Genomic DNA, 114,965 nt, shown 5'->3' with positions numbered 1-114,965 from the left:
TCTCTCTCTCTCTCTCTCTCTCTCTCTCCAGAGAATCAAAAAGATAACTCTGAATTATCTGATCTTCTAACATTTTGTTTTCCTTTGAAACAAGATCTTACTACGTATCCCTGGTTGACCTGGAAGTCACTGTATAGACTAGTCTGGTCTTTAACTCCCAGAGATCCGCCTGCCTCTGCCTTCCGAGAGATGTGAGCAAAGACGGGTGTGTGCCCCCTGCCTGGTCTTAACTGAACATCTTTTGAAAAAAGGTTGAGATCTCCGAGTGGTGGTGGTGCACCACCACCTGGCTAGTAATTAGTAATCGATTTTTTTTAATAAAAGAAATAATAAAATGAAAAGAACCCCTCCAAAGGTGTCTTCTTGGTTGTTCCTGCCTTGTCTTCGCGTTCCAAGTTTTGCATTTATAGTCCGAGTACTCACATCAGCACCCATGCCATTTAAGAGTGTTTTCTCCCAGTCTAAGGATTTTATTTCATTTTTTAAGAAACAAAAGTAGTTCTGAAGCATGCCACTCTGTAGCTGGCTCGAGGCTGTATCTTCCTCTCCATCTTTTAGCACCCACCTTCTTCCTCTGTGGTTCAGCTGCATCCTTTTAGGGCTTTTTCCCTGAGCAACCCTCTAGAAGTTTTGTTTTCTGTTTTGTTTTGTTTTAGATTATAATATCATTACAACACTTCTCCCCTCCCTGACCCCTATCCAAGCCCTCTATATACCCTTCCCCCTCTATCTCACTTTGAAGAGTCTTCCGGGGTTGAGGCTGCTTAGCTGAAGCAGTATCATTTAACCGCCTCGCTGTCTGCTCTCGGATGATGAGAAAATGCAAGTAGGCACAGGAAGTGTATCTAACCTGCTTACACTTCCTCTCTGAACAGAGAGGTTTCACAACCCCGGCAGGAGCATACCCCTCCCTCCACCCCCACCCAGTGTCACCAGCCTGGTGGCCCTGAGAAAGTTCCACTGCAAGGGGCCCCATGCAAGAGGCATCACCATTTCCCTCTTCCACCCTGTCTAGGTTGCCAGAAAATATCAAGAGCTCTCAGGGACTGAGGCTGGACCCCAGGTCCCTTCTTGGCGCAGATGAGTTTCCGCACCACCGGCCCCAGACTGTTGCTGTTGGGACTCCAGCTGTTTGGTAGGAGATCCAGCAGGGAGGGGAAAAGGGACAGAGTCTGTGACAGGAGAAACCTGAAGGCTTCGTAGAACTGAAGCCAGTGAGGAGCCACGCTAAGGGGCGGGTGGCATAGGCGATGTGGGACGAGGAGCCTCAGAGAGATAAGTGGGAACCCACATGAAGTCAAAGTATGTTAACAAGGAGAGAAGAGGGTGAGGAAGGAATCAGGGTTGGGGGGAAGAGATGGTTGGTGGGACCAGGGTTGGGAGGAGAATTTGGGGTTGGATATTATCTCTCTGTGTAGTTTTAGGCAAGTCTTTCCCTTTCGGAGGCATCGCCTCCCTTCACCTGAATAAATAAGGGTGCCCTTATCTGTGACATCCCGGGACACAGGGTTCTAAGTCTGACTGGTTGGCAGTTTCCAGTCTGTGGATGACGTTGTCTGCCTGAGGATGTGTTGAATTCCAAAGGCTCAAGAGATACTTGTGTCTAGTGGGAAAGTTGGGGAGTCTGAGCACAGCTCCCTGCTGGGCGCAAGATATGGAGATTCAATGAGACTGATCATTGGGGTTCTCAGGTGCTGGGTTGCAAGACCACCCCCCCACCACAGAAGAAAAGAGCAGTGTTTGGAGCAGCCACGGGGCCTCAAGGAACCCTCTTTTGGTCCCTACATGGGAACTCAGTTATTCTCTGCCTGGGGACCCATTTCCCTGGCTTCTTTCTCATGAGCCTCCGCCTTCTGACCCTTCCTTCTTTGCCAATAGGTCCAAGGGGAAGTTGAGTTCTTGGGGTCTGGGGAGGAGTTGCCTATGCCGTGGGAGACAGACTATGTCATCTCCTATTCTCCAGTCCAGGCCCTGGAGGGAAATTCCTGGCACTGGTCCCTCTCTGCTTGGGTGTAGGCAGCCTCTGTGTTCAGAGGAAGAGGCCCTGGGGCAGCACGTGGGATGTGGGGTCCAGACAGGAAGCGCTGATTGAGTTTGCTTCCCTCAGCTGAGGCCTGGAGCTATAACCTGGACACGCGGCATGCGCAGAGCTTCTTGGCACACGCTGGAAGACACTTTGGGTACCGGGTGTTGCAGGTCGGAGATGGGTGAGTTGTTACCTTTTCAGCTCCTGCCCACCACCAGCCGAGTATGTAGGGCCACACATCTGCCCAGGCGCACAAAGCCAGGGTTGGGGTGGGGGGGCACGTATCAGGGGCAGGCCTCACTTCGGCAAGTGTCTGCTAGACAGACTCTTCAAAACGGGGGAGGGCTCTCGATGCCACAGAATGAGGGGGACAGGCAATATGCCACTTGAGTGTCTAGAACCCTCTCCCCTCCCCTTCCTAAGTCATAACCCAGTTGAGCACATAGCAGGCAAGCTTAGTCATTGATAACTTTGTTGTGGCTGGTGGTGGTGGTGCTGTTTGAACACTAGGTCTGGACTAGGCGAGCTCTCCATTGCCTCCTCAGGCTTCCTTCCCTTGTTTGCTTTGTTTGGAGACAGGGTTTGTGGATCAGGCTGCTTTTGCACTTGCACTTGCTGTAGCCGAGCGTGTTCTTGAACTCGTGATCCCCTGGCCTCTACCTCTGGGGTGCTGCGATCACAGGCAGGTGCCAGCAGACCTGGTTTCTTTTCAATTTTAGTTTGAGACAGGGTCTCATTAAATTCCCATGGCTAGCGTGGGACTCATCATCCTCCTGCCTCTGTCTCCTCTGCCTGAGTATCAGAGGCTTGTGTTATCTCTTGAGTGGATGGTGAAGTGAATGAAGTTCTAAGGTGTCCGTCCACCTGACAGACCACTCTTCGAGACTGCAAATGGAAAGAAGCCTTAATGTTCTAGAATGATGTTACTGGGCTATTGGGCGAGAGGGGGCATGGAGGAGCTCCCCTGAGAGTAAGAGCAGCATTGCCTTGGCAGCAAGATTTTCGCATCTGATCATTGTTGGTGTTGGTGTTGGTGTGTTGTACATGAATACTATAGTGCATGTGTGGAAGTCAGGGCAACCTGCCGAGCCAGTCTCTCCTTCTGCCATTTGGGTCCTGGGGATCAAGTCAAACTCAGGTTGTCAGGCTTGTCACAGAGCTCGTGACAGCCAGTTTTGTGTGAAGCACCTCTTTAAGATACAGAGCTGGGAGGAGGTGGCACACACCTTTAATCCTAATACTCAGGAGGCAGAGGCAGGCGGATTTTTGTGAGTCCAAGGCCAGCCTGGTCTACAGAGGTAGTTCAAGGACAGCCAAGGCTGCAAAAAGAAACCCTGTCCTGAACAAACAAACAACAAAACTAGAACCAAAACTAAAACAAAAAAGAGCCTGGAGTGATGGCACACAACTCTAATCTCAGCATTTGGAAGAGAGAGGAAAGTTGGACCTCTGTGAGTTCAAGACTAGCCTGGTCTATGTAGCAAGTTCTAGGCTAGCCAGGGTTACCTATATAGTGAAACTCTGTCTCAAAGAGAAAGGAAGGAAAGAAGGAAGGAGGGAAGGAAAGAAGGAATGGGTAGGAAATGAGAAAAGAGGGACTGGGTAGGCAAAGGGCCAGGCACCTTCATCTCACAAGTGAAATTTTCTGTCAGGGTTGTCGTGGGAGCCCCAGGTGAGGGGAACAACATGGGAAGCCTCTATGAGTGTCACCCAAGCACTCACTCCTGCCAGCCACTCAGCCTGCATGGTGAGTAAGGAAGGAAGGAAATGGGAAGTGTGACCCCAGGGAAACTGAGGCTGACCCCAACACGCCTGATGACCTGAGTTCCTCCGACTCCCTTTCTGGTGCGTACAGGTTCTAACTATACCTCCAAATACCTGGGAATGACCTTAGTGACAGACGCCGCCAACGGAAGCCTTTTGGTAAGAATTTTGCATGATTCCATCAAGGCCTGGGAAGCTAAGCACTAGGAAAGAGAAGCCAGGTACAGGGTATAGACCTGGAATCCCAGCCCAGACTGTTGTTGTAATTGATACAGGGTCTTGTTATATAGCCCAGGCTGGCCATCTCTTGCTTCAGCCTCCCGAGTGCTGGGATTACAGGCACGCGCCTCCAAGCCCCCATAGGCGGCAGTGTCTAACTGTAACTACTACAGGTGAGACACTGTGCTGGAGTCCATGGGGTAAGGCTGTAAGACACAGAGATGAACCAAAGGTCAAAGCCCCATCTATAAATTTCAGTCTGATGGAAGAGCCAGTGGTTGTAAATGCAGTACTACCCATTCTGGAAAAGCGAGGCTTTGATTTGGCGAATAAGGGTGTCTGGTTGAAAGGGGTGGTCCTGGGAATGTGGGGTAATGCCCAGGTGTGCACAGGACAGGGGATGAGCTAAGGGGTTTCGATGTCACTCCATAGGCGGTGAGTGAGTATCTATTGTCTGAGAATGCTGGCACTGGGGACGCGGAGACCCTTAGGGGCAGAAACGCTTTGCTTTGAAAACCATTTGTGCTGGGCATAGTGGTGCACACCTTTAATCCCAGCACCCCAGAGGCAGAATCAGGTGGATCTTTGTGAGTTTGAGGCTAGCCTGGTCTACAGAGTGAGTTCCAGAACAGCTAGGATGGCTACAGAGAAACCCTGTCTCGAAAAGAAAGAAAGAGAGAGAGAACCATTTGGAGGGAGGGAGTGTTCTCTGGTGATAATGCCAGAAAGACACAACACGAGGAAGCCCTAACTTTTTCCCTTTACTGCCTCAGGCCTGTGATCCTGGACTGTCTCGGACATGCGATCAGAACACCTACCTCAGTGGCCAGTGTTACCTCTTTCCCCAGAGTCTGAGGGGACCTATGTTACAAGGGCGTCCTGCTTATCAGGGTAAGAAATTGGAGACCCCGTGGGTGAATCCACAGGAACCGGCACAGCAGGCCAGGCCGTGTCAGCCAGGCCTGTTTGCATGTGGTCTCTGCAGAATGTATGAAGGGCAAGGTCGACCTAGTGTTTCTGTTCGACGGCTCCATGAGCTTGAGTCAAAATGAGTTTGAAAAAATCGTGGACTTCATGAAAGACGTGATGAGGAAACTCAGCAACACCTCCTATCAGGTACCTCCTCCACACATCGGGAGCCCTAGCTGCAGAGCCTAGATGCCCACCTGGACAGGCTGGAGGGAGGCCTGTTGTGCGTGTGCACGGTTGTACCTATTCCTCCGGCAGCAACAAGAGCCAGGAGTCCGAAGCGGCCCAGCTCTCTGTGGCAGGTTTTGTGCCTGTCTTCATCTTTCCTCTCCACTTTCTCTGTAGATGGCCTTCGCCTTCCGTTTCTCTTTAGATTTCCTGGTCTGTAGCAAACTGCTAAATTTGCATGATAAATTTCCAAAGGAGTGCTTTAACTTCCTCTCAACTGATTCCTCCTGCAAAGTCCCAGTTCTGAAGAGATTCTGACTGACCCAGCTGTCACTGGCACAGCTAACTCTGTCTAGTTTAGGGGCTTCACAGACATGGTTTCTGGGAGCCATCCAGAGACCAAGAGCCCAGCATGTACTTCTGGGTAAGAAAGCAGAGCCCGGCAGTGGTGGCGCGTGCCTTTAATCCCAGCACTCGGGAGGCAGAGGCAGGCGGATCTCTGTGAGTTTGAGGCTGTCCTTGTCTACAGAGTGAGTTCCAGGACAGCCAGGGCTGTTTCACAGAGAAACCTTGTCTTAAAAAACAAAGAAAGAAAGAGAGAGAGAGAGAGAGAGAGAGAGAGAGAGAGAAAACAGGCAGAGGCTTTAAAATTATGCTTCTACATCTGTTTGTCTAGAGCTGGGTTACTCAGGGTCTGCAGCAGAGGCAGAGACTAAGGCTGGGCATTTCGCTGAGTGGCAGTGTTTGCCTGGCAATCACAAGGCCCTGGTTTCCACAGCTGGGAGGGAAATGGAGCCTGAAGCAGACCAGTGAGGCGGGTCCAGTAACCCCATGCCCTTTCTTCCTTTCCTTCCTAGTTTGCTGCTGTTCAGTTTTCCACAAAGTACAGAACAGAATTTACTTTCTCAGATTATGCTACAGAGAAGGACCCCGACGTTCTGCTACGCAATGTTACACACATGCGCCTACTGACCAATACCTTTGGTGCCATCAACTATGTAGCGTAAGTTCCCTTTGGAGGAAAGACACGTCAGTGTTAATTCATCATGTCTCTGTGAGCCAGCTCTTCCCACAGTGTAATGCAGGAAGCCAATGGGCAGGTGCAGTGTGGCAGCTTATTGTATAAATTCAAACGGAAGGAAACGTGTGCCTAACCCATGCCTTAGCTGCAGCTTGGGGAGGCTTCTGCAGAAGGTCTTGAGGTGTTAGAGGTTAGAGGCCGGCCTAGGCTACATTGTAAGACCTTGCCCAAATAAACAAATAAACATTAAAAAAAGTTTTAAAAAATCGGGCAACTGGAAATACGGCCCAGCAGTTAAAAGATTTGTCTCGCAATAATAAGGAGCAAAGTTTGGATCCCGACATCCATGTAACAAGTCAAGTACCCAGTGCATGCCTGTGACCCCAGTTTTGAAGGAGACAGAGACAGGAGGCTCCGCGGGGGGCTTGCTAGTTTCCAGCCTAGCTAAGAACACATGAGCCCTGGTTCCAGAAGAGACCCTGCTGCAAAAGCCTGCAGAGAATGACAGAGGAAGAGACACTACGTCTTCTTATGGCCTTCATACAAGTGCGAGCATGTGCGCGCGCACACACACACATAAGCCTTTAGAACAATCCCCCCAGCCTGCCGAGAGCCAGCCGTAAGGGTTTATAATCCTAGACATGTGGAGATTGGAGCAGGAAGCTCACTGGAGCCCAGGAGTTCAGGGTGAGCTCGGACAATATAGTGAGACCCCCATCTCCAAACACTAAAACAGCAGCCGGGTGTGGTGTTGCTTGCCTTTAATCTCAGCACCCAGGAGGCAGAGGCAGGAGGATCTCTGAGTTTGAAATCAGCCTGGTCTACATAGGGAGTTCCAGGACAACCAGGGCTCTGTAGAGAGTCCCTGTCTCAAAAAACCAAACCAACCAGACAAACAAAAAGCAAAACAGGGGTCAGGGGCTGGAGAGATGGATGGCTCAGCAGGTAAAAGTGAAAGTGATGTGTGCGTGGTGTTCAGATGCCTAGACTCCATACGAAGGTCTGAAGTAGTGGCACTTGTCCATCATCCGGACACTGCAAAGACAAGATGGCAAGAGACAGAAGGACCCCTAGATGTTGTGGGGACAGCCAGCCTGATGACACAGGGCAGCAGCAAATAGGAAAGGCCTGCCTCGAACAAGATGGGAGCTGAGGACCCACACCGTGGTCGTCATCTGACCCCACATGTGTAGTGGCGTATCCTCACACATGAAGACGTCAGCACATCATATACACAGATGAACACATAAATGTTTTTTAAAACTAAAGCAAAAGCAAACCTTTCCCTTGAAACAGTAGACTGTGCCGGCAAGGGTGGGTGCTCAGACTGAGGACTAGAGAGTTCTATAGAGTTCATGTCCCCATTTCCTCCCATGATCCCCCTGGATGCACAAGCATCCAGTGGACAGTGAGAAAGGCTCCTACCATTTCATGTTTTTCCCTGTTTTCTCTTCTCTGCCACACGTGTGTAAGTTGAGTATAACGTACACAGCACGCACTGCGCCTTTGAAGACTCTCTGGGTGCTGCTCTGTCTCTGTCTTCTGGGGCTCATTTGATCTGTGGTGGCCATTTCACTGTCCCTGTAGAGGCTGCGGTGGGGACAAGGTTGAGTCACATTGGCTTGGAGGTTAGCAGTCTCCGTCCCTCAATCCAGACGTGCAAATCTCGATTCCAGTTTCCGGGAGAGAAAATGTAGTTAGTTGAGCCCGATTTGGGTGTTCAAGGCCCACTCAGCTGCGGCCTGGATCTACCTTACAGTGTGGTCAATGAAACAAACATGGACGTTGGAGTCTCCCCGCTGTTGTTTGCTTGTTTGAGACAGAGTCGTGCTGTGTAGTCTTGATTGGCTTGGTACTTACTCTGTAGCCAGGCTTGCCTCAAACTTATGGTAATCCTCCAGCCTCAGTGTGCTTCGTGCCGAGATGACAGGCATACCCACCTTGTCCCTCTTTGGAAGGGGTTTTCTTAGGGGAAGAGGTCCCTACGGGGTGACCAGATACTCTAAAAGGTGTCACTCATGAGAGATAAATGTGGTCATGAAAATGTGTGTCACAAACATCTTCTGACTGCCCGGGGTAGCGTCCTGTGCCTGAACCAGAACTTTGCCAACTTTTCGGCCCAAGACCTGAGAACAAATCTTGCAGCGTTCTGTCTGTAGGTGGCATCTGTTACATAGTCTTCATTGTTTGACTCTATGTCCTTTCAAGATTAAAAAAAAAAAGTTGTTCTTAGCTAGTAGACAAGGACAGGCCAGACATTGCCATCGGAGGACTCTTTGTCAAGTTCTAGATCTAAGCATTCATGCCCCTTGTGAACGAAGCTTCTGCCCTCTTGCAGCTTAAAATTTCAGTCGGAGTGAGAAACATAAAAACAGGATGAGTGAGTTATATAACACAGCAGATGTGTGTGCTATACAGAAAAGTAAGGCGACATTGTATATGAAGGTCAGAGCCAGGTCAGAGCCAGACCTTGGCAGGGAGCAGAGATTTGAGACAGGGAGACGGGCTTTCTTTCATATAGCCCCAGACTGGCCTCAAACACACTGTGCACACAAGGCTGACTTTGAACTCCTGATCTTCCTGCCTCACCCTCTCAATGCTAGGATTCAGGCATGTACCACTACCCCCAGCTAGAGAGGGGTCCTATAGATAAGACTTCCTGGATGTGCGGACATGAGCCGTACAGACCCAGAGGAAGCTCTCTGTCACTGTCACAAACAGGAGACCACGAACCTATAAAGGGAAAGGTTGTTTAGGTACACAGTTTTGGCATCTTACGTGTGTTGTGGGATTGGAACCCAGGGCCTCATCGAATAGAGCAGCATGCTACCGCTAAGTTCCCACCATTACCCAGTTTCGGGAGCTCCAGTCCGTGGTCATCCAGTCTCTCCTGCTTTGGGCCACAGCAGCACACCATGGTTGGAGAGCACGGTGGAAAAAAACCACTCACCTAATGTCTTGGATGTCAAGGAGGGATAGAGGAAGGAGTCAGGGTCCTGCTATTCCCTTCAGCGACTCCCGAGACCTCTCATTAAGTTCCACTTTCTAAGAGTTCCTTCAGCTGCCAATAGTGCCACACTCAGGAGACCAAGCCTTGGGGAGGACACTGAAGAGGCAACTAGCCAAATGTGGTGGGTGGCACAGGCCTCTAATGTCAGCACTCAGGAGGCAGAGGGATTGTCACAAGCTCTGAGACAGTCTGAACTGTGTAGTTCCCCGTTAGCCTGGGCTACGTAGGGAGTGTCAGGTCAGCCTGAACTGCATAGGGACTTTAGGCAGCTGGCCTTTACGTAGGGCAACCCTGTCTCAAAGAGTGTGGGAGTGACAGCTCAGTGGTTCAGGATGTGTGCTGCGTTTGGAGAGGACCCAAACTCAGTTCTCAGCACTCACACTGGGAAGCTTGTGACTTCAGCTCCAGGAGCTCTAAGGCCTCTTCTGGCCTCTGTAGGCGTCTGCTCTCGTGAGCACACGCCCCACACAGACACACGTGAATCACATAAGTAGACTCAGACTAAAGATCACGAAATAAAAAAAGGGAACCAGGCTGTCTATGTGGTTGGAGAAGAAGGAAGAGGGGACCCTGCAGAAGTGTACTCAGGCCTGGGGGCAGGAGTTCAGATCGGCGAGGCCGAGTCTGTAGTGAGGTCTCGGCTTCCCCAAACACAGGAGCAATGGTCTGATGTGTGTTCATTTGTGCTTACTTTGTTTTTGGAGATACAGTCTCCCTCTTGCAGCCCAGGCTGACTCCTAACTCACCATCCTCCTGCTTTGACCTCCCAAGTCCTGGGATCAAAGGCATCAGCCATGGCACCCAAATCTGATTTATATTTTTATTTATTTATTTATTTATTTATTTATTATGTATACAATATTCTGTCTGTGTGTGTCCGCAGGCCAGAAGAGGGCACCAAATCTCATTACAGATGGTTGTGAGCCACCATGTGGTTGCTGGGAATTGAACTCATGACCTTTGGAAGAGCAGGCAATGCTCTTAACCACTGAGCCATCTCTCCAGCCCCCTGATTTATATTCTTAAAAAGATTCTTTTTGGATTGAGTGTTGTGGCAGATGGCAGTACTCTAGAGGTGGATGCAGGTGGATTTCTGGGAGTTCGAGGCCAGTCTAGTCTACATAAGTTCCAGACCAGCCAGGAATACACAGTAGTGAGACCCTATCTCAAATATAGATAAATAAAAAAAGAAAGAAAACAGTTCTTCTGCTGTAGCAGAGCCGAAGGCAGCCGGGCATGGTATGGGAGGAGCAGCGACTGATAGATTGCTTACTTGGGAAAAGTGACTCCAAATCTCTCTGGCCACGAAGTCCTCTTCCCCACTGGAATTTCACAGAGACAAACACCTATAACTGTGGTTGTCATGTGATCAGAATGAAGGGTGGCCAAACCCAGAGTCACCCCTTCCTCAAACTTCCCCATAGCTACACGTGAACTCTGGGACAGACCTCTGGGCTACGCAGAACAGAGGGAGAGGGTGGCCAAAGGTTGGGGTAGGGGCTTAGGGGAACACTTGAAGGCTTAGAACACCTGCTTGGTAGATTGGAGAAAGGCTTTTGTTTGGTTGACTGGGCAATGATTTGGTGAGCAATGGGGGTGGGAAGCCTTGGGGTTTGCTTTGAGAGGAAGCTGACATGCCCCTTCCTTGGTACACAGGACAAACGTGTTCAAAGAAGAGTCTGGTGCCCGACCAGATGCTAGCAAGGTGCTTATTATCATCACAGATGGGGAAGCTACTGATAATGGGAACATCTCCGCCGCCCAAGACATCACCCGCTACATCATTGGGGTATGGTCCCCAGGCATGCTGTCTCCCCTCTTCTTCTAAGCCACAGGCTCCCTCCTCACTGTGCCAAGGTCTTCTGACTGGTAGAAAGCTGGTCAGAGATTTTGGGGGTGCTCCAGCTCTGCTTTGCCTCCCTTACAGGTTGGAAGGCATTTTAGGAACACAGAAAGTCAGCAGAGTCTTCATAAATTTGCCTCAGAACCCATAAGTGATTTTGTCAAGATTCTAGACACTTTTGAGAAACTCAAGGACCTGTTTGATGAACTTCAGAATAGGATCTACGCAATTGAGGGTGAGTCCCAGACCCTGGCAGCAGGTGGGGAGGAAGGCCTGGAAAGATGGCTCACCCCACTGTCACTGATTGTGGGCCCCACATGTCGTAGAATGGACCACCTGGCAGGAACCAGAGTGAGGAGCCCGCAGGCACTCTTTCCTGACCTAGAATAAGAGGAGGTTTGGGGTGATGTCAGCAGATGGAGGACTGAAAACAGGGACATTTCTCCAGGCAGCCAGGAGTGTTCTGTAGGAATCGGGATCCACAGGAAGTTCCCTGTGTGTGGATGTGGCCTCAGGGTCCACCTCAGAGGAAGACATATGGTTGTGCACAGGGCAGGACCAGGCAGACTTGGTCCAGGATCCTTGCTGCCTCTTACCTGCTGTGTGACCTCAGACAGGTCTCTTTCTTCTCTGTTCGCTTTGTTATTTCTGTGAAATGAGAACAATAAGGTCTGGTGGAGGTGGTGCATGTCTCTAGTTCTGGTGGAGTCCTGTCTCAGGAAGCAAAGACAGGAGGACCTCTGTGCGTTCAAGACCAGCTTGATCTATATAGTGAGTTCCAGGACAGACAGGACTACATAGAGAGACCCTGTCACAAAAAAATAAAATAAAAAAGAAGACAATACCAACTATTTATGGGTGTAAAACTCAGCTGCTGTGCTGGTCCTTCGTGGCAGCTGTAACAGCTGTAACCAACAACAACAAAGGTAGTTGGCTTAAAATAGTCCCATCTTGGTTACTTTTCTGTTGCTCTGGTACAATGGTGGCCAAGGCATCCCACAACTGGAAAACTCTTTTGAAAAATGTGTAGTATTTTATTTAATTGTTGAGAATTTCATACATATATGTATAATTTTATTTTAGCCCTGGCTGTTCTGGAACTTGCTGTGTAGACCAGTCTGGCTTCAAACAGAGATCTGCCTGCCTCTGCCTCCCGCGTAGCGGGACTAAAGGTGCCCACCACCACTCCTGACTTGATATACAGAACATGTCAGTCATCCCGTACCTCATCCTCTAATCCTTCCAGACCCACCTGTCACCAACCTCCTCTCAATTTCTAGTCCTTATTAGAAACAAAACAAAACAAAAACCCCGGAAAACTAATACACCGAGTCCAGTTAGTGCTGCCTGTATGCACGCAGGCGTGGGGCCATCCACTGTGCTGTGAGGCCCTTGAGAAACAATGATTCCTTGACACTTGAGTTAGTGCTTTCTGCCTTGTCCCGAGGTCCATGCTGTAGCTCGTGCTCGCTGTGCCCACAAATGCCTCTCTTCTCAGTGTTCCTTGGGTCTGCTTTGTCCCGCAGGCACGAACTTACAGGACAGGACTTCCTTTTCCATGGAACTCTCCTCCAGCGGGATCAGCGCAGACCTCAGCAAGGTGCCCAGCGACGATGAGGGGTTCTGTGGGGCTGACATGGGCTCGGCTGCCTCAGGGTGACACTCACCCTGTTCCTCTCCTTCCCCAAGCAGGGCCATGCAGTTGTGGGAGCAGTTGGAGCCAAGGACTGGGCTGGAGGCTTTCTGGACCTCAATGGAGACTTGCAGAATGCCACATTTGTTGGGAACGAACCACTGACCTCAGATATGAGAGACGGCTATCTGGGTGAGCGCCCTGCTCTGGAAAGTAGCTCAGACCAGCTTTCAAAATAACGGCAGAAACTAACTAACTAACTTACTTACTTTTTCTTTCTTTCCTTTTTGAGGGAGAGCAAGGTTTGAGGTGGAGTCTGACCTAGTCCGAGATAACCTGAAACTCACTGCAAGCCCGTTACTTTGGCTTCCCAAATGCTAGATTATAGGTGTGAACATTTGCTTTTGAGATAAACTGTTATGTACAGGATAGATTGCAACTACCATGGGGCGTGTGTGGAGGTCAGAGGACAACTTGCAAGAGTTGGTTCTTCTTTCTGCCATGTGTGTCCCAGAGGCGGAATTCAGCACCTCAGCTTTGGTGGCCACAGCCTTTTCATGCTGCAGCATCTCAGCAACCCAGTTATCTATTTATTTATTTGGTTTTTTTTCAAGACAGGATTCTTTGTAGCTTTGGTGTCTGTCCTGGAACTAGTTCTTGTAGACCAGGCTGGTCTCGAACTCACAGAGATCTGCCTGCCTCTGCCTTCCAGGTGTTGGGATTAAAGACGTGTGCCACCCTCGCCTAGCTAAATTTTATTTAATTTCAAGAGTTCTTCTCAGCTGGGCATGATGATGGCACAGGCCCATAATCTCAGCACTTTGGGAGACTGAGCCAAGAAGACTGGGTGTTCAGGGGCCATCATGACCTGAACAAAGAGATTCTGTTTCAGAACGAAGGTGGAAATTGGGGGGAACTGGGGAGAGAACTCAAAGATTAACAGTGTTTGTTGCTCGTGCTGAGGACAAGACCTGAGTTCCTAGCATCTACACTGGGCCACTCACGCCACCTGTAAGGCCACCTCCAGGGACTCTCTTACCCTTTTTTAGCCACCCAGGGTACACACGCACTCTCTCTCTCTTTCTCACAGACACATGCATGCACATAAAAACATTTAAAAAATTATGCTAAGCTACCAGGCAGTGATGGAACATATCTTTAATCCTAGCACTTATGAGGCAAAGGTAGGCAACCCTGAGGCCAGTCAGGTCTGCAGAGTGAGTTCCGGGACAGTCAGAGCTACACAGAGAACCCCCCAGCACCTGCAAAAAAAAAAGTCATGCTAAGCACATAGAAAAAAATGTGTTGCTGGGCAGTGGTGGCAGCGCACACCTTTAATCCTAGCACTTGGGAGGCAGAGGCAGGAGGATCTCTGTGAGTTCAAGGCCAGCCTGGTCTACAAGAACTAGTTCCTGGACAGGCACCAAAAGCTACAGCGAAACTCTGTCTCAAAAATTAAAAAAAAAAATGTGTCTGTCTGGTCACAGTTGCCAGGGGTCTAACCCTGCATAGCTCCAAGCTGCTGGTCCATCTGAGGAGTTTTCCCAGGCTGATGCTCTTCAGTTGACTCCGTCTGGTCGGCCTTTCTTCTCTCTAGCTGTCCTTGTGATGTTAGTTCTCACAAGCGGGTGCAAAAAGCTCTTACATCTCTGGTCTTATCTGTGGTCTTATCTGATTCTCAGAACCACTTCCATGCAGCTGGTGCTGTTCCCTTTTTTTTTTCTTTTTTTAAGATTATAAACAGACTGAGAAGAGTGGAGTGATTTTTCACTGGGTCACACAGCTAGGAAGTCATAGCCCTGGGATCCAAGCCACCTCACTGGCTCCCAAGGGCATCCTTCAGGCTTGCTTATGAATACTTTCCCTGGACAGGGATGAGGTTCAGTCTCTTTGCCCTCCTTTCCCGTGCTTTTGTTTTCAGTTGTTCTGCAAAAAGAATCGAATAGACTCTTGAATCATACTTACTTCTGGTTTTTTTTTTGGGGGGGGGCAAAGTTTCCCACCCGGAACTCACTATGTAGAACAGGCTGGCCTCAAATTCAAAGACACCCTTGCCTCTGCCTCCCGAGTGTCGGAGTTAAAGGGCCTCGCTCCGTATCTACTTTTATTTATTTATTGTGACAACACCCAGAGCAGCATCTGGGGATCACGTGCCTTCTTCCTGCCAAAACTTCTCAAGGTTTGATCTTGGCCCCAGCAGTGGCTCAGAGGTCTTCACGGCCTGTTTGATCCGGCCTTGCCACCCACAGTGCACAAGCGTTTTCGGTCTTCTTCACAGTGGTCAGGGGAGCTGGGTGACGGTGTTTCTCCTGTGGTGCTGTTCTGCCTCCAGAGCCGCCGCAGTTTGGGCCACCAGAAAGTGAGCGACATGTGGTCATCTTTGATTGGCTGTGGATGTCTTTCAGTGTTGCTTGTGGTTTCAGCTTGGAGGGATGGGGTTTCTTTTTTCATTTTTGGTGGTGTCTTGGTGAAAAGATTTTTGGTTTTGCTTTTGAGACATACATATTGTATTGTATGAGCATAGGTTTGTCTGAATGTATGTCTGTGTACTACTACGTGCATGCAGTGCCCTTGAAGGCCAGAAGAGGGAGTCTTATACCCTGGAACTGTGAGCCATGGCAGTCAAACCTGGGTCCTCTAAAAAAAACAAACAAAACAAAATAAAAATAAAAATAAAAAAAAGGCAGCTGGTGTTCAGCTGTCTGGCCCTAAAAAGGATTTTGAAGTAACATGTTTAAGAAAGGATGTTTCTCAAATGTCCTTCCCTTCCCTTCCTTTTGACGTGAGTAGCTGGGACGAAGAGGGAACCAGCAGATTCCCTGGATAGAATGTTGAGTACCTATGTCTGCCTGCACATCACCTCTTTATTTCCAGTATGCACATCAACTTCGCCAGGGTTTCTCCGTGTAGCCTTGGCTGTCTAGAACTCGCTCTGTAGACCAGGCTGGCCTCAAACTCAGAGATCTGCCTGCCTCTGCCTCCCAAGGGCTGGATCAAAGGTGTGCGCCACCACACGCGGCTCTTTGACTTCTCCTGAGGCTATTGTGTGGGTTACTTGTGGCCATGAATAGATCCCTGAGGAGACAACAGGGAAGGAAGGGATTGTTTTAGGCTCGCAATTTGGGAAGGCATGGTTGGAGGAGTTTGAGGTGGCTGGTCACAATTCATCTGTGAAGATTAGATTACTATTTTTCTTTTAGTCCTGGAACTCAGTGTGAAATGGTACTGGCCATAGCAGGGTGGGATTCCCCTCCTTCATTAGACCTTGTGGGAAGGGTGGGAGAAATAGCTCAGTGATTTAAAGCGCTGGCTGCTCTCGTAGAGGACTGGGGTTTGATTCCCAGCACCCACATGGTGGCCCATAACCATCTATAACACCAATTTCAAGGGATCTGACACTCTCTTCTTGTCTCCGTGGTTGTTAAGTACACACATGAGACACATATACATACGTACAGGTAAAGCACTCATATACAGGCAATAAAATAAGTTGTGCCTCAGCTGACATTCTGTGTCCATGGGCACATGACGGACTGTTTCCGGTTAGCAGGTTGTCCACAACTGAGAAGTTCTGGGGTGGTAAAGCTGTTCAGTGCATATGGCCGCCCCTCTCAGGCAAACGGTCTCCCGGCTCTTCCCACGTATCTCTGTTGTAAGCCCAGCATCGTGGGCTCTCCTTCCGCCAGCAGCCTTTGTGCTTCTAACTCTGATCCCCTCTCATTAGGGTACAGCGTGGCCTGGCTGCCCTCCCACAGCTCCGCGCCACTCCTAGCTGTGGGTGCCCCACGATACCAGCACGTGGGACAGGTGCTGCTCTTCCAAGCACCTCAAGCCGGAGGACACTGGAGTCAGACCCAGAAACTGGAAGGGACTCAGGTGAGAGTGACCGGAAGGGCATCTGCCAGGGCAGCGTGTCCTGCAAACACCGTGCAGTGTGGGGTGAATCATGCTTGCCGCTTAGAACAGCCTCTGAGGTAAATCGCCACTTCTCCGCCTTAAGACACTGACCCTCCAAGGGCCCAACTCGTCTTAGTTCACATTAGCTCAAGGGTGGAACCTAGAGCTGCTCCTGCTTTTGAGGCGACGGGGGGGGGGGGGGGTGGGGGGGGGGTGGTCTGGGCGGGGTCTGGGCGGGGTCGAGGTGGACATGGTGCAGCTGAGAGCTGGGAGGGGACCTGCACCTTCTGCTGGCCTTGCTGACTCTCCCTCGGATGCCTTCCTGTCCCCACAGATTGGATCTTATTTTGGTGGGGAACTATGTAGCATTGACTTGGACCAGGATGGTGAGACAGAGCTATTGCTGATTGGGGCGCCCCTGTTCTATGGGGAGCAGAGAGGAGGCCGAGTCTTCATTTACCAGGGAAGAAAGGTGAGAACCAGGGCTCCCTGTGAGGCAGGGAAGAGCAGGGCAGAGGGCGAGGTGGCAAGGAGGGAAGCTCTGCTCAGGTCTGGGTTATTCTGAAGGGCTTCTCCTTCGCTATGCCAATCAAACCCTTTAAACAGCAAAGGGCTGCTGACATTCCTTGTGGTATATTGTGCAAGGCCCGGTGCCGAGCGTCTTGAATACATGGCCTCATTTCATTGTGTGATCATCTCCTAAGCACCTATGAGCTTATGTTACAGATGTGTGCACAGAAACAAACTAGGCTATCAGCATGACGGTGGCATTGTGATGCTTTGAGGGACTTGGTCACACCTTTCTTATTTTGTGCTTGTCAATGTATTGATCGCAATGCCACATTCTGGAAGTTTGCTGAGGTTAAGGGGTTAAGATATGACCCATCTCCTTCCCCTGAAGGTGTTCAGCATAGTCTCAGAGCTGCAGGGTGACCCTGGCTACCCACTTGGGCGGTTTGGAGCTGCCATAGCTGCTCTGACAGACATCAATGGGGATAGGCTGACGGACGTGGCCGTGGGAGCCCCTCTGGAGGAGCAGGGAGCTGTGTATATCTTCAATGGGCAGCCCGGAGGGCTCAATCCCCAGCCAAGCCAGGTAAGGTACCCTGCCTGCCCATCAAATTGGGATCCCATGTGCCTTGAAGCCTCCAAGCTCATGGTCCAGTCTGAGCCTTGGCTTGGTTTCTTGCACCTAGCCTTTGCCAGCCTACCATCCATTTCTCTCTTGCTGTCTCCCAGAGAATACAAGGAACCCAGGTGTCCCCAGGAATCCGGTGGTTTGGACGCTCCATCCATGGGGTGAAGGACCTTGGAGGGGACAGGCTGGCAGACGTAGTTGTTGGAGCTGAGGGCCGGGTGATTGTGCTGAGGTAAGATGGGCTTCCTGAGTCACCCTGATCAGTGCAGCTTTCTTCCTCCCTGCAGCCTGGGGGCACTATACTCCAGCCCTCGGGGCCAGCCCTCCTTCATGGTTTCCTGCAGGTTCAGTAGCTGATACTCAGAGACAGAGAAGGGATTTGAACCCAAGTCTCTCTGGTCCTAAATTCGTTATATGATGTTAAAATCTGCTGACTTGGGTTCTTGGAACCCAAGTTTCTCCATTTTTGAAGCGGTGGTGACATTTCCTGCTCTGTTAGTACCGGGTACGAAGAATAGATATTATCACATGTTATGTCTTTGAAAATTATGCTCATGTGTGTGCATGTATGTGTGTGTGTGTGTGTTTACTCTCATGCACATCCCACACACATGTGGGGATCAGGGCACAACTCTTGGGAGTCAGTTCTCTCCTTCCACCTTGTGGGTCCCAGGGATTAAACTCAGGCTTCTTTACACTCTGACACTTTTTGCTGGCTTCCTTTTTGCTTTTGTGGCAGTGCTGGGGATGGAAACCAGGCCTGGGCAGACGAGGAAGTATTCCATCTGCACCACCTTAGCCTGGTTGCCAAACCTTTTGTTTTGTTTTTATATGTGGATTTTGTTCTGTCTTTTCCATAAAGAGTCACAACTGAGTATAGTCTGGCTTAGAGCTTAGTCTGGTGGCCCAGGCTGTCCTGAGGTCAAGGTCTTTGTGCCTCTACCTCCCTTTGCCAGGATTACAGGGCTGTACCACTGTGCTCAGCATCTGCTGTATTTTGAACATTGGATCAGACACTAGGCCCCTGTCGGGGTCTGATGTTAGCCCAGACTACAAATTATTTTTCTGGACCAGACCCCAACATGAACTATCTCTCTCTGGACTGGCATGGAGGTGCCACAACTCACATGGCTTTTTCGGGAGGGAGATTTCTCAGAGATCCCTCATGAAATCCTGAGTTCACATGCTGAAGAATTCCTCTCGTTTATTCTCTCAACAGCCTTATATATCAAAACATAAACTGAGGGGTAAAATCATTAGCATTCTGTTTCCTACGTAACCAGGTGAATGGCTTTTGGTCACATCCACATCTACCTGTGCTTGCTATCACATCTTCCTGATCTGTATGCTAGCTGTCACTGTCATGTAGCCTAAATTAGCACCTCTTTTTAGGCATCTTTCAAATTACAAAGAAAGAGCAGAACAATATCCTGACCTTTTGTTAGGTTAGCGACAGCCTGTCTGGAAGGGTATGTGACCACCTCAGGTGTGGCCTACAGCTTCAGAGCCTGGCTGCCATACCATATAGAAGTATGGCCCTACAGGCCCCAAGTGTCTGTGAGGATACATATAATGAAAACTTACAGTTGGACTGCTGAGGGCTACAAGGAGATGAGCGGGCTCCTATAAGGCAGTCAGTAGCAGGGGCAGCCAAGTACAGATCTCTGAGGGGCTGGTGTTGGAGCTGAGAACTAAAAGAAGGAACTGTGTAGGCCGGCAGAAGCCTAGGTTAAGAGCGCTATAGAAATCCCAGCAGGTGCCCAGTCATGAGGAAGGTAGGAGGCTGACAGGAAGGAGGGCAAGTGTGGCTGGAATGTGCTTGTCCCAGGGCACTGTGCTAGGAAATAAAACTGCTGAGACAGGTGATAAATACATCATGGGTAATAAAAAGCTTGAAATTTATTCTGAATATTATATGACATGACCATGTCTACATAGTGATTTCCAGGCCTACCAGGGCCTACATAGTAAGACCTGGTCTTAATCTACCCATCCATCCGTCTGTCCGTCCGTCAGTCCGTCCGTTGGTCTATCTGTCTATCTCTCATATGACAATGGGTACAGTCTTTAAGTCCATTTCCTAATACCACAAACCCCAGCATAGACCCCAACATTGTATCACGTGACATAAGTGGATATCTCTCTCTCTCTCCCTCTTAGGATCTCAATAGCCTAGGCTGTGGTCTTTCTGTCTCATGCTTACCGTACCAGGAATGTAGGCGTGTGCTACTGCACCCTCGGATTGCTCTTTCTCTCTTTTCAAAAGCCATATATGTATGTATGCATGTATGTATGTGTGTATGTGTGTGTGTATGTATGTGTGTGTATGTGTGTATGTGTGTATGTGTGTGTATGTGTGTATGTATGTGTGAATGTATGTGTGTGCATGTGTGTATGTATGTATGTATGTATGTATGTGTGTGTATGTGTGTATGTATGTACATATGTTTGTATGTATATATGTATGTGTGTATGCATGCATGTATGGTATGTATGTGTGTGTATATATATGTGTGTGTATGTATGTATGCATGGTATGTATATATGTATTGTGTGTATGTATGTGTGCATGTATGTGTGTGTATGTGTGTGTATGTGTGTATGTATGTGTGTATGTATGTATGTATGTGTGTGTATGTGTGTATGCATGTATGTGTGTATGTATGTATGTATGCGTGTATGTATGTGTATATGTGTATGTATGTGTAAATGTATGTATGTGTGTGTATGTGTGTGTGTGTATGTGTGTGTGTGTATGTATGTGTGCATGTGGGTGTGCACTTAGGGGGTGTCAGAGGACAACCGAAGGGAGTCGGCTTTCTCTTCCACTTGTAGGTTCTCGAGACTGAATCCAGGTGATCTGGCTTGGTAGCTAGTGCCTTTACCAGCTAAGCCACATTATTGGCACCATTTTTGAAAATTATGCTTATTTGACTGTTTGTGGTGACACACTCTTTTAATCCCAACATTTGGGAGGCAGAAGCAGGATCTTTCTGAGTTCAAATTCAGCCTGGTCTACAGAACAGTTTCCAGGGCAGCCAAGGACATATAATGAAACCTTGTCTCAAAAACAAGAAATGATGTTTATTTACTTATTTATGTGTTATATATGTGTGTGTGTTTGTGTGTGCACTCACATTCACACGTGTGTGCCACGGCACACATGTGGAGGTCAGAGGTCAGAGGTCAGAGGTCAGTTTGTAGGCCTCTGCTCTGTTTCTACCATGTGGGTCCTGGGGACCAAGTCTTGTCATTAGTCTTGATGCCTAGTGCCTTTGCCCTACTGAGCCATCAGCTCACTGGCCCTGGCTTCTCTTTTTGCAAAGATCATTTCTTTATGGAAGAGTGGGTCACGTGGCCAGTGAACTGGGGAGGCTGTAGCTGTCACTGCTGCTGTGACTGAGGGACTTCTGACAGTGACAGGGAAAGACAGCCCTCTGTCCTCTGCTAGACAGAGCCCCCAAATGTGTGTCACCAGTCCAGTGGAACGGTTTTCTGCTCTGCAGCTCGAGGCCAGTGGTGGACGTTGTCACTGAGATGTCCTTCTCCCCAAACGAAATCCCGGTGCATGAGGTGGAGTGCTCCTTCTCAGCCAGTGAGGAGCAGAAGAAAGGAGTCATCCTCAAGGTGTGCTTCCGGATCCAGGCCCTCACGCCTCAGTTTCAAGGTCAGCGCCATCCTCCTGCCCCCAGAAGAACTCCCAGTATTGGGAGGATGCTCCATCATTCCACTCTCATCTTCCTTGGTGTCCAGGTAGCCTGCAGGTCAACCTTAGCTACACCCTGCAGCTGGACGGCCACCGGACGAGGAGCCGAGGTCTGTTCTCGGGAGGGAGCCACAAACTCAGCGGGAACACACCTGTCACCCACATGAAAACTTGCAAGGACTTCCCGTTTCACTTCCCGGTAAGGGAGCTGTTGCTGGTGTTCTGGGAAGGAGTGACCACAGAGAGAAGCAATGAGCATACAGGCTTAGCTCTGCCGCATACATCTGTGACAGTGACATTGACATCTTTGCTTGTTTGTTTTGCTTTTGTTTTCTTGGAGACAGTGTTTCTCTGTGTAGTCCTGGCTGTCCTGGACTAGGCTGGCCACATTCACAAAGATTCACCAGCCTCTGCTGGGATTTTTGTTTTTTCAAAAGTTTATTTGTATATGTATTTTATGAGTGCTCTACCTGCACGCATGCCTGAACGTCAGAAGAGGCACCAAATCCTTCCCGGTGGTTGGGAGCCGCGATGTTGATGCTGGGAGCTGCGTCCAGGGTCTTTGGAAGAGTAGCCAGTGCTCTTAACCCTTGACCCATCTCACCAGCCATTGGACCAATTTTTTAAAAAAATATTATTTTGGACAGTTGCTGAAAGGTCCAGATGGAGTTGGCTTGTTGCTTGTGTTTCTTTTCTGGGGTGTCAAACACACAGAACCAGAAGTGTTACCCAGGTGGCTGGCACCCACCCTGAACAGTTCTCCACTCCCAGTATCGGCTTGTTTCTAACCAGTACTGTGTCCCTCTCTCCTCACACCCCACCCTTTTAACTCTGGAAACTTAAAACATAAATTTGCCAGAGAGGAGAGTAATATGGCGTGGGGGACCTTGAGCTTTGGGTCTGGGTCTGTGGGTTCCTGGCTCTATTGCTCTCAGTTCTAATCTGAAGACAATCATGGCAGTCTTTAGAGCTCTTCCCCTCATTCTGAATTGGGAATGATTGTGATCCACAGGCCCCCTTAGGCGTAGTTCAAACTGAGAGCCTACCTAGTGTTCCAGCCATAGTAATGACAAAAGGCTGATGTACCGACTCTGGAGTCAAAGAAGGAATAGCCTGATTGCTCTGGAATATTTTTGCATGAAATTTGATAATGACTGTCTAGAATACATAAATACATAATATATGTTATTAAATAAATGTATATATAACATGTGTATATTATATACACATATTATGTATATATATTATGTATATGGGTGTGTTGCCTGTATGTATGTCTCTGTACCTCTTACACGTGTGGTGCCCAAGCAAGACTGAAGGCATCGAATCTCCTAGGTTTGGAGTTACAGATAGCTGGGAGTCATCTGTGGGTGCTCGGAATCAAACCTGGGTCCCCTGGAAGAGCAGTCAGTACTCTTAACCACTGAGCTATCTTTCAGCTCCCTAAAGCAATCTTTAAGACATCATTTGAAAAAGGTCTCACTCTGTGGCCCAGGCTGGCCTGGAGCACTAGGTAATCCTCCTGCCTCAACCTCTTACGTCCTGGTATTACAAGCATGAACCACCACACCTGGATCAATTTAACAATGGTGTCTTAGTTACTTTTTTATTTCTATGAAGAGACACCATGGCCAAGACTATTTATAGAATAGAGTTTGCTGGAGACTGGCTTACAGTTTCAGAGGGTGAGTCCGTGATCATCATGGCAGGGAGCATGGCAGCAGGCAGGCAAAGAGCTGGAGTAGCTGCCAGTGTGCATCTGACCAACAAGCAAGAGGCAGAGATAGCTAAGTGGGAATTACATGGGCTTTTGAAACCTCAAAGCCCACCCTCACTGACACACCTCCTTCAACAAAGTCACACCTCTTAATCCTTCCCAAACAGCACCACCAACTAGAGACAAACTATCCAAACATATGGGCCTATGGGGACATTCTCATTCAAACCACCACAAATGGTTCAAGGGCTTCCATTACAATCCTGTGGGCCAGGGACTGATCAGTGATGTCTGGCACTGAGGAATGAAAACTTGTGCTGAGAAGCACATTATAAACGCCTGGTACTCAATAGCTGTGCTTCATGCATTTAAGTGTATGCAGTGGGGGAGGGATAAGTTCTTAACATGCGGAGGACAGATGCGGCACGCTCTCAGGCAGGCGAATGGCTCCCATTAGAGTCCTCATGACTCTGTGTTCTCACCCTCAGATCTGCATTCAAGACCTCATCTCCCCTATCAATGTCTCTCTGAATTTCTCCCTTTTGGAGGAAGAAGGAACACTGAGGGACCAAAAGATGGTAAGGTGAATGGAGGGAGGTTGTTAAAGGAAGGCTGGAAACTCTGTCTGGCAACAATAAAGCTAATATGTGTTACTTAAGCAAGAAAGGGTTCGTAGGAGTTTGTATTTAAAACTGCTTTGGGAAGAAGGTTTGGCAGGGTCTTCCTCAGGCTCTGAGGGCTCTGAGGAAGAAGAGATAATGGGTGGAGTCTGAAGGGTCTCTTCAGTGAAACTGTTCCAGGTCCTGCTGGGCATCAGCCATAACCACATTGCTTTTTAACTGTGTGGCATACACTTCAGGGAGTGTTGACTGAGGTTCTGTCCTGCCCAGGCCTGCAGCTATTTAGACCCAAAGAAACACACAGAGGCCTACATTAATTATAAACTGGTTGGCCTATTAGCTCAGGCTTCTTATTAATTCTTACATTAACTCATAATTCTTATCTGTGTTAGCCACGTGGCTTGGTACCTTTTATCAGTGAGGCATTCTCATCTTGCTTCCTCTGTGTCCGGGTGACGACTTTAGACTGAGCCTTTCCTCTTCCCAGGATTCTCCTGTTCTGATTGCCAAGCCTATATTTCTTGTCTGGCTACTGGCCAAGCAGCATTTTACTAAACCACAACAAGTGACAAACCTTTACAGGGTACGATGCCATTGTCCCAGAGCAAGGGAGAACTTCAGAAGGCCATGCTTTGGATCAGGCCTGTCCCTGATATTACAAAGACAGGGCACTTTAATGAGCCTTCTTTCCCTTCTGTATTCAATTCAATGTCCAGTTGAGGCACTACATAGTTAGCGGGGGAAGTATCTATTCGAATTTCCAAGATCAGATACTCCCTGTGCAGCATCAGAAGTATGACATCCTCCTTCAAAATGCTTGATGGTTGGTTGGGCTGTTGAGACGCAACAAAGTCTGGGGGAAAGAAGGTGACCTGGGAACCTGAGTGTGGATCTTTCGGGCAAAGCCTGAGTAGGCTCTGTCCCCACCCGTCTCTTGGGGCTGTGTTTGTAGAGTCTCTCTCTTGGTTTTGTTTTTTTTTTTTTTTGAGACAGGGTTTCTCTGTAGCTTTGGTGCCTGTCCTAGAACTAGCTCTTGTAGACCAGGTTGGCCTTGAACTCATAGAGATCTGTCTGCCTCTGCTTCCCAAGTTCTGGGATTAAAAGTGTGTACCACCAAAGCCCAGCGTAGAGTGTCTTCTTAGAGAGGCTCTTCCAAAGCTAGAGGAGGCGTGTGTGGTGACAGTTAAGCTCATTCGGTGCCTTTGGTGTCATATGATGAGTGTGCCCCTGCCTGCCACCCCAATCCTGGGAATTGGAGGTAAGGACAGGGCATTTACAAGAAACAAGCCCAGTATGCTGGCTGTTCCACATGCCCCTGAGGCCCCCTCTGTGCTATGCCCCCTCTGGGCACCTGTTCTGATGTGGTCCATAAGTGTGACCCTGCCCTGGAGGAGCTCACAGCCTGCTGTCATAGAAGCCATGATCACAACCCTCCTTAACGGTGCTGCTGTCAAATTATGGGCCAGGCTGCCATAATGCATGCTAGAGATCTGAGGGGTAAGGCGAGTCTCCCCATAGAGGTGACCCAGAGGTCCCCAAGGAAGGAGAGGTATATGTTCAGATAGACCATAATGTGGCAAAAGACACTGGAGACCGTGGGATGATGGGCGCAAAGGGGAAGATGAGGTCAGATGGACTTAGAATCTAGTTAAGGGCATTGTGGAAACATCAAAGAATTTTTATGTGGGGAAAGGAAATGTATATTCATGAGCTCACATTTTTTTCATATTTATTAATTTTATTTTATATATGTGAGTGTTTTGCTTGCATGTATGTATTTGCATTACACATGTGCCCATGAAAGTCAGAAGTGGGCATCGGATCTCCTGAAACTGGAGTTTGGAGCTACCATTTGCAAGGGTGCTGGGAATTGAACCCGGGTCCTCTGGAAGAGTGGTCAGTGCCAACTGCTGAGCCATCTCTCCAGCTCCTCATGGTGACTTTAGTGCCAGTGTCAGAAACCAACTGAAACTTTATGTGAGCAAGAAGAGGTGCTGGCCAAGCCAGATGGAGGCACAGGCCTAGCTTCGTGTCTATCTGTGTCCAGACATCTGGACAAAAGCATCAAGACTCTTTCTCCCTCTTTTTTCTTTTCCCTCCCCTCCTTTGTATAGCCCAGACTGACCTGGAGCTTGCTCTGAAGCCCAGGTTGTCTTTGAACTCCTGGTACCTGCCTCCATTCCCTAAATCCTGAGCTTTCTTTGTATTGTGTGTAGCTTACTGCCCTTGTATTGTTCCTTTGTCAGACTGCCAACCAAGCAAAATAGAGAGACCTCTCTGTTGTAGTGATCTCGTCTTATCCACACCCCTAACCCAATGCCGGGGACCAGGCCTAGACCAGATCCATACCCAATGTGTATGGAGGCAACCAAAGCCACGTAGGGCAGGACCAGATATGGGGAGAAGATTCACTGATGTGAGCTGCACTGCAGCAGTGTGGACCTGAAGGGCAATGGAGGAGCAGTGGGATCTGGGGGAGAGGGAAGGTGGAGGGGGCTGAGAGGAGTGGAGGGAGGGAGGCTGCAGTCAGGTTCATAGAAAGAAAGCAAAGGAAAGAAAAGACTGTTTGTTAGGCAAGGGGGTGGGGAAAGGACCCCCAGCAGCCCTAATGAAAACCCAGCCCATCAGAAGGGCACCTGAGGGCACAGTCAACGTCAGATGCCTTTCTTGGGAAATGTCATTAGTTCTGGGTTTTATAAAATGAGTAGATTAGGGAAAGGCAGCAGGGGCGGGATGGGATGTGGGGGTGATGTATGCTGATACGGTCAAGGGGGATGGGTCATGGACCTTGCTTCTTCCAGACAAACAGCTGAGGGGTTCAGGGCCCTGGACACCCATTTGGTTCATGGTTCCATGGGTAATGGGCACCTGTGTGAATGCTGAGGGGTGTGGGGATCAGTCAGCAGGGACCACTAGGCTTTTATCTACGTAAAGCCACGGTAACTGCTGAAGTTAGGAATGAAGGGTTGCATTACCTTTAGAATTTAATCCCAGTGCCCCAGCATCGCCCGCGTGGCGCGGTGGACCCCGGACTCTGCTCTGCTGCTCCTTCTGAAGTGCTGTGCTCTGGTTCCACCTGCTCCTGAGAGAGGCAGCTGCCTCTTGCCTCAGGGCTGTTATAACCTCTGACTCCCCTCCTCTCTCTTTCTTTTCTTTGTGATGCACTAGTCAGCGGTCTGTTTTGGTGATGAGAACTTGAGAGAATTTTTTAAGAAGAAATGTTCCTTTGGGCTCAGGACCTCAGAGGTTCCAGTCCATGATCATCAGTTGGCTCTGTTGTTTCGGGCTCATGATGAGCACACATGGGGGGTGCACAGTAAAGTCCCCTCCCCACGTCGTTGTGGCTGGGTCGTAAAGAGAGAGGAGGACAGACTTGGGGTGCCAGTGCCAACTTCTGCCTCCAATAACAACATTCTTCAACTAGCTGTTTGCTCTTAGAGATACTGCCACCTTCCACTGCAGCGTAGGCCGTGACCAAGCCCTCGACACACAGAGAGGTGGGCATTCTAGATCTAGATACAGCTGTTACTGGGACACCATTGCTTCAGGACACGTCTTGTCCTGGTTAAGAGTCCTTTCTCCATGCTCTGAAGCTTCCTATGTGTGTCTCATCCTAACTCCTCCCCGGCTGAGGACGTTGCCTTGTCATTTCTCCACCCTGTGTGTGTCTCATCCTAACTCCTCCCCGGCTGAGGACACTGCCTTGTCATTTCTCCACCCTGTGTGTGTCTCATCCTAACTCCTCCCCGGCTGAGGACACTGCCTTGTCATTTCTCCACGTGTTTTACAATCATTCACATTACCCAGTGTCCAGTAGGGCTGCAGGGCTGAACTAGAGGAGAAGCTCAGGAAATGCTGGGGGAAATGGAGTCTGAGAGCAGGCCTCAGAGGATAGGGTGTTGGCAGAGGCAAACCACAGAGAAAGGGGCATTGGCAGGCAGGTGAGGCCAGATGTTGGATGCCCAGGAGCTCCTGCCAAGAGTGGAACTGTACAGTCTGCCTTGTCAGAGCCCAGACAAAGGGAGGGAGAGGCACCCCAAGCCTCATCCTCCCATTGCAAAGCTGTTACCAGAGAAGGACCGTGTACCTGGCTGTGGGTGTGGGAAGACCACAGTCATTGCAGATGAACCTCTGTCATCCCCTCACCTGAGTACTGTCTTCACTCTTCCATGCTCAACAGGGCACAGACACGCAGCCCATCCTGAGACCTTCAGTACACGCAGTGACAACGGAGGTAAGAGGGAGGAGAGGCAGACCCGTGGGCCTGGGGTCCCTGTCCCGCCCTGCTGGGTCCAGGGCCTGAGCCTCCTTCTGGGTCCTGTCTCGCTCTGCTGGGTCTGGGGCCCGAGCCTCCTGGGCCTGCGGTCCCTGTCCTGCCCTGCTGGGTCGGGGCCTGAGCCTCCTTCCGGGTCCTGGCCTTTCAGATCCCTTTTGAGAAGAACTGTGGTGAGGACAAGAAGTGTGAGGCAAACCTGGCCCTGCTGTCCCCTCCCAGGTGTGTAAGCCCTTGTCCCTTGACCCCTTCTTTAGTTCAACTCTGTCTTCCTGAGGTAGCTGCAAAGAATACCGAGGCAGTGCCAAAAGACACTTCACTAATGGGCTGTGTCCATGAGGAAGAAGACATCCTCTCTGGTCTCACCTTGCTTCTCTGAGAAAGGCAGTCATTACACGGGGATTATATAGTGTCAGGGCCCCGGACCTGAGCATAGGATGGTGTCTATGGCCAGCCAGCTCCCTCAGTCTGAAGTCCTCGCCAATGCTGTCTCCTGCCATCTTGGCCCCCCTGACTTTTTTCTGGCCACCCTCCCCATCCCCCAGTTCCAGAGTCCTGCCGCTGACTTCCTCTGCCAGCCTTGCTGTGGAGTGGACACTGAGCAACTCGGGAGAAGATGCTTACTGGGTGCAGCTGAGCTTGGACTTCCCCCTGGGACTCTCCTTCCGTAAGGTGGAGATGCTTGAGGTAAGCTCAAGGGTACCACCTGCCTGAGTAGGTTCCTGGCTCCTGTTCCTGCAGTGAGCTTTGGGTAGCCCGCATGGGCCTGAGTAGGTGGGATGGCAGCTGATGTGGAGGGCCCTGACGGTCACGTCTGCATTCTCAGCCTGGTGATGTTCATTACACTCTGTTCTGAGGCATAAACTCCGTGGGTCCTGAATTCTCTTTTTGGAGCTCCCCGTCCCCGCAAATGAGGCTAGGAAATTGGAATAGGGCTGGGGATGGTTCAGTCAGTAGGTAAAGGATCTGTCGTGTGCATACATGAAGACCTGAGTCTGGTCCCCATGTAAAAAGCTCACACATGTGTGCATCCTCACACACACACACACACACACACACACACACTTAAAAAATAAAATTAAAAGGGACTACAGAGATGGTTTAGCACTTACGAGCACGGACTACTCTTCCAAATAACCCAGGTTCAGTTCCCAGCATCCATATCGGGGCTTCCAACCGCTGTATCTCCAATTCCAGGGTTCTGTTGCCTCTTCTCACTTTGGTGGGCTCCTTCATGAATGTGGTGCATGTGTGTGTGTGTGTGTGTGTGTGTGTGTGTGTGTGTGTGTATGCATATATGTTTATACACACAAATTCAACTACACACTCATGTACATAAAACAAGTAAGTATATATGTATTTTGTTTTGTTTTTTGAGACAGGTTCTCACGTGTAACTCTGACTGGCCTGGAACTCCTATGTAGACCAGGCTGGCCTTGAACTCACAGACAGCCACCTGCCTCTGCCTCCCAAGTGCTGAGATTAAAGGTGGAAGTCGACATGCTCAGCTAAAATAATGACTACTAAAAAAATAAAAACTAAATAAAAGGGAAAGAGAGAGAGAAAGCAGTGCATGAAGGAGGCTCTGGTGTCTTCGGTGCACCGGTGACGTGAAATGACATGCCCAGCAGAAGGCTGGCATCGTTTGCATGGTGCCCTGCGTTGTTTGGAATAGGACTTTCGGGATGCACCTTTCAGGATGTTCGCGCAGCAGGCACGAAGCCCTGCGTTTCTTCCAGCACTGAATACAGCTGGGAAGGGGGTGGTACCTGCCTGTGATTCCAGTGCTGAGGAGTGGAGACAGAGATGGGGGGTGGTACGTGAGAAGGGCAAGCCCTCCTTTGCTACGTGGTGAGTCAGAGACTAGTCTGCGATGCTGAGTCTGGGGTACAGTCGCTCCGAGCAGTTTCAAAAGTTTTGAACTTTTGTTTCAAATACTGTTTTAAAAGTCATAAGTGGTCACTATGGAAACTTGGAGATTACAGAGAAGTTCAAAGAGTTTATATGGACAGTTCATCAGCCACTGCATTTATGTCTGTCTGTCTGTCTGTCTGTCTGTATGCATGTATGCATTTGCAACACTGACAATTATATCCCTGAAGGGCCTTGAGCGTGTTAGACAAGTTCTCTGTTACTAAGCTAAATCCCTAGCCAAGCAATTCCTGTCCTTATCTTTTGTTATTATTCTTGTTTGTCCCTAAGTGTGTGGTTTTGTTTTTGTTTGTTTGTTTGTTTCATTTAATGTTCATGGGTGTTTTGTCTGTGTGTGTGTCTGTGTGAAGGTGTCAGAAGCCCTGGAACTGGAGTCACAGACAGGTGTGAGCTGCCATGTGGGTGCTGGGAATTGAACCTGGGTCGCTGGAAGAGCGGTCAGTGCTCGGAACTGCTGAGCTGTCTCTTCAGGGATTAAACAAATTGAGACTTTTACCTTTTCTTTTTTTTCTTTTTTTTTCTGAGACAGCATTTTTTTGAACCCTGCCTGTCCTGGAACTAGCTCTTATAGACCAGGCTGGCCTTGAACTCACAGATATCCACCGGCCTCTGCCTCCTGAGTGCTGGGATTAAAGGCATGTGCTACCACCACCTGGTTTAGCTTTTTTTAAAATTGTGAATGTATGTAAGTTTTAGCGTTCTAACCACTCCTAGGCATGCAGCTCCCTGACACTGGTCTAGCCACACTGTCACCCAACCATCTTTCCAGAACTCTTACATCATCTCAAGGCTGCTGAAGACTAGGCGCCATTCCCTGTCCTTGTCTCCTGCCAGTGTATTACATACTGTCCTGTGGATTTTCATAGTAGAGTGCACACAGCAATGGGCTCACGACATGAGTCCTGCTTGTCTGGCTTATTTCACACTACATGACTTGTTTTCTTTAACATTGTATCTCAGTGTTGCCCAGGTTGGACTCAGACTTTTGGGTTCACACAGTCCACCTGCCTCAGCCTCTTGAGTAACAGCAGCTAAAGTCACGCACTGTGGGGTTCAGCTATGCCTTCCTCTTTGCCTCCTCTGGATCTGCCTCTCTAAGCGTGTGTCATGGCAGAACACAGTCCTGAGAGCTACAAGCCCCGAGAGTTAGTGGCCCCTGGGGGACCCTGGACTTTGTTCACCAAAAATCTTCCTCATTCCCAGCCACACAGCCGAATACCTGTGAGCTGCCAGGAGCTGGCCGAGGAGTCGAGACTCCTGAGCAAGACACTGGCCTGCAATGTAAGCTCTCCTATCTTCAAAGCAGGCCGACAGGTGAGCGTTGGGCAGCCCTCCCACAAGGGCCTGAGCTGGCAAACAGGGAGGAGATCCTGGCTCTGGGGAAGGGAGCAGATAGTTGGCCAGGAAGGGTCTGTCCTGTCACGAGAGTATACAGAGCTGCTTTGCATCTCTGAGCCTGGATTTGGGATGAGACAAACCCGACTGGGTTAATTCATTTTGTGGCTTGCACACCTCACTCAGTCCCTTAGACCGATTTCCTTATCGGTCCAGCGAGGATGAGACATCTCCCCAGTGCCAGAGAGGCAGTAAGCACACACTCCATGGTCACCGTAGGGCTGGTAGTCCCCCTGAGACCGTGAGACACTCAGGTTACCCCTGAGAGTCCTCCATCTTCTCTCACCTTTGTCTCCCTGCCAGGTCAGCCTCCAGGTGATGTTCAACACACTGCTCAACAGCTCCTGGGGAGATTTTGTCGAGCTGAATGGCACTGCGCACTGGTGAGCAGGATCGGCTGCATGCGTGGGCTGGGGTTAGACAGCCAAGAAGCCCAGCAATGCTCTTCTAATGGCGACCCTCTTCCTTGACCTTGCAGTGAGAACGAGGACTCAAACCTCCTGCAGGACAACTCAGCCACCACCCACATCCCAGTCCTGTACCCTGTCAACATCCTTATTGAAGAGTGAGTGCAGCCAAGCACGGTCACCCCCTCCGTCTACCCCGGGCTTCCCACCCGGGTGTCCTTGTCACCCAGGGTCCCCCTGGTGACATACACTGTGAGGTTCATCGCCTGTCCCCGGCCCTCTTCCTTCTTGAATGTCTCAGGTTCAGTCAGAACTCATTCCCACCACAGCAGGCTTCGAGGTTCCAAAGTAGGAGACTTTTTCGGAGCTCTGTGTGACTCAGGTCAGCGTTCACCAGAGGAGTGAACTGGCTGGCAGCAGGCTCTCTCTCTCTCTCTCTGAGGTTTCCCTTACCCTGTGAGGAGCCTCGCTACTCTGCACCCTAGTACTGAACACGGATCCCGAGAAGGCCGGTGTTGCCCAGGGCCCTGCGGCTAGGCGGGACTAAGCTCCAGTTTGTTCCCAAAGCACTTGGCTGTGTCCAGTTGTGCTGGATTTCCTCCCTCCTGGGATTGTAGTGCTGGAAGAGATTGTAGGAGCAATTCCAGAGTGACCTTTGCCCTCCAGCCCTTTAGCATCTAGTGAGATGCAGACTCATAAGTGAGTAGCAGACTCAAGGCTCTCGTACAGTGGCTTTTGAAGTTGGCTCTATGTGATGAGGACAGAGTCTGTGTCTGAGCTCAAGTCTCCAATGCTTCTGTCAAGCATGGTGGTGTCAAGCAGGGTGGTGTTGATGTGAAAGATGGGGCAGGTGCTGGAGAGAGGGAAGGTTCTGGAGAAAGTTGGCCTTGCCTTCCATCTAGAGGCACCGGGATGAGGGCCAGGAAGGAGACAGAGAACAGAGCCTAGGCAAAGGCAGGAGGCAGGGCTCAGAGAGGGAAAGCAAGTGGTAGCCTCCACCACCAGCAGCGTGTGCGAGACAGCAGTGAGAAGGCTGTTGGTGTGAGCAGGTGAGCCGCAGGCGGGGTGAAATCGCGCGAGTCAGAGGGCTTGCACGTGCGGAGGATACATGGGAGAAATGGTTATCTAGACAAAGAGCTGAGCTGAGACCCTAATGAAGCTGGCATGTGGTAGTGAGGGCATGACTCTCGAGGAATGACCTTAATCCCAAAGCTTCAGTCCCGTCTCTCTGCTGGCCTTAGTAGGACCCCGTGACAAGGTGCCTGTGAAGTCCCCAGCATGGTGTGGGAGGCTCAGAGGCTTCTCGGGGTCTGGACTGCTTTCTTCCACTTCCCATCTCTGTGCACCTCTCCCACAGCCAGGAGAACTCCACACTGTACACCAGCTTCACCCCCAAAGGTCCTAAGACCCAACAAGTCCAGCACATCTACCAGGTACGAACTTCCACGGGAAGGTCCTTGAAGCCACAGTTTCTTTTAATATTTCTATGTTTTCATGTGTGGGGGTACTTTGCCTGCACGTATGTCTGCACACCGCTTGTGTGTCTGGTGCCTCCAGAGGCTGGAAGAAGGTGTTTGGTCCTCTGGAGCTAGGGGTATAGAGATGGATATAAACTGCCAATGTGGGTGCTTGGAACTGAACCTGGTTCCTTTGGAAGAGCAATCAGTGCTCTTAACCACGTCTGCACCAGGACAAGGCCGTGTGTGGTCCGTCTTTAGGTGTGTGTTATCACCTAGACGATAACAGGGCCTAGAGCTCACCCACGTAGTGCCTTGGATCACACAGGATGGGCGGTAGTCGGGGTAGCTGGTCGGGGTAGCTGCTATTCCAGCTTTTCAGTCTCTACTCTTTCCCAGGTGAGGATTCAGCCTTCGGCCTACGACCACAACATGCCCACCCTGGAGGCCTTGGTTGGGGTGCCGCAGCCTCACAGTGAGAGCCCCATCACACACACATGGACTGTACAAATGGTGAGTACCGCTCAGAAGAGGACAGAGTGAGCTGGTCCGTGGCGGGGAACAACTACACTGAACTGCTAGATGTGGGAAGGGAATGTGCACGGGTGGACCCAGTTCCACGGACTCAGTGGTGTCTGAACTAGACAGGGTTATCTGCCTGAGTTCTGTGGGGGAGGAAGAAGCCTCAGACCTACTGCAGACCCCATCTCCAATTCCTAGGAGCCTCCTGTCACTTGCCACCGTGAGGACCTGAAGAGGCCATCCGATGAAGCTGATGTATGTGTGTTGTGAGCTGAGGAACCAGGCTGGAGGTGGGCGGTAAGCTGGGGATGGTGGGCCTCTCTGACTGCTGTTCTTGACCGCAACAGTCTTGTCTGCCTGGAATTTTGTTCCGCTGCCCACTTGTCTTCAGGCGGGAGACCCTCATCCAAGTGATCGGGACAGTGGAACTCTCGGAGGAGATCAAGGTAGAGCCTGCTTGTTGTAGGCAGGGAGGAGTACTGAGGATTCATTTGCCCTAGGAGTGATAGGGATGGTCTTTCCGCATGGGCTCCCTCCTTTGGTCTCTTCTTAAATAACACCCGGGCTTGCACAGCTGCAAACGAACAACAAACCACCTGGATTTGTTTGACATTTATAGGGTTGTTTTTGTCGGGGAGGCCTGTTTATTTTTATTTTGGTTTTGGTTTTCTTTGGTTTTGGTGTTTTGAGACACGATTTCTATGTTACCCTGGAAGTCTCTCTGTAGATCAGGCTGGCCTTGAACTCACAGAGAGGGACCCCCTCTCTGCTTCTGAGTTCTGGGATTTAAGGGAAGTGCCAGCACCCCCAGCTTTGTTTGCCTTTGAGTTAGAGTCTCACAGTGCAGCCAGACTAGCCTAAAACTTATGATCTTCCAACGTTAGCCTCCCAAGTACTGGGATGAGGGCCATGTACCACAGTTGCCTAGGGTAGTTACATGTTCTTTCTAGGAGGCTCCCCTCTGATGCTAAGGAGTGAGTGACATGTTAGCCCATCACAGTAGAGAAATAAGATAAGGCAGGGAATTGGCTCCTCTCCTTCCCTGTGTAAGCGAGCACAGGTCTGGCATCTCGAGCCTGTCCTGACAGACACTTGTCCCGCTCCACAGGCCTCCTCCACACTCAACCTCTGCAGCTCGGTCTCCATCTCCTTCAACAGCAGCAAGCATTTCCATCTGTATGGCAACAAATCCTCCACGGCTCAGGTACAGACCTCAGAAGCCTGAGAGAACCCATGCAGAGCTCACAGGAGGGGGTCATCTGGGAGAAGGGAAGCTCTGACCCCAGTCAGAGGCTCCTCTAACCCAAATCCTTGTGAGGTGGGAGGAAGCAGACCAAACACAGGGTCACTTGTCTGAGATGTCATGGACATGGGCGTCTGCTAAAGGTCAATGCAATGGTGCCTTAGCAAGGGGGCCACCAGCTTAGCCGTGAGCACAGCAGCCCAGGGTTAGGGGATCAGGCGATTCAGTGTGGCCAGAAAGATGGATTTAAACCCAGAAAGCAGGTTCTTCTGGGCTCTGAGTGCCCAGCTGAGGTGCTTCCCCCTGGCAAACCATGGCAAACCATATAAGTCTCAGGGCAGCCAGCAGTACATGTGACCAAGTGACAGGCGAGGGCAATGGGTGACACATTTAGGGAAAAGGCTCTGTGGCCAGAGCCCAACGCTATGATGCAACCCACACATAAGAGATAAGACTGGGGGTGGACCAGGCACACAGGGGCGTTTGGGGGGGCTCTTCCCCCCATCTAGCTCTCGTCCCCAGGTCCTCATGAAGGTTGACGTGGTCTACGAGAAGGAGATGACGCACCTGTATGTGCTCAGCAGTATTGGGGGGCTGGTGCTACTCTCGCTGATTTTCCTAGCGCTCTACAAGGTAGGAACTTTTAATGGTTAAGCATTGCCAAGACAGCTAAGGCAATGGGGGGTGGGGGTGGGGAGGGTGCTGGCAGGTACCAGGGAGGAGCATACTGGACCAGGGAGTATAAGCCTCAGCTCACCCCATCCTTCTACAGATAGGCCTGTAAGACTCAAAGAACAAGTGAACTATCACTCAGTTCAATGCAGAGCCAGTCAGGACTAGGGTGAGGGGGGGAAGAGAAAGGAGGTACGCATATAATGAAGTCTATACCAGGGCCTGTGTATTCTGGAACATGTAATGGAGGTGCCTGACTCAGGCTGGAGGACCTGGAGTGGGAGGTCACCTAGAAGAGGCGGCATTTGAGCTGAAATCTGGACAAGAAGTAAAAGTTTAGAAGAGAGAGGGCCAGAGGACAGGTGTTCTCTTGGAAAGGCTCCAGAGTTCCAGAAAAGAAGCCTGCTGCAACGGCCACACTGCAGTCCGGCTCTTGGGGGTCAGAGGTAGACTCCGTAAGCTCAAGGTCAGCACAAGGCGCCTATGGAGACACCATCTCAAAAGTTAAGGGAGAGGGGCTGGAAAGATGGCTCAGAGGTTAAGAGTATGTGTCGCTCTTCCAAAGGACCTGGGTTCAATTCACAGCACCTACATGGCAGTTCACAACTGTCTGTAAGTTCCACGGAATCCAACATCCTCACACAGACATACGTGCAAGCAAAACACCAATGTACATACAATTTTTAAAAAAAGATAAGGGAGAGAGGCAAAAATGGGGTAGAGCCACACAGCCTGCTGGGCTTGCTTCCTAGCAAGTGCTCTGTCAATCAAGCTGCAGCTTAGCCCACAGGAAACTTTTTTGTTTGTTTGTTTTGTTTTGTTTTCCAAGATGAAGTTTCTCTGTGTAGCAGCTCTGGCTGTCCTGGAACTGGCTTTGTAGACCAGGCTGGCCTTGAACTCACTGAGATTCACCTGCATCTGCTTCCCAGGCACTGGGATTAAAGGCATGCACCACCATCTCTGGCCCCACAGAGAGCATCAGTATGTAGCCCACTATGGCTAAAACTCAAGATCCTCCTATCTTTCCTCCTGAATTTTGGGACTGTGATCTTGGGCCACCAAGCCTGGCTGATACATGGCATGGTGTATCTAATGAGTCTAAAGAATAAATTACCAAACTTAAAGCTTTTTAAAGTAGTTAGGAGATTTAAAAAATATCTATTTCTTTAATTTTATTATTTTCTGTGGGTGATGGAAGGAACAAGGTCTCACCATGTAGCTCTGACTGCCTAGAACTTCTGATGTATGACTCCAGAGTGCTAGCATGTACCACCATGCCTAACCAAAATGGCTTTTATTTGTGGGCTGGAGAATTGACTCAGTGATTAAGAGAACTTGTTGTTTTTGCAAAGGACCCAAATTCAATTCCCAGCACCCACATGGAGGCTCATTACCTCCTCACACACCATGCATACAAAACACTCATAAACACAAAATAATAATAAATAAAAAAGGATCTAAAATTTTTTAAAAATTTCCTACAATTGGTAGTATTGATGGAGGCCACTCATTCATTTCTTAGCTGCCCAGACCCGAAATAACCACACAGAAACTGTATTAATTGCCATACTGTTTAGCCAATATCTTAAGCATATTTCTGGCTAACTCTTATATCTTAAATTAACCCATTTCCATTATTTTATATTTTACCGCAAGGCTCATGGTTTACCAACAAGGTTCCAGGTGTCTGTCTCCTGCAGTGGCCTCATGGCTTCTCTTTGACTCTGCCTTCTTTCTCCCAGCATTCAGTTCAGTTTTTCCATCTAGTTTAATTCTGCTAAGCCACCCACTGAAACAGCTTTATTCACTAACCAATAAAAGCAACCCATATACAGAAGGACCTCCCACACCATGGTGGAAGTGGCAGGGGAAAGATGTCATAGTGCCCAGGTAGAGGTCAGCGGACAACTTTCAGGAGTGTGCTCTCTCCTTCCACTGCAGCTCTGGGGACCAGACTCAAGTCGCCGGGCTTGTGTGGCCGATTTCCGAGCAGCAAGCATGCAGATACCCCCGTCCTCAAAGCAGCCACCATGTGGCTGCAGTGTATCTTATTTGGTGGCATAGGGCGTCTTCACGTCTTGCAGGGGCTGCTGCTCTCTGGACATCGGCCCACTCTGTATGTTTCTGACAGGTTGGATTCTTCAAACGGAACCTCAAGGAGAAGATGGAGGCCGATGGAAGTGTCCCGAACGGAAGCCCTGGTGAAGACGCGGACCCTTTGGCAGCATCTGTAGAAGAGACCAAAGATCCGGGCTGCTTAGAGCCCCTCCATGAGGGGGACAAGGACACTGAGGCCTAGGTCCAATACTCCAACAGCCCAGGACTAGACTTGAGAGCACGGTCACTGATCAGCTTAAGCTACGTGACACTGTGTACGCTATCCTTGGCTAGTCATGGCTGTTCCTAGCCCTAAGTTTCTCTGTTGTGATAAGACTCTGCAGAGGGAGGCCGGGGAGTGTGGGGGGCGCAGAGGCGAAGCCCTGTCTTTGCTAGCCTGCCTTACTGGCCCCCAGAGAGAATCTTTGGTCTAAATTTGGAGACACTGTCTTCTCAGGATCCTGTTACACTCCAGCCCCCCCAACTGCCCTCGGATGTCCCAGCCTTCTGGATCTGCCGCACGCTCTCTCCTGCCTAGGGTCTAGCCTGGGCCCAGGTGACAGACTGCAAATCCCACCTGTGCCATTGCATTGCTACTGCAGGTGCCTTCTTCTTGAGTCAAAGACAAAATTCTTGATGAGCCTTAGAAGACATTGCAAAAGCAGGCCCAGTGGTCCTCCCAGCCTCTGCTGGAGATAAACCTGCCTGTTTCCCACTCTTTCCTGCTGCTCTCTCGCAGTCTGCAGTCACTGCAGCCTTTCCTGTGTCCTCTTCTGCCTGGCACATCCCTGCCTCCTCCTGTCCTGCAAGGGAGGTTCCACACTGTGAGCGAGCATTGCACCAGCCTGCACTTGTCTCTTGTCTCCCAGGCTGTGTTCGTCCTCTCTTTGATGAATTAATTCCTGCCTCCCAGTGAGCTCCTTGAAGTTAGTGCATCCATATCTATCCTTGTTCACCTTGGAGATCTTTGGTGACATCACAGGGTAGGGATGTAGGAGGTGCTTGATACAGTTTCATTAAATTGGTGATGAAGGCTGTGGTAAGAGAGAAATAGGATGAATGAGTCCCGGACATTGCATCCTTGAAGCCTCTGCTTCCCAGACTCCTCCACACCCTGCTCAGTCCCCAGCTCCCACACAGAAGGAGCTCAAGGAGCCCCCTGCACAAAGCACACGCACGGTGGTTTGAATGAAAGATGCCTCACAGAGCATCTGGACACTTGGTCCCCTGCTGGAGGGACTGTCTGGGAGGTTGTGGTGAGGCGCAGCCTTGCTTGAAGAAGAGCCTTACCCCGCCTGCAGTTCTCACTCTGCTTTGTGCTTACAGCTCATGTGCCCTCTTGTTTCCTTCTGTCTTGCCAGCCACTGGCTGCTGTGTCTTCCCGCTGTGATAGACTCTTACCCTCTGGAACCATGAGCCCAATAAACTTTCTTCTGTAAGTTTCCCTGAGTGTGATAGTCTTTCATGGCAACAGAAAAGGAAGGAACACAGCATGCCTGCATCATGTGTGAAATTACATACGTGTGGGATTACATCCAGTTCTGAAGGTCCCGTGCGGGGCCTGGCTCAGCATTCCAGCCTAGCTCATAGAAAGGAATATATTCCTCTACATTTTTACCAAGTAGAACCACAATCATCAGCCCTGACTCTTTTCTCCTGTATTAGGTTTTGCTTTCTCTGCTTGATTTTCTGCAGCAACTGCTGCAATAATGCACCCTAACAAAAGCAGCTTCCAGGAGAAAGGTTTATTTTGCCTTGCACTTCCAGAAGGGCTGTGAGCGACTGTGGCAGAGGAGCCAGGAGCCAGGAGCTTGAGTGTTGACCCACTGCCCGGGCAGTTTGGAATCAGAGAGCAAGCAGGATGTGAAGGAGGATATAAAAACTCAGAACCCACCCCTGACCCACTTCCCCCAATGAGGCTCCGCCTCCTGAAGGTCCCATATCCTTCCTAAACAACATCACCAACTGCAGACCAAGTCTTCAAATATACGAGCCTTCACGGAGGTCTTCTCCATTCAGGTCTCCACATCCCTCTCCGCCTTTGCCATCATGACCCTTAGGCGGCTAACCCTGACCTGCAGCTAACACTGTGGTTAATTCCAAAAGGAAGCAAAGGAAAGAGACTAAATGGAAGAAGAGGCTAAGCAATTGGCAGTTTTTTAGGAAGTGGGAGTAAAGAGGCTGGAGAGATGGCTCAGTTGTTAAGAACACATATGCTCAGGCACTGTTCCACAATGGTCACCCTAGGAGCCAATGAGTTTAGTGGCCTTCCTTCCAGAGCATAGCTGAGGGTTACCCACAGGAATGTGGGTGCTCCTTCCAAAAACAAGGCTGCAAGCAAAGGCTAGACCTAGCAGGGATGTTGACTTTCCCATGGCTACACACAGAGCATCACCTGTCTCAGACTGCCTCAGTCTATGTAGTCCAGCCTCTGAGGCCACGTGCAACTGTGGCACAGTCAAATGCAACAGGTGGTATGGCACAGCTGGGCACTCAGGTGAGGTCCCTGGCCCGCCCCGCCCCTCTGTGAGGGCGTGTCAACACTCAAGTTCAGCTGGAAAGCTTTTTCGAAAAGCTTTTTTTGGGCTCAGCTGGACTTCTGAAGATGGAGACTGGCTCAGGGTATAACCATGGTGAAAGCACCTGCTGCCAAGCCTAACAACCTGCCTTAACTCCTGGGACCACAGAGAGGAGGGAGAGAACAGACTCCTGCAAGCTGTCCTCTGACCTCCACAAGTGAGCCACACACAGCCATCTCATGTCCATGCCTACACATATACACACTCTCACATACAAACATACAAAATGAACAATGGATCTAAGAATAAAACTCCAGGTGCTGAAGAAGCGGCTCGGTGGTTAAGATCTAGCGGCTCGGTGGTTAAGATCTAGCGGTGTGGTGGTTAAGAACACTTGTTGCATTAACCATTAGGGAGAAACGTCGGGATGAGGAAAAAGCATTCCTTGCTTATGGGGGGCCCGGGTTCAGTTCTCGGCACTCACACGGTGGCTCACAGCCATCTGTAATTCCAGTTCTGGAGGAGCCCACACCTGCTTCTGGCATCAGCCACGTTCTTATTATTCAAACTCACATGTAGACAAACATGCTTGTTCACATAAAAAGTAAAATCTATCATCTATCTATCTATCTATCTATCTATCTATCTATCTATTCTGACTCCAAGCAAGGCAGAGAGCTCAGCTGTAACCCCAGAACTGGAAAGCAAAGGCAAGAGGACAGACATGAGTTCCCAGGGCTGCACGGTGAACCCAGGCTAGTCAGGGATACAGATTAAACCCTGTCTCTAAATAAATAAATAAACATTTTCATCAGGAAACAGAGGCTGGAAATTTGAGAGCTTGGGGCCTGCTTGGTCTACATTGGGAGTTCCAGGTTAAAGAGGACCACATAGTAAGACTGTCTCAAAAATATATAATTTAAAAGTACATATTTGAAACTAGCGATACAGCTCAATGTTGGAACACTTGCTTGACAAATGCAAGGCTCTGGACTCAAACGCCAGTCCTATAAAAAATAAATCCAAATATAAGATAAAACAATAGAATTGAATATTTAAAAGCCAGGCATGAAGTCTTTCATTTGGGAGGCAGAGGTAGGTGGATCTCTGTGCATTTGAGGCCAGCTTGAGCTACATAAAACATACCAGGGCATCCAGGGAGACACAGAAAGACCATGTCTCAAAAAATAAAATAAGAAGCCAGGTATGAAGTCTTTGGATACAGCTCCACTGAGTAGAGAGCTGAAGATGTCAGTGACTGGAAGGCATCTAAGCAGGGTGCTACTTTATTTTTTTTATTTTTTTATTTTTTATTTTGGTTTTTCGAGACAGGGTTTCTCTGTAGCTTTGGTGCCGGTCCCGGAACTAGCTCTTGTAGACCAGGCTGGCCTTGAACTCCCAGAGATCCGCCTGCCTCTGCCAGCCAAGTGCTGGGATTAAAGGCACCACCACCGCCCCGCAGCACTCCCTTGCCTTGGTTCAACCCCCAGCTTCTATAATCTGGGTGTGGTACTGCACATCTGTACTCCTAACACTCGGCATAACCCAACAGCCAGATCTTGAGTGTGAGGCTAGCGTGGGCTAGCTGGACATACCATTTCAGGAGAAAAAGGAGGTGTGAAAGGAGCAGGGAGGAAGAAAGGAAGGAGGCGGCTGCAGTGGCAGCTGGGCAGTGGCTGCTTGCATGAAGTTCATAAAAGTCTTTAAATTACTGTAAGATTTCACTTGAACAACAATGGTCTACTTCCAAAAGTACTTTCAACTTTGAAAACCAGGCTAACGGAACTGAGCCTGAATGTCCCTTCCAGAGTTGCAGATCATGACGTACTGAGTCGAAATGGCCTTCCAAGTTATCTGTTCTTTCTTAAGTTTGAAGGCCCTGAGGATGGGAATGACACCAGGACCCAAGGAGGAAAGACACTCAAATGTGCCCCTGTGGCCCAGCTCCAGGCAGAGGCGGAGCTAGGTAAATGTAGTATGAATGTCAAATCTGGTCTAGTCGCAAAGTAACTGAGCAACCTCTGACCTCTGTGACTTGTGTTCTCTTCTGTGAAGTGGCGCAAACCTTCAGGGGGCTCCATCAGACCCTTTCTGTAGGCACTCCCTCAAAATGTGCCCCCAACAGCAGCGTTCCCAAAGTGGGACCTGCCCTCCTCTGCTAAGGCCACAAAAGTTCATATCCCAGAATCCTCCGGTCTCACTGATCTTAGACCTGCCAGTCCGAGTCTGGAACTTGGATGGGAAAGCAGGTATGGCAAGGTGGTCCCTTCAGTTGATACAGGGGTTCAGAGAAAGCAGACCTGTGACCAACCGATCCCAGCTGGCCAGGCACCGAGAAGTGGTCAAGCAGGTACGCCCCCCCCTTTGGGTGGGGCTGAAGTGTGAAGCTGCCAGCTCCACTCTCAGGAGCCTAGGGAGATCTACTGAAGTGCTGACTGGGGATGCAGGGTGGGGTTAAGCCAGGTGTGACAGGAAACAGCTGTACCTAGGTATGAGCACCCTGGTGTTTTCTGGCCTAAGCACAGATCCGTTGTTTAGAAAGAGTTGAGGACTTCCTCCCCCCTCCCACAACCAGTCACTCTGAATGTATGCAGCATGCAAGAGCAGGACATGAACTTCAGTGTCCACAGGCAAATAAACCATGCCCTGAACTCTAGCTGCTAAGATCCCACAGAACCACTGAGCACAAAAGATTTCTGAGGCAAGACCCAGAGCTGCAGTTCTCACTGGCGTCTCCCACTGTTCAGGGAACTGTCCACAGACACATCTTAGGGACAAGTCTCTTACCACATGAAAGTTTTATTGAACTCAAAGGGCTCCAAAGCCTGAGGAAATCAAGGTAGACTGGGGTTTGCTCCGAGGCCCAGGCCCTACCCCTTGGGCCCCACCCCCCACCTGCCTACCCTTTGCCCTCTTCCTGGTTTCACAAGGGTCTCAGCAGCTACCAATCTACGCTACCCTACTCTAATTCAGTGACACTCCCTTGCCCTCCCCCCCCCCCCCATCAGTACTCTGCCAGGACAGGCCTCCAGCTAAGGAGACTGCTTGCATGGATCTCTCCTGGGGCTTCCTGTTGCCTGTCTGGCCTCCCTCCAACCCCTCTTCGCAGCCCACTTCTCATACTTCTAGAGGGCATATGACTTCCTGCACCCTGACCCGTCTTCTAGAATATTCCACCTTTCTATTCTCCAGCTTTTCCATTATCCTCTCAAGCGGTTTCTCTAGTTCCCTGACCCCTTCTCTTCTGCCCATCACCTCCCCACCCTTGACTGCTCAGCGCCGGCCGGCTGCGTGGGTCCGCTGGTGGCGGATGAGGTCGGAGCTCTGCGAGAAGGCCTTTCCACAGTCATCACACTTGTAGGGTCGCTCCCCACTGTGCACCCGATGGTGCTGCAGCAGCGTGGAGGAGCGGCAGAAGCCCTTGCCGCACACAGCACAGCGGTAGGGCCTCTCGCCTGTGTGGGAGCGCTGGTGCTGAATGAGGGTGGAGGAGCGGTTGAAGGTCTTGCCGCAGTCGGGGCAGCTGTACGTGCGACCTGGCAGATGGGTGCGGGCATGGATGGCCAGAACCGAGCTCTGGCCAAAGCGCTTGCCGCACTCCGGGCACTTGAAGGGCTTTTCCCGGGCGTGGCTGCGGGCATGCGGGATAAGTGCTGAGCGTTGGGAGAAGCTCTTGCCACAGATGCCGCAGCTGAAAGGCCGCTGCCCAGTGTGCACTCTCTGGTGGCTGCGCAGGGATGAGTTCTGGCTATAGCACTTGCCACACTCTGGGCAGCTGTAGGGCCGCTCGTGGCTGTGGGTGCGCTGGTGCCGCAGGAGGTAGGAGCTGTCGCCGAAGGCCTTGCCACAGTGTGGGCACTTGTAGGGCTTCTGGCCAGAGTGTGTGCGCTGGTGACGAAGAAGGTAAGAGCTATCGGCGAAGGCCTTGCCGCACCTGGGACACTTGTAGGGCCGCTCGCCGGTATGGGTACGCTGGTGTTTGATGAGGTCAGAGCTCTGGGAAAAGGCCTTGCTGCACACCTCACATTTGTAAGGCTTCTCGCCGGTATGGATGCGCTGGTGCTGGATCAGGGTGGAGCCTCGCCCAAAGCTCTTCCCACAGATGCCGCAGATGTTAGGTCGGGGGCCTTGCCCACCCCTGGCCCGGCCACCTCTACGGCCTGGACCACGAAGGGTCCCTGTCAGATTCAGGGGATTCTGGAGCATCTCAAACTGGGGTGTGGCCAGCAGGGCCCCTGCAGGCATATCAAATGGTGCTCCTAGAGGCAGTGCCCCTGCGGGTTGCTCCCCAAACCCCTGAGTAAAGGAGTCCAGGGGGTGCACTCCTAAGGAGATGCTCAATGGATTCTTTTCCTCGGGGTTCAGAAGCATGTCTGCACCTTCCTGGAATTTGGAACTTTGAGTTTCAAATTCAGGGCTATGGGTTTTGAACTCGGGGTTCCGAGCTTCATCTCCAGAGTTCTGCGGTGCATACCCGGGACTCTGGGATTCATACCCGGGGCTTTGAGATTCAAATTCGGGGCTCTTCGAACCATATCCAGGGCTTTTGGGTTCATACCTAGGGCTCCCGGGTACATAACCTGGACTCTTGGGATCATAGCCAGGGCTTTGCGGCTCATACCTAGGACTCTGGGATTCAAACTCGGGGCTCTGAGGATCTGACTCAGGACTTCTGGGTGCAAACTCAGGGCTTGGGGGCACAAACCCAGGGCTTCGGGATTCAAACCCTGGGCTTTCAGGCTCAAACCTAGGGCTCTGGGACTCAAACTCTGGGCTTTGGGGTTCAAACTCGGGGCTTTGGGGTTCGAGCCCAAAAGGTATTTCTTCAACTTCATAGTCCCCACGGTCTTCTTGCTGAGAAATTGCCCCTTCGTTTTCATTTGTGTTGCCTGTGGGATCAGAGAATTATAGAAAATAGATTGATTGGTGGGCTGGAAGGTCATTTGGTCCGTTACTGCCATACACTTCTCTTCCCCACTCCCCAAGCAGGGTCGCTGGCCCGAAATCAAGGTGCTGAAATTTACCACCTCCTCTCCAAAGACCCGGGACACCAAGTCTCCACCCCCAACCCCACTCCCAAGTGTCTGTGCTTCTGGCCTTATTTTCCTCCCACAGGCCACAGCCCTGTTTCCTGGTACACTCCGAAGAGGCGCGGTCCTTCCCTCACCTTTGAGAGACCCTTCGGGGCTGCCCGTTTCGTCAGGACTGTGCACATCCCCAGGCTCGAGGCCCCACGACGAGGCCTCCCGCTCCATCCCTGCCAGCTCCCAGGGCAGCGGCCGTGGCGATGGCGGACGATCCTGCAACCCAGTTCGAGTGTCCGGAGCCCCGAGCCCTCGCCACCCGCCGTTTCAGAGCCGCCCAGGAGACCGGGCGGCCTGGTTCGGGCCGCGAAGGCCGGACGTCTTGACCCTGGGCCTCTCCGGCCCCGCCCCTGCCCGCGGCCCCGCCCCCCTCCAAGGTCTCGGATTGTCCTGCGGCCCTCACCGGCCCTCGCGTCGTGGCCACGGAGGCGAAAAGGCTAGTCTACTCCTCCGGCCGTCCGCAGCCACTGCCCCCAGCTCGAGACCCCTCGTCTTGGCCCCCCGAGCCCCGGCTGGGCTACTGCTCTCCCGTCCCCTCCCCCCCCACAGGAAGTGTCCGTCCCTGGCCAGTTTCCCCCGCTGGCTTGCGCCGCGGCCTCTCTAGGAGCGGCTGGAGGTGGAAACTCGTTGGCATTAACCCTGGACTGGCTCGCCCGGGCGTTGGGGTGGGGGCGACCCGACGCCCCAGAGGCGGAGGGAAGGACGACAGCAGTTTGTGTGCCTACATCGCGAGTCTCGGCCTGGCCAGGGACCTATCTGCAAACCTCTCGGACCGTGTGCCCGGCCACTGAGTGTGGTCAAGGGCGAGGCGACAACGAGACCAAGGTCAGCGAGGAGGAGCCACGCTTCCTAGCGCCTGCGGGGGAGGCGGCTAGCTCCTTTCCTCAGCCTCGGGGTTCACTCGGACTGGCCCCGGGAACCTGGGCGACCGCTCGTTTGACCGCGTCTCTAGGTTCTGAAGCCCAGCACGCGCCAGCCAGCCCAATTACTGCGGTGGACACCAGCGCCCACTCCCCCGCCCACGTCCTCCACCCCCCGCGCCGCCGCTCGTTGCCAAAGAGACAGCCCCGCCTCCGCGCTGAGAGGCTCCGCCCACTCTGCCGACGATTGGCCGCTAGGGCTGGCATTCTGGCCGCCACTTCCCACCTCCTTAGATCGCCGGTCTCCCAGGCTCCTGGTCTCATTGAGCGGAGGGCGCTCAGGCCTTTCCAACTGCTGTCTGCCTGAAATGCCAGCAGGAATGAGAGTAGGAGGTGCCAGGCGTCTCCCCGCCAGCTCGGTCTGTGCTTTCAAAACTTTCCCCCGCGCCATTTGTCCTGTATTATGAAGAATGGAAGCCGAGGACTCTTAGGCTAGACACTCCTCCACGTTTCCTTGTTTCCTTCTGCCCTCAGGTTTTACAGGTGCTGAGGGGTCAGTCAGAGATGCTCACCTTCACAAATCCTGAGTTCTGTACCTGGTTCCCGGATTTCCCCGCACTGAAGCATGCAGGATAGTTCCGAGGTGAGGGTGACACTGAAGAGTTCCAGAAGGGAATCCGACAGAAGGGAGTCAATCTTTAAGGCTTGCATGGAGACTTGGAAGGAAGCTATCAAATTCAAAGGAAACTCCAATACCCCAAACCACAAAAGGCGTCCAAAAACCCAGAAATGAGCTCAACATGGTCTATAGGAGGTTCTCTGGCAGCTAGATAAAAGCCAACAGTCCTCAGGGACTTTCTGAAGCTGGTTCCCCTCTACCAAAAGGAGTCATTTCCCTTTCCTCTGGCAGAGGGGACAAGTGGCTACCTGTGGCGATGTCACATTTCAGAGTCTGTGTTAGTGTCCTAGCCCTTCTCATCTCCCCTGCCCTAAACTCCCTTCTGCTCACAGGCCTCTCTCCCCCAGCTGCTCATTCTCCTTATAGCCCTGTTACTCTAGACGATTGTCCTCTCTCCCCCTCTCCATTTCCCCCTTCCACCTCTCTCTGTGTTCCTGCTTCTCTCACTGTGTTTTCTCTATTCTCTACCCCCCACACCTCTGCTATTGTTCCCTCTCTTGCAGATAGCCCCTGTCCAGTCTGCTGGCCATGTTCAGTCTTCCTCTCTCTGCTCTGGACTCTTCCAGATGTCTCCATCTGTTCTCCCTTATCTACAATAAAAAGCTTTCCCCTTAAGGTAGCACGGAGCAGTTGCACCATCAGTTGACACAGAAGGGAACCAGAAAACACCGGCTAGGTGTGGCTTTGAAAACTGGAGAATGTGAGCCTGGGGAGATGATAATGTCCAACCTAGTCACTTTCTACTCTTCTGCCGAAACAAGTTTGGTAGCATTCTTGACAGCTAATGAGTCAAACTCTCCCATTTGCATGGTGCAGCAGCTGTGGTTTCTTGTTTCATAACTAAACAAACCAGGGGAAGAAACTGGTTGAAAGGAGAGACGGCATTTTTCTTTCTCTTGAGAAAAGATGGAAGCAGACATTTGGCATATGTCAAGTAGAGAGATCCCAGGGAGGGGGACGTGGTGGGGAAGGACTAAAATTCCAGCGATCAGCAGGCTGAGACAGAAGGAGCCTAAGTTCCATGCCAACCTTGGGGGGGGGGCACTGTCAAAAAAACATGCTAACAGAATCTTGTGGCCATAACCACAAAGATCTTTATGCTCCACCCTGCTTCTCTCCTATAGAAGCATTCTGCCCCCAAACCTTAGCTCTGTGAATCACTAGGGAGCACCCACACAGAACATACTAGAAAGTGCCCTGAAAATAGGTAGAGTTGGGCCTGGGACACCTACATAACAGTTATTCCCAGAGCACCCACAGGTAAGAAACACACCTGTACAGTGTGACCTCCAACTTACTTAACTATCAAAAGATTCACTCAGACAAGCAAGGGTGTCCTGCAAAGCACAGCACAGCAGAGTCCTCAGGCCGATGTTCTGATACAGTCTACTGTTTGCACTCAGCTATCTAGCAACGTTTCTGCCTCCTGGTACCTAGAGAGGCCAGTCTGCCCCTGGCTTAGAATCTGTCTGTACAAAGGGCACTCAACAAGGAGCCAACTTCCACTCACCATATACGCACAGCAGTGAATCTACTCAGACAGTAAAGACTTCTCTAATGAGAGTCACAACTCAGCAGCAGCTAATCTAAGGGGGAAAAAAAGGCCTGGGATGGCGAAGATCTACTGGACTTCTTTAACCACTATGTGGCAAAGAAGGGTCCCGTGCATATTCTGTGTCTAGCAAGCCCAAGGTAGCATCTCCTCTGCAGCCAACACCAGCTTTCGGTCCACCCAACTTGGGTAGCACTGCGAGGCCCTTGCTGGAAAGAGGCGCTCTGTGTCCGAGACTTCTGCAAGAAACCACTTTCTGCACTCAAAGGAGACTCCTCTAAAGGCAGGTGTCAGGTGCTGCAGGCCTATATACACCAGCACGACTTCGGGGTCTCAGGAAAAGACCACGGCACAGGGAAAGCCCTTTGAGGAGAACGAAGGAAATGAGGAGTCTGTGTGAATTATCCCCTCATCTGGGACTCACCTTGGAATCATTACCCTTGACAAAACTAAAGGAAGTGACATTTTAAAAAATGATGTCATGTGTATGGACCTTTTGTCCGCATGTATGTCTGTGTACCGTGTGTATGCCTAGTGTCCGTGGAGGCCCTGGGACTGTAGTAACAGACAGTTGTGAGCTGCCACGTGGGTGCCGGGAATAGAACCTAGGTCCCCTGTAAGAGCAGTTCTCACCGATGAGCCACTTCTCCAGCTTTGAAAATGACAGTTTTGACATTACATGTTTTGCTGGTTTATTTATACACTCATTCGTGGTACTAGGGATTGGACCCAGGTCCTGCCACCTGTAACACCCGATTTGGTGTTACACCCTCGGTACAGTTCGCGTGCCACTGCACCGTAAGCGAGTCGGGCAAGGGCCTGGAGATAGAAAGAACACACAAAGAGACCAGGGTCACTCGAAAGGAGATCAGTCGAATGCCGTTTATTCAAACTTGGGGAAATCCTTATATACCTAGCTGCTGCACAAGGATTTCCGCCCAGGCAGGTGGGAAATTACCACACCAACAATGGAGTCAATGCCCTACAGCTAATCACCAGGCGGGGCAGGGGGAGCACAGGAACAAACAGAATGCTTTAGTTAGCTGACCAGAAACTGTCCTCAAGATGAACCCCAGGAACAAGGGTAGACCCGGACACTACAGCCACCTTTGACATTCGTGTATGTCCTTAGACTGAAAGTGGAATTCCTCCCGATGTTGGGATGTAATCTAGAACTCTGTACAGGCTAGGCAGGTGTTCTACCACTAGGCTATATCTCATCTACCACTAGGCTATATCTCATCTACCATTAGGCGATATTCTCATCTACCATTAGGCGATATTCTCATCTACCACTAGGCGATATTCTCATCTACCACTAGGCTATAATATCTACTACTCGGTGATAGTCTCATGTACCATTTTTTATATTCTCAGCAGAACTGATATTTTATTGACAGAAGTTGAGCTCTCAAACTTTAACAGGGATAAACTTCTATGCCTAGAGACTGATTTAAAGACTAAAGGCAAGTCAGGAGTGTAGTTCAGTGGTAGATGCTTCCTTAGCATGACCAAGGCCCTGGGTTTAATCCCAGCATTGGACTAAGAGCCAGGCAGTGGTGGCGCACGCCTTTAATCCCAGCACTCGGGAGGCAGAGGCAGGCGGATCTCTGAGTTTGAAGTCACCCCGGTCTACAGAGAGAGTTCCAGGACAGCCAAGGTTACATAGGGAAACCAAAAGAAGAAGGGAGAGAGGGGGGGGAGAGGGGGAGGGAGGGAAGGAGGGAAGAATTGTTTTTAAGGTCTGATCTTTGGCAGACATCCTCTAGAGAAAATTGAAGTGCACAAACTTTTTTATTTTTATTTTTAGATAGAGTCTCCCTAGGTAGCCCTGCTGGCCAGGAACTCACTATATTGATCAGACTGACTTTCAGCTTCTCTTCCTGCATGTTGGAATTAAAGGTTTTGTACACTCAACAAATCTGAAGATTCTGCTAAGTCTTTTGATTCTCAGATGTTCAGCTATATTAGTGATCTGTTTGTCGAGGATCGGGCTCTTTTATTTGTTTTTTGTTATTTCTTATGGCCTCTTACCCAGACAGGCCTTGAATTCTCTATGAACTACTGATCCTCTTGCCCCAACTCCAGGGTACTGGGATTAATGTATGTGACATCATGCCAAAATTTTACCATGGGCTTTATGAGTACTAGACAAACACTCTACCAACTGGATTAGATACCTAGTCACTGCCTTCTCTTCTTCCTCCTCCCTTTCCTTCTCCTCCTCTTCTTCATAACCAAGTAGAAAACACTCCAGTTGGCATCCACAGTGCATCTCCCTAGCAGATTTGCATTTTCTCTCTCCAGTTCTTGATCTAGAAAGAAATGTCCTTCAACAGCAGACACACTCAGTCAAGAACCCTGCTACATGGGGAATTTTCGCTATTATGCCACTGGTTCAGACTGCATTGGCCTTCTGGTCTTTGTCTGGAGCACCAGCAGCAGCTTCTGCTCACTGTCCAGTTCAATGAGTTTCTCACATCCAGTGGTTGGAAAAGGAATGGTGATGTCATCTTGATATGGCTGATGGCCTGGGAGTCTCCGCTGCAAAGAGGGCAAGCGACATTAAAAAAAAAAAAAAAAAAAAAAAAACCACAACACTATAGCAAGGAGGCCTTACTTTGAAAATACCACTGTTCCTTATCTGTAGGTTCTGCACTAACTGATTCAACCGAACAGACCAAAAATATTTGAAGGGTTGAGAATGTAACTCAGAAATAAAGAATGATTGTTTAGCATTCCCAGGGCACTGGGGGTAGTGGTGGTGGCTTCTGTCTGTGCTAAACACGCCATGCCAGAACTCCCCGGACAGTATAGTGTCATAACTATTTCCATAGGGTTGGGAAGTCCGCTCTGGTTTTATTCCTCCAATAACCAGGGATCCGATACTTATCACTTAGAGCTACGCTGTTGTGGATATTGTTAGTAATCTAGGGAGACTGTGAGCAAACCCAGTAGTAGAATGCTTGCTAAATGTGTGTGTGGTCCAAAATTCAGTTGCCAACCAAGAAAATAAAATAAACAATCCTGTCTTGAACCCCCACCCAAATGTAAGTGATTTACAAACAATTGATTATTTTCTGTACAGCACTGATGAGTCTGAGATCTTTGGGTTTCTCCCACTGACTCCAAGGGATAGCCTACAGGAGGGTTCAGCTTCTTTGGACCATAAACATCTTCGTAAGCCCTTTTTCTAGAAAGACATGCAAATCTTACGGGAGATTTGGCTGGGATCTGTTGGAACACCGCATCTGCTGCTCTCCAGGCCAGGGAAGCTGTGAGGAGCGCCTCCTCCTGGCGTAAGATCCCGCTGTAGCAGAACCTCCACACGTTATAACAGACAGCGAGAGCCCGCCTCTGGAGAGGGCAAACACCAAGATTAATGAACTGAGAATGAGTGTGGCTGGACCTAAGGGGTCTCATGACCCAAGGAAGGATCGATTAAATAATGGGAGGTTAGGTAACAGCAGAAAGTAGAGGATTTGGGTCACATTTCTGGGCCCTGGGCAAGCCTGGCAAACTTGAAAGTGCTTGGACCTCAAAATAGTAAGTGTGGCACCTTGTAATTGACAGGCTGAAGATAGCGGCACTTTTGGCTTGAGTCTGAACAGGGAACTGGTTCAGCAAGCTGGACTTCCATGTCCCGTGACAAGGTGGCATGTGAGCTAATCACCCAGAAAAAAGCTTGGAGTTTAGGGTGACCTGGCGGGAGGGAGGGGGGCGTCAGATTTGAAGGCTAGTGGGATGGCCTCTCCATTGTTCTACCCGAGCAGGGCATTTTCTCCAAATTTCCTGTGACTTTCTGAGGTTCCAACAGGGAATGGAGCTGGGAGAACACTTGCCCAGTGTGTGTGAGGGCCTGAACCCTGGCACCACAAACAAACAAACAACCCTGTGTTTTGGAAGATCTTGGTTTTATTCTCCCAAGGAAGTTGGAAACAGGAATGGATGAATTAAAAAAAAAAATACGGAGGAGCTGCAGAAGTTTAAAGTACTGGCTGCTCTTCCAGAGGGCCCGTGTGTGTGTGTGTGTCTATCACTGGAGTGTCTACCACCATCTGTGACACCAGTTCCAGGGGACCTGATGCCCTCTTCTGGCCTGCAATGACTAGGCACTCACATAGAGAGAGCACAGATGCACATATAAATACACCCATACACACAAAATAACAATTAAAGTGCTGAACACAGATGTTTCCCTGGGAAGGCATTCACAATGAGGCGGGAGTGCTCCACCAAGGCAGGAGTGCTCCATTACCTGTGCTACACTGAACTCCAATCACAAAGAAACAGACAACAGACTCACAAGGCCCTGAAAGCTTCAGAAAACAAAAGGTTCCCTTTAGCTTCAATATTAGTCCCTTAACCTTAAGTCCAGTGCCCATTTGTTGATGACGGCATGGTGGACTTGAGCCTCTCATCTCAAGCTGGCCTTTCCTTTGTCTGGTTCTCTCGTGTGCTGCTCCAGCAGATTCACTCCAGTGCTCTTAAAGGGCACCAAGGGCTGTTTGGAGCTCACAGGTGGTTTGTTGTTCTGTTTTTATTGTCTTGAGACAGAGTCTCCTGTATCCCACACTGATCTCCAACTCATGTAGCTGATGACGATCTTGACCTTTCGATCCTCCTGCGTCTCCCTCCCCAGCGAGCAGATTACAGTCACTCAGTGCCGGGTCCACCTGCCTCTACCTCCCCAGCGAGCAGATTACAGGCAGGCAGCCGGGGTCCAGTGCAGGACTCTGTGAATGCAAGGCACGCACTGTATCAAATGAGCTACATCCTTGGATTTGATTGTCTTTTTTTAAAACAATCTCAGGGGGTACATGGATATCATGGCACATATGTGAAGTCAGAGAACAGCTTTCAAGAGTCAGTGCTCTCCCTGAGTGTCTGGGCAAAGAATCTAAGTCACTAGGCAACAAGCACCTTTTGCCTACTGAGCTATCTCGCCAGTCTGTCTTGACTTTTTTGAGACACATTCTTGCCTTGTAGCTTTCTACACTGGCCTCCAACTGACAAGCCTCCAGGTTCAGCCTCCCAAGTATTGCGATTCCAAGTATGCAGGGGAAATATATAATTTTTTCAATGAAAAGCCAGAAACCTAAATTGGTGTGTTTGAAGTACTATGATTCTTTTTGTTTTTATTTTGTTTTGTTCTCAAGACAAGGATATTGTAGAATATTATTTTAAGGTGTATTACTTTTGTTTATGTTGTATTTGTTTAACTCTGTGAAGCTGTGTTACTGTGCCTAAGACAGCTGAAGGTCTAATAAAGCGCTGAATGGCCAATAGTGAGGCAGGAGAGGATAGGTGGGGCTGCCAGACAGGGAAACTAAATAGGAGAAATCTGGGAAGAAAGAAGGAGGAGCAAGAGAACAAGGAGAGGAGGTTGCTAGGGGCCAGCCACTCAGCCAGCCAGCCACAGAGTAAGAGTAAAGATATACAACAGGAAGAAAAGGAAAAGGCCAAGAGGCAAAAGGTAGTTGGGATAATTTAAGAAAAGCTGGCAAGAAACAAGACAAGCTAAGGCCAGGCATCCATAAGTAACAATAAGACTGTGTGTGATTTATTTGGGCGCTGGGTAGCAGGCTCCCAAAACACCAAAAAAGGCCAAAAGAGTAAAACAAGCAACAACACAGGGACTCACTATTTACCTTTGGCTGTCCTAGAACTCACTATGTAGACCAGGCTGATCTCGAACTCATGGAGTTGTCTACTAGTGCTGGGATTAAAGGCGTGCACCACCACCATCTCGGATGCTTTGTCATTTTTAAGGCCGTACCCCACACTGCTGAAGCAGCTGGATAATGTCTGAAGCCCACCAGTAGGTCTGCATCCCCTTGGTCAGTAGGTATAGCTGAAAGTAGCCCATTATCTCCCTAGCACCTCTGGCCTCTGGCTCCTAGCAGTGAGCCCACCGGTGCCTTCTCACAGCTAACTTCTGACTGAAGTTCCTGCCACACTGAGGGACGGGGCAGAAGACCCGACACTGTGGATCCGATTGTGGGCTGTCAGCTCTGAGTTCTGGTGGAGGCAGTGGCCGCAGCAAGCAGAGCAGCAGGGCTTCTCCCTGGTATGGACACACAGTTGAGTGACCAGGGCAGAGTTTAATTAGAGTTTAAAAACAGCAGTTTCAGAGGTGTAGTCCCTTGTCAGCATGGCAGGAAGCTTGGCGGCACACAGGCAGACACGGGCTGCTGAAGGAACTGAAAGAGCTTCATCCCAGTCTGTAGGCAACACTCAGAGAGAATGAGCCAGTGGGCCAGGATTGAGCATCTCAAACCACAAAGCCCGCCCTGAGTGATGCTCTTCCTCCAACAAGGCCACATCTCCTCATAGTGTCACTTTTTATGAGCCTGGGGCGAGGGCATTTTCCCACCACAGTAATGATCCCCAGCAGCCAGTGTTGGTCCAAACTTGAATAGTCTGACCCAGAGTAGTTTATTTTAGGCATAGTTAAGCACAGCACAACTCCGTGAAAACTTTCCTGGTGATAAATAACTCAATCCCACGTGCACGATAAAGCTTAAGAGATGACCACATCAAGCCGGGCGGTGGTGGCGCACGCCTTTAATCCCAGCACTCGGGAGGCAGAGGCAGGCGGATCTCTGTGAGTTCGAGACCAGCCTGGTCTACAAGAGCTAGTTCCAGGACAGGCTCCAAAACCACAGAGAAACCCTGTCTCGAAAAACCAAAAAAAAAAAAAAAAAAAAAAAAAAAAAAAGAGATGACCACATCCAAACTTTGTAAAGAACGTGTGACATCTTCCATAAAGATGGCTTCTATTGATTGACAAGCTCACAATAAGGTCCTGGGGAGGATCGGGTGTGGTCTCAGTCACACAGACAGCTCAGCTCACCAGGCTACAAACCACATCCGCTACAGTATCTGGAAAGAGGGGACCCCGGCTGAGGAAATGACTCCTCAGATTGGCCTGTGGGTGACACTTTGGGGGCATTTCGTTGGATAATGACTGGTGTGGGAGGGCTCAGTTCTAACCTTAACCTGCAGGTCACAAACAGCGCTCAAGGGGAAGACCGGGGATAAGAAGTAAGTAAGATGAGAAATAAAGAAGATAAAAGCAAAAGCTGGGACAGGAGGTCTTATGTAGGCTGATGACTTATGCCAAGCAAGTTTATTAAGAAGTATAACATTGTCAGATGTGGTGGTGCACACCTTTAATCTCAACACTCAGGAGGCAGAGGCAGGCGGATCTCTGTGAGTTTGAGGCCAGCCTGGTCTACAGAGTGAGTTCCTGGACAGCAGAGCTGTTACACAGAGAAACCCTATCTTGAAGAAAAACATATAGCATCATATATACTATTTGTGCAGGGATGGGGGTAGGGAGACAGCCAAGGTCAGCAGAGAGCTAAGTCAGACAGTATTGGCAAAGAGAACATAGGATATACCTCAGACACAGCTGCCTAGGGACTGATAACCACAGCCTAGGGGGAAAATTCAGGCTCCCAGAAGCTGCTACTTTGACACCTTCCAATCACAGTCTCCAGCCTCAGACTGGCCTTGCCAAGTCTGTTCCTGGACAAGGGCACAGAGCTAACGTCCCCTTTGATCTTTCATCAGGGCCTCTGAGAAAGTCCTGGGTCGGTCCAGTTCTCCACACGGTTCACTGTGAGTGGTGCAAACCTGGAGCAGGTGGCCTTGGTGGAATAGGAAAGCAGGCTGAACAAGACACGGAGAACAAGGCTGTAAACCGGCTTTCTCTGGGGCCTCTGCTTCAGTTCCTGCCTCCAGGTCTCTGCCTTGAGTTCCTGCCCTGGGTTCCCTACATGATGAACCATGATGAATTTAGGTAAGCTGTAAGGGGCTCAAGCTGCCTTTGGTCACATTGTTTATCACAGCAAGGGAAATAGAGCAGACTATTGGCCATCATTCTCCCCGAGCAGCCTGGATGGCACCTCTCAGCACCACGGGAGCTAGCCAGCAAGAAGATCTGTCCCAGCCTCAGTCTCTCCCTCCCACTCAACCCCATCTTTATCAGGTCCTAAAAATGAGGTTGCTGGACACTCTGGGACCTTAAACATTTGGCATCCATGTGCACAAAATGTAATTCCTGGACTGCGAGTAGACTAAGGTCTCTAAGGTATGAAAAACCACACCGCTGGTAAGGATCTTAAAGGCTGAAACATTGATCAGAACTTAGCTTCTGCTGTCAGGCACGGGGGCTGAATTACCCTATGCTATTTCTAGTTCCTTAAGTAGCTGTTCATTGATCATGCCTGTGCCGGACCTAACATCTGTTTCACTACCAAAACCTTTAAAAGAGGGACTGGAGAGATAGCCTTGTGGTTAAGAGCACTGACTGCTCTTCCAGATGGACCCATGCCCAATTCCCAACACCCACAAGGCAGTCCACAACTGTAATTCCAGTTTCAGGGGCTCTGACACCTTCACACAGACACACATACAGGCAAAACACAAATGCACATAACATAAAAATAACTAAGTCATCAAAAAGCTTAAGAAGTTTCCAACCTCAGTTAAGATGAGGTTTTTCCTCTTTCTTCTGTCCAGGCGGTGTTGTGTTACACTCATTGTTTTTGTGCCCAGCATTGGCAGCATCCCAGAGGCTGGGCTGCTGTGGTTGTGAGTTTTATTTATTTCCTTTCTTAGATCTCTTCCCCTTCCTTTCCTTATTTGAGACAGGTCCCAGCACTCAGGTGACAGAGGCAGGAGGATCTCCGTGAATTTGAGGCCAGCCTGGTCTACAAAGTGAGTTCCAGTACAGCCATGGCAGTTACACAGAACAGCCCTGTTTTAAGAAACTGAAAAAAAAAAAGATTGTTAGCCACATGCTGTGTAGAAGTTTCCCCCAGTATTGAGACATTCCATCCTGCAGGAAAGATCGTAAGTAGGAAGGTCTAGGATTCGAACTCAGATCCTCATGCTTATTCGAGAAGCAGTCTTACCACTAAACTATCTTCCTGGTCCCTGCCCCCTTTTTTAGATAAAGTCTTATTTAGCCCAAGCCTCTAACTCTCTCTGTAACTGAAGCTAGCTGTATTTTTATTTTGCTTTGAATTAGATTTAGTCATTTATTTTATGTGTAAGTGGTTTTGTTTGCATGTATTGTACCAAGTGCATGTGTGGTGCCCAAGGAGGTCAAAAGAAGGCATTAGATCCCCTGGAACAAGAGTTGCAGATGGTTATGAACCATATTATGGGTGATGGGAATTGAGTCTGGGTCTTGTGCAAGAACAGGTGTTCTTGACTTCTGAGCCATCTCTCTAGCCCCTGACCTCAAATTCTTGACCCTCCTGCCTGGGACCTCCTAAGTGCTGAGCTGAGAGGTGTGTGTTGCCATAGCGACATAGAGGGTGGTTGTCATTGACCTTAATCTTACATGTTTTCTTTCTATGTTAAGTCAACAGCTTCATCTCCTTGTTTAAAGCAAGCACTCTACGGCTTCTGTCTGGCATATGAGTTGCCAACATCGTTACCCTGGGCTTTAGGGTCATTAATCAGTAAGATGAAAATTAGTTGCAATCCCATGGAGGTTGATCCGATAGCATAACTGAGCTCATGGCTAAGTGAGTAACGAGCAGATAGAATACGCTCTGGGAACTCACGGCAGAGCGTTGGCTCAGATCTTGACGCAATAGCGTTTGCCGTGGGGACTCCGCAGGAGCCCTACAAGCATCCTCATAATATCCATTATCATTCCTTCATCTCTCCATTATGCAATATGGAATGGGCAAGAATGCGGGCAAACAAGATAATAAAATCAAGAAGAGAATCCAGTACTGGCTAGAGAAAGATAATACAGCCTTTGGCCTCTAACTCACAGATATCCGCCTGCCTTTGCCTCTGGGTGCTGGGACTAAAGGCGGGTGCCACCACACCCAGCAGATTTTTCCTTTTTGTTATGCCAGGGCCACCCACACGCTGAGAAGGGTTTAACACAGAGCCACAACTCTGGCTCCAAATGACTGACTTCCTTGCGACAGGTCTCATTCTGTAGTGCAGATTGGCCTTGAATTCAAATCCTCCTGCCTCAGCCTTCCCAGTGCTGAAGCCAGACTCCATCACATCCTGATTAAATGAACAATTTATTTTTATATATTTATTATTTTGCTTGTAGGTCAGTCTGTGTACCAGGAGTGTGCCTTGTGCTCTCAGAGGTCAGATGCGAGCACTGAAACTGGAGTTGTGGATGGTAGTGAGCCACCATGTGGGTGCTGGGAATCGAACCCAGGTCCTCTGCAAGGAACTCATCTCGCCAGCCCTTGAAGTGAGTGGCTTCACATTAAAGAGCTACAAATCCAGGCTGAGGACACTCGGTCATACAATGCAGAGTCCATAGGGCCCTGGGTACAATCCTCAACACATGCACACAAAATAACCAATAGGACTTGCATCATAACTCCAGGCTTCAATCTTGGAAAGTGTATAATACAAATGATAGTGACTATGTGTGGTTTGCAATGATTAAAAAATGTTTTATAAAATAACATTCTCAGGTGCCAAAATATAAGTTTTTTAAATTGTAAGTTTAGGTTGTCTAGATGACTCTGCCGGTAAATATGAGCTCGCTCTGCACCCCTGATGGCATGAACTTGATACAGCATCTACAACTCTCCAAAACTGTCTGATGTGGGAAGTCCTTCTGTATAACTGTTGCTCTTATTAATTAATGAATAAAGCTGTTTTGACCAATCGTGAGCAGAGTAAAGCCAGGCAGGAAATAGCGAGAGAGTAGATGGAGTCAGGGAGACGCCACATAGCTGCCGAAGGAGAAGGACATGTGGGAACCTTAGGAACCTCACCGGTAGACCACAGCCTCGTGGCGATACACAAATTGATAGAAATGGGTTAATTTAAGATGTAAGAGCTAGCTAGGAATACGCATGAACTATTGGCCAAACAGTGTTGTAATCAACATAGTATCTGTGTGATTATTCGGGTCTGGGCAGCCGGGAAACTGTCCTGACATCCACATGTATGAATATACAATAGTAATGATAGAGTGTGAAGGCATATCTGAGGGTATGTGAGTGCCCCGTGTGTGGGTGTGTGCACGTATGTGACCTCAGGCACCATGCTCAGGAAATGCCTTCTCTGAGACAGTGTCTCCCGTTGTTCTGGAGCTCACCAGTTAGGCTGGCCGGGCTTGGTGCTGAGCTCCAGGGACACTCCATCTGCTGCCCAGCTTTGATATATAGGGCTGCTGGGGGTGAATTTGATTTCTCCAGATCTAGAAAGTACTTTACCGGCAACTATCTTCCCAAGCCCTCCCCTTTTTCTGTTGTTTTAGCTATTATTATTTTTAATTACATGTAAGTATGTGCACGTGAGTACAAGTACCTGCAGAGGCTCTGGCCCAGAGCGAGGGTTACAGGCAAATATGAGCCACCAGGAATGTTGCTGGAATTGAACTCAGTTCCTCTGGATGAGTAGTATGTACAGACATGTTTTGGGACCGAAGCCCAGATAGTGTTGAATTTGTGACCCTCTGGCCACAGACCCCCAGGACTTGGCTCACAGGTCCTCCTGGCAGGAACTCATCATTGCTAAGATGAGACTGCAGGGGTGAAGCTAACATTCCACTTAGTCTCAGCTGCCAGGAAGCTAGGAGAGAAGAATCTTTTGAGCTTGGGTTTTCAGGGCAACAGATACCGAGATGTCTCTTAAAAGGTGTACTGAGGAGGCCACTCACAGGATAACACCGCTTGCTGCTCTTCCAGAGAACCAGAGTTCAGTTCCCAGCACCCATATCAGGCAGCTCACAGTTGCCTGTAGCTCCAGTTGCATGGGACTCAATGCCCTCTTCTGGCCTCTACAGGTATCTGCACACACATGTGCATACGTGCACGGACATACACATTTTAAAAAGACATCAGTAGACTGTAAACCCTACGCATGTTGCTCTGCCTGCTGTAATCTGTCTTTGACCTAAAGGGGCAGAAGAGCTAAAACCTCCTCCAGCTCAAACAGGTGAGGAGACCCCTACCTGTGTCTAAGAGTGGCTACAAAGGCCTAGCCCAGGGTGTTCCCAGACTGGACAAAGCTTTCAGGTCCTTTCTCTCCAGATTCAGAAGCTGCTGGCCTCTCCTGGGTGGGCATCAGATTGGTGGTGAGGGCAGCGTGAACACGGCAAAGTGCCCAGTTGGTGTAGGGTCAGATAACTGGCCCCTAGCGCCTCTTCCTGAGGAGGTTTCCTCTTCCAACTGCTTCCTTCCCCAGGCAGTTAGGGGAGGTAAACAAGACAACAGGCAAGAAAGTACTTTGAGAGCCACAGGAGAGAATCCAAGGGAAGAACTGAAATAAAGCTTGCAAGCTTTGTGTCTATTTCCCTTCTGCCATCCATTTATACACAAACTCTTTGGTTCAGAAAAAGCTAAATACCACCACCTTTCAAGAACTGTCTCTCTCCCTCCACCACTGAAATCTAGTCATGGGAGTTGCAACCCTTACCTGCTGGGCCTCCCCTCACACGTGTGTGTGTGTGTGTGTGTGTGTGTGTGTAACTGAGGGCAGCCTTGAACTTCTGAACCTCCTGCCTCCAAACACCAAGTGGCAGAATTATAGGCATGTGACAACACACCCAATACTTGCAGTGCTGGGTACAGAACCCAGAACTTCTGCCTTGTTTGCTTGACTGAATCTTTTGGAGTTGTTGTTGTTTTTCCAAAAGAAGCTAAAGACTTGGACCTTCTTTAGTGTGTGAAATACTTTGAATTTAAACCTCAATTAATTCCACTTGTTATTTATTTACCTTAGATGGAGTCTCGGGTAACCCAAGCTGGTCTCAAGTTCCTGACCTTCCTGTCTCTACTCTGAAGTGCTCGGGTCATAGGCATGCACCATCACACGCAGCTCTTGACCAAAGTTAATAGCCCCTGAAAATGCAGCTGGCTTGGTTCACACAGAGCCATCAACTTTAGCCTCCGCATTAAAGAGGCAGTGGCCTAAACAAGGTTCTCTTCAACCTCAAGCCTGTCAATACTTCTGAAAACTGCCCTTTCCTCTCACATGGAGTTCTAGTGGGTTTCCCACTCTGGCCCAGTAGACTCAGAGCCCAGGGCAGTGGGATCAGTGTGTGTGTGCAAACGCTTCTGGTAATCACCCACAAGACTGTACTCTGTCCCCAGGACCAGCCCTTGCTAGAACTTCTGTGACTTCGGGAGGATGCCAGAGATTCAAGCCTCTGAGCTTCCGACAGTGTGTGTATTTCACCTTCTATGATGGAGCTCTTAAGACCATTCCCCGCACTCCTGGAATATCTCTGGGTAGTGCCTGAAGTCCACAGGCGGATCCAGCTCCCCTTGGCCTGTGGCTGGGGATATAGATAACTGACTGGCCTCTCGGTCCCTATGGCCCCTAGCTCCTGGCCGATGGACCCACTGATGCTTCGCCACTGCGGACTTCTGGCCGAAGCACCTGCCACACTGAGGGCACGGGTAGGGACGCTCGCCACTGTGGGTCCGCCTGTGGGCTGCCATTTCAGAGCTCTGGCGGAAGCAGCGTCCACAGTCAGGGCATGAGTAAGGCTTTTCACCCGTGTGGGTACGCACATGGCGCCGAAGATCTGAGGCATGGGCAAAGGCTCTGCCACAGTCTGTGCAAGGAAAGGGGGTCATGCCGCTGTGTACCCGCTGGTGCTGATAGAGCGCAGAGCTCTGGCTAAAGCAGCGCCCACAATCAGCACAGCGGTAGGGCTTCTCCCCAGTGTGGACACGCAGATGGGTGGTGAGGGCAGAGCGCTGAGTGAAGGCCCGGCCACATTCGGGACAGCGATGTGGCCGTTCCCCTCGGTGTATGGCCCGGTGCTTGCTCAGGGAGGAAGCTCGACCGAAGGGCTTGCTGCAATCAGGGCAACGGAACGGCTTTTCACCAGTGTGGGTGTACAGGTGCTCCACCAATGTGGACCGCCAGGCAAAACTCTTCCCACACACACGGCAGCCATGACGCTGATCTGCTCTTGGGACAGTGCCGTGGACACCAGGAGGGGGGTGAGGGTCCTTGGGCAACAGCTCCAAGTTGCGAGGGGGTCCAACAAAGGAGGGATGAGGCTCCTTTGGCCCAGCTTGTGTAGAAAACGTCTTCTGGGTTGCTTCAGTCTCTTCCCTTGGTCTCTTCCTTTCCTCCTGTCTGCAATCTGCTCGAGACCAAGAAAAAGCTCAGAATCTGACTCACGCTGCTCCTTGATTTCCACACCCCTACAAGGTGACAGACGGGGCACTGGAGGGGAGAGGCCACAGAATCTGAGCATGCAGGCTGCGTGGATGTCCAGAGGTAGTATAAAGAAAGGCATTAGTGTGGTCCCCAATCCAGCGGGCCCAGCACTTGGCAGAGGTGACCAGGAAGAACTGAAGGAGCCTCCAGAAGGGAACCAAGTGATGGCAGCAGGACAGCCGTGGAGACACAGGGCTCCCATCAACATAGCCTAGTGACCGACTAGATAGGGAGTGGGAGCATTCACGGTACAGGCACAATAACAGTCCCTTTCTAGGTGAATCCAGGGGTAAGCATAATGACTTTGGCCAAGAAAACAGTTCAGGGAAGAAACTGCCAGGCAGGTAAGTGGAGTCACCAGAAGACACCATAATGGGCCGGCTACTGAGAAGTCCCCCAAAGACGGAGTACCCAGTCCTTCACCTGAGTCAGCTTCTGTCGGACACATGGCCACCTCTGGATCCTGGGCACCGGGTCCCCACAGTTCGGCCTCTTCCTCCACCCAGGAGATGAGCGCTGGCTTGGTGCCTCCGCCTCCTGAAGGGAAAGAAAGCAAACCCCACGATGCGGGTAGGCCAACCCCCTTGGTCCCGGCCGCCTGTTCCCAGGGCTCCCCGTTCCACGGCTGGACCCACTGTGTCACGCGCGGGGTGAGCCCAGACGACCAGGAAAGGCTCTCACCGAGCGCGCGCAGGAGACCGTAGGTCTCGCGCATCACCTCCCGGTACAGGGCTCTCTGAGCCGGCCGCAGACACCCCCACTCCTCGGGGGAGAAGTACACGGCCACGTCCGCGAAGCTCACCGCCCCGGGCTTCCCGAACGCGGCCCGAGCCGAGGACCTTCCCGGGGCAAGTGGCTGTGCCATGGGGACCCTCCCCCGGCTCGGGCCCGGGCCAGTCCAGAGCCAGCCCCAGGTGTCCGCGCTCGGATACCAGGGCCGAGAAGGGACAGAAACCGGTTCCGTGCGCACCCTAATGTAGGTAAAATTTGAAAACTGAAAGTAGCAGGTACATAATCAGGACTTGAGGTTGCCTGCATAAAAATGGTGGCAGTGGGGTCTCACGAGCTAGGCTCCCTAGCGGTTGTGCCCAGGGTTACGTCACCGGTCTTTCTAGGTCATTGTCTTCTAGCCCTCATCCAAAATGGCCACAGAGTCTACCAGTGCCAGTCTGAGAACAAGTCCTAGGCGACAGGCCCCATGTGGGCGGGGACTTCCCTGTCGAGATGCAACGGGGCGTGGTGCTGACTTCCCCGGACCCGCAGCTCTCTCAAGGTCGGCTATGTGGAAACGGCCTGTGAATGGGTGTTTAGTTTTTCGCTTCTGGACAGTGTATTATGGAGCCGGAAGCCTGTGGAGGGACGGGCATTAATAAGAAGGTAGAAAATGAAGCAGGCCCTCAATTAGGGGGTTTCCACCAGCGTGGTATAGAAAACTCAAACTAGTTGAGGAATACCACTCTTGACAAATCAGAGATCTCGGAGCTGTTCTTTGAACAACCAGGACACCTGGGACATTCACAATGGCTCACTTCTAATCTTCTAAATGTCCACTTGCCCATGCAGACTTCAATCCCACAAGGGAATTACCTGTCGGTAGTTTCTGGGCTGTTTGTGAGATTCCCATCAAATATCCATCCAACAGAGGAATGAGGCCTTACTTATGGTCATAAACATTCAGGCTTTGAGCCTCATTCATTGGTATTTTGTAGTGATAGGAGCAGCGGGGCTTCGTCCCCAGCACCCCAGCTGCCTGACTAGCTTATGCCCGAAATAACAACATACAAACTGTATTCTTTTAAACACTGCTTGGCCCATTTCTATCTAGCCTCTTCTAGGCTAATTCTCACATATTAATTTAGCCCATTTCTAATCATCTGTGTTGCACCCCAAGGTGCGCTTACCGGGAAGATTCTAGCCTACGTCCATCGTCTGCCCGGGAGAGCAGAGCGTGGGTCTCTGCTGAGGCGTCTGCTCCCTAGAGGAGAGCTGTGGAGTCTGAGCTCACTTCCTCTTCCTCCCAGCAGTCTGTTCTGTTTACTCCACCCACCTATGTTCTAAGCTATGAGCCCAAGCAGTTTGTTTATTACTTAACCAATGAAATCAACAGATTGATATATGATACTCCCACATCAATATTTTAATATAAAATACTTATCTATGAACGGAATATTATCTCCATATTGGCATCATTCACAGCAAATGTTAATGTGCTGGAATTCTTGCTCCTGAGCTGGGGAGAGGCTTCAGCCAGACTTCAGGACAAGGGGCTCTTTTCCCTTCTCATGCACCCATAATTGTCCCGACTGTCTACCGTGCCTCACTGCAAATCTGTTGGATCAAGATGAGGCTTCTTCTCACTGAGTCTATACTAAGCTGAAAGAGCAGATGTGAATCCCCTCGGCGCAGAGTGACCAGATCTTCGGCAGACTATGTTGAATTCTGTGTGACAGACGAAGCTTCCTCTGGCTCTAGGAGGCCACCAGCAATGAGCCCCAAGAATGAGATAGCTCAGAATGTGAAACAGATCATCCCAAGCCCTCCTGGCTTTTTCGCTTCAGTTGGATGATCTGACGTTGTTATTCTGATGTTATTCTGCCACCCTCATCTTTGCCAGCTGGACATCTGACAGTGTGTTACTATCCAGAATGTCACAAATGACCCATTCAAACTATGGGCATGGCTTCTGAACAGAGGGTTCTCAGGAGAAGAAATAGAAACAGCTCAGAAAGTGTTCATTGTCCCTAGCCATTACAGAAACGCAAATCAAAACAACTTTGAGATTTCATCTCACCCCAGTTAGAACGGCAAAAATCAAGAAAACAACGGACACAAATGCGGGAGAACACACGGGGAAAGGGCGCTCCTTCAGTGCTGATGGGGTTGCGAACTGGTCCCGTCCCTCTGGAAACCACCGAGAGCCTGGTCATAAATCTACCGTAGGACCCAGCTCTATTTTAGGTGTGAACCACCATAGCTGGCGCTTCCTCAGCCTTGTTTATAGAAAGTGGAAACAATCCAAATGTCCTTCAATTTAGAAATGGATAATGGGACCAAGTGCTGGTGGCGCACGCCTTTAATCCCAGCAGTTGGGAGGCAGAGACAGGTGGATCTCTGTCAATTCAGGGCCAGCCTGATCTCCAGAATGAGTTCCAGAACATCTGGGGCTACACAATGAAACTTTGTCTCAAAAAGCAAACAAACAAACAAACAAACAAAACCAAAAAGAAAATGAGATGGACAATGGAAATGTGATGCACTATGGAAGACCACTCAATTGTATAAAGAAAAATGAAATTTCAGGTAAATGGATCAAGTAAGGTAATCTATCAAGAAGCAGAAAGACAACCATCACACGTTTTCTCTTTTCTGAGGTTCCTAGCTCCAAATCGTCAGATGTGAGCTTATTACCTGGAATAACTACACAAACCAGGAAAGTAAGAAGGGGCCATTGTTGGGGTTGGGAAAAAATAGAGAGGGGAATTAGCAGGATATAAGGGAGGAAGTAGGGAAAATAGGAGAGGGCTCTAATCAGGAAGGAGAGAGGGAGATAAAACAGAAGGAGGGGATAACAGTAAGGCTATCTGAAAAAGTCATGAGAAATCATAGAATAACTATTGACATAAAATACCTATAATACATGTAAGATGTGTCTATATCTGTGTATATAGTTTAGATGAAACTTTCTCATCTGGGCTGACTATGCTTCCCTGCAAGAGTCACGGACATCTAACAAAGCCCCCACCATCCGTGCGCAGCCCTCCTCTGAGTTGTTGAACAGGGTTGTCCCAAAGACTCCAAAAACATTATAGGCTAATTTTGTTGCCCTTGGTTGCCCCCTAGAGGTAGAAGATAAGTCCCTATTGCTGAAACACCAAATTGCATTGCACTTAAAACACAAGATCCAGAGGACCCAAACTGGATCTGACTTGAAAGCCTCCCTGAGGATTACATTTCAAGATACCAGAAAGATTCCAGATTGTGGTGGTGCACACCTTTAATCCCAGCACTCGGGAGGCGGAAGCAGGTGGATCTCTGTGAGTTTGAGGCCATCCTGATCTACAGAGTGAGTTCCAGGACAGTCAAGACTGAAAGACTCTAAATGCATTTGTAAGCCCCCCTCAACCCTAAGACATTTTTCTAAAACCTTACACTCACTCTATCTTGGAAAAGGGACAGTCGCCCCCCCCCCACACACACACATACTGGACTGCTTATCCTCCTGTGTCCTTGTGAATAATCTTCAAACGTAACTCCATTTTGGGAATTGAGGCAAATACAACCCACAGATGTTGACTCACTTCCTGATGTATTAATTTAGTCACTGAACCAAAGGTCAGGATGGACCACAGATGCTCTCCCTTATCACCTGACCATGCAGTTATTCTCCTGCCCTGGAATAGACCAATCACTGTTAGTAACCCTTTGAATAAGCCAATCCAATGAGTTGGAAAACAACCTAGAGGTCCCCCCCCCCCTTGTGTCTGTGGCTGTTTGCTTTAAAAGATGGGCTGTAACAGCTATCGAGGTCCTTCATATCCCAAACCTGAAGGGCCCTGTCATGACAGAATAAAAATCCTCTTGCTTTTGCATCAATTTGTGGTTATGTGAGTGGTGTCTGGAGCAACTCCTCCCTGATGTTTGGACATCTAGTCCAACAAAGACTACACAGAGAAACCCTGTCTTGAAAAACCATAAAGAAAAAAAAGAGGGGCTGGAGAGATGGCTCAGAGGTTAAGAGCACTGGCTGCTCTTCCAGAGGTCCTGAGTTCAATTCCCAGCAGCCACATGGTGGCTCACAACCATCTGTAATGAGGTCTGGTGCCCTCTTCTGGCCTGCAGACATACATGCAGACAGATTATTGCATACATAATAAATAAATAAATAAATAAATCCACTCATCACAGAGCATATTTCTCACTATCAAATTCCCAGAATCTACAGATTAGAACTCCATACAACTTAATTCAAAGGTATTAAATACATGATATCAGAAAGCACCATGCAAGCTATGACGTCTGTGAACCACAGCCAGATACAATAGCCCTAAAGGTGCAGTAGTATGCACATGCCTTGGCGGTAACCAACAAATTGGACTTCAGTCCACTCAATAAGAGGGAAACCATGCCTGACAGTGGCCACATAGCCAGCTACCCAGGGCTCTAGCCTTGGAGTTGTGGATCTTGGAGGAGACCCTAAACCTACCACCTTACTAAGCCAGCATAACCCTAACTGTTTCTCCATGTACGCACAGGTCGGTGTAATTCTCAGCCCTCATCAAGGAAAACTCTTTGCAACAGATGGAGACCCTTACAGAAAACCCTAACAAATCAAAATGCGGAGTTGTGGAGCCCAATCCCAGTGGATGCATCTACAACATAACCTGCACCTAAGGCTCGGGGGTCACGGAGGAAGTGGGGTGGTGGCACAAAGACTGTAAGAGCTAGAGGGATAGGACATTTACTGTGAGATTCTGTCTCCTAGAAATGTCAGAGAAGCGACACCCAGGACCCCTCACCAACATGGTTGTCTGGACACAAGGATGACACCAAGAGACATGCTAACGTAGAAGGGGGTGCTCACAGGCACCCAACCCTAGAAAACTAAGGAATGATGGGAGGAGAAACAGGCCTTTCCAGAGAAGAGGACACTGGTTATCCAACACAAATCACCTCTGAGACCATACACATGAGGAATGTTATACAGATGGAGCAGGGATAGTTATTAGAGTATCGTATATTAAATATAATGGAATATAATAATATGTGGAATATATTATATATGGGATATATATATATATATATTACACCAGTTAAAATAAAGGTGAATTTGAGAAAGAGTAAAGAATTTGAAGAAGTACATGGGAGGAATTGGAGGGAGATAATATATTATATTATAATCTCAGCATGTATAAAAGACTCGGAAAGTTCTAAAGGGAGGGTTTTAAGTCTCAAGACGTCCTAAATAGAAACACTCTATACAAAGAGGGACTCCTTAAGACTCAGTAAGTAAACAGGTCACCAGCCTCAGGGACCACTCTCTCATTCCCCAAGGTCACATGAACAGTAAGGGGTGGCGAAGAGGACCTTCCATCCTGTCCATTTGCTTACGGGTCCTGCAGGGAGCTCCAGGCTTCAGTTTGTCACTGTGCTGGGGTGGACTTTGGTGATGCAGTTGTCCTGTTCCTGTAAGGGAACCCTTGCCCGTGGTCCTGTGAGTGATACTAATAAACTCTTCAGTTCACCAAGGTGGGCTTTGGCGGTATTGACTTTGGTCTGTTGTTGGTTCCCTATCTGACACTAGATGTTTGCTCATGTCTCCCCAGGAACAGAGTCACATAATACCTTATCTCAAAATAAAAGGTATAGGGGCCTGGGGGAGGCTGGATGTGGCTCAGAGGTCGAACGCTTGTCTAGCATGCACCAGCTCCTACAGTCAACCCTCAGTTCTGAGAAGAAAAAATTACCACTAATGCCCTCTTTACATTTTCCAAGTTGTAAAATGTCGACAATAACTCACTTGTTAAACAAACACTCATTGCACATTTGCAATGCCATACATATTATCTTATTGAAATTTCAGACTTTGACAGCAACTCTTTAAGGTAGCTCTTATTAATCTCCATTTTGCTGAGAGGGCACTGAGGCTCAGAGGGGCAGTGAACTCCCCTGTAGATCACGGGAGAGTCGCAGAGACTGGTGTGTGCCACATTGTCAGGGCTCTTCCAGTCTTTACAGTCGGGCTTCCTGCTGGTGACAGTTTTGCAGGATCTGACCATGCCATCCGCTAGGTCTAACGCCACACTTTAGGCCCCCTCAGCACTTACCTCAAAAGTAGACAAGGAAGGAGTGGATGCTTCCTGAGCTGATGGGAAGGTCTCAGCTGTACAGAAAGCAATACTGAGAGAATGAAGTAACTTGTGCTTTTTCTTGTTTTCCTTTTGCTTTTTGTTTTTGTGGTGTTAGGGTTTCAAGGCCTTGTGCATGAGCCATCCTCAGTCCTTGTTTCCCTGACCCAGAAGGTCTCCCTAAATAGTCCCAACTGGCCTTGAACTCCAATCTCACACTCCCAAATTCTGGAGTAACAGACCTGTGTCCCATGCGCAACAACCACAATACCACCGACAACTTCTTTTTCTCTTTCTCTTCCTTCTTCATTGAATTTGCTGTGTAGCAAAACATGACCTTGAACTCTTGAATTCACTTCCAGAGAGCTGGACTTCCAGGTGTGTCCACTTCCAGAGAGCTAGAATTCCAGGTGTGTCAACCTCCAGAGAGTTGGAATTCCAAGGGTGTCCACCACACCCAATGAGTGGTCCACTCAGAACCCAGAGTTTCATGAATGTTAGGCAGGTTTTAGTGTCAATTTGCCACAAATTAGAATCCCTGGAGTAGGAAGCCTTATTTGAAGTTTTGTCCCCAGTCAGCCTGAGAGACTGCAGGACTAGGAAGCTACATTGGCTCTTGTCCAGAACTTTTCTTAGCTGTCTCAGGCTCTGTGTTTGAGTATTTGAGCCCAACATTGGACACCAGCTCACACAAAAAAAAATGACACAGAGACTTATTATTAATTATGAAAGCTCAATCTATAGCTTATCCCACTAGCTCTTATAACTTAAATTAACCCATTCCTATTCATCTATGTGTTATCTCTCCTCATGCATGTCTATTCCCTCTGTATTCACTGGAGACCCTACCTTTCTTCTTCCCAGAGCTCTCTCTGACCATAAGTCTCTGCTTTAACTCCTGCCTACCTATTGGTCATTTATCTTTCTATTGAACCAATCACAGTGACATATCATTACAGAGTGTAATCAAATATTTCACAACATTAGGTAGCAACCAGTAGATAGACCTTTGTCCCACCAGCCAGTTCCCAAATAACCACTTAGAGATTTATTAATAATTATAATTTCTTGGCTGATATCTTGGGCTTGTTACTAAGTAGGTCTTACAACTTAAATTGACCCATATTTCTTATCTATGCTCTACCATATGGTGGTACCTTTTTTCAGCACAGCATGTTCATCTCCAGCTTCCTCTGCATTTGGCTGGGGACTCCACCCTCTTCGTCCCCATGCTCTATTTTTGTCTGTAAGTCCTGCCTAACCTCTGCCTGCCTATCTATTAGCCATTTAGCCCTTTACTAAACCAATGAGAGCAACAAATATTCATGGTGTCCAAAAAATTTTTCCACAGCGTTTCTCCCTCTTTGTCTAATTTAAAAGAAAGGTTTTAACTCTAACATAGTAAAATTATATACAACGAAGCTATTGTCAACTAAGAACTATAGTTAGAATATCCAGTTCACTTAATTTGGCAAATATAGAGAATATAATCTATTATCTATCTTATCATTGTGAGTCTATTTTATACCTAATTTACTTTTTATCATAACTAAGGAAAACTACAAATTTAACTATTTATTCTTTAACTCAATCAAAGACCCCAGAAGGATGTACTATTACCTAAGGACAGGGACATCTGGCTGCCTAGACAAACACCCAAATTTCCTCTGTAATGTTGGGGCAGTCATCTTTGGCCTATAGGCCTAGTATATCTAACCAACATTTCTGAGAAGCAGGGATTTTTGAAGGGCTATCCTACCTTGTCTTGGCAAAGCTTGCAGCCACTTTCTTTTGCTCCTTGCTTGTCCAGTTTGAACAGTATACTGTCAGCAATTGAAGCAAGGGCAGTTTCTTTGCCCAGTGGCTAGATTTTGTCAAAGAGAAAGCAAAGTTCATATGGGGTTTCTTTGATGTCTATCATCTTCTCTGAAGTAAATTGGTGCTGCCAAGGGCAGAGGTGTCCCATTATCAGGAAAACCTTATGTTGTTAAAACATTTTAAATGTCATATTCTTTAGGTATTTGAAGTGTTTGAAGACCACTTATCTACATAAATATGTCCATTTAACCTTAAAACATACCTAAAATGACTACAACTTTGATTATTATAGATAATTAGCTACTAACCTGTATTTCTTAATTGTGCTTTTTTTTTTTTTTTGGTTTTTCGAGACAGGGTTTCTCTGTGGTTTTGGAGCCTGTCCTGGAACTAGCTCTTGTAGACCAGGCTGGTCTCGAACTCACAGAGATCCACCTGCCTCTGCCTCCCGAGTGCTGGGATTAAAGGCGTGCGCCACCACCGCCCGGCCAATTGTGCATTTTTAAATGAACCACATAAGCATAATACTCCAAACAAGAGTAGAAACAGACATACACTGTAACAAAAATAACTTTAATTTTTTTATCAATAAGCCAAAATCCATACCAATGTAAAATATTTTGAGATTAGTAGTTGTTTTGGAATAAAGTAGATTCAATAATGTACCTTTTATCTTATCATTTCTGTATTATATATCCCTTTTTTCTTTTAGAAAGAGATCTTTAAATTTAATTCTGTTTGGATTTTTTTTCTGACTGTAATCAATAGTGATTTGTAACCAAGTCCCACCCCATGAAAACAAACATCCATAACCCATATTTTGGGAATGTGGGTATTGTTTTCTATAGACTGCTTCTTGTTGTTTGGGGGTACTGGCATCTTTGGGGAAACTCTGAGAAAGTCAGGGTAATAGTTAAGTCTTGGCTGGAGTATTCTGCGAGGCTGGATCATCTCAGACAGCAGCCTTGAAGCTGTTCTAGATGGAGAACTCTGAGGAAACTGCACCAGAGGTGTTCTTACATGATGGATCACCTGGTCCATCTGTTTTTATTAGTGTTGGGTCCCATGGCTCTGAAAATACATAAAGTTTCAAAGGTAGCATACATATCTGTATTAATAAAAGTATAGACTGTGTGTTTTACACGTCAGCCAAAGATGACTTTTTGTTTTATGTTTGAATAGGTAAAATATGTTACATGTCTTGTAGTTTTCCTAGGTTTATTTCTTTGTATCTGTAGCCAGGATATTCAGGGGACCTTCCTCCATCAAACCTGATCATCTTTAACCTTGAATAAATCCACAGTCTTTCATTTTCTATGGGAACAAAGCAACACATTTTTTGAGTTCCATTTTGACGTCAAGATGTTTCTAAATTAGTTAAGTTGGCTTAATATAGCAACCTTTACAATCCAATGTCTCTTCGCAGCTATCACTCGTCCATCAATAATCACAAAATCCCAAGACGAGACAATAACTTACAGGGTCTAGACTTCCCATGTATTTCTATCTTTACGTGGCTTTTTTATATTACTTTACTACTTTTTAAAAGACTTTATTATTCTTAAACTAATATTTTTATGAATGTCTACACCCTTTCTCCTTTCCTCCTCAAGCCTATGTATATTTAAAAAAGATTTATTTATTTATTATGCATACAGTGTTCTGCTTGCGTGAATGTCTGCAGTGCAGGCCTGGAAAGGAACCTGGGAACACACTATTGATGGTTGTGAGCCACCCTTGGTTGCTGGAAATTGAACTCAGGACCTCTTTAAGAGCAATCAGTGCTCTTAACCTCTGAGCCATCTTTCCAGCCCCTCCAATGTACATTTTAAAATGCACTGTGACCCATTTAGAGGTTTCTTCCATTTGGATCTGTCTTTACTGTGTTGTTCTCAGGTTGCAATAGGTGAATCTTAGATTGCTATGTCAGCTGTAAAATGCAGCTCAGCTTAGTACATGGCTCTAGTACATGGCACCTGCAGGCAGCTGTCAGGAGACACATCTCTGTACTGAGACTAGGAAGCCATATTTGGATCCATTGTTGTGTGTTTGGAACCTTTTCTTAGCCTTTCTAGGGTTTTACATGGGTACATGTTACCCCACTTTGGGCGCCATTTGTAGCAGACTTTTCTGTTCCACCATCCACCTCACAAATAACTAACTACATGGAGACTTATTATTAATTATAAATGCTTGGTCAAAAGCTTAGGTTTGTAACTAACTAGCTCACACAACTTAAATTAATCCATATTTCTTATCTATGCTCTACCACATAGTGGTGTCTTTTTTTCAACATGGCATTTCATCTCCTGCTTCCTCTGCATCTGTCTGATGACTCTGTCTTCCTTCTTCCCAGCAGTCTCTCAATCTGGCTTTTCTGCCTAACCTCTGCCTGCCTAGCTTCCGACACCCTCACACAGACGCACATGCAGGCAAAACACCGATGGAAATTAAATAAATAAATGAATAACAACTAAGCGTACAGAGACCTGTTTGTTTGCTCTTTTAAAACAAGGTGCACAACACATTTTCACAGTGTACAAAATGATTATTCTACAGCAGGAATCACTTTGGACTTAGTAACACATATGTACATCAGAGGATGGGAAATAAATCAAACTAAAATTCAAAGGCCTTCTACCTCAGAGAAATTTCCAGGTCCCAGTGGTGTGGAGTATGCATGTAGGGATATTCTTTCTAAGGTGAAGGATAACCTACTTCACCTGGCTCCTCTCACCACCAAGAAAGAAGCACAACACTTAGTCAGCCCATTTGTATTCTGGAGATAGCACATTCTTCACTTGGATATGCTATTCCAGTGCATATACCATATACTAGCAGCTTTGAGTGGGACCTGGGAACAGAAGGTTCTTTGCTAGGTCTGAAAGGCTGTGCAGGCTGCTCTACCACTTGGGCCATATGATGTGGCAGACCCAATGGTATTTGAGGTGTCAGTGGCAGATAGGGATGCTGTTTGGAGCCTTTGGCAGGCTACCATAGGTGAACCACAGAGGAGATGTTTGGAATTTTGAAGAAAGGCTCTACTGCCATCTGTAGACAGAAGTTTTTGTTACACCTGGTCCTGCAGCCATTCAATTCCCCCCAAAAAACCACACAGAGGCTTATATTAATTACAGATTGTTTCATTAAACCAATCAGTGTTTTATTAAATAAATACAAGTGACAAATCTTTACAGTGTGCAAAAGCATTATCCCACAGCACTCTCCCTTTTCCCTTTTCAAAACAAGACCCTGAATCTAATCTACTTTGTTTAGCTTTTTTCCTGACCATTATCCATGACAACTTGTAACCAACACACTAAACAAAGACAAAAATCCATAATCTGTTTTTGGAAATGTGGGCATAGTTTTCTAGGCTACTTCCTGCTGATTGGGGGCACTGATAATCTTATGGGAACCCAAAGAAAACAATCAAGTCCTGACTGGAGTATTCTGTGAGGCTGGATCATCTCAGCCAGCAGCCTTGAATCTGTGCTGGATGCAGAATGTGGAAGAAACTACAACAGAGGTGCTCTGAAACATTGGATCATCTGGGCCATTTTCTACCATTGAAAAATTTTTCAGGGGATCTTCCTCAATCAAACCTTCTTTTTCTTAACCAAGAATATCCACAGCCACTCATTTCCTGTGGAAACAAAAACAAAACCTCTTCTCCAAAATAACATATCTTTTGACTTAAATTTTGAAGTCAAGGCATTTTCAAAATATATAGGTTGGATTAATCCAGCAGCATTTATAATAAAGTGTTTTTTAGCAGCTGTTGCTCCTTCCTCAGCAATCAAACAATTCAAAGACAACACAATAACATTCAGTATCCAGACTCTGCGTATTTTCCATCTTTTTTTTTTTTGAATTTTCGAGACAGGGTTTCTCTGTAGCTTTTTGGTTCCTGTCCTGGAACTAGCTCTTGTAGACCAGGCTGGCCTCGAACTCACAGAGATCCACCTGCCTCTGCCTCCCGAGTGCTGGGATTAAAGGCGTGCGCCACCACCGCCTGGCCATATTTTCCATCTTTATGTGGCTCTTTTTCTTACTCTATTTCTTTTATTTTTTAATTTTATTTTGAGACAGATTTTCTCTATGTATCTTTGACTGTCCTAGAATTCACTCCGTAGACCAGGCTGGCCTCAAATTCACAGAGATCCGCCTGCCTCTGCCTCCCAAATCCTGGGATTAAAGGCACCACCATGCCCAACTACTCTACTTTTTTTTTTTAGGACTTTATCTGTCCTTTTTCTTTTCTCTCCTAAGCCTACATATATTTTTAAACACATTGTAAACCATTTAGAGGATTTTTTTGTTCATCTGAATCTGTCTTTACTGTGTATCTCTATCTTTTTCTGAGAATTTGAGTCTTAAATCTGCTAAGCAGAATGACTAGGATTAAAGCTGCGGTGTTGGTTGCTGGATCCATCCCTATTCCATAGCTTTCTGAGAATCTACTTTCATGACAGAGGTAGTAGCAGGAGCCATGTTTATTTCCACAACTCTGTGGAGTTTTAAAGTCCCTGCCCTCATCAAGAAGCATGCTGTTGGCTGCTCATAAACACCATTTAAATGTTTGGTGGCAGATCCTCTTAAAAGAGCTGCAAGGATTTTGAGGCTAAAGCTGAGTCAGAAAGCCTCTCTAAAAGGAGCCGTACCTCTTCTTTTCTCTAGCAAACAGTGCCTACTGGAGAAAAGACAATTACCAAGAAGCTGTGCTTGACTCTGTTCTTGTCTGTCTAGAATCCTTATTTTTTTAAAGATTTATTTATTTATTATGTATACAGGATTCTGCCTGCATGTATGCCTGCAGGCCAGAAAATGGTATCAGATCTCATTACAGATGGTTGTTGGTAATTTAACTTAGGACCTCTGGAAGGGCAATCAGTGCTCTTAACCTCTGAGCCATCTCTCCAGTCCTAGAATCCTTATTTTTAAAGCTTTCTCAGGCTTTATGTAGAAATTCTTGCCAAATGTTTGGGTATCATTTGCAGATGGAAGTTTCTGTCCTGACGAGTCCCACAGTGTTCAGTCCCAAAGAAAGTCCCAAGTGTCCAGCCACAGAACCATGAAATTTTGTGTTGGGGGCAGTGTTTCAAGACAGGGTTTCTCTGTGTAGTCCTGGCTGTCCTGGAACTCACTCTGTAGACCAAGCTGATCTCAAACTCAGACATCCTCCTGCCTCTGCCTCTGCCTCTGCCTCCTAAGTGCCAGCGTTAAAGGTGTGCACTACCGCTGACCAGCCCAGAACTTTGAATTGTAATGTGACCAGCTATAGAACTGTGGATTGTCACTGACACATTTTTATCTTATTTGTGAAGAATATGCTTAAATATACATCTAGTAGATATGTGTGGTTTTATTTAATGTCTTAGTTAGGGTTTCCATTGCTGTGAGGAGATAACATGACCACAGCAAAAAAGGAAAACATTTAATTGGGTCTGGTTCAGAGGTTTAAGTCCTTTGTCATCATGGTGGGAAACATGGCGGCACACAGGCATAGATGCTGCTGGAAAGGTAGCTGAGAGTGCTTCATCTGGATTCTAAAGTATGCTTTCTTGTTAGACTTCCTTTGGACCACCAGCTCACAAATAATGACATGGAGACTTATTACTAATCATGAAAACTTGGCCTTTAGCTTAGGCTTGTTCGCAACTGGCTCTTACAACTCAAATTAACCAGTTTCTATTCATCTACATTCTGCCCCGTGGCTTTTATTTCTCTCCCATTCTGTGCATCCAATTTGCTCCAAGATTCACTGGCATCTCTCTTCTGCACCTAGATCCTAACCCTCTGACTTCCTCTCTCTTCCTAGAAATCCTGCCTGTTCTCTCCTGCCTAGCTATTGGCCATTCAGCTCTTTATTAAATCAATCACAATGACACATCCTCACACAATGTAAACAAACACAGGATATCTCAGGTGTACCACAGACCCAGCACTTGGCTCTGTGGCCTTGGGACTGATGAGCAAAAACACAGCCCTTCAAAGCCAGGTGGGGGGTGAGGAGTGAGGGGTGGGTATTGTTGAGTTCTTAGTATCCAAAAGTTGAGTTCTCAGGATCTGAAACACAGCTCCTGTGTAGCAGGCTTTCTTGGACCACCAATCAGCTCCCAAATCAAGACACAGATGTATTATTAGTTATGAACGCTTGGCCTTAGCTTTTGCTTGTCCCACCAGTTTATAAAACTTATTTCAACCTGTTTCTCTTCATCTATGCTTTGCCTTGGGGCTTTTTACCTTTCTTTAATTTGTATATCCTACTCTGTGTCTGGCTGATGGCTGCCTGACTGGCTGGCCCTGGGCATCTTCCTCTCTTTCTCCCTTACTCTCTCTCTCTCTTCCTCATTCTTCAGAGCCTAGATTCCTGCTCCTCTTTATTCTCTCTGTCTGACAGTCCTGCCTATCCCTCTACTGCCTTGCTATTGGCCATTTAGCTTTTTATTAAACTAATCATGTGCCTTAGGCAGGCAAGGTAAAGCAGCAACATATCTTTACATAGTTAAACAAATGCAGCATTAACAATTACAACACATCACCTTTACATAGTCAAAATAATATTCTGTTGCAAATGTAACACACCTTTACACATTAAAGTTATATTCCACAACACTCCTGGTTAAAGGTCCTGGCCTTGCCAAGCATGCTCTGGGTTCCACATAAGGAACTAAGTTTCTTTTCCATACAGCAGGGCTTCAGGGAAAGTCCAGGACCTGCCTAAATCTCAACAGTAGGAAGATTTAGATGCTGGTCATTGGAGCTGTAAGATTTGGTGTTTTCTCTGATTAATCTGATTGTGCTTTCCTATGGTTGTTTATTTGCTATGATGTTTACTTGGCACAATAACACAGTAAATGTAACTTGCTATGATAATCATATGAGTTTACAATGAAGACGTTTGAGACTGTCCTTTTGGTTTTTGGTGGGGGGGTTTGCTTTGTTTCTGCATTTGTTTTGTTTTGAGACAAAGTTTACTTGCTGGTGTTCTGGGTTACAAGGGACAAGAGAGACACTGCAGGACGTGACAGGCTTAGCAAGAGCAGCAAGGGAACCAACCTCTAACGGTCTAACTGCCTTGTGGCCTCCAAGTTCTCTTTTGTTGATTGTTACACAAAAGACATTTTAGCAAGTCAATTCCCGAATACCAGAATCTCTTATCTGATCCAGGGATTGTCTGAAGCAAGCACAGCCATCATAAGAATTCCAGGTTTGCCAGGAATGTCTTATGACTGAGGTCATCCTAAGGTTCTGAAGTTCCCAAGGAAAAGCAACCCTATAAATCTCAGATAATGAGCACTGATTATATGCAAGAGATTACTTCAAGGCCTACACGGCCCTCACTCCAGAGTAAATGACAGGTGCAACGGCCCTTCTAGTTTTTCCTTTATATTTATTTATGTGGCCCTGGCTGTCCTGGAACTCACTCTGTAGAAAGGCTGGCCTCAGACTCAGAGATCCACCTGACTCTGCCTCCCGAGTCTTAGAATTAAAGTCATACATCACCATACCTAGCTGGGATTTGAGACTTTTAAATATTTGAATTTTTAAGGATTTTGAGTGACATTTTAAAGTGGATTATGTTTATAGTATGAAAAAACAAACAAACATGAGACTTAGAGGATAAGGTTACAGTTCTTAAAATTGATTTTTATTACTTTGAAAATATTTATTTATTTGAGCTGGAAAGATGGCTCAATGGTTAAGAACGTTAACTGCTCTTTCAGAAGGTCCAGATTCAATTCCCAGCACTCACATTTGATGGTAGCAACTGTCCTAATTCCAGTTGCAAGGGATCCAAAGTCCTCTTCTGCCCTCTATGGGAATAGATAAGGGAAAAACACTCACACACATAAAGGAAAATTCTTTCAACTTGTGTGCATCTTAGCATCATTCCTATTTTTTTTTTTAAATTGCATACATCCTTAATCCCAGCAATTGGGAGGCCAAGGCAGGGGGATCTCAGTGAGTTTGAGGCCATCTTGGACTGCATAGTGAGTTCCAGGCCAACCAGAGTTACATGTTGAGACCCTGTCTCAAGGAACAAAATATATATTTATATATGTATTGTATAGGCATATGTGTCTGCTGCAAAATATTTGTGTTGTAGAATATTTATTTACATTGTAAAGCTGTGTCTTTGTCAAGGTGCTTTCTGATTGATTTAATAAAGAGCTGAATGATCAATACCTAGGCAGGAGGTATAGGAAGAACTTCCAGGCACAGAGAGAGGGGAAGAGGAATCTAGGCACACAGGATACACCAGGAAATGCAGAACAAGTCAGAGGTACAGAATGACAGAAAGGTAAAAAGCCATGTGGAAGAACATAGATTTTAAAAATGGGTTAATTTAAGATATAAAAGATAGTTAGGAATAAGCCTAAACTATATTGTAGGGGCCAGATTATACAGGCCAATATTCCTAATTGTGTGACAGTCAGAATTCTGAGCAACCTGGCAAGGCACAATTTGCACCTGCCACACAGATGCCTAGCCTTTGTTAGTGAGACAGCCTGATGTCATCCTAAGCAAGTGGTCAGGATATGTTAATGTCGTTCTGTTCCTTCTATTGTAATTTAGGAGGTCACCTGGGGAAGAGGTGTTTTTCAGTCCATGTCACAGAGCAGGCATAGATAGGAAGACCTAAGTCATTCTCCCCACTACCTAGGAGACAGAATGCTAATGAACTTCCCCCTCAGTTTATGTTTTGATATAAAAGCTGTTTGGAGAATAAACACAGGTGATTTTTCAGGATGTGAATTCAGGATTTCATGAAGGATCCCTGAAAACTCAATACAGTCATGTGAGTTGTGTTTTCATTCTCACACCTCCACTCCGGTACGAGAAATAATCTAGATCCAGTCTGGTCCCGGGCCCTGACACTATAGTCCGAACTTTCATAATTAATATAAGTCTCCGTGTCATTATTTAGGAGCTGGCTGGTTGGATAGCGACAGACTGGTTGGTTACATATTTGATGACACTGTATGAAGATGTCTGTTTTACCTCACCTGCCTAAGGCACCTTCTGATTGGTTTAATAAAGAGCTGAATGGCCAATAGCTAGGCAGGAGAGGATAGGCAGGAAAAGAGAAGAACTCAGGGGAAGGATCTGAAAGGCAGGGGATTCACCAGCCAGACTCAGAGGAGGTCGGACATACAGTCCTGATAAGAGGTAATGAGCCACATGGCAGAACATAGATTAATATTGTTGTAATAGGAGCGGCAGGGCTGAGTCCCCAGCACCCCAGCCGCCTGGCTAGCTTATGCCCCAAAATAACCACACACAAACTGTATTCTTTTACACACTGCTTGGCCCATTGTATCTAGCCCTTACTGGCTAATTCTGATATCCCGATCAACCCATCTCTAATAAACTGTGTAGCACCGGTCTTATCGGGAAAGATTCAGCATGTCTGACCTGGCGGCTTGCTTCATCGCTTGCGTCTGCCCGGGAGAGGGGAGCATGGCGTCTCTGAGCTCACTTCCTCTTCCTCCCAGCATTCTGTTCTGTTTACTCCTCCCACCTATGTTTTAACCTATGAGGCCAAGCAGTTTCTTTATTATTTAACCAATGACCTTCCTCCATCATAATATGCTGTGGAACAATCTGTACACTGTAAATATGTATTACTCTCACTGACTAATAAAGAGCTGACTGGCCTATAGCTAGCTGGGCAGGAGAAATTGCACAGGAAAGCCAGACTAGGAGAATTCTGGGAAGAAGGGCAGAGTCAGAAGAATCGCTAGGAAACTCAGAGGGAGCAAGACATGCTGGAGGACAGGTAAAGCCTTGACCCACATGGCAGCACACAGATTAATTGAAATGGGTTAATTTATATTGTAAGAGCTAGTTAGCACTAAGTCTGAGCTATCAGTTGAACATTTATAATTAAGTATCTGTGTTGCATATTTGGGAACTGGCAGGCGGGAAAGAAAAGTCTGACCACATTAATATAAATGGGTTAATTCAAGTTTTAAGAACCAGTTGGGAACAATCCTAAATTAAGGTCAAGCTTTCATGCTTAATAAGAAGTCTCTGTGTCATTATTTGGGAGTTGACGGTCTACAGAACGACCTGCTACGTGCCTACATAAGGCTACGATTCTCAAAATGTTGTATACGTGTCAAACTGACAAGGGTAAATTACTATGGTTGGTTTGAGTGTCAACCTGCACAAATTACAACCACCTGCTTAGGGAGCCGCACCTGAAGAACCATTCTGACTGACCTGAGAAGGCACTCATTGTGGGTGGCACCTCCTGGTAGGGACCAAGATAGAAAGGCATGGAACAGACTTTCCTTTGGGCCACCAACCAGCTCCCAAACCATGACACAGAGCCATATTATTAGTTCTGAATGCTTGGCCTTAGCTTATGTTTGTGCCACTAGCTCTTCTGTTTCTCTTCATTTATATTCTGCCTCGGAGATGTTTACCGTCCTTTCATCCTGTAAGTCCTACTCCAGGTCTTGCTGCCTGACAGCTGCTGGGCTGGCTGGCCCCACGAGTCTCCCTTCTTTCTCCTTCTCTACTCTTCTCTCCTACTGGTGAAAGAATTGCCAGCCAAAGTTAGGGAGGGATTAGCCAAAACAAAGAGAGAATGTGAGCAAGTTCAAGGCTGGTTCAAATATTTATTCAGTACCCCCCCCCCCCCGTGGTTAACAACTTTAATCACCGCATTACTAGGGCCCTTACTCATCTTAATACTTTTCCTTTCTTTTGGGCCCTGTATCCTCAATAAGTTACTGGTTTTCATTAGGGGAAGGATCAGCACAGTACAACTGATGGTGCCACGGTCTCAATATACTCCATCGGAGACCCTCAGAGAGAACCCATGATTGGGTCCTCTACTTACTTCTAGAGGGGGGAATGAGAGACCAGGGCCCAGAAAATCCGGGCTCCACAGCCCCTACACTGACCCTAAACAGCTTGGCCCAAGCCCCAACCCAGTAAAAGAAACACACCCTGAAAATGGGACCAGAGCTAGGGGAAGAGACACTTTGTCCCTGAACCTAGAACTGGAGAAAAGCCCTGGACCCTGAAACCAGGACCAAAAAAAAAAATGCACTAAACCCCTAGATTCAGAGCATACCAAAGATACTCTCCCTGGTCCCAGACTTAGGGCCAAAAAGGTAAAAAGAACCAAAGAAAGAAACACAGTTTAGAATCAGAGCAATCTCTGCCCCTGACACAAAACCAGTCAATCCCTGAGCAGGGAAACCAGACTGATCACTGAGCCTCTAGAGGATATCCCCTTACATTTTAGGGGGCAGTCAATCCCAAACCTGGAAGTCTGGAATTCCCCTTGCCCCACTAGGGGGCAGCCAATCACAAGCCCAGAGGCTTGGAATCCCCCTCCCCCCCTTCACTGCCGCTGCCGCTGCTTCAGACCCCTGGAGGGACCCAAGTTAACTTGCAATAAAGACTCTGCTTTTGCATCAGATACTGCCTCTGGTGATGTCTTGGGGATCCAGGCTTTGGGTGGTACACTACTTATTCTCTCTGCCTGCCAGCCTCACCTATCCCTCTACTGCCTAGCTATTGGCCATTCAGCTCTTTATTAGACTAGTCAGGCGCCTTAGGCAGACAAGGTGAACAGCAACACATCTTCACATAGTTAAACAAATGCAGCATATACAACTGTAACACACCTTTACATTGTTAAAGTAATATCCCACAACAAAGGTGTTTCAGTAGTTACTCCTCTTGTCTTTTGTTCTTTGCCTTTACCTAAACCTCCGTGTGTGTGTGTGTGTGTGTGTGTGTGTGTGTGTGTGTGTGCGCGCGCGCGCATTCAAACTCTTGGTACTGTTCCTCTTGAGAACCCTGACTAAAACAGTACTCTACCAACTGAATCACATCCGCAGCCCCGCTCCGGCCCATCCATTTTTTCCAAACGTGAACACCAGAGAGGGCAGCAGGTGTGAGGTTTAATCTATAGGAGTCTTTACAGGCACTTTTCACAATTTTACAAGGGATTCTTGAGAAAAGTCAAAGTTCTGTATTTCATTTCCCAAGTCTTGACTCCCTCGGTTCTTAGTGCCGAGTTCATCCACTGCTCTCGATGCAGGCAGCTTTTCAGCTCACCCACACTCCTCAAAGATGTCTGGATAGTGCCGAAAGAGCACTGGCGGATCCCGATCATCTCGGACTGGGGCTCCAGGCACAGACCGGATCCCAGGCCTCCGGCCACGGCGACCCCCGGAACAGGAACGGTGGATCCATTGGTGCGCTTCCATCGCAAACTTCCTCTTGAAGCGCATTCCGCACTCTGGGCAGGGGAAGGGTCGCTCACCCGTGTGCATGCGCCGGTGGTTGATCAGCAAAGAAGGGTAGTTAAAGCGGCGCCCACAGTCCATGCACACATGGCGTCGCTGGCTGGCCTGCGCATCTGTGCTGGGTACCTGGGCCTGGCCTGGGGCAGCTTTGGGAGGTAGCTGTACCCCTGCAGAGGACTTGGTAGCCATAGAATAAGTCTTTTGTTCAACCACCTCTTTAGATTGCAAGTGAGCAGGAGGAGTCTCTGCCAGTCTCTCGGTTCCTTCCTTGGGGCCCTGCTCCTTCTCATTTGAAGTATCTCCTGGGAAACAAATTAATTACATTTAAAAAAATCTCACTCGGAAGCCAGGCAGTGGTGGCGCACACCTTTAATCCCAGCACTCAGGAGGCAGAGACACGCAGATCTCTGTTAGGCTGAGACTGGCCTGATCTACAAAAGCTAGTTCCAGGACAGCCAGGGCTGTTACACAAACAAACAACATACACACACGCACACAAAATCTCACTAGGGAAGTAATCTCACCATTTGGAAAAGCTGGGGCAGGAAGACAGCCATGAGTTTGAGGCCAGCAAGGCCTACATAGTGAGACCTTGTCTCACAAACTCAAAACGGAATAGTAGGGTATGGTGGCTGCTGGTCTTTAACCCTAGCACTTTGGAGGTAGAGGCAGGTAGATTTCTGTGAATGTGAGAACAACCTTATCTAAATAGAAAGTTCCAGGCCAGCCTTACCTGTCTTAAAAAGAAAAATCAAAGCAAAAAAAATAAAACAAAGGGCTGGATAGATGGCTCAGGGGTTAAGAGCACTGCCTGCTCATCTAAAGGTCCCGAGTTCAAATCCCAGCAACCACATGGTGGCTAACAACCATCTGTAATGAGATCTGGTGCTCTCTTCTGGCCTGCAAGCATGAATGTAGGCAGAATACTGTACACAATAAATAAATCTTTAAAAAAATAAAACAAAGCAGGATCTGGAGAGCTGGCTCAGTGGTTAACAGCGCTTGCTCCTTTCCAGAGGACCTGAGTTCTGTTCCCAGAATCCACATCAGGCAGCTCACAACCACCTATAAGTTAAGCACCAGGCAATGCCACACCACTGGCCTCCTTGGGCAGCTGCAATGTGAACATACCCACATGCAGACACATACATTTACATGTAATGAAAAATAATAAAAATAACTCTTTAAGAAACAAGTCTCAATAAAACATAACACTTTTGCATAGATGCCCCTACCTTTTGCCCAGGTAGAGCCACAATATACTGCCCAGGGACTAACACAAAGGCTTTGTTGAAAGTCAAACAGTTAAAATTTCTCTTTAAATGTCAAACAGGAAAATAATGGCTTCTTAACTTCACTGGGTTATTGGGAGGATTAAATACATCGTGCTTGGTGATAACTTAGTAGATGCTCAAGAAACAGTTACTGTTGCATTTTGTGTTTTGAGATTGTTGCTGTTGTTGGCACAGTGGTACTTTTATAGATGAGGCACCATATTTGCTTCAGATGTCTTCAATTCAGGGTAGCGATGGCAGATGAGCCAAGCTGTTATTACACAGGCTTTTTTCTCATGTAACACTTGGCCTTGAGAAACAGAATAGGCAGACCTGAAACCAGTTCAATTTTTAGGGACATTTTAGGATGGGGGGAACGTAAATGAGACAAGGTTTCACTACATGTAGCCTTGATTGGTCTCAAATCCACCTGCCTTTGCCCCAAAAGTGATGGGATTAAAGGCAAAGGCGTGTGTCACCACGACCAGCCTTAGTTGGTTTTTAAAAGGGGGAAATGAGCAGTATCTAACAAACATCTGGAAATCTAAAACTTCTTTGTGCTCTAGATTCTTCTATTCTGCTTTTAACATCTCCCGAGTTTCCAAAACTCTCACAGGTCCGCTTTCTTTCCTTTAGTGTCTGACGCATGTTGACTCTTGAAATTCTGTAGGGACGCCGGGATGGTGAATCTGAAAGAAAGCTTTACTAGAGAAGAAACCCCTGACAAACAAGATGCAGGAGGACTTGGGTCAATCCCTCACCTCTCGGAGTTCCTCCCAGGCTTTTCCCCTCCTCAGGATCCTGGGCGGCGAGGCTCCAAGCCTCACTCTCCTGCTCCATCCAAGAGATGAGGGCTGGTTTGGGGCCCGGGAACCCTGAGAGAGAACAGGAGTCACAGTGCTGGCCTGAGCGACTGGCCCGGGCATATAGCATCCCACTAGGGTGAGGGCACCTCCTCGGAACTTAGGCTCAAATTAACCTGGGCAGGGTTTGCGTTGTTCTTGCCTGAATGGAGACTCCCGAGGAAGCCCTGGGAATGGAAGGTGACTGAGGCTGCTGGTGGAAAAGTGCGGGATCAGGGCTCGCGATCCACTTGGTTGGTCTACAGCATCTCCCCTCTGAAGCCCCGAGGAGGATGGGGAGCGGGGCTCTGACCCGGGGCCTCACCGAGCGCGCCCAGGAGGCCGTAGGTCTCGCGCATCACCTCCCGGTACAGGGCTCTCTGCGCGGGCCGCAAACACCCCCACTCCTGCGGGGAGAAGTACACGGCCACGTCCGCGAAGCTCACGTGCTCATGCTTCCTGAAACCAGGCCAGATCTCCCCGGGCATCGGCACCAGCAGCGGGGCCGGGGGTGGCGCCATCGGAGTTCCTGCCGGGGCAGCGGCTTGGCCGCCCCAGCCTCCGGCTTCCGGCCTCGGCTTCCCGGGGAAACCACGCCCTTGGCCACGCCCCTTAGTCACGATCGGCCCCGCCGGGAGCAGGACAAAGTGGGCGGTGTGAGGACTGCAGGGCTCCGGTGGAGACTAGGGAGGCTGCATAGTTCACTCCACAGCCGCTCATACAGAGACACGACTCGGGTGAAGAAAGCCGGAAGATGCCTTCAGAAAACATGGCGACGGCCTGGCTTCAGTTGTCATTGACGGCACTCAGGCGCCCTTTCTGCCGCTGGGTAAATATGGCGACTTTCGAACTTCCTCTGCCCATTTGCAAATGCAGCGGCCCTTTTCCCTTAAACACAAAGGCCGCGTCAGGAGGGTTAGTGCTCGTTTCTGTGTGTGTGTGGGGGGGGGGGGTGTCAAAAAAATACCTGTCACCTGCTGCCTCAACGCCTTCTCTGTGAGTCATCGCAGCGGCAGATGATTGGTTGTCACCGCCAGGAGCAGCTGTACTGCAATTGCCTCCGGAAAGGCGGGACATCTCAAACCATCTGGACATCCCTGGGGCCCGAGGTTGAGTCTTCCCGGTGTCTCCACGAGTATCCTGGTCAGCCTCTGGAGGCTGACCGAGCCTGGGCACCGCATCTTAGAAATCAGTTTCGTGTCCACAGAAGAACTCACTATGCAGGTCAGACTGAACCTGAACTCACAGAGATCTGCTTGCCTCTGCCTCTGTGTCTGGGATTAAAGGTGTGCGCCACCACTCTGGCTGTAACGGGTTTTTAAGAGGTAAGAGTGTTGGTGTTTATGGAAAAGTAAATACGTTTATTGTTCCATAAGGTTAAATGTGTACACAGTTTATTTGTGTAAAACTGAAATAAAAATTTGGTGACTGAAGAAAGGTCCGCAATGTCAACCTCCGGCCTCCACATGCATGAACACACACATGAACACACACACAGGTGTTCTCCAGAGCATTAGAGTAGAAATAATTATGATTGTCTTTTTTTTTTTCCCCCAAACAGGGTCTCACTATATAGCACTAGAGCTGACCTGGAACTTGCTAAGTAAGCTGGGGTGGCCTTGAACTCACAGAGATCCACCTGCCTCAGCCTACTGAGCACTGAGATTAATGTTTATTTTTTTAAAGCTGAGTGGAGTTGGGCCTGGTGGCCAAGGCCTTAGGGGGTGGCAAGAGGATCCATCAAAGCCTACATGGTCATTTAAGCTAGACTCTGGAGAGAGAGAGGGGGGTCTAGGAAAGAAAGGGGAAGGGCAGGGGAAGGAGAGTAGAAGAGAAGAGGGAAGGGAGAAGGAAATCCCGGGAGACACAGGGTATGTAGGCCTGTGATAGAGAGCTTGCCTAGGCCCTGGGTTCAATGCTCAGCAGCTCCTATCCACCCACCCCCCGAAGTTACAGATTTTAGCAATGAGGATGCCTCAAGGATCTGCCCTGCTGAAGACATCAAATCATGTGGACCTCTTCAGCCCTTCCCCAGCCTCTGAATGAAGTGGTTTCACAACCCCTCCAAATTACTACATTTTGTTTATTTTGTGTGTGTGTGTGTGTTGTAAAATGTTATTTTAACTGGGCAACGGTGTGTTAGGTTTGTTTATGCTGCAGAATATTGCTTTAACTGTGCAAAGGTGTATCACATTTGTGCCGCGTTTGTTTGATGACGTCAGGATGTGTGTCCAATTATGTAAAGATGTGTTGCATCTGTTTCACCTTGCCTGCCTAAGGCACCTGATTGATATAATACAAACCTGAACATTCGATAACTAGGCAGGAGAAGGAAAGGTGGGGCTGGCGGGCAGACCGAGACTAGGAAAGAAAAGAATGAAAGAAGAGAGAAGAGAATGAGAAGAAAGAAGGGGGCACACCCTGGGCAAGAAGCCAGGCAGCCACTAGTCAGCCAGACATGAGAAGCAGTGAAAGTTAGATATACAGAAGGAAAGAAAAGTAAAAAGCCCCAAGGCAAAAGGTAGACAAAGAGGAACAGGATAATTTAAGTTAAAAGAGCTGTCCAGAAACAAGCCTGAGCTAGGCCGAGCATTCCTGATTTGGGAGCTGGTTGGTGGCCCAAAAGGAAAAGCCTGGTGCATGTGTGGTCACGCATGGATGGAGACTGAGGACAACTTGGAAGACACAGTTCTCTCTATCCACCATGACGGTTCCAGAGATCAAACTTAGATCATCAGGACTGGCAGCAAGTGTGTTTATGAACTGAGCCATCTTGCTGGCCTCACAACTTTGTTTTTTTTTTTCCAAGACAAGCTTTCTCTGTGTAACAGCCCTGGCTATCCTGAAACTTGCTTTGTAGACCAGGCAGGCCCCAAACTCACTGAGATCTGTGCATCACCACCACCACCCAGCTCACATCTTATCTTCTGGAACAAGATCTGTACTAAACCTGAGGCACACTGATTTAACGAGACTGCTGTTCTGTGAGTTCTATGGACTGCCTGTCTCTTCCCCCAATGTTGAGGTTACACGTATGCACTCTGCCTCCAGCTTTCGTGTGGATGATGGGAACTGGAATCAGGTCAACATTCTTACACAACCAATAGTACTTATTGACTGAGCCATCTTCCCAGACCCTGCTTTGTTTGTTAACTTTTCTTCTTTGAGATTTTTTGTGTGTGGAGGTACGTGTACGTCAGGCTTGTGTGGCGCACACTTTTTTTTTTTTGGCGGGGGGGGGGGTTCAAGACAGGGCTTCTCTGTGGTGGCAAGCACTTTTACCTGCTGAGACATCTTGCCAGCCTCCTGGCACTTTCTGACTATTGTTCAGTGTTACACATTTGTATAAAAGTTTACATCTTCATTGAGATAGACTTCACTTACTGTTTTAGTCACCCATTCAGTATAAAGTTCAATGGTCTGAGTATATTATTTTTCTTTCTTTCTTTCTTTTTTTTTATTTTCGAGACAGTGTTTCTCCGTAGCTTTTTGGTTCCTGTCCTGGAACTAACTCTTATAGACCAGGCTGGCCTCGAACTCATAGAGATCCGCCTGCCTCTGCCTCCCAAGTGCTGGGATTAAAGGCGTGCGCCACCACCGCCAGGCTTTATTTTTCAAACTGATATTTTAAAATGTATAAGCCAATGAAGGCTCAACAGGTAAAGGTGCTCAGGTCAGTCCCTGTAACCCACACGGTAGCGCTGTGGAATAATCCTTCTGTTCACTGTGAATATGTATTACTCTCATTGGTTAATAAAGAAGCTGATTGGCCTATAGCAGGGCAGGATAAAGTTAGGCAGTGCAACTAGACTGAGGACACAGGGATGCAGAGCTGGGTGAGAGAGTCGGTAGCAGACACAGGAAGATGGCACACCTTACTGAGAAAAGGTACCAAGCCACTTGCCAAAGCATAGTTAAGAAATATGGGTTAATTTCAGTGTAAGAGTTAGTCTTAACAAGCCTGAGCTATCAGCCGAGCATTTGTAACTAATATTAAGCCTCTGAGTGATTATTTGAGAGTGGCTGCAGAAAAGAAACATATGCCTACATGATAGGAAAGAACCAACTCTTGAAAGTTGGTCTCTAACTTACACACATACACACACACACACACACAGAGAGAGAGAGAGAGAGAGAGAGAGAGAAAGGGAGAAAGAGAGAGAGAGAGGGAGAAATAAAATTTAAAAATTTTACAAATGGGTAAGAAAGTTTGTCAATTGAACCCAGTTTTTAAAATTTAGATGTATTTATTTTATAAGTATGAGTGTTTTGCCTATGTGTGTGTATGGGCACCATGAGTGTGCCTGCTATCAGCTAAGGCCAGGAGGGGGCTTTAAATTCCCTGCAGGGTTTGCGAAGATGAGTGCCACCAGTCACAGAATTGAGGATGTGAATTTGAACCTGCCCCAATCCATTACACCTCTCCCATTTGGTGTGAGTAGAAGTTGGCAAATGACTGGATTATTTCTATCATCCTTTTAAAAATAGTTTTATATGTATAGGTATATATGTGTATCTATGCCCCATGTGGCTGCAGTGCGCCTGAAGGCCAAAAGGGGTCACCAGAGTCCCCTCGAATTGGAGTCACAGATGATTGTGAGAGGAAATGTGGGTGCGGGCAGTCCAACCCAGGATCTCTGGAAGAGCAGCCAGTGCTCTGATCTGCTGAACCATCTCTCTTTATTTGAAACTTCACCAAGAGGTGACTCCAATGGCAGCTGCTGTGCCACTATGGTTACACTACTGAGCAAATTAACATAGTTCTTGCTAATTGATTTTTTTCTCCATCTCTGTCTATAATGTTGATGAGGAGCAGTCTGCTGTTAGTTGGCGGATGCCGAATATTATTTTAAGATATGTTACATTCATTTATGCTGTGGAACATTTGTTTAATGATGCAAAGACACGTTGCATTCTTTTGTTTTTTTTTAATATTTATTTATTTACTTATTATGTATACAATATTCTGTCTGTATGCCTGAAGGCCAGAAGAGGGCGCCAGACCTCTTTACAGATGGTTGTGAGCCACCATGTGGTTGCTGGGAATTGAACTCAGGACCTTTGGAAGAGCAGGCAATGCTCTTAACCACTGAGCCATCTCTCCAGCCCCCCATTCTTTTGTTTTTTGAGACAGGGTTTCTCTGAATAGCCCTGGCTGTCCTGGAACTCACTTTGTAGACCAGGCTGGCCTCAAAATCACAGACATCTGCTTGCCTCTGTCTCACAAGTGCTGGGATTAAAGGAATGAACCATCACTGCCCAGCATGTTGCATTTTTTTATGCTGCATTTGTTTAACTCTGTGAAGCTGTGCTACTTTGCCTGTCTAAAACACCTGATTGGTCTAATAAAGAGCTAAATGGCCAATAGTAAGGCAGTTGAAAAGATAGGTGGGCCTGGCAGGCAGAGAGAATAAATAAGAGGAGAAATCTGGGAAGAAAAATCAAGGATCAAAAACAGAAGGAGAGGAGGACTCCAGGGGCCAGCCACCCAGATACACGCAAGCCACAGAGTAAGAAGTAAAGAAAGAAATTCAAAAGTAGAGAAAGGTAAAAGACCAGAGGCAAAAAGTAGACAGGATAATTTAAGGAAAACTGGCTAGAAATAAGCCAAGCTAAGATTGGGCTTTCGTAAGAAAGAATAAGTCTCCATGTGATTTATTTGGGAGCTGGATATCAGGGACCCGAAAAGAGCAAAGGGTCAAAAGAGTAAAAAAGTTAAAAAAACAAAAAACTTGCAGTTGGCAATGACAGCAACAGACCTGCTTTGTGCTTTGGGAATGTATCACTCTCCTACCTGGCATTGTGTGTGTGTTTCTCTTCTTTGGGATCTGCTGCCTGTGTTTTGGGATCTATTACCTGTGTTTTTGTGGATATAACTCCCTTGGAATGATGTTTTCCTTCTAGTACTTTCCATAGGGCTAGATTTGTGGATCAGTATTGTTTAAATCCTGTTTTATCATGGAATATCTTGTGAAGGTGTAAATCATAAACAATCCCACACCAGTTTGGAATTATGATTAATAGGGTGATATTTATTTAAAGGGGAAAAAACTTACAGATCACCGTCCCAGACAACAGCCCTCTGCTCAATCAGGAAGGAGTCTAGTCGCCGGAAATGGAGCAGGAAGCAAAGAGAGTGTGAGGAGGGAAGTGGCCGCTTTTTTAAAGAGAGACACCACGCCCCAATGGGTTGGCATCTCAGCGGCCATTGGCTGGAGGAGTGGAAGGACCTCCCGCAACACCTCCTCCTTTTGTTTAAGTAAGGGAGTTCTAAACCTACTACGAAATTATATACAATAAGTACAAATATCCTATTCTAACTAGCTTAGGTCTTGTATAATAAATAACTTGGCCAAGTCATGAGAGAAAAGTAACTACATTTATATAGTCTCCAACCCCATCGAAGATCTGAGAAGGGAAATAATGTTACCTGGGTAATTAGGAAGTTCAGTAAAACAACTCCCAAAACATGCAACAAATCACAGAGACAACTGGCTACCTGGGTGCAAAGTCACGTTTGCAGCATTGAAGCAACCAACTTTGGCTAAGGCCTAACATAACTGACATACCATTTTCTTTTTTTTTTAATATTTATTTATTATGTATACAATATTCTGTCTGTGTGTATGTTTGCAGGCCAGAAGAGGGCACCAGACCTCATTACAGATGGTTGTGAGCCACCATGTGGTTGCTGGGAATTGAACTCAGGACCTTTGGAAGAGTAGGCAGTGCTCTTAACCACTGAGCCATCTCTCCAGCCCCTGACATACCATTTTCAAAGGCACGCAACTTTTCAAAACTATCTTTCCCTGTCTTGGCAGGATATGACAGTCCTGTTTTAACCATTGATGCACGCTCTGTATCTCTGTCAGTGGTTGAGGTATGGGCATTTCTTTGCCCAAAGGCCAGTTCTGCCAAAAAGAAAGGCTCCAGGTGGAGTGTCTTTGGTGCTCAACATTCTCTCGGGAATAGAGCGGTGTTGCCAGGAGCAATTGTGTCTCACTACCACAAAACTCTGAGTTAGATTAAAGGCCATTTTCTACAGCTGTTTGAAGAGGTTGAAGATTTTCTATCTATACTGAATATAATCTCTATGTATCTAAAGAACCTGATTAATCTAATTATAAATGACAAACTTAGAATACTATTGCTCTATATAATTCTCAATACTTATCTAACTTAAAGACTAAGACAATAAACAACTGTGTAACAAATGAGGACAATGACCTCCAAATATAAAAAATATACAAATATACATTGCAATATGGTAAATATATATCAATACACAAACAATATTTAAGTATCTTAATCAGAGGTAGAAATGTACACTGCAATATGGTAAATATATACTATATATATATATCAATACAATATGTCAATACATAAAATGTTTTAAACAGAGGTAGAAACATGCATGCATACAATAGTCAATATAGTTTAACTTTGTATCAATATACAAGAATCGATACCAATATATTTGTCTAAAAACAGTAACTCACAATTATAAATCTATTATCCCATCATCCCTCTTTTTTTTTTCCAAAATGATCCCTGAGCTTATAAAATTCCTCCTCCAACCCTCAACCGTATACTAATTATAATCAACCCCTAAATGATGTCCCTAAACCCAAGGGCAAACTTTACTGGGAGAGGGGACGTCGTCCTCTAGAAATACTTCCAGCTGTCATGGGGGCAACGTTCTTTCTGGGGTATCCTGTGAAAGCAAAATGATGGTTAAATTTCAAGATCAATGTCTTTTAAAATTGCCAATAGTCTCTGAGTATTTTGTGCAGGTCTGGCCAAAATGTTGTTTAAGATGTGCACCATTTCAGCTAACCAAGTTGGAACTGTCTTGTGCAGCTGGTACCCAAAGCAGGTCTTGTAGTAGCGCTATCAGTATCATGACGTCATATCAACCAGGTGGAGTTGTTGTTATGGGGCCCCATCTTCTTCCTGGAAACTTCAAATGTCAATTCAGGAAAAACTCATTGTTCATTGTGAAAAACTTAAACATTAATCATATAGACATATATATATATATATTCAATGAAAGACATGATAGATATATTCAATGAAAAGTATGATAGATATGAAAAAAAGCAAAGATGTTTTCTAAACTCATATTTCTTTCTGTCCCATATCATGGCTCTTGACATGAGACAGAAACTCCAGAAACTCTGGGTTTTTCTCTTACTAACAGGCTTGGAATTGGAGAGGGACTGAGCCAGAGTCCAACTTCAAAACCAGCTCTATAAATTTAGAAATATGGTTTAATATATTTTACTTACACAACCTATTCAGTTTTCTTGATATTTCCTATTGGGCAGGTATTTTTCCATCTGTTAGTATCCAAACATCCAGGGTCCCTTGAATTTTTCAAAAATGAGTGTTTTCCTGTGGAGATAAGAACAGAACCCTGGCCGGGCGGTGGTGGCGCACGCCTTTAATCCCAGCTCTCGGGAGGCAGAGGCAGGCGGATCTCTGTGAGTTCGAGACCAGCCTGGTCTACAAGAGCTAGTTCCAGGACAGGCTCCAAAACCACAGAGAAACCCTGTCTCGAAAAACCAAAAAAAAAAAAAAAAAAAAAGAACAGAACCCTGCCCCCATTCTATATGTTTTTCTTACCACCTGTATGAATATCATCATTGTGGATGAGTTGTCATTTCTCCTTTCCAAGAGGTTTCTCCTCTTCAAATCGAACCTTTATTAATTTTGTTGGTATCCACAATTTTTCTTCTCCTGTGGAAACAAGAGCAAAACCCCTTCCTCAACGTAGCACATCTCCTGGTTTCCATTGAGAGGTCAGCACATCTTTGAAGTAAATTGGTTGATTTAGTTCAGCAGACTTTTCCATTATCCAATGTCTTTCTGCTGCTGTCATTTCTTTCTCATTAGCGTTTAGAAAATTCAAGGTTAATAAAGCATTATGTAATCTATTTCTGGGGGTATTTCGGTCCCTTTCTGTTTGTTCAGCATATCCTTTATAGTATGATTTGATCTTTCTATAACTGCCTGACCTGTAGGATTATTTGGTATACCTGTAATGTGTTTTATATTATAATAATCAAAAAAGCATTTCAGGGGGCTGGAGAGATGGCTCAGCGGTTAAGAACATTGCCTGCTCTTCCAAAGGTCCTGAGTTCAATTCCCAGCAACCACATGGTGGCTCACAACCATCTGTAATGAGGTCTGGTGCCCTCTTCTGGCCTGTAGGAATACACGCAGACAGAATATTGTATACATAATAAATAAATAAATAAATATTTAAAAAAAAAAAAAAAAAAAAAACAAAAAAGCATTTCATTTTCTTAGATACATATGCTGGACCATTATCTGCCTTTATTTGTGCAGGTATACCCATGATGGCCATAACTTCCAATAAATGTGTGATTACTGAATCAGCCTTTTCTGAGCTCAGGGCAGTAGCCTATTGAAAACCTGAATACGTGTCTATGGTGTGGTATACATATTTTAATTTACCAAATTCCATAAAGTGGAACACATCCATCTGCCAGATTTCATTTCTCTTAGTACCCTTTGGGTTATTCCCTGCAGGCAACAATGTTTGATTACAGAAAGAACAAGTAGGACATCTCTTTATAATGTCCTTAGCTTGTCGCCATGTAATGGAAAATTCTTTCTTTAGGCCTTTACTATTGACATGATGCTTTTTATGAAATTCTGAGGCCTGCAACATGCTTCCAATCAATAATTGATCAATCTCGGGCTGGAGAGATGGCTGAGCAGCTAAGAGCATTGCCTGCTCTTCCAAAGGTCCTGAGTTCAATTCCCAGCAACCACATGGTGGCTCACAACCATCTGAAATGAGGTCTGGTGCCCTCTTCTGGCCTTCAGGCATACACGCAGAAAGAATATTGTATACATAAATAAATAAATAAATAAATATTAAAAAAAATAATTGATCAATCTCAGCGTTGCCTTGGGCTAGAGGACCAGGCAGACTTGTATGGGACCGGATGTGTGTTATGTACATCGGACAAAGCCTGTTCCTGATTATGTCTTGTACCTGGATAAACAATGAAGTCAACTCTGTGTCATCTGGTATAAATTCAGCGGTTTCAATATGCAAGATAACTCTTTCTGCATATTGTGAATCTGTAACTATATTAAGAGGTTCTTTAAAATCCCTTAGCACCAAAAGAATGGCATATAATTCTGCCTTCTGGACAGAATTATAAGGGCTTTGTTCCACCTTACTCCGTTCATCTGACTTGTAACCTGCTTTCCCTGATTTATTTGCATCAGTATACAACATATGAGCCCCAGTTATTGGAGCATCATGTATAATTCTAGGAAGAATCCAAGAAGTTCTCTTTATGAGGTTAAGTCTACCACTTTTGGGATAGTTGCTATTAATTTCTCCCAAAAAATTAGCACAAACTCTTTGCCATGGTTCATTGTCTTCCCATAACTTTTTTATTTCTTCAGTAGTAAAAGGCACTATAATTTCTGCTGGGTCTATACCTGCTAGTTGACGAAGTCTCAGCTTACCTTTTATAATTAATTCAGAGACTTTTTCCACATAAGTTTCTAATGTTTTACTTGGTTTATTAGGTATAAATATCCACTCTAAAATAATATCTTCCCTCTGCATTCGAATCCCTGTAGGAGAAATTCTGGAAGGCAATATGACTAGGATGTAGCTAAGATTTGGGTTCAGCCTATCCACAAGTGCCTCCTGTAATTTTTCCTCAATCATTGTCAGTTCCTTTTCTACTTCAGCTGTCAGTTTTCTTGGACTATTCAAATCTTTATCACCATCTAAGATTTTGTTAAATTGAACTATTAGATCAGGTGTTATCCCAACAGCTGGTCATAGACTGGAAATGTCTCCTAACAGTCTTTGGAAGTCATTAAGAGTCGTTAACTGGTCTCTCCTAATTTGCGCCATTTGCATTTTAATTTTCTCTAACCCTATTCTGTAACCTAGGTAATTAATAGAATTTCCTCTTTGAATCTTTTCAGGGGCAATTTGTAATCCCCACCTAGGCAAGACTTTCTTTACTTCTTCAAACATCCTTTCTAAAGTATCTTTATTTGAATCAGATAACAAGATGTCATCCATGTAATGATAAATGATGGACTTGGGGAATTGTTTACGAATTATTTCCAATGGCTTACTTACAAAATATTGGCACAATGTAGTACTATTGAGCATACCCTGTGGGAGGATAGTCCATTGATATCTCCTATTAGGCTGGGAATTATTTTAAGTAGGCACTGTGAAGGCAAATTTTTCTCTATCCTTTTCTTGTAACGGTATAGTGAAAACACAATCTTTCAAATCAATAACTATAAGAGGCCATCCTTTTGGTAATAGAGAAGGCAAAGGAATTCCAGATTGTAGTGGGCCCATAGGTTGAATTACCTTGTTGACAGCTCTTAAATCTGTCACCATTCTCCATTTACCAGATTTCTTTTTTACAACAAACACAGGAGAATTCCAAGGGCTGGTTGATTCTTCAATATGGTGAGCATCTAGTTGCTCTTGCACCCGCTGTTCCAATGCCTGTAATTTATCTTCAGCTAGAGGCCACTGTTTGATCCATATTGGCTTCTCAGTTAGCCATTTTAAAGGTAGGGCTGTTGGTACCTCTAAAGGTTTGGTATTTGCTGTATGTTCTTTTTTTTAAGATTTATTTATTTATTATTTATACAGTGTTCTGCCTGCATGCATGCCTGCAGGCCAGAAGAAGGCACCAGATCTCATTGTAGATGGTTGTAAGCCACCATGTGGTTGCTGGGAATTGAATTCAGGTCCTCTGGAAGAGCAACCAGTGCTCTTAATCCCTGCATCATCTCTCCAGCCCTGCTGTATGTTCTTGTACAGCCTGAATGGCTGGTGACCTTTTTCCATAATACCTCATCATATCTTTCCCAGAATTATGTGTTCCTGGAACTACAGGAATGTTAATCTGGGTATTCCATTGCTGTAGCAGGTCACGGCCCCATAAATTTATGGCAATATTGGCTATATATAGCCTTAGTCTTCCTATTTGCCCTTCAGGCCCTATGCATCCAACCCATCTTGTGCTTTGTTTTACACGAGATAGGGTTCCAATTCTCAGGAACTGAACATCTACCTCTTGAAGAGGCCAATTTGGATGCCAAGATTCTGGGGTAATGATACTTACATCCGCACCTGTGTCTAATAAGCCTTCAATAAAAGTGGCATTTATACAGACTCTTAGCTTTGGTCTTTGATCGTTAATAGAAGTCTCCCAAAATATACGTTTACTCTGTCCTACTGGGGTTTTTTGACTCATCTGTAGGGATAAGTCCCGCCCCTTAGGGGGCGTGTTCGCCTCGGGCTAATGTTGGCCTATAAATTTGGCAAGCGTGCTCCCAGCCGTCCCTTTCTGCTTTCCTGGTCTCTGCGGGAATGGTGGTTCTGTAAGTCTATTTCGCCATTAAAGCTATATATATTTTTACAATCTGTCTGTATTCGTTTACGCCGTTTCATTTTGGCGCCCAACGTGGGGCTATTTTGCCCCCGACTCAAGTGGGTAGCCTGCTAGCTAACACAGAACCCTCCAGGGTGCTGTTTTTTAGTTCGTGACTCTGGCCCCAGTGCTGAGTCCAAGACATACTCGGCCACACAGGCCCATTCTGCCTGCCTTGGCTAAGTTTGCTGCGGAACCCCACTGCCTGAATTAGCAGAAGCTCAAGTACCTGCGGTTTTGCAACAGAAACTGCCACAGTGGCAGATTTGGTCTGATACAAAGTGACTTGGCCAGGCAGCGGTGGCGCACGCCTTTGATACCAGCACTTAGGAAGCAGAGGCAGGCGGATCTCTGTGAGTTTGAGGCCGGCCAGGCGGTGGTAGCGCACGCCTTTAATCCCAGCACTTGGGAAGCAGAGGCAGGTGGATTTCTGTGAGTTTGAGGCTGGCCAGGCGGTGGTAGCGCAAGCCTTTAATCCCAGCACTTGAGAGGCAGAGAAAGGCGGATCTCTGTGAGTTTGAGGCCAGACTGGTCTACAAGAGCTAGTTCCAGGACAGGCTCCAAAAACACAGAGACCATCACTGGCAGGAACCGATCATTGCAGGTAAAAAAATTTTTCTTTTATAAATAAAATGTCTGAACACGTTAGTATTCAAGAATTTAACAGTTTTTTTTTAATTGTACCATGTGGGAGATTTTACAAGAGGTGTCTATCACCCCACATCTATGGATCCTTCTGGGATTTGTAGTTTTCATTGCCACTAAATGGTTTGATAATAGAAATATGATAAAGTCTTTACGAGACGAATCCAGGATTCTTAAGGCAGAGATTGAACGCTTAAAAACAATTGAGAATCAGTTTGAAGTTCTCCAGGCTAATGTTAATGAGAAATTCATTACTATAAAAGAGGGAACAGCTGATCTGGATCGTAAGCTTCAGTCCCTTTCTGTAGGAACTGAAACATTAGTGGCTGATATTAAGGAGAAATTCATTACTATGGAAGAGGGAACAGCTGATTTGAATCATAAGCTTCAGTCCCTTTCTGTAGGAACTGAAACATTAGTGGCTGATATTAAGGAGAAATTCATTACTATGGAAGAGGGAACAGCTGATTTGAATCATAAGCTTCAGTCCCTTTCTGTAGGAACTGAAACATTAGTGGCTGATATTAAGGAGAAATTCATTACTATGGAAGAGGGAACAGCTGATTTGGATTGTAAGCTTCAGTTACTTTCTGTAGGAAATGAAACATTAACTGAGAGAATCAAAACTGCTGAATGTGACAATCGGATTTTGTCTAAAGCTTATGACAGATTGACGGAAAGATTGTCAATACAAGAAGGCATGGTTTATGCCATAAAAATTATGTCCAAAGATGAGATGTTATCTCTAACGGACAAACTTCATACTTTACAATCCTCGGTGAAGGCTTTGGAACATAATTCTGGACAGGAGATTCAGACATTGCAGAAGGCAATGGTGAATAGAATTGAAAAGATTGAGGAATTTCTAAATTCTGATGAAGAAGAGCAAAGGGTAGAAAGGCAAATTTTAACTACATCTGTGGGTAAATCTCTCCAGGACAATTTCCACAAAGCTCTACCTACAGCTCTACCTGCCTTTCCAGTAATAACAACAGAGACGGTGATTGGTTCCAGAAACCCTAGGGTCATCAAGGAGGATACATGGGAGCCTGTCCGTATGAATGACCTCAAGGAAATTAAACAGGCTGTCATGACTTTTGGGATGCAAGCCTCTTTTGTTAAAGAGATGCTAAGATCTTGGGCCACGACAAGCAGAGCAAGCCCCTCGGACAGGCTCCAGCTGAGCTCTGCGGTACTTGAGAGTGGACGGACCGCAATTGAAATGGAAATGCTTATTCAGGCAAGAGGCTAGACTCTTAGAACAGCAGGAAAAAGCGAAGGGAATTGAAATTTCCCTAGATAACATTCTAGGTGAAGGGCTCTTTTCCGACCCTCAGGAACAAGCTAATTTGGATGAAAACACACTCTCCATGTGTACTACAGCAGCCTTAAGGGCTTGGGACAGGGTACAAGACCCAGGACAGAGAATGGAATCATTTGCCAGAGTTAAACAGGGTCAGAGAGAACCCTTTAGTGACTTTTTACAAAGATTAACTAAGGCTGTACAAATAGGGATATCTGGCCCAGAAGCAAGACGTATAATGATTGAGTCTTTGGCTTATGAAAATGCAAATGTGGAATGCAAAAGGATTTTGGGCCCTTTAAAGCTCAGATCAGCGCCCTTGGAAGAATGGGTCTTGCATACACTCAATGTTGATACATTTGATTATGGCACTGAAGCATGGGTAGAAGAAGCAATTTCCAATGGTAAAAGGAGACACCAGAATACCAAATGTTTTAATTGTGGCAAAATGGGTCATATGAAAAGGAATTGTAGACAACGGATTTTCAGAAATAATAATAATAATGCATCTTTCAGAAATAATAATAATAATGCATCTTCTAGAAATAACAGAAATAGGAGGACTCAGCCTTCAGGTTTATGTAGAAGATGTGGAAAAGGCAGACATTGGACGAATGAATGCAGGTCTACAAGAGATAGACAAGGCAACCTGATACAGTCGGGAAACGTGAGAGGGGGGCCTCACAGGCCCCCATGGCAAACATGGTTCAGTCATTTTCAGTTTCTGCAGAGAACATGCCTCATCAGGACAATTAGGAAGCCCCATGCCTACTGTTACAAGCAATAATGATCAGAAAGATAAGTTACGTGTGTTTTGGCAAACTTCTATAAATGATCAAAGACCTAAACTGAGTGTGTGTAAATGGCATTTTTATTACTGGCCTGCTGGACACAGGTACTGATGTAAGTATCATTACCCCAGAATCTTGGCATCCGTATTGGCCTCTTCAGAATGTAAATGTTCAGCTCCTGGGAATTGGAACCCTATCTCGAGTAAGGCAGAGCATGAGATGGGTTGGATGTATAGGGCCAGAGGGACAAATAGGAAAATTAAAGCCATATGTAGCCAATATTGCAAGGAATTTATTGGGTCGTGACCTATTACAACAATGGAATACCGAAATTAACATTCCTGCTACTTCTAGAGCCTATATTTCTGAGAATAATATTAAAAGATATTACAAATGGAGAAAACCAGCCATTCGGGCTGTACAAGAACAAGCAATTGATGTCTCTTCAGAGATACCAACAGCCTTGCCTCTAAAATGGTTGACTGAGAAACCAATATGGACAAAGCAATGGCCTTTAGCTGAGGAAAAGTTACAGGCTTTAGAACAGCTGGTACAAGAACAATTAGATGCTGGACATATAGAAGAATCTACCAGCCTTGGAATTCTCCTGTATTTGTGGTTAAGAAAAAATCAGGTAAATGGAGAATGGTGACAGATCTCAGGGCCATCAACAAGGTTATTCAACCTATGGGCCCTCTGCAATCTGGAATTCCTTTGCCCTCTTTATTACCAAAAGGATGGCCTCTCATAGTTATTGATTTAAAGGATTGTTTTTTTCACTATACCTTTGCAAAAAGAAGATAGAGAAAAATTTACCTTCACAGTGCCTACTTATAAAAATTCTCAACCTTCGAGGAGGTACCACTGGACCGTCCTCCCCCAGGGTATGTTAAATAGCCCCTCCCTGTGCCAATATTTTGTGAACCAACCATTGCAAATAATACGCAAGAAATTTCCCAAATCTATAGTATACCATTACATGGACGACATTTTGTTATCCGATTCAAACATGTATACCTTGAACAGACTGTTTGAAGAAATAAAGATACTTTTACCTAAATGGGGATTGCAAATCGCTCCTGAAAAGATTCAGAAGGGAGATTCTGTTAATTATTTAGGTTATAAAATAGGTTTGCAAAAAATTAAGACACAAAAAGCACAAATTAGGAGAGATCGCCTATGGACTCTTAATGACTTTCAAAGACTGTTAGGAGACATTTCCAGTCTACGACCAGCTATTGGAATAACACCTGATCTAGTAACTCATTTGAACAAAACCTTGGATGGTGATAAAGATTTAAACAGTCCCAGAGAATTAACAGCTGAAGCAGAAAAGGAACTGACAATGATTGAGGAAAAATTACAACAGGCACATGTGGACAGGGTGAATCCAGAGCTCGATTGTATTCTCATCATACTACCATCAAAAATTTCTCCTACAGGAATTTTAATGCAGAGAGATGATATTATTTTGGAATGGATCTTTTTACCACATAAACCAAGTAAGAAACTGAAAACTTATATGGAGAAAGTCTCTGAGTTAATTATAAAAGGCAAGCTGAGATTTCATCAACTAGCAGGCATAGACCCAGCAGAAATTATAGTGCCTTTCACTGTTGATGAACTAAAGAAATTATGGGAAGATAATGAACCATGGCAAAGAGCTTGTGCTAATTTTTTTTGGAGACATTAATAACAACTATCCAAAAAGCAAGAGGCTTAACTTCATAAAGAGAACTTCTTGTATTCTTCCTCGAATCGTCCGTGATGCTCCAATAACTGGAGCCCGTACATTCTATACTGATGCCAATAAATCAGGGAAGGCAGGTTACAAATCAGAAGACTTGGGTAAGGTGGAACAAAGTCCGTATAATTCTGTCCAGAAGGCAGAATTATATGCCATTCTTATGGTGCTAAGGGATTTTAAAGAACCTATTAATAAGCCGGGCGGTGGTGGCGCACGCCTTTAATCCCAGCACTCGGGAGGCAGAGGCGGGCGGATCTCTGTGAGTTCGAGACCAGCCTGGTCTACAGAGCTAGTTCCAGGACAGGCTCCAAAGCCACAGAGAAACCCTGTCTCGAAAAACCAAAAAAAAAAAAAAAAAAAAAAAGAACCTATTAATATAGTCACTGATTCACAATACGCAGAAAGAGTTATTTTACATATTGAAACTGCTGAATTTATACCTGATGATACAGAACTAACCTCATTGTTTCTCCAGGTTCAAGATTTGATCAGGAACAGGCTTTGCCCTATGTACATAACACACATCCGATCCCATATGGGTCTGCCAGGTTCTCTAGCACAAGGTAATGCAGAAATTGATCAATTATTGATTGGCAGTGTGCTACAAGCCTCTGAATTTCATAAAAAAACATCATGTTAATAGGAAAGGTTTGAAGAAAGAATTTTCAATTACATGGCAACAAGCTAAGGAGATTGTAAAGAAATGCCCTACTTGTTCTTTCTATAACCAAACGCCACTGCCTGCAGGGGCTAATCCAAAGGGCACCCAAAGGAATGAAATCTGGCAGATGGATGTGTTCCACTTTACAGAATTTGGCAAATTAAAATATGTTCATCACACCATTGACACTTATTCAGGCTTTCAGTGGGCAACTGCTTTAAGTTCAGAAAAAGCTGATTCAGTAATCACTCATTTATTAGAAGTCATGGCTATCATGGGTATACCTACACAAATAAAGACAGATAATGGTCCTGCTTATGTCTCTAGGAAAATGAAACAGTTTTTTGATTATTATAATATCAAGCATGTTACAGGTATACCATACAATCCTACAGGTCAAGCAGTCATAGAAAGATCAAATCGAACTATAAAGGATATGTTGAACAAACAGAAAGGGGTAGAAAACACCCCCAGAAATAGGTTACATAATGCTTTGTTAACCTTAAATTTTCTCAACGCTAATGAGAAGGGAACAACGGCTGCAGAAAGACTTTGGATAATGGAAAAGTCTACTGAACTAAATCAACCAGTTTATTTCAAGGATGTGCTGACCTCACAATGGAAGCCAGGAGATGTGCTACATTGGGGAAGGGGTTTTGCTCTTATCTCCACAGGTGAGGAAAAATTGTGGATACCATCAAAATTAATAAAGGTTCGGTTTGAAGAAGAGAAGCCACTTGGAAAAGATAAATAACAATTCTTTCATAAGGATGGTAAGAAATACAGATAGGTTGGAGGCAGGGTTCTTTTCTTATCTCCACAGGAAAATACTCATCTTCAAAGAAATTGAGGGACCCTGAATATTTAATAACTGATGGATGGACACATTTTGTAAGTATTAATTTATATATATATATATATATGTCTTATTAAACATTTCTTTATAAATATATAGAGCTGGTTTTGAAGTTGGACTCTGGCTCAGTCCCTCTCCAATTCCAAGCCTGTTAGTAAGAGAAAAACCCAGAGTTTCTGGAGTTTCTGTCTCATGTCAAGAGCCATGATATGGGACAGAAAGAAATATGAGTTTAGAAAACATCTTTGCTTTTCTTCATATCTATCATACTTTTCATTGAATATATATATCATGCCTTTCATTGAATATATATATGTATGTCTATATATGTCTATATGATTAATGTTTAAGTTTTTCACAATGAACAATGAGTTTTTCCTGAAGTGACATTTGAAGTTTCCAGGAAGAAGATGGGGCCCCACAACAACAACTCTACCTGGTTGATATGACGTCATGATACTAATAGCGCTACTACAAGACCTGTTTTGGATACCAGCTGCACAAGACAGTTCCAAATTAGCTGAAATGGTGCACACCTTGTACATTCTGGCCAGACCTCCACAAAATACTCAGAGACTATTTGCAATTTTAAAAGACATTGATCTTGAAATTTAACCATCATTTTACTTTCACAGGATCCCCCAGAAAGAACGTCGCCCCCATGACAGCTGGAAGTAATTCTAGAGGACTATGTCCCCTCTCCCAGTAAAGTTTACCCCTGGGTTTAGGGACATCATTTAGGGGTTGGGAGGTTAGGGAGGAATTTTATAAGCTCAGGGATCATTTTGAGAAAAAAAAAGAGGGAATGATGGGATAATAGATTTATAATTGTGAGTTACTGCTTTTAGACAAATATATTGGTATCGATTCTTGTATATTGATACAAAGTTAAATTATATTGACTATTGTATGCATGCATGTTTCTATGTCTGTTTAAAACATTTTTATGTATTGACATATATTGTATTGATATATATATATATTGTATATATTTACCATATTGCAGTGTACATTTCTACCTCTGATTAAGATACTTATATAATGTTTGTGTATTGATATATATTTGCCATATTGCAATGTATATTTGTACATTTTTTATATTTGGAGGTCATTATCCTCATTTGTTTCACAGTTGTTTATTTTCTTAGTCTTTAAGTTAGATAGATATTGAGAATTATATAAATAGTCATCTAAGTTTGTCATTTATAATTAGACTAATCAGGTTCTCTAGATATATAGAGATTATACTCAGTATAGATAGATAATCTTCGACCTCTTCAAAGAGCTGTAGAAAATGGCCTTTAATCTAACTCAGAGTTTCGTGATAGTGAGACACAATTGCTCCTGGCAATACCGCTCTATTCCCGAGAGAATGTTGAGCACCAAAGACACTCCATCTGGAGCCTTTCTATTTGGTAGAACTGGCCTTTGGGCAAAGAAATGCCCATACCTCAACCACTGACAGAGATACAGAGCATACATCAATGGATAAAACAGGACTGTCATATCCTGCCAAGACAGGGAAAGATAGTTTTGAAAAGTTCCTTGCCTTTAATAATGGTATGTCAGTTATGTTAGGCCTTAGCCAAAATTGGTTGACTCAACGTTGCAAACGAGACTTTGGGTGATTGCCCAGGTAGTCAGTTGTCTCTGTCAATTGTTGCACATTTTGGATATATCTCGTTTGTTGAGTAGTGTTTATTCCCTTCTCAGATCTTTGATGGAGTTGAAGATGATATAATTGTAGTTACTCTCTACATTATTTGGACTCCTTGAGATAGAATGTTTAGCAAAGCTTTTGTTCTCAATATTGTTTGTTATATTTATTATTTGTTGTTATTGTATATAGTTGTATTTGGTTTAGTTCTGTCTTATTTAGACAAAAAGGGGAGATGTAGGGATAAGTCCCGCCCCTTAGGGGGCGTGTTCGCCTCGGGCTAATTTTGGCCTGTAAATTTGGCAAGCGTGCTCCCAGCCGTCCCTTTCTGCTTTCCTGGTCTCCGCGGGAACGGTGGTTCTGTAAGTCTATTTCGCCATTAAAGCTATATATATTTTTACAATCTGTCTGCATTCGTTTATGCCGTTACACATCCTCCACACGTAATTCATCATTTAGACCAGTATTACTTTTTACAGCAGAAATTGGAGCTTTTAATTTTCTTGGTGAGGCACGTTCTCCACTGTGACTGGGAATGACTGGGCCACTATTGGCTTGGGGGCCTGCGAGAGGCCCCTCAAGGAGTTTCCCGATGATATCGGGTTGCCCCGTCTGTCTGTTGTTGAGCTGCATTTGTTGGACCCATGCCAGCCTTTACTGCATCTCCTACATATACCTGAGGCCGAGGTCTCCTATTTTTGCCATTCCCAGAAGAGATATTATTTCTAGAAATTCTTTGTCTGCAATCCCTTTGCAAATGTCCTAATTTACCACAATTAAAATGCTTCTCCTACCCAAGATTCATCATTATAGCTAAACGTCTCAACATTCATCGTATGCTGAATCCATTCATCCATAGTTGGTGATCTAGACTTTAAATGCCCAATTATCTTTTTGCATTCTATGTTTGCATTCTCAAAAGCTAGAGATTCAAGAAGTATTCATCTAGCTTCTGGGTCTGTTACCCCTATGTCCAGAGCCTTAATTAATCTTTGCAAAAAGTCAATAAAGGGTTCTCTCTGTCCCTGCCTAATCCTGGTATATGATTCAACCCTTTTTTGCTGGATCTTGTATCCTATTTCAAGCATTTAATGCTGCTTGGTGACATAGACACAGTACTTCTTCATCATAAAGAGCTTGGACCTGTGGATCAGCATATTCTCCTACACCAAGAATTTGATCTTGGGAAACTTCCACACCTTTTGCTCTTCCTTGCTGTTCCATATGTTTGGATTCTTCTCTGAAATAGATTCCAAACATCAAGGAAGGTCCATTATCTAAAACTGCAGACACTAACTGATGGAAATCATGGGCGGTAGCTCTAGCATTAGAAGCCCAAGTCCTTATCATTTCCTTAACATATGCAGAGTGCAAGCCAAAATTAACAACAGCTTGCTTAATTTCTTTCAGATCATTGCTATTGGCATCCATCTAGCTTCTTTGACTCCCTTTGAGCCTTTAGAAGTTAGCGCTTTGTCAGAATTAAGCTAAAACCCTCGGTAAGCCAGTTCTAATAGCTGGTGGAGGCATTGTATCCTGTCCTTGTGCCTCCTTACTCTGTTCACCAGCTCCAATAATTTCTCCAATCTTTTCAAATATTTTTATCATTGTCTCTCTTAAATCCTGAATCTCCTGACCTGTATATGTTTCCAGTGATTTCACTGAGGTATCAATTTTTTGGTCCCCATTCTGCACCTGTGATTCCAAAGCTTTAATTTTTTCCTTCAAAGATAACATGTCCTCCTTAAACTTTTCTTATGTATCATGTAGATTCCCATCTTGGAGGTACATTCTGTCTGTGACCTTATCAAAACTTTGTGATAAAGTCTGAACGTCAAATTCAACAGCCTGAACCCTTTCAGGTAACTTTCTAGTACCCTTGGATATGGAGTCAATTTTGTCTGTCATAGTATCCACTTGTTCAGATAACCTCTGATTTTCAATAATTTTAATTCTGTCAATTAGTTGTTCATTATTAGTTTGTAAAGATTCTATCATTCTTAGGAGTGCCATATTCTTCTGTTCATTATTAGTTTGTAAAGATTCTATCGTTCTTAGGAGTGCCATATTCTTCCTTAATGATAGAATATGGAAAAGAAAACTGAAACCTAGTAACAAGCAAATTAAGGTATCCCCATAATCATATAAACCTTGTATGACATAATCCATTGTATTAGTAAATACAAATTTACTAATCCATTGTATTAGTAAAAACAAAGCAGTAAAATTTGCGTTAGAAACGAAAACTGCCATATTACCTATTATCAAGCAGGTGGTGGTGTTGCCGAGTCGTGATGAAAATGGGGTCCTGTTTCAGTGTCTGCCTTAGTAGATGTTAAAAACTGGAAAATGCGAGTTTCTCAACAAAGTAAATGTAATTAAATCAATTCCATAGACGAAACCAGAAACCCAGAATTCAGGGGTAGAGAAGAGCAACCTGGAAGCCGCTTATGTCTCCACGTGACAGAGTCGCCCCGAGTGGTTGTAGCTTTCGGCAACTGCTTGCTCTGGTTTGCGCCACTCAAGCGCTGCTCTTGCAAGGGAGATTTAAAAACGACTCAGAAAAGAGCAAACCACGCTGACAGAGACTACGGCGGGCCTGTGGAGTTAAAATCCACGTGGGGAGGCAAACGATAGGGTGCGTGGGGACTTGAAGTCAATCTGAGGTGTCTAAAGGGAAAATATAAAGAACTGCAGCAAGAAAAGCTGGCTCCACGCACAAGGCACAGGCCGCAAGGCACAGGCCGCGGCTGAGGGAGGAAGGGCTTGCGCCAAGCCTAGCTGGCGGCAGGCAGCTGAGTGGGGGAAGGAAGTGTCCTAAAACCAAACATCGGGTGCCAGATGAAGGCGTAAGTCATAAACAATCCCACACCAGTTTGGAATTATGATTAATAGTGTGGTATTTATTTAAAGGGGAAAAACTTACAGATCACCAACCCAGACAACAGCCCTCTGTGCAATCAGGAAGGAGTCTAGTCGCCGGAAATGGAGCAGGAAGCAAAGAGAGCATGGGGAGGGAAGTGGCTGCTTTTTTAAAGAGAGAGGGACCACGCCCCAATGGGCTGGCATCTCAGCGGCCATTGGCTGGAGGAGCAGAAGGACCTCCTGCAACAATCTTGTTTTCTCTCTCTATGGTGATTGAAAGTTTTAATGGGTATAGTAGTCCATGGTCTCTTAGTGTCTGCATAACACCTGTCCAGGACCTTCTGGCTTTTAGTGTTTCCATTGAGAAGTTAGGTGTAACTCTATTAAGGCTGCCTTTATATTACTTGACCTTTTTCCTTTGTAGCTTTTAATATCTTTCTTTATTCTAAATGTTTAGTGTTTTGATTATTATGTGGTGAAGGGACATTTTTTTTGGTCCAGTCTATTTGGTGTTCAGTAAGGATCTTGTATTTTCATAGGCATGTCCTTCTTTAGGTTGGGAAAGTTTTCTTCTATGATTTTGTTGAATATATTTTCGGTGCCTTTGAGTTGGACTTCTCCTCCTTCTATCCCTATTATTCTTATGTTTGGTCTTTTCATGGTGTCCCATATTTCCTGGATATTTTGTGTTAAGCTTTTGTTATATTTAACATTTTCTTTAACCAATGAATCTATTTCCTCTATCATATCTTCAACACCTGCGATTCTCTCTTCCATCTCATGCATTATGTTGTTTATGTTTGCATTTGTGGTTCTTGATCATTTACCCAAATTTTGTTTCCAGAATTTCCTCGGTTTGTGTTTTCTTTATTGTCTCTATTTAGGTTTTCAAGTCTTAAATAATTTCTTTCACTTGTTTGATTGCTTTTTCTTTGTTTTCTTTAAGGAATAGTTTGTGTTTTCTTGTCTCTATTTTGGTTTTCAAGTATTGAATTGTTTCTCTCACCTGTTTGATTGCTTTTTCTTGGTATTCTTTAAGCAATTTGTTGATTTCTTCCAATTTTTTTGTTTTTTCTCCCACTTCTTTGAGGAATTTTTTCATTTCCTCTTTGAGGGCTTTAACCATTTTTATAAAATTAATTTTTAAGGTCATTTTCTTCTGCTTCATCTGTGTTGGAGTGTTCAGGTCTTGCTGTTGCGGAACCACTAGTTTCTGGTGGTGCTGTATTGCTCTTTATATTGTTGAGTGTTTACTTTCCTTGTTGCCTACCCATCTCTTCCTCAATTCAGTATAGGTGGAGTGTGCTTCAGGGGGCCCCTCTTTCTCCAATTAGTGTAGTTGGGTGCTGTGGCTCCGTTGAACACTCTTTCAGGTGCAGGAGGGCTCAAGGCTCCTCAAGGAGGAGGCAGGGCCATGGTATTGGTCATTTGCCAGTCACCACCTCATTGGTTGCTCGCTGCTTCTGTGCAAGTCACTTGGGTGCTCCCGGACAGGTTGGTCGCTCAGGCCTCTTTCACTCTCTCTCTCTCTCTGTTTGGTTTTTTGTTTTTGTTTTTGTTTGTTTCTTTGTTTGTTTGAGACAGGGTTCTTCTGTGTAGCTTTAGAGCCTGTTCTGGAACTCATTTTATGCAGATTGCATTTCTTAATTATTCTAAGTACTTTATAATAATATCTTTCAAGGACTAGAAATTTATATTATGTTGTTAAATAGCTGCATATGTACAATACCTTTACAAGAATAGAAAAATATATACAGTAGAACAAAAATAACCTTAACTTTGTATCAATATATAAAAATTCATACCAATGTAAAATATTTGAAACTAGTAGTTGGCCGGGCGGTGGTGGCGCACGCCTCTAATCCCAGCACTTGGCAGGCAGAGGCAGGTGGATCTCTGTGAGTTCGAGACTGGTCTACAAGAGCTAGTTCCAGGACAGGCTCCAAAACCACAGAGAAACCCTGTCTCAAAAAACCAAAAATAGAAAAAAGAAACTAGTAGTTGTCCAAAAGCATATTCGGGCCTCCACAGTGGACTCAATAATCCACCCTGTTATCCCATCATTCTCTACACCCCTTTTTCCATTCAGAAAGAGATCCCGGAGTCTAATCTCCTTTGTTCAACTTTTTTCCTGGCTATTACCAACAACTTATAAACAACCCCCCCCCCGCCAAATGATGATAAATATCCATAATCTATTGAATGACCAGAAACTACTCACCCCACCTCTTAGGAATGTGAACATATTGTCTAGATTACTTTCTGTTGTCGGGGTGACAGCATCTTTAGGGGACCCTGAAAAAATTGGGGTAATTGTCATGTCCTGGGAGAGCTAGTGCTAACATTTATTGTCCAGTCTCTGTGTAATGGGAAAGAGAAGGGCTTATCTGAAGTCCCAGCTGGATAGTTTGTGAGGCTGGAGCGTCTCTGCTAGCAGCTTTAAAGTTATTTTAGATGCAGAATTTTGAGGAAACTGTAACAGGCATTCTAAGAGGCTGGATCACCTGGGCTACTGTCTTTATTTGTGTTTGGTACTTTTGTTCTGAAAACACACAAACTTTTAAAGGTAAACGTATATCTGCATTAACACAAGTGCACAAGCCAGAGGGATTTTGTTGTTGTTGTTGTTCTATGTTTGAGCAAGGGCAGTGAACATTCTTAGCTGCTATGCTCTCTGCAACTCCAACTGCTGGTTTTGAACAGGGCCCAGATTCGAAGGCTCTGCAACAAGTCTGTGGTACTGAACATGCTGCTCTTTCTGCCTTTTGAGCTGGATGATCCAGTAAATTCGATGGCGTCTAATGTGTCATGGGCAAATGAAGATGCCATCTGGAGCCATTATTTCTCCTCTACAAGTGAATTATAAAGGAGGCCTTAGGGTCTGGCAACAAGGCCCCATCATTGCAAATCACTCTTCTTTTAAAATGCCACTCTTGGCATGATGTCAGGGCTTAGTGGAAACTGAAGGCTTGGCCACAAGCCATTGACTTCCCTACAACCTGGACTGTCCAAAAGAACTTCATCATCAAGCCGGGCGATGGTGGCGCACGCCTTTAATCCCAGCACTCGGGAGGCAGAGGCAGGCGGATCTCTGTGAGTTCGAGACCAGCCTGGTCTACAAGAGCTGGTTTCAGGACAGGCTCCAAAACCACAGAGAAACCCTGTCTCGAAAAACCAAAAAAAAAGAACTTCATCATCAAATAGAAGTAAAGGACTGGGAATATAGCTCCATGGTAGAGTGTTGCATAGCACATGTGGAACCCTAATTCAGTTCTCAGCACACCAACACACACACACATACTCCCGTAACATCAGTATCTATGTGATCTGGCCCAAGCAAGTTCTGAAGACATAAATAAGATACATGTGGCCCAAATTCCAGTGCTTCCTGTTACTGCCATACTTAGCCTTCTTGCTCCCAGCCCAAGCTTTATGGGGGACGTCCTATGAGCTACCGACAGAGGGGAAGGCCAGGTTTGGCCGGGAGAGAGATGTGCACCTGAAGTGGACAGCTGCAGCACTGTAGCATCCGGCAGAGTCCTGAAGAACAGTAGCGGAGGGACGGCTCGGTGAGCAGAGCTTGCGGTAGCACCTAGGTGTATAAGAAGGAGAAATAGCCAGATGTGTCCCTCGTAGCCATTGCCAGGGTTTGGCTGGATGGTCAGGGACTTGGAAAGCACGATTGGATATTGGTTACAAAATTGGGGCAAGCTAGGCCGGGCGGTGATGGCGCACGCCTTTAATCCCAGCACTCGGGAGGCAGAGGCAGGCGGATCTCTGTGAGTTTGAGACCAGCCTGGTCTACAAGAGCTAGTTCCAGGACAGGCTCCAAAACCACAGAGAAACCCTGTCTCGAAAAAAAAAAAATTGGGGCGAGCTGGGCTTGGCGGTTCACATCTATAATCCCAGCATTTAGGAGGATGAAGCAGAAAGATCGAGAGTTCAAGGCCATCCTAGACTTCCTATCGAGACTCTGTCTCAAAAAAAAAAAGAAAGAAAGAAAGAAAAGAAAGTACAGGACACTAATTAATTACTTAGTGTAGGGCAGAGGACCTGGACAGACCTCTGAGTTGCAATGTACTTGGAGGTGTTTGTGCCTGAGATGAATGCTCACCTTTTGGTGCTAAATGTCCAGGTAGATGATTTTAGACCTGATTTGAAATCTAGGCACTCGGAATAGCCAGATGTGTGGCTTTGGGCAACTGGTTTAATATCACTGAGCTTCAGATTCTGCATCTGTTAAAGGGAAATACCACTGTAAGGAAGAAAATAGACTTCTGGGGCTGGAGAGATGGCTGCTCTTCCAGAGGTCCTGAGTTCAATTCCCAGCAACCACATGATGGCTCACAACCATCTGTAATGAGATCTGGCTCCCTCTTCTGGCCTGCAGGCAAACATCCAGACAGAATGCTGTATACATAATAAATAAATAAATAAATCTTTTTTAAAAGACAAAGGAAGGAAGGAAGGAAGGAAGGAAGAAAATAGACTTCTGGCGTAGAGGTTTGAAAACAACAAGACAGCTCTCATTCACAGTGCAACCAACAGCACAGGCATGTAGGCCTGGGTTCCTTCTGCCTTCAAAGTCCCGCGGAGACAACGTGGAGGGGTCCAGACGAACGCTGGGCACACAGTGAGTCGTGCTACCAGCTGGGGAAAGGGATTTGTGAGACCTGCCGTTTCTTGGTGAACTCTGCTCTCCCTCCAAGCTGCTCCCCTTCCCTCCCTTCCCTTCTATCCACCTCTCTCTCTCTCTCTTTTTCTTTTTCTTTTTTATGACATGGTCTCACTGTCTCACAGGCAGCCCAGACTGGCCTGAAATTTGTAAATATGTGCTTGCCTTAGCTTCCAAAATGCTGGGATTCCAAAAGGTACGGGAAGGGCACAGCTGGCTTTCCCACTAAGCTTCCCTTCCTAGTTGCTGTAAATACAACCCCAAGACAGGCCTAGGCAAAGAGTGCCTTTGTTTCTTTTCTTTTCTTCTCAGTTTTGTTGTTGTTGTTGTTGTTGTTGTTGTGGTGGTGGTGGTGGTGGTGGTGGTAGTGGTAGTGGTTTAGTTTGGTTTTGCTTCTGAAAACAGGGTTTTCTGTCTCCGTGTTCCAAATGCTAGGATTGCAAGCATATATCACCACAACCCACTTTAAGGATACAAATTAAAATCAACAAAGGGAAAGACATATGCAAGACCCAGGGGGGCAAAAAGGCAGAAGCTTTGAGCTGTCCTCTTTAGTGAGTTACACAAAGATGTACGTAAGTATCCCAGATATGACCGTGACAACCTGTGCAAACCACCCAGGCCTTAGCAATCAGCTGCAGGGCTGTGTTCCCATACTGCTGACCTGTTGTAGAGCCTCTCTTTACACTGTATGAAGACGGGTCACTGTGATTGGTTTACTAAAGCGCCGGATGGCCAATAGCTGGGCAGGAAGAGGTTAGGTGCACCTTCCAGGGACAGAGAGGACGCTGGGAAGAAGAAAGGTAGAGTCACCAGCCAGACACAGAGAAGAACGAGGTAAAAGATGGAAGAAAGGTAACACCATGTGATAGATTAATATAAATGGGTTAATTAGGAACAACTCTAAGCTATAGGCTTAGCTTTCATAATAAGAAGTCTCGGGCTGGAGAAATGGCTCAGAGGTGAGGAGCATTGCCTGCTCTTCTAAAGGTTCTGAGTTCAATTCCCAGCAACCACATGGTGGCTCACAACCATCTGTAATGGGGTCTGGTGCCCTCTTCTGGCCTGCAGGCATACACACAGACAGAATATTGTATACATAATAAATGAATAAATATTTTTTAAAAAAAAAGAAGTCTCCATGTCACTATTTGGGAGCTGGGTGTCAGGACAGAGAAAGACTTGTTATGCTTTACCTAAGCTTCTTCTTTTTAACTTTCTTTTTTATTTATTCTTTGTGTTTTTCACATCATGTATCCTGATCCCAGCCATCTCCTGTTTCCTCACATATACCCTCTGCCCCTACAACGTCCCCCCAATAAAACAAATAAAATAAATTTAAGAAAAAGAAGAAAGGGGAATATTGTCATGGAAGCTGCCGTGTGACACAGTGAGTCACGCAGTAAACCCCTTTATACCCATTTTTACATGCAGACGTTCATCACAAAGACTCATTGGTTTCATTCAAGGCCCTGGTCATGCTATCCTTTTGACACTGGCCCTCACTGGGACTCTTCCTGAACACCCCATTGCTGCCCCTGTGTTGTAGAGATTCTGCAGTCCTGGGTCCACAGGACTGACCCCGTCCCTATGCTCCAGCAGATCACAGATGAGGTGGATGTTGGGGT

At 46.7% G+C, this 114,965-nt stretch overlaps 4 protein-coding genes across 4 annotated transcripts; 1 reads left to right on the top strand and 3 right to left on the bottom strand.

The window, feature by feature from the left end:
- Positions 1 to 1,080: 1,080 nt before the first annotated feature.
- Itgal (integrin subunit alpha L) lies at positions 1,081 to 39,173 on the top strand. The gene is made up of 31 exons (XM_041666578.1): positions 1,081 to 1,135; positions 2,108 to 2,207; positions 3,679 to 3,773; positions 3,882 to 3,949; positions 4,783 to 4,900; positions 4,995 to 5,125; positions 6,004 to 6,149; positions 10,834 to 10,966; positions 11,105 to 11,255; positions 12,547 to 12,620; positions 12,713 to 12,845; positions 16,378 to 16,529; positions 16,885 to 17,022; positions 17,452 to 17,646; positions 17,790 to 17,920; positions 21,195 to 21,355; positions 21,442 to 21,593; positions 23,600 to 23,689; positions 27,912 to 27,965; positions 28,156 to 28,226; positions 28,550 to 28,691; positions 31,140 to 31,250; positions 31,635 to 31,714; positions 31,810 to 31,896; positions 33,096 to 33,171; positions 33,595 to 33,708; positions 33,916 to 33,972; positions 34,065 to 34,163; positions 34,826 to 34,921; positions 35,483 to 35,593; positions 37,764 to 39,173. The coding sequence occupies exons 1-31, from the start codon at positions 1,081 to 1,083 to the stop codon at positions 37,929 to 37,931; spliced, it is 3,489 nt and encodes a 1,162-aa protein (XP_041522512.1). The 3' UTR covers positions 37,932 to 39,173.
- Positions 39,174 to 43,052: 3,879 nt separating this feature from the next.
- Znf768 (zinc finger protein 768) lies at positions 43,053 to 45,828 on the bottom strand. The gene is made up of 2 exons (XM_041666965.1): positions 45,416 to 45,828; positions 43,053 to 45,137 (listed from the first exon to the last, which is right to left on the bottom strand). Exons 1-2 carry the CDS (start codon positions 45,501 to 45,503, stop codon positions 43,522 to 43,524), a joined length of 1,704 nt encoding a protein of 567 aa, XP_041522899.1. The 5' UTR covers positions 45,504 to 45,828; the 3' UTR covers positions 43,053 to 43,521.
- Positions 45,829 to 55,540: 9,712 nt separating this feature from the next.
- Positions 55,541 to 63,917, bottom strand: Znf764 (zinc finger protein 764). The gene is made up of 3 exons (XM_041667166.1): positions 63,295 to 63,917; positions 63,037 to 63,150; positions 55,541 to 62,536 (listed from the first exon to the last, which is right to left on the bottom strand). The coding sequence occupies exons 1-3, from the start codon at positions 63,476 to 63,478 to the stop codon at positions 61,632 to 61,634; spliced, it is 1,203 nt and encodes a 400-aa protein (XP_041523100.1). The 5' UTR covers positions 63,479 to 63,917; the 3' UTR covers positions 55,541 to 61,631.
- Positions 63,918 to 81,896: 17,979 nt separating this feature from the next.
- Positions 81,897 to 86,593, bottom strand: Znf688 (zinc finger protein 688). Its single transcript, XM_041667246.1, has 3 exons — positions 85,999 to 86,593; positions 85,593 to 85,706; positions 81,897 to 83,859 (listed from the first exon to the last, which is right to left on the bottom strand). The coding sequence occupies exons 1-3, from the start codon at positions 86,192 to 86,194 to the stop codon at positions 83,363 to 83,365; spliced, it is 807 nt and encodes a 268-aa protein (XP_041523180.1). The 5' UTR covers positions 86,195 to 86,593; the 3' UTR covers positions 81,897 to 83,362.
- Between the last annotated feature and the right edge of the window lie 28,372 nt (positions 86,594 to 114,965).

The sequence above is a fragment of the Microtus oregoni genome, unplaced genomic scaffold (genome assembly GCF_018167655.1).
Source record: "Microtus oregoni isolate MIOR12 unplaced genomic scaffold, Mior012 000016F_ref0000370, whole genome shotgun sequence".
Classification (NCBI taxonomy): Eukaryota; Metazoa; Chordata; class Mammalia; order Rodentia; family Cricetidae; genus Microtus; species Microtus oregoni.
Note: the sequence above shows the minus strand (reverse complement) of the source record. Positions and strands in the feature narration are given on the sequence as shown.

What these genes read in the sequence shown, in the direction of transcription:
- Itgal (XM_041666578.1), top strand. Translation starts at nt 1,081, where the DNA reads ATGAGTTTCCGCACCACCGGCCCCAGACTGTTGCTGTTGGGACTCCAG. An exon ending in CCGCCAACGGAAGCCTTTTG is followed by an intron (nt 3,950 to 4,782) that starts GTAAGAATTTTG and finishes TTACTGCCTCAG; the next exon opens with GCCTGTGATCCTGGACTGTC. An exon ending in CTGAATGGCACTGCGCACTG is followed by an intron (nt 31,715 to 31,809) that starts GTGAGCAGGATC and finishes TTGACCTTGCAG; the next exon opens with TGAGAACGAGGACTCAAACC.
- Znf768 (XM_041666965.1), bottom strand. Translation starts at nt 45,503, where the DNA reads ATGGAGCGGGAGGCCTCGTCGTGGGGCCTCGAGCCTGGGGATGTGCAC. An exon ending in CCCCGAAGGGTCTCTCAAAG is followed by an intron (nt 45,138 to 45,415) that starts GTGAGGGAAGGA and finishes CTGATCCCACAG; the next exon opens with GCAACACAAATGAAAACGAA.
- Znf688 (XM_041667246.1), bottom strand. Translation starts at nt 86,194, where the DNA reads ATGGCGCCACCCCCGGCCCCGCTGCTGGTGCCGATGCCCGGGGAGATC. An exon ending in CGGCCTCCTGGGCGCGCTCG is followed by an intron (nt 85,707 to 85,998) that starts GTGAGGCCCCGG and finishes GTTCTCTCTCAG; the next exon opens with GGTTCCCGGGCCCCAAACCA. An exon ending in CCTGGGAGGAACTCCGAGAG is followed by an intron (nt 83,860 to 85,592) that starts GTGAGGGATTGA and finishes TTTGTTTCCCAG; the next exon opens with GAGATACTTCAAATGAGAAG.
- Znf764 (XM_041667166.1), bottom strand. Translation starts at nt 63,478, where the DNA reads ATGGCACAGCCACTTGCCCCGGGAAGGTCCTCGGCTCGGGCCGCGTTC. An exon ending in CGGTCTCCTGCGCGCGCTCG is followed by an intron (nt 63,151 to 63,294) that starts GTGAGAGCCTTT and finishes CTTTCCCTTCAG; the next exon opens with GAGGCGGAGGCACCAAGCCA. An exon ending in TCCGACAGAAGCTGACTCAG is followed by an intron (nt 62,537 to 63,036) that starts GTGAAGGACTGG and finishes GGTCTCGAGCAG; the next exon opens with ATTGCAGACAGGAGGAAAGG.